Source organism: Scomber japonicus, chromosome 20 (genome assembly GCF_027409825.1).
Source record: "Scomber japonicus isolate fScoJap1 chromosome 20, fScoJap1.pri, whole genome shotgun sequence".
In the NCBI taxonomy this organism is placed as follows: domain Eukaryota; kingdom Metazoa; phylum Chordata; class Actinopteri; order Scombriformes; family Scombridae; genus Scomber; species Scomber japonicus.
The window spans coordinates 7,343,631-7,476,278 of NC_070597.1; the positions used below are offsets into that span (position 1 = coordinate 7,343,631).

General features: G+C 39.1%; 7 protein-coding genes and 1 non-coding gene across 10 annotated transcripts; 4 read left to right on the forward strand and 4 right to left on the reverse strand.

Moving 5' to 3' along the window:
* Positions 1-17,579: 17,579 nt before the first annotated feature.
* On the reverse strand, positions 17,580-40,311 carry grb7 (growth factor receptor bound protein 7). The gene is made up of 15 exons (XM_053340980.1): positions 40,184-40,311; positions 34,573-34,747; positions 32,333-32,459; positions 27,754-27,910; positions 27,538-27,659; positions 26,127-26,201; positions 24,455-24,592; positions 24,177-24,287; positions 21,983-22,081; positions 21,422-21,505; positions 21,213-21,329; positions 20,480-20,537; positions 20,303-20,390; positions 19,675-19,768; positions 17,580-19,574 (listed from the first exon to the last, which is right to left on the reverse strand). Exons 2-15 carry the CDS (start codon positions 34,740-34,742, stop codon positions 19,428-19,430), a joined length of 1,587 nt encoding a protein of 528 aa, XP_053196955.1. The 5' UTR covers positions 34,743-34,747; positions 40,184-40,311; the 3' UTR covers positions 17,580-19,427.
* A 5,707-nt stretch (positions 40,312-46,018) lies between these two features.
* On the forward strand, positions 46,019-50,171 carry gch2 (GTP cyclohydrolase 2). Its single transcript, XM_053341174.1, has 6 exons — positions 46,019-46,447; positions 47,183-47,292; positions 48,041-48,096; positions 48,639-48,670; positions 48,807-48,891; positions 49,332-50,171. Exons 1-6 carry the CDS (start codon positions 46,156-46,158, stop codon positions 49,456-49,458), a joined length of 702 nt encoding a protein of 233 aa, XP_053197149.1. The 5' UTR covers positions 46,019-46,155; the 3' UTR covers positions 49,459-50,171.
* A 1,249-nt stretch (positions 50,172-51,420) lies between these two features.
* Positions 51,421-55,756, reverse strand: cript (cysteine-rich PDZ-binding protein). Its single transcript, XM_053341375.1, has 5 exons — positions 55,629-55,756; positions 55,358-55,423; positions 54,562-54,616; positions 54,124-54,227; positions 51,421-51,828 (listed from the first exon to the last, which is right to left on the reverse strand). Exons 1-5 carry the CDS (start codon positions 55,642-55,644, stop codon positions 51,764-51,766), a joined length of 306 nt encoding a protein of 101 aa, XP_053197350.1. The 5' UTR covers positions 55,645-55,756; the 3' UTR covers positions 51,421-51,763.
* A 739-nt stretch (positions 55,757-56,495) lies between these two features.
* On the forward strand, positions 56,496-60,648 carry pigf (phosphatidylinositol glycan anchor biosynthesis, class F). Its single transcript, XM_053341428.1, has 5 exons — positions 56,496-56,856; positions 57,786-57,877; positions 58,923-59,039; positions 59,318-59,426; positions 60,221-60,648. The coding sequence occupies exons 1-5, from the start codon at positions 56,629-56,631 to the stop codon at positions 60,332-60,334; spliced, it is 660 nt and encodes a 219-aa protein (XP_053197403.1). The 5' UTR covers positions 56,496-56,628; the 3' UTR covers positions 60,335-60,648.
* A 10,045-nt stretch (positions 60,649-70,693) lies between these two features.
* On the reverse strand, positions 70,694-80,677 carry LOC128381761 (cytochrome c oxidase subunit 7A-related protein, mitochondrial). Its single transcript, XM_053341798.1, has 3 exons — positions 80,520-80,677; positions 71,731-71,865; positions 70,694-71,055 (listed from the first exon to the last, which is right to left on the reverse strand). Exons 1-3 carry the CDS (start codon positions 80,589-80,591, stop codon positions 70,918-70,920), a joined length of 345 nt encoding a protein of 114 aa, XP_053197773.1. The 5' UTR covers positions 80,592-80,677; the 3' UTR covers positions 70,694-70,917.
* A 5,104-nt stretch (positions 80,678-85,781) lies between these two features.
* Positions 85,782-88,585, reverse strand: kcng3 (potassium voltage-gated channel, subfamily G, member 3). Its single transcript, XM_053341796.1, has 2 exons — positions 87,960-88,585; positions 85,782-86,427 (listed from the first exon to the last, which is right to left on the reverse strand). The coding sequence occupies exons 1-2, from the start codon at positions 88,583-88,585 to the stop codon at positions 85,782-85,784; spliced, it is 1,272 nt and encodes a 423-aa protein (XP_053197771.1).
* Positions 88,586-90,383: 1,798 nt separating this feature from the next.
* mta3 (metastasis associated 1 family, member 3) lies at positions 90,384-124,166 on the forward strand. 3 transcript variants are annotated; one of them, XM_053341793.1, is made up of 19 exons: positions 90,384-90,597; positions 94,042-94,109; positions 95,419-95,512; positions 104,432-104,558; positions 104,933-104,996; positions 106,014-106,131; positions 106,952-107,054; positions 107,738-107,837; positions 107,946-108,134; positions 109,611-109,685; positions 110,994-111,052; positions 111,250-111,368; positions 111,942-112,099; positions 114,035-114,257; positions 116,170-116,262; positions 116,426-116,587; positions 117,207-117,238; positions 117,344-117,462; positions 123,929-124,166. In XM_053341793.1, the coding sequence occupies exons 1-19, from the start codon at positions 90,570-90,572 to the stop codon at positions 124,098-124,100; spliced, it is 2,103 nt and encodes a 700-aa protein (XP_053197768.1). In that variant the 5' UTR covers positions 90,384-90,569; the 3' UTR covers positions 124,101-124,166. The 3 variants fall into 3 exon arrangements, with proteins under 3 accessions (XP_053197768.1, XP_053197766.1, XP_053197767.1); XM_053341791.1 differs by lacking the exons at positions 116,170-116,262; positions 116,426-116,587; positions 117,207-117,238; positions 117,344-117,462; positions 123,929-124,166 and having other exon boundaries at positions 114,038-114,559; XM_053341792.1 differs by lacking the exons at positions 114,035-114,257; positions 116,170-116,262; positions 116,426-116,587; ... (1 more) ...; positions 117,344-117,462; positions 123,929-124,166 and adding an exon at positions 112,791-113,977.
* Positions 124,167-128,283: 4,117 nt separating this feature from the next.
* trnai-uau (transfer RNA isoleucine (anticodon UAU)) lies at positions 128,284-128,377 on the forward strand. The gene is made up of 2 exons: positions 128,284-128,321; positions 128,342-128,377. It is a non-coding gene; the product is annotated as a tRNA-Ile (tRNA).
* Positions 128,378-132,648: the final 4,271 nt, after the last annotated feature.

Here is a 132,648-nt window from a genome sequence, read left to right on the forward strand (position 1 = left end):
TTAATGCTCTTTGACCTGTCAGTAAGCATCTGAGAAGGAGTTTGAAGTATTTTAAGGGCAACATGGTAGATGATGAAATTACAGACAAAAATTAAGGCTGTTTGACAACTTTTACTCTACAAATATGACAAATCTGAGGACTTATGCCTACTATACACTGGAGGACTTTAAAGAACTATTTCTAAAGAATCAAATCTGAAAGCACAAAGTGTCAAAAGTCACTGAGTTTTTAGTCAGACTGGAAGATTTTTGCAAAGACTGAGGATCTTGCAGGGTCAATTGAGAGGCACCAATCAATCACGGACGGTTTTCAGCCCAAGACACACACACACACACACACACACACACACCAATTTTTATCACCTTTAAGTTCAACAATAAGCAATATGTTCTAAATACTCTTGATAGTTACAGCAAATTATATTGGAGACACATTACAGTAAACAGGTTGAGTTGCAAATAATGTATTCAGTAATTAACTTGATGCAGTCTGTTAATTGGTCACTCTTAATTGCCTGTAGGTGTGAATGTGAGTGTTTGTCTACAATATATGTCAGCTGGGATTGGCTCTAGCACCCCTTGCAACCTTCTAGAGGATAAGAAAGATAAGAAAATGACTGAATAAATGAATGAAAGAAAAAGAAACCTCAAGTGAATAGTTAGTTAGTTTGAATTAGAGAGTCAGTATGAACAGGAGCAATAATTACTGAAAGCATAATCTGTTTCAATGTTCAATTGGGCTCCTGACTATTGTTTAAGATTATGAACCCGTACTTTAAGCCTTATTTTTTAGTAGCTGAGATCCATTAACAGCCAGTAAGTGATCTCTGATGATCACTAATTATCCATTTTTAAGGAAAATATTATAGAAAGTTTGAGAGAAACTAGTCTCTACATGGTCATATTAAGTTTAAATACTTCTCCAAGTCAAGCAATACTATTATTCAGTCTGGTTTTCACAGTTCATCGTTATGCAGACACAGCTCTAAAAGTAGCAGCTGATATTAGAATAAAAAATTCAATTTCTGTGCTACTTGACCCGAGCGGTTCTTTTGATTAATTTTTGGAGAGGTGTGCCAACTAGCTGGTCTGAGCACGGAGGAAACGCAAGTGAACAATGGAGGGCACTTTTGCCTCCACAATTTGCATGGAGCGCTGCATTGATTTTTCTCCCATGTATTCATTTCCCCGGGCCATTGTGTGACCCTGTGCTGTCTATGCCAGCAGACAGCTCTGAGCCTGTTTGATTGCAGGTACAGATAAGGTCACAGGTCTTCCATTAAGGAGACACTTCCAGATAAGATTTAAGACACTTACATTTAGCCACATGTAGTCTTCTCAACCGGTCTGATCACAAGTCTAATTACACTCTGTCTTGGCTTTCCCAGCTAAATAATGGTCAAGTCAGCTGCAGTCCAGAAGCCGGAGATACTTATTGCAGATTTGGTAATTGCAAAAAGCAGCACAATGGAGTAGGTGTTAAACTAATGATTCAGCCTATATGCCTTTTCTGTTTGTCACTGTTTCTAAGGGAGATGAAGAAAACAAGGACATATGATTATTTACATGTGTATTTGAGATGTATACATTTAAAAATGACCAAAATAAACTAAATTGAATAAGAATAAATTGGGCACTTTAGCCATTTAGCTACAAAAATGACCATATAGTAAGACAAGAAGCAGCCATCCATACACGAATACTGACATGTGGATGAATCATAGTTTGGAAAGTTTCAAGTTCCATTTCAGTGTAATTTGAGCTGGCACTATCACAGAAAACAGACCTTTTAGCCATTTCCACTGAGCGATTACAACCATAGTTACAGTTAAGAGGAGTAAAGATTTCACATCTTGGGGGTGTGGATGGTTGAATTTACACATTTTTCATCTGGTTAGACTGTGGAGGTGGTTTGAGCTGTCAGGTGGTGCAGGTTGGGTACAACAAGTTTGCAAAATTGGACTTGTGCTGGACTCAAGAGACCCCAAACTAGAGCGAGGATACACTCGAGTGTTTCCATCTCCCAATTAGTCTGGCAGGAGGACATGCAGGGGTTTAATGGGGGGAAAAAAGAGGAGGAATAAAAGGACGAAAAAATGACCCTGAACAGGATAAGTGTCTAATGAAGATAAAGCATCTGTGCGCACACACGCAGACAGTTGGATACTGTAGATCGAGGCAGAGTACATCAAAAGTAAAATAAATTACAGCATATTTCATAGTAATTGAATTCACAGCTTGACGGGTTTAATTACTCTGACAGCGCAGCATCAGACGCCTTCATCTCCCGCTGAAAAAAATACAATACGCAGCCACACTCAAGGAGACACACCTTGTCATTAAAACATTAAAACTCAAATTATCATATCAGTCTGTTTTGGGGCATCAACACTTTCAGACAAGATGAAAACACAGACCTGGGTTCAGACGATGTTTGCCTGGATTCTTCTGTTAAGTGGAAGTCAATGCACCTATTGTTTGTCATTGGTTTGGTTTTAATTAAAGCAGAACTATATTTAGGTAGACAAACACTTTGATCTTTGTCTGAATGTGAATTATAATGCCAAAAAAGTGGGTCAGGTAAACAGTGGACGGATTTCTGAGAAACCAGGCTGGACATCGTTTAAAAGGCGATTTAGTGATACAGACAAGAAGAGGCGGCCGGCACTTTGTAGTCACAGTAATGCTGGAAAGTGCAGAGCTGCAGCAGAGCTCGTATATCGACTGTACGATCAATCAGGACTGGAGAATAAAATGAAGGAGCCTCTTCAGTGATAATGAGTGGCAGAGCTGAAAGCTGCTATGTTGCTTCTTTGTATTTATGCCCTCTGCTAACTTACTGACATTACTTTAAAAACACTTTCAACCAGGGATACTGTTCCAGCTAGAGGTGATTTAGAATTATAATAATTAGAGCTCATTTTTATCATCTATTAATCTGCTGAACATTTTCTCAATATCTGATTCATAATTTTGTCTGTAAAATGCAGGTGGGGAGTTCCGGTCCTCTGAAATGTGGCCAATGCGGAAGTAACTTAGAGCTGAATTCTAAGGCCACCAGGGGGCGACCGTTTTGTTGTCAAAAGGACTTCCGTCTCAATACAAGTCAATAGAGAATTCACCAACTTCTCACTAGATTTCTAACCTCAGTAAACGTTTTCAAAATGTGTTTATGGTCTCAATCGCTAGTTTAAAGCCTTCTTCAATGCAGTATGATGTTCATTTGGGACATTTTGGCCTCCCTGATTTTATATTTGATGATAAAGCAGGGTATGCATTGGGGCATGGCTACGTCCTGAATGACAGGCTGATTGCCCAATGTCCTCGAGATCCAGCCCTCGCAACCATAGCAACCTCCCCGCTCCGCCCAGGGCCCCGTCGCATGCCCATATAAATAGAATCTGGGTTTTTATTTTTCCCACCATGCACCTGAAATTTTCAAGATGGCGCTGCCTAGATTCAAAACTATTGGCTTCCGAGCAGCAGTCCACAAACCAATGGATGGCATCACGGATGTTACGTCCATTTCTTCTATGGTAAAATGTCCAAAAATAGTAAAAAAAGAAAAAAGAAAAAGCCTGTTATAATTACCAAGAGTGAAAGGTGACCTCTTCATATATCTGTCTTTATGTATGTAATGTTTGTCATTTTGGTAAAAAGAATGATGATTAATTCATGCCCATTGACTAATCAACTAAATCATTGCAGTATTTAAAAAATATTTAATCAATGTTAATTTTACTGAACTATTGTTTTTCCAAAGAAATTAATAATGCTAGTTTCTAATGGTTTTATATGTGCATTGCAATATTGTGAGATTTCCTTCCACAAGACTCACAGCAGTAATATTATTATCTACACAGTTTTGCTACGCTGGTGAAACTGAAATATTGCTTCTCTACCAAAAATCCAGCACGCTCAATTTCTTGCATTCTTCCCTGGACTATAAACTGGAGGATGAAAAATGAGCTTGATATTCCTGTGTGGGTACAGAAAGCCTGTGTGTGGTGCTGAAATGTGAGTTTCCTGTGATTTTATCATGTTTAATGGTTTCCATTTCTTCCTGCCGTCGTTATGAACGTGTCTGATAGGATCGTTAAAAGTTTTTCCTGTTACTGTTTATGATGGGTTGGTGAAATGCCCCCACGGGTAAAAAAAAAAAAAACAACAATATGAAGCCATACACATGATTTAGTAATCTGCTGGTAACTGATTATTGTTTGTGCCTTGTGTTCTGCTCAGCTGTCCTCCCCTTAATGGCAGTTTTCCTGTGTGAGCTCGGCAAGCCAAGCCAACAGTAATCACCTGAGAGTGTGCCATCATTGTCAATATCACATTTATGGCCCAAACTAGCAAAGATGCATTTATATGCTACAGAGCCCAGTAATGTAATGTTTGTGCAATCACCGCTAGAAAAACAAAAACACATTATTAGCATCTGTCCCATTACCTACACTGAGTATTAATGAGGATGTTTCCATGAGCTGCAACGATTAGTGGATTATTCATTAGCTGACAACTGTTGAATGATTGCCACCTATTTGGATAATCAATTTATCACTAGAGTCATTTTTAAATGAGAAGAAATTTAATTCTCTGATTGCAGAAACAAGAAGAAAAAGAACTACTCCAAGAAGAAGAAGAAGAAGAAGAAGAAGTAGAAAAAGAACTACTCCAAGAAGAAGAAGAAGAAGAAGAAGAAGAAAAAGAACTACTCCAAGAAGAAGAAGATGAAGAAGAAGAAGAAGAAAAAGAACTACTCCAAGAAGAAGAAGAAGAAGGAGGGGGAGGAGAAAAGAACTACTCCAAGAAAAAGAAGAAAAAGAAAAAGAACTACTCCAAGAAGAAGAAGAAGAAGAAGAACTACTCCAAGAAGAAGAAGAAGAAGAATTAAGGAATATTAAAAAGGTAACAGATGTCTCTTGCAGATTCATTGCATGTAGAGCTGTAACAATGAGTCAATCAGCTGATCAAGAGAAAATTAATCAGCAACTGTTTTGAAAATAACTCATTCAAGATCGATATTTTTTCCATTTTAAGTATCAGAACAGAATCAAGAAAATAATCAGCAGATTAATTGATAATGAAAATATGCATTACGTGCAGCTCTTATTTCCAGTAATTGCTAAAAGTCTCTGACTTAGAGACTTGAAGTGTGTTGAAGATGATCCTGATTGCAGAGACAGAATTTCTCCCCATCATGAGGCTGCCAATGAAAATTGTTTGTTTATTCACTGCTTCCTGTCTCCATGTTTATTATTCCTATTCATGTTTTTACCTTTCATGATATCTTAATAATCCTGTGACCCACATAAAAAGAGAAATTCAGAGATTTTTATGTATCATTTAAAAGCTAATTTTTCTTCGTCTTCTTTGATCTAAAGTTGGCGAGGCAGCATACAAGGTGCTCACAGGGACACATTTGCAAATTTTTAGGTCAAATTTGTTAAACTATTACATGCAGGTGGTTGTGACAGAGCTGACCTTTAGAGAAACAGAGCGCCAGAGGGTCCAAGATGAGAGACGCCATCATCATTCATTATCTCTGTGTCACCATCCGTTTCTATTTAACCTCCTCTGTCAGGAGTATAAGCGGCTCCGCATGGTTTTCAGACAGTTATGAGACACAAGTCGATGGCAGTGTGAACCTATTGACCTGATGGCATTAAAGAGCTTTTTTCCCCCCTCTTCAATTAAGTTTTATTAAATCAAATGATACACAATCCTGAGAACGGCACAGTTCAAAGAAAAGAGAAAGAAATTCTGGGAGCTGTCTTGACTGATTAGCGTCAGCATGTTAGTGGATGGCTACCATGTTAGCCGTTAGCTCGCCAAGAACCAAATATTTTATAGATTTTTTGTTTTGCTGTGCGACACTGTGTGAACCAGACTGCAAATTTATTTTGCTATTATTTTTTATAAATCAATGTGTCAAATATTTTCTTGACTAATCAATCAGTTATTTGGTCTGTAAAATGGTAAATTGGTTTCCCTAAGCCCAGGTTGACTTTAAACGTCTCCTTTTGTCCACAACCCAAATATACTTACACTGTGTAAAACTTTATTTTACTGTTATTTTTATTATTAATTAATGTGTCAAATATTTTCTCAATTAATCGATTCGGTTTTTCGTCAGCAAAATGTCAGAAATTGGTAAAAAAAATATGACAATCATTGTTTCCCAAAGCCCCAGGTGACGTTTTTAAATGTCTTGTTTTGTCCACAACAATCCAAAACCCAAATATACTGACTTTACTATCACAGTGGTCTAAAGAAACCAGAAAATCAGAGAATTATGACTATAAAGATAGTCTGCAATTACTTTCATAGTTGGCAGTTATTTAATAATTTATTAATTGTTAATCATTTGCAGCTCTGTGGGACAAACTTACTCTAATTATGTGTCCAAACCTCGCTTGTTGGTGACACACGAATGCATACTTGAACTCAAAACTGCATGTATAGATATTTGGAAACTTTTCTCCCTTCATTATCTACTTGAAGCAGTTTAATACTATTAAAACATCTATAAATTAATGTCAAATGTGTTCTCTATTCTCTATACCTGCTTATTAAAAGGTCACAGGGGGGCGCTGAAAGACAAGGAGACACTGATACAGGGTTAAGATGAACCTATCTGCATTTATGGACAATTGTGAGTCTCCATTTAACTTCCTGTTGTCTTCCTGTCCACCATGCAACACCCAATTCTGTGTTGGACCCTTTCAGCCAATGTCATTCCTACTTATTACCATTGGTTTTACACATATTTTGTGATATTATGGTCAATAGGTATCAATTAAATGAAAGTATGCCTCATTTTGGAGTCAGCACCTGTTCTTCCTGGGTCAAAATTGACCCGAGCTCCATGTTTCTTTACCTTGAAAAGGGACGATTTGACCTGTTTTCAGTATTCACTCATATCCAGTGGTATAACCCAACATTTAACTCAGTTATCATGAAAGTTTTTAGACCTTCCCAGAGGACCTACAACATGGAAACCTTTAGATTTTGGGCTCTTTCTCTGTGGATCCTGCTTCAGATGACATGGCTCTATCCGCTGTGTTGGAAAATGAGCTGATGGACCTCTCAGCAGGCAGCAGCCCGAAGCTTGGGCTCACACAAGTTGACCTTGCTTCATACGGGAGGCTTGGCTGCCAGTCAATATCCCTCTCTGTCAAAAACGGACGATCAATTTCTGTTGCCTTTCATCGCCACCTATTTATGAGAGTCAGGCTTTTCCCCCCATTGTGACTGTCACAGAGTCAAAAAGGCGAGGAACAAACCGAAAGCGGCTTTGAATGCTGCTGTGCGTGTCAGCCTCTCAACCGACTTGATCTCATTTTTCCCCCCAGAAGCGAGTCCCAGTGAGAGGGTTAGCCGAGTGTTTATTCTGGTCATTACAGCTGACGGCGGCATAACACACATTTACAACCCAGTTTATTATTTCTCTCCTTTTACTGTCATGTTTTCTTTCTCATTTATTTGGGAATGTGGTCCTTGGGAATTTTTTTAACAATCAGAAGTAGGCCCTCAGTTACAAAAGATTGAGAAACCCTGCTGTAGAAGAAGTCTATTCATCACGAGGAGCTAGTTTGGATTTACCTCTCACCGCCTTTCAGACTGCAGCTGCTGCATAAATGAAGCAAATAGCTGCAGGAGCTGAGCCATCACACAAACTGTGACTCTTCTCTCTCTTATTCGAACAAAGACGGTTGCAGAAAATGAAATATTGAGATCCCTTCACCGTTTTGTACGACAGGAGACGAACAGAACTTGTTGGCAGATTATGCATCAACATACAAAACCTACAGAATTAAAACTGAAGCTGTTAGTTAATCAATTAGCCCACTGACCAGAAAAACCAATCAGCAACAAATGATAACTGATGTCTCTTTTTTAATGCAATTAAATATTTGGTGTTTGAGTTCTGATCAAGCACTGCAACTAATGATTATTTTCATTATTTGTTAACCAACAGTTCACAACCCAAAGATATTCAGGTTATTATCATAAAACGACTAAAGAAAACATATAAAATATATGTTTAAAATATTCACATTTAAGAAGAATCAGAGAATTTGAAAATTCTTAGTAAAAAAATTGATTAAAATTAGATAAAAATTGATTAACAAATTAGTGACTGATTAATTAATTAATTAGCAACTAATCAATTAATTGACTAATAGCTGCAGCTCTACTCAACAACAAATCATATAATGGAAAACGTATTCAAAATTAACGAATAGGGAGAATAACCATTAGTTTCAGTCCAAGTATACTGTAAACAGGGCTACAACTATTCATATTCACTCATATTGATTAAGAGGATTCTTCCATGATGATTAATTGATTGGTCTATAAAATGTCAGCTGATGAAAAAGAAGTGAAGAATGCTCATTAAAGTACAGTAAAAAAGTATTTTGGTCACTCCTGGCTCCAAAAGTAAAAGCCACATTCCTTTTTTCCCCACAGACAGTATTACATGACTTACTGTGAAAGTCAAAAGTCCAAACATGTGTATAGAAAGTCGTTACAACTCTAGAAAGCAGTGCTTCTTAAAGTGGGGGGTCACCAGGAAAAAGGGGAATAATATAATTAATTTCCACCCATAAATAACTCTGTGAAATGATGTACTATTGAGTGTAGGACTATTTTGCACTTACAAATAATGGACGTAGCCTCTATGACATCTCCCATTGCTTACTGGTTGGTTACTGTTTTGAAGCAAGTTTGGCATTTTCACCATTGGTATCTTTGTTTTTGGAGCCAGAAGCGGTGAGAAGTAATCATATTTAGAGCATAGCCCTGCCCTAAAGCCAATTATTTTACCCTAGAAAGGGACCTTAATTTACAAAATGAGCGACTGAGACAATAAACTCATTAGTAAAATGTTTACTAAGGTAATAAATCAGTTGAGAAGTAGGGTCATTCCCTCATAGACTTCTATACAATCTGATTTCTTTGTGGAGCCCCCTGCTGGCCATTAGCGAGAATGCAGAGTTAAGCCACTTTTGCATAAGCTTCACTTTTCAGACCTAGAGCTTCCCACTTGCTCTGTAATAAAACATCTAACATTAAAATCTCATTAGATGAGTGTCTATGGCTAGTTCAAGCAACTTATGGCCTGAGTAGCATCTCTAAATTTAAGGAGAGAGAAGCACATATCCACAATCATACGCGTAGATTACGGGGGGGACGGGGGGGATATGTCCCCACCACTATTTATAATTTGAATTTTGTCCCCACCACTTTTAAAATGTGCAAACCAATTGCGACCGAAAAAAAATCCCCACATACTCAACCGAAATCGTCGAGTCTAAATCATGCGATAGGCGCGCACTATGACATCCTCACTGCATGCACACCTGCCTGGCTGTGTGTGGAGCAAATGAGTGGGAGGGGATTGTGATCATCAGTACCTGGACGGCAGCCTAATGCCTAGCAGCTAGTTGTTTTACAGACACTTTCCACCCACTTCGCAGCAGCATTGAAGACGACAAGAAAGTCGACTCCTCAAAAATGTACAAGGTAATTATTCCTAACAGTTTGTTTGTAACAATGTTTCCTCAGAGCAAAGGCAAGCTAGGCAAGACCACGTTGTAGCCAAATTGTTTGTGGTTACAGTTATCTCATTTGGAGTGAGCGAAAGTGAATAATATTAGCTGTTATTAGTTTGTGTAACAATGTTTCCTCAGAGCAAAGGCAAGCTAGGCAAGACCACGTTGTAGCCAAATTGTTTGCGACGCCGGTTAGGCTACAGTTGACTAATTTGGAGTCAGCGAACGTGAATCATATTAGCTGCTATCAGTTTGTGTAACAATGTTTCCTCAGAGCAAAGGCTAGCTAGGCAAGACCACGTTGTAGCCAAACTGTTTGCGGTTACAGTTTAATTAATTGGGAGGGAGCCTATTGTAGCCTTACACAATAGGCTGAAACAAGCCAACGGTAAAGTCACCGACCGATATTTTTGTTTATTGTTTTCCTTGCATGTTGTCGACCTTATGTCTGCTAGAACTCAGGGTGTTGCTAAAGATCATAGAATACTCTGTTTTTTCCTCTCTGGAGTAGTAGGGCGAGGCTACAGCCTTTTGACCGTTGTGTGTATTGACACCAGCTGGATGGCTGAAGGGTCTATTTAAAACAGAACAAAGTGAATGACTCTTGTTTACTTATGACCAAAGACGGGTCAGTTAACGATTTTATTAATTGGATAGAATTAGGAAAACATTCATGTATATATATATATATATATATATATATATATATATATATATATATTAGTTGAAATGGATTATTTATTAATGATTCTGAACCACACTGAAATGTTTAATTAGCCTACTGTTAAACATTACCAAAAGTATTGTGAACCAAAATTAAGAATGTGCCAGAACTGAACTTGGGCCTATATTAAGTGTGTGTGTGTGTGTGTGTGTGTGTGTGTGTGTGTGTGTGTGTGTGTGTGTGTTTTTCTCTCTAGGTTGGATGGAGAGCTAAAAGTGGCCAAAAACATGCACCCGCCTTTCAGATGTGCCAATGAAAGCTGTCGCTATTTCTTTTTTGTCCAAGGCCTTCAGTCTATCCCTGTGGATGTGGCAGGCTGCAGTGCTGTTGAGCCTCAACTGGGTCATTGTTGCCCTCAGCCAAGTCTTCAGCCGTCGCAGAGCACTGAAGCTCCTTTCAGCCTCACAGGATGAAACCGGGACCACAAGTAGCAGTCTCACCAGAGTCTCCACCTGTGAGAAGAGCCCTCTAACCTCTGGTGGCATGCCTTGGAGAATTTGGACAGCTTCTTTGCATGAAGTGTAGGTGTGATTGGCTTTAAACATGGCCAGTTGAATTTGAAGTGCCTGTAGGTCCAGTTCTGGGTACAAGCTCGCCACCATATTGTTTCCTGTAAGCAGGAGCTCCTCCAGCTTGACCAGATTTCCCAGGCTGACCTGATCGAAACGGTCATGAAGTTGGGTGGTCGCCATGTCAATGGCACTGAAAAACTGGACCCGGAAATACTCCTCTGGTGTGGCAGGAGTATGGTGCTTGGCAGGACCACCATATCTACTGGATGGCATTCGGACATGAGGTGGCTGTATTTGCTGGAGGTCCAAGTTTGCGGCAAAATCCACAGCTTTGTCATAGATGGCCATGAATGCAGCATCGGTCCTCAAAGACAGAAAGCCCTGCCTAACATAGTCAACGGCTTTGAGCATTCCACTGATGGTCTTCCCTCTGGCCTGCAAACTTAAGTTCAGCCCCTCCAACCTTGTGATAAGTTCTTGACCCAGGAGAAGGCCAAGAACAGTGTTTCCCTTTTCCAGCCTCTGAAGAACACCATTAGCTCGAGAGGGAGTGTTGTCAGTGACCTTTGCAGAGGCCATCTCCTCCAGCGCACTCAAGATGGCATTGTATTGGCTGAGGACTGCTCTGATGGCTGGTGCGCGCACAGTCCATCTGGTGGCACATAGAGGCTTGATGGAGGTGAAGGAGCCTGTGCTGGACATGGCAATGTTTTTGAAAATGGTCTTGCATTTTCCAGACTGGGAAAATAAGCATCCCAGCTCATGGATCCAATGCAGGGCATCCCTTATCACCGGTGTGGATGTGCATGTAGCCTGTGTGACAAGGTTTACACAGTGTGGGCCACAGTGGACAAAGTTGGCCAATGGTTGCTGTTGGCGGATCAGAGCTTGTGTCCCTGACAATTGCCCCGACATGTTGGCTGCGCCATCGTAGGTCTGCCCACGAAGACCAGAGAACGGCAGGTTTAGACGGAGCAGCACATCAGAGGCAATTCTAAAAAGGTGCTCACCGGTCGTTGACGAGGCCTCGTACAGACCAACAAAGTCCTCCCTTGGCTCAAGGTCAGCATCCACATACCGCAGGCAAATTGAAATCTGTTCCGTGCCAGATATATCCTGTGTTCCATCCATTATCAAGGAGTACTGCAGTACAGGTAAAGAATGGATGTTTTCAGCTATTTGTCTGATAATGGTGTTGCTCATTAACTGCAGTATCTCATTCTGACACTCAGGACTTGTGTAGGCATGGTTTCTCAGCAACCAGCTTGCCAGATTCGGGTCACTCTCAGCCTTCTCCTCCAGATGCTGCTTGAAGTTTCCCTCGTCATTGTCATGGCCTCTGAGAGCTAATCCCTGTCTAGCAAGGTACCTAACTGAACTCACAATCTGTACCAGTGCTGACCTGGCTGCCTCTTGTGAACTTTCTGAGATGCTGCAAAGTTGCATCCTGACTGAGTTGTGTGTATGTGTGTGTGTGTTTACAGCAACAATGTGTGCCTTACTGTTGGTGTGCTTTTCGAACCCCTCCCTACCCTTCTTCCAGTTCCTGAACCCCAAGGAAATGAAGGTTTGTTCTGCATTTCTGGCCATTGTTGATACATTATGTTTAAATGCATTTACACAGTAGAAACACACAACTCCCTTAATTGCAGGACTGTAATGTAGCCAGGGGTAGTCTTTGAACCAGCTCTCCTGGAATCGGAGAGTGCGGTTGGGCAGAGTTTGTGGCTCGATTAGCTGTGCAGCTGGTTGGTATGGGGAAACTAAAATATCCTCAGGGGTATTGAGCTCTTCCTCTCTTTGGGAAGGGTTATCCTGTTGTCCCTCCTGGTGAGGCACCTCCTCCTGTAATGTAGTCAGTGACATGCATGATAATTTGGTAGTATTTCTGTAAATAGTTCTCTGAAATATATATTTTTTTGTTTTAAATTGTTCATTATTGCCATTGATTTTACATCTACAACTTACTATTTTTATGTTTTTATTTGTAGTTGTAGCCCTGGCCACTTCACTATAATTGTCTGTAGTGTATGTTTTAAATTGTGCTATAGCATCTTTTTTTTTTTTTTAGAAACCTCACCTGCTGAACTTGAACCTCTACATTCTCAACCCCCTGTTCCTGTGCTTCTGTGTTTAGTTCTGTTCCACTCAGTTCCTGTTCCTTATGAAAAATGTTGAACTTTGTTAGTAATGTTTCATGTTATAGTTTCTGAATGTTCAAGTTTTCCTTATGTGACCCTCACCTCCACAGCTCCCGGTCCCTGCACTTCTTTGTTTTGTCTTTCTTTGTTTTGCTCTGTTGCACTTGGCTCCTTTTCCTGATGAGGGATGGTTCATAAATAAAATAAACATTTATTAGCACTTGTGTTTGGTTTTTATTTAACGTTTTTGCATAGATTTGGGGTTAATTGTACTTGTTTTTGCATAGATTTAGGGTAAATTCTGTGTTTTTTTTATGTACAGTATTGATGATAATATAGGGACATCTAGTGGTAAATCCGCAGGTTGCAAACATGTGAAAAACGCAATTTGGTATCTAGTCTTTTGATTTGCCGACTGTGAGCCACTGTAGAAACATGACGTTGTAAATTGACAGCTTTCCTAGCCTAGCTTTTATGACTTCTAGTACTAGCAAAGGCTAACGCTATATCGTGGAATTAACTTGAGATGTATATGGAACACTAGAAACCATCGCTACTACTGTACAAAAGGTATTCCACTCAACCAATAAAAGTGGAATACAGAAATTTGTAGTAGCCAAAGCTAAAGCCGGTATGTAGCTAACTGCAGTGTTACTGCTAGCTAACCGTTAACGTTAGCGATAGATGAGAACTAGCAGTTACGGAGTTAATATCAAACATCGTAAAACAAGGTAATTTGTAGGTTTCTCTGCACTTACAGCGCATTTTTGCTTCCTGAAAAAGGATCTGATATCCGTTCCGGCTTTTCTTTTGGACATTATGGATCAGTTAAATAGCTTTGCGACTTGCCTTTATTTTTGTTTGTAAAATTTATGAAATAAGAAATATTTAACGTCATAGCAAGGGGGAGGGGGAGGAGGGTAAACGTGTGCTGTCTGTACACGGCGTTATAATGGAGAAGTGGCTTAAATCATTTTCAAGACAAACAGACAAAATTGACATTTTTATTCAGAAAATAGCCGGTCCTTTTGCTTCCTGTAAAAAGCATGCTTGTGACCCTGGATAACGATATGGATACATCATCTAGCCTGCATGTGGACTGCCACATAAGGTAAGAAATTGGTTTACGTAATTTTGCTGCTGGTTTTGTTTGCTCGTGATGACCTGGCCAAAGGTAACCCATGGTCCTAAGCTACGATTGTGATCTGATTCTGGCTGGTGGTCAGCTAACAAGCTACACACAGTGGGATTGCTATACCAATGTGGTTATAGTTGTTTTGTCTGATTGAGATATGTGACGTTAGACTTGAAGCCTGGTAGGCCTATCAATATGTTCTCGCATAACCTATGTGATTATCCTAAACTGTAGGATTTTATTTGCGCGCAATTTGCTTATGATGTAACGAGTGAAGTCTACATTGGTCCTTCGCAAGTGTTTACTGGTGGTCAGGATTTGACAGATGCAATTCTCGTCTGGGTGCTTTTTTCTTCTGTTTTTTTTAATGCAGTATAACATAAGCTGCCAGCAGCCCTGGCTCTCAGAAGGCTGATGCTCAGTACCTCGTTTCATTTCGTACCCCCTTTACAGTCTGGCATTGTTTGTCTGGTAAACTTTGTTGATGTCAAGAGAAGTGTTAAATTGCCAACACTGTTCTTTGTCCTATGTGTATTAGTATTACATATCCCGAGCCAATACACTGGTGTTTCCAACGCCGTTTTGCAAAACAAGCCAAAACACAATCTGTGGTTTTCAACTTTTATTGTTCGAATACAATTTTCAACACCTGACAATACACTGTAGAGCAGGGATTCCCAAACTGTGGTAGGCCTACGCGTACTCCCGGTGGTACGCGAGCTGCTTCTAGGGGGTAGGTACGTGAGATGAAAAGGGCTATGGCGGACAGGTGTTAAAATTAACTTTTTAAATCTTTTGTAATTAATTCATGAATAAATACATAATTTCGAATCGGATCATAACGATATGGAAACATGAAATTAAAGGATATCACTTATAAACTGTGTAGGTGTTCATCAAAAAAAGGGCAGCTTATTAAACATGACGCTGGAATAGCTACATCAATAGAATGCGTTACTTTTGTGTGGGATGGTGGGTGGTCGTGGGGCAACAGTTTTGGAACCGCTGCACTAATTCAAGACTCATTGTGGATATAACAAGTTTTTTTTTTTAAACAACAAAAACGGAAAGGAGGGGGGGGGGGGGGTGTTACGTTTTTTGTCCCCACCACTTCTAAAACCAAACTGACGCCCTTGTCCACAATTAAACAATTAACAAGCCAAAATGACCAACAACGATCACACATACGTTACCTTACGCTGTTGGATCCTGTTGTTAGCTCTCATCTTCTGGCTCCTTCCAGACAATGACGCAAAAACCGCAAAACAAACAACTTTGGGAACTTTTCGCGCCAATTTCTCTCTGCGTTTAAGCGCCACTTTACTGCCTACTAAACTGAGCAACATTGAAGCTACAAACACGGTTTCCACCACCCAACTGCCCGTCGTTATGGTGGTGATGGGGGTGTTGGATTTGTGTCACTTGAACGTGTAGCCGGGTGGTGCTTAAATTGACAAGTGAATAAAGTTTAGAGGAATTTGACATTTAAAATATGGAACAATTACAGTGCAAACAAATAGGTTATAATAAGAATTGCATCCTGTAGAAATTATGCTATAATATTGATAATAAGTGAAAATAAAAAATAACGAATGTACATTTTTTAAATGGTAGGAAACAACAATAGTACTAGTTGTTTGTTTTAAATCAAATGTATATTAACAATACAAAATTATTCTAAATGACTATTCAATATGTAACCCACGTCCTAGGCCTTATTTGAAGCATCTCATCTTGCAAATGTAGAATTTATTTGGAGAATAATGTAACATATACAAAGAAGTTAAGTCTGGGATTGTTTAAAGAGCAGTGGAATAAGATATTGACTTATTTATAGCCACAAACCACACATAACAATCCCAATTTAAAGCTCAATTATATTTTATACTGATGTCATCTTAAATTATAGTCAAATGTTTCAAAGCTGTGTGCAATTATGTTGAAGAACACAAAATCACTTTTATATTATTTTGCCTTTTTGTCATTTAGTCTAAAGAATATCTCTATAAAATATCTATTTATATCATTAAATCTCACCAAATTCCCAGAAATACTTTCTTTACTTTGCTCTGGGTATTATAGTATCTTTGTATGCCAGAGTTGGATGTAATAGGTGTGGAGACACTATATGTTAAAATAAATCAATAAATTGAGTGATAATTGAAATATTACTGGGGACATGACACATGATCTACAAAATGGTATTCTACTTTTATTTTAAATAGGTCTACTTTGTTAAAAACTGCAGCTTACCTCATGAAAAACGCCCTCAGAGATTAATAAAACCCACTCTGCCCTGTCTTTTTAAAGACGGGTTGAATTTTTATCACATTTTAACAGAGGAGGGTCATATTTGTATAGGCCATTCTTTCCGCTTCCGCACACCCTAAAAAATGAAATCAGTGATCACACATCCCTAATTGTGCCATACGTATACGAGATCTCTTTGAAGCCTTCCTGACCCGTCTCTGCTCTGTCTTTTTTACCCCTAATTTACCTGCCCATCTAGGCCAACAGAGGAAAAATTTGTAACCATAGCAACCCCTCCGAAGGGCTGCAGTGGAGAGGAAGGGTTAGCAGAGCACACTGGTATTTAACCACACACACACACACACACAAGCAGACAGAGTGGGTCAGGGCAGAAATCAGCTCTTTAGCTTCTGAAGGCACATTGCAGAGCTCGGAGCCATCCAGCAGAGGATCTGTGATCTGTGCCGGCTGCCAGGAACTCCACAATAACCTTGCGGCAGCCTTTTATGTTGCTCCACCAATGGTTTCATCAGGACTCAATCCAGGTCTCTTTTCTTTTTCTTTTTTTTCCCCCAACTGGTCTAGTTTGAGGCTGATAAAGGTTTTTAAATAATTTCATTGCATATTCAGTTTCAATGAGGCAAAGCTCAAGTACAGTTTTGAGGTACTTTGAGGTACTCGTACTTTATCTGAGCATTTGCATTTTATTCTGCTGTAAACTTCTTGCACTGCATTTATCGTACAGCAGTATTCAGATTATGTATTCAAGTAAAAGTGCCAATCCCACCTAAAAAAAAACTTCATAACAAGTGAAAGTACTGCAAAGATACTGCTTCAGTAAAATTAGACATGCATTATCACCAGAATGTACTTAAAGAATTAAAAGTAAAACTCAAATAGACCCTGTCATGTTTTACTACACACAATTATTGGACTGATAGCTGCTGGAGCATTTAAATTACTTTACACGCAGTTTGGTGGTTAAATGGTTCCCAACATAGGGGTCAGTGCCCTTAAAGGGTCCTAAGATAAATCTGAGGGATCATGAGATTTTTAATGGGAGAGAAAAAAAAGAAAAAAAGTCTTGTTGCATACATGTGTACTCTGTTTTTGGACTTTTTGAGAAACATTGGAAATCATTTATAAGCTTATCACATTTTTAATAGAAAATCTGAAAGTGGCCAACTGTCAAATCAATGTAGTGTAGAAAAAGTACACAGTTTATCTAAGAAAAGGAAGTAATATACAATGGAAATACTCAAGCATCTTAATATTGTAGTGAGGTATACTACTGGAGTACATGTGCTCAACTGTCCATCACTGTGTGACAGCAGTTATTTTACATATTATACAAACATGATCATCAGCTAGTAAAATATGATGTTAAATAGTTCAAATCAGCTTTGTTCAGATGTTTTTTTACACATTCAAATATTTAAAATTCATTTGATGAAAATGTTTTTCCACATTCACACATTTGAATGTATTTGTACAAAAACTTTTTGACACATTCAGCAATGGTGATACACAGCTACAGTACTTGAAACCTGGTTTTGTTTCCATAGGTGAGTAGAAAACTGGCCTGTTGGACTGAATGATTAATGACAATATTTGGATATTCAGTACGCCGACATTTTATCAGAGGATCCTAAAAACAAAACATAAACAGGAAGTGCAAAATATTTAAGGTAAAAGAAAACATGTTCAAATAAAGTCACAACTCAACGTTCACTTACTGGCTTTTTTTCCATTTGCTTTAACTGCATATTAGAAGAGTGAGTTCTCTTATTTAGTGGACCTTGAGTTTTCTTTATGAACGGTTTCCCAGGTCGAGAATGAACACTCAACGATTAGTCACTTTGTAGATTAGCTGATCAACTAATACATTGAATTGATTAATCATATACTGGTAAGCCCATTCTTTAGTATAAAAGTTGAACATCACATGGTTCCAGTATTTCAACTGTGAGGATTTGCAGCTTTTCTCTGTCGTAGGTGATAACAAATCAAATATCTTTGGACTTTTTTTATTGTAGGTTGAAAAAAACAAACAATTTAAAGGCATCTTCTTTGGCTTTAAGAAGTTGTGCGGTGCATTTATCACAATTTTCTGACAAACCGAACAATAAAATATAGGAATGATAATCGTTAGTCACAGCCCTTTTTGTGATAAGCTCTTAACACACAAGACAATGCAGTTTCCCTTCACCATAACTGTGCAAATATAGCATTGGAAGAGTGCTTACGGTTATACTAATAAAGGTTGTCATTAAAATATAACGTGAGATTACGGCACAAATAAGAAGTTCATGTACAAAATACAACAAAGACAGAAGAATAAGAATTTACATGCTACATTATTGCAATCTGGGGTATTTCCATGATTACATCATCATATTTCTCTTCAGTATTAATATCAAAACTGCATGTGTTCATTTCTTACATGACACTGCTATTAAAACATCTAAATTCCTCTCTTGAGGGTTGATGGCTGCATAGTGCCCTCTGGTGGCCACAATCGATCACCTCTTCACTGACATCTGGTGCAACCACAGTCAAACGTTTCCCTGTGCTCATCCTGAACCTGCCAGCCATCACAGCTGCATGTGTCTGAATCTACACTTTAACAGTTGCTCTTTCTCCAAAGATCCCCGAAGCGCTAAAAGTCTGTCCAACACGGCTAATTAAGCCGCCTCCACGGAGACAGCAGCTCATTAATTAAAAATAAAAAACCAACCACTGTCTGGAGCCACACATGTAGTGGAGTATAATTAAAAATGCTAAAGAGAGGAGGAGAGGCTGAGGTGATCAGACAATGTGCTTTATGTCTGGCTAACGCTTCCCATGAGTCCACGTGTAACAAGCCTGAAAACATTATCACATGGACTACATACCTTTGCACTGCACTGGCACGTAGCACGGTTGTTATCAACAGTGCTGAACAGATATCGACGCAATCTGATGACTTAGATTGGGGCTCACACTTTAGACTTGAATGAAGGGTCTTAATGACTGATCCTGGGCCAGGAGGAGAGGTTATGTTAAGGTATCGTGGGCCAACGTGGGCAGAGGTCAGACAGGCTATGTGTGAAGTGAACAACGGATTCATAGTGCGACACAGACGCAGGGGTGTTTGAGGCAGACGGGAAGGATGCCCTTGTTGATTTGGTGGAACTCCACCAGCTGCAGGAGGTCTATGAAGAGAGTCAAGCCATCGTCCATGGTGTAGTACTTCCTGCCGCCATCCTCACACTGCAAACACAAGAACAGTCGTAGTTAGGTTAGAAGAAGTGAGGCTGTATGAAATGATTTAAGTATGAAAACTGTTCATGAGACAATGAGGGGAACTCACAGGGATAACCAGGTAGTGTTTGGTCTTCAGCTTATAACACAGTGAGAGGACAAAGCACTGTGCGTGCTGCTGGCTCTCACGAATGAGGAACATCCTACAAACACAAACACACACACACACACAACACTAAAGTAAATGTCACCTCAGCTGAGAAACACACATATATCATTTGCCTAACATGTCATGGAAACATACTGTAATGGTCAGAGTTATTATTGTTGTATAATGAACTCTCCAGCAATAAATTATCAAGGAATATTAAAGGTTTGGGAACGTTACCTGTATGGGTAAGGTTCGGAAAAGGTTATGAGCTTATGGCAAATAAACTATGGTGAAGGTTAAGTCAGTGTTGGCTACCTAAAACATTTAAACTTAGACTCATTTGCTGTCTGTGACAAGAGGCAAACTTTACTCTCCTGAATGAGTAATGAGTAAGACGAGATGTGCCGCACGCCCATTCATCACCCTGACTTCCACACCTTTACTTTCCGCCTCACTTTACAAAAGACACATGACTTCTTGCATCGGCTCTGAACATAAATAATGAGGTGCGGCATTGTCTAATATGGTCATAATTTCTTGTGGATTCTGGCCTGCTGGGAGCTTTGACTGAAGTTCCTCCACTCACCCGTCTACCAGCCCCTGCTTCTCTATCAGTCTCTGTGCTTCTTTTCTCGACACGCCGCCATGAAACCACGGCTGGATCTTGTGGATCGCTAGAAATAAAACACAGAACAACAAGGAGCATGAGCGAGTTGAGAAACCATCAAGTATCAGGACCTGATCTGCTCTCATGTGGACTTACAGGGAGGTCGTGCAGCAGAGTTCAGGTTGGGCAGACTGCACCTCAGGGCTTCTCTCCTCTGCAGTGAAGAGGAACAAAAAGATACAGATAAGGAACATTTTTGGGGGTTTTCTTTAACATCACTACATTATATTACAGCTATTTTGCTACATTTCCTGTTAGCAATAATACAATTCCTTATGAAAGAAAAAAAAACTGTGCTGCAAATGTTTGTTACTTATCAGACAAAGTAAGTATACACTGTTACGATAAATAGTATTTGTCATAAGATAAAATTAGCTAGTAGCATATCAGGTTAAATGCTGATATCATGGAAATACAAGCAGTCAGATGACCAGACAGGTTGTAAACAAACTTCAAGGTGTGAACTTGTCTGAGAGAGAAAATTTAAGACAAATGGTCAAAATCCACTTTTTTTCTGCCTTTCTGACTTTTTTAATAATGTTGCTGTATTCCCAAATCTCAGCTTTTATGACCAAAACTAGAAAAATAACAAAAAAACAGCAATTCTTCTCGGAGTTAAAACATATCATATCCATCCTGTCCTCCACACTCCTCCTCCTCTCTCTGCTTGTGTAACAGACCTCTGTGAGCTTGGCTAGACAAAACTCTGGCTACGCTTGATTATCGTTACTGCCTCTGTCGCTCTTTATCTCTCTTTTTATTGCTCTCTCCTTCTTCTCTTCCTGGCAGATCCTCAGCCAGCCATGCCCTCCCCTCCCCTCATCCTCACCCTCCAGGCTTGGCCCTCCTCCCTCTCTGCGCTCTGAGCCTCCGTTGGGTTCTGGATGACCCGTCCTCCAGCCTTCCCCGAGAAGTCCATGGCAACCAAGCTGTCCTCCGACTTTGACTGCACACACACACACCAACACACACATCATGTATAAGTGCATACATGTCAGATGCTTCAGAAATGATTCATGTCATGTTTGATGAGCTCACTTTGTTATCTGGGAGGTTTGATCCTTCCAGGCTTCGTGGAGCTGACTTGGATAGCTGGTAGTTACACTGAAGCTGTTTCCCATACTGACGGCACATAATAAAAAATAAAAAAACACACAATATATTATTCACAGGTTATAAAATCAACTTTAGAGCTGCACGAATTAATAGATTAGTCGAACATCAGAAAATGTTTTAAGCAAAAGTGCCCAATATTTGATGTTTCCAGCTTCTCTAATGTTAAGATTTGCTGTGTTTCATTTACATATATGACAGTTAATTGATAATCTTAACATTTTAGACATAAAGAAGCAATTTGAAGACATCACTGTGGCCCCTGAGACACTGTGAATGCCATCTTTAAACATCTTTTAAACATTTAATAGTCGACTAATGATTAATTGACCAATTGAGAAAGTAATTAACAGACCGATAAGCATTCATTGCAGCCCTAGAAATTCAGTTTACTTTTAGAGAAGATGTTAGGGCTGCAATAGACACGTAGTAATCAAAGTATTGTTATATAGTGTATTAGAAAGAAAAATGATTTTATTGTAAAACCTTGAACAATCTGAACGCGGATGTCCAACAAGTCCGTATCTGCTCGCTCTCAGCACAGAGGATCTTCAGGTCCTGAGCACGGACGGGGTTTCTTGAGGGCTGCACGAGCACACACACACAAACACACAACACAAAATGATCAACAGCTGGATGTGTAAAATGAGAAACTAGTTGCTAAAGGCGCCTTTAGACTATGAGACAAAAAACAATTGTGTACGTTTATTGTGAAAGTCAGATGGTGCGAGACGGCTCTAATAAAATCTTGGTCACAAACGGTGAATCATTACAGCTAAAACATAACAATGAAATATGTTTCTGGAAACATATGAGGCGAGAAATAGGCAATGCAGGAACATAATCATGATTCATATTTAATCGGGACTGCAGAGTTTGAATGTTTGATGTGAGTTTGGATTTTTTCTTCTGTTGAATTTTACAACAGTTGGCATCTATACAGTAAGTGCTGCATTACCATCTATCTATTCCAGCATCGCCATGTTATGTTAAAAAAAAGGTGCAAGTTCCTAAATGTAGCTACATGTGTGAATAGGGAATATCACTAGCAATGCTTGAAAGGTTATTCCAGTAATTTACTAGGAATTATGTGTAAAAGGCTTCAAGCCCAAAATCCAGGGGAGCTGACTGCTGATTTTGGGCCCCATGAAAATATATCACATTGGGCCCCACCACCTCATGCAGGTCACACCAATCATGCGCAATAGGCTTACAACTCTCTCTCCAATACTAACTACAATATGAAAATAGAACACAGGACTCAACCAATTAATGTAAATAGAGGGGGGTTTATGGGCAATACAGAGGCTTTGGGTGGGTAATTTTTGCCAAAAAATAAATGAATAAAGTTTTAGTTCATTGTAAATAAAATACCTCATTTATGTCTATTGATGAATTAAAAAACAACAACCCATGTTGTAATGTTTTTAGGGCACTTCTCAGTCATGGGCCCTTAGAATCATCCTAACTTTTCACTCCCTTATGGCGCCCCTGCCAAAATCACACAGTGTTAAGAGACCTGAACACATTAGCCCAGGGATGTCAAACATGTGGCCCGTGGGCGAGAACCGGCCCGCCGAGGGGTCCATTCCGGCCCTCCTTCCTTCCTTCCTTCCTTCTTTTCATCCCTCCTTCCTTCCATATTTCATTCCTCCCTTTCTTTCCTTCCCGTCTTCCTTTTGTTCCTTTTATCCTTCCTTCCATCTTTCCTTACAGTACTTCCTTTCTTTTGTCCTTCCTCCCTTTCTTCCATCCATCATTCTGTCCGTCCATCATATCTTTCTTCCCTCTCTCCCTCCTTCCTTCCATCTTTCTTTCCTGTCTCCTTTTCATTCCTTCCTTCCTTTTTTTCTTCCCTCCTTCCTTCCATCTTTTTAATGGTCCAGGCCACATGAGATCAAATTGGGCTGTATGTGGCCCTTGAATGAAAATGAGTTTGAAATGCCTGCATTAGCCAAAACAACTTTATATAAGTTAAGTTTCTGACAGTGAAAGTGATGTTTAGTTTGAAGGTGGAAGATGATTTCATGGTCAGTAAGTAATATTTTTGAGCGAAACACACTCTCCAGTTTTTATGTAAGTGTTGCTGACCTTCATCTTTACTACATTTATGAGCTATTGTCTTCCATTTTTACTTTAGCTTCCTCTTTGGTGGCTGTAAAATGCTTTTATAAGTAGCACCGAGCAGAAGAGCTATAATGTCACATAAATTGGAACTGGATGTTTTCCCAGTAGCACAAAAATATCCATTTTCTGCTGTTAGAGCTATTACTGACTTAAATCTACTGTGCAACAAACTACTGGTGCGTTTGATATTACTGAATGCCCCCCCCCCCCCCCCCCCCTCCACTCCCCACCCCCCTAAAGTTCTTCAATCACTGTCAGCCGTGCAGAGTTATTTCTTGACAAACTCTGGGGGGGATTACCGCTCCAGATTCTGCTGTTCAAGTGTGAAAAAAATATTCTCTCAATAATCCAAAATCACAAGAATGACATGAATGCTAAATGGGTGTTGGTGGGGGAGTGTTGCTCTAACTTGCACATAAATCACAGACACACGCACATACTGTACTTACACAAAGCCTCAGGTCGAAATGTTCTCTTAAGTATTCGCTACACAGTGTACTGTCTGGTATAAGGACATTTTTCTGTCTTGTTTGAACGCATAAGAAGTAGTTACCTTAATACAGAAGGTGAAGTCCGCAGGTGCTCCGTACAATTTACGGCTGTTCACCACAGTGTACACGTTCAAATCTTCCAGATCGGCCACATACTGCAGGTGCCGAGGCTCCTAGTCACCCACAAACACACATGGACACGTGTTAAAGGAACACAGTGTGAAAAAGGAGTAATTTATTCATGAAGTGTTTTGCTGTTATTTTTTCTGTGCTGTGAAACCCCTCGAGTCTGTGAATGTGATTAAAAGCTGGAATAAAGAGCATGGCTTGACTTGCTGACCTTAGAGGAGCCTTTGGTGGAGCAGTAGAGGCCGGAGCGTCGGAGGAAGAAGTAGACTTTCTTCCAGGCTTTACGGCTCGATTCTTTTACCTGCAGGAAACCTTGAATCTCCGGACACGTGCCGGACCGGAGCAGGTTCTGAGGAATACACACACACACACACACACACAGCGCTCATTATAAGCATTTATTTCCTTCCTTCTTCCCCTCCCCCACTTTCTTTGCTCCCTCCTCCTTCCATCCTTCCTTGCTTCCTTCCTTCCTTCCATCCATCCTTCCTCCTTTCCTTCCTTCCTTCCCTCCCTCCTTACTCCTTTCTTTCCTTCCTTCCTTCCTTCCTTCGTCCTTACTCCTTTCCTTCCTTCCTTCCTTCCTTCCTTCCTTCCTTTGTTGTATTTTATTGCTTTCATTGTTATTTTATTGTTTTTAATTGTTTTTACTTATTCCTCTCTTTATTTATTACCTGCTGTAAAGCACTTTGGTACACCGAAAGGACTGTTGTAAAGGGCTGTATGAATAAAGTACATTTACATTTACATTTACATTCCTTCTCTCCTTACTTCCTTCCTCTTTTCCTCATTCCTTCTGTCCTTCCTTGACCTGAGGACAACAGGAGGGTTAAAGGATCTAAACTTGGTGTGAGAAACAGTTATAACTGTAATCAGTGAGTCATTTAACATTATTTGCTGATAAATTATTTCATTATCAAAAGACTTCAATAGAAACACCAAACCGTTTCTAGCCTCTAAAATGTGAGGACACACCGCTTTTCACTGTTTCATTTCTCTGTAAATTGTAATTACATTTCTATATGAACTATTTCATTATGTACACAACATAATGACACACAAGACAGAAAATCAATGACGAATGACTAAAAGAACAAAACAAAATAGGCCTGGGTAAATAGAATTAGATACACGCAAGAAAAATCAATAAACTGTGGAGATGAAAATGACCATAGAGCACAATGTTTCAGTAAATGCCACATAAATACAGTATTTTATAAAAAGAGTAGCATATTGTAATTAAGAAAAACTAATAATAGAGATATTTAACGTCCTGGTAGGTTTCTTTCTTTCTATACATGAAAAAAGTAGAGCGAACTTAACAAAGCTTCCCTTTGTAATTGTGAGTGATTGTGAGTAGAGACACAAAAGAGACAATATCTGTTATCAGTTTTAACCATTCAACAAAATCCAAATTTGTCTGACTCGTCCAATGATGGAGAAAAATCATTGACAGCTGAGAAACATTCCCATATCCATTCATTTTTAAATTTCTAACAATAACTGTCCCATTGACATCATTATGAAATGAATATTAATAATATATTCAAACATTTACACACATTACCTTTGACACTGTGAAAGTATAATGACCATTTTTTCTAATTATTTACATTTTATAGACTTAATGAGTAATCAGAAAATGCTCTATTGTAGGTATGTTTCAGTGAAAATCAGATAAAACAGAATACAGTCCAACAGTTCTTAAGTTCATCTAAATTTTAAAGTGAAACCATGAATGGAGTTTATTTTAAAAAAAAGCTTCTTTGCATTTTCAGCCTTTTTGTTTGTGATTTTGAATAAACATCATCAAGTTTGGCCTTCAGCAGACCACTGGACTGATGATTTTCCAGTGTTGCTCATGATTTCAACAGTTTTTTTACCTGAATGAGCTCTGACGATGTCATCCCCTTGCTGACATCGGCACTGTCGGATATCATGGACTCAGGGAAGAAGAGCTGAGAAAGGACAGAGAAAGTTGTCATTAAAATCCATTGAAGGAGAAAAAGGCTCATTTACAAGAAGAAAAAGAAGCTGCTCCTGCATCAAGCCTGCTCTGCTATCGCTCCGTCATCCTGCTGATCAAGATTCGGCTTTGGACCGTGACTATCTTGAAATGTGAAGATAAAAAAAAACACACCTTGCAGGGAATTATACTCTTTTGTTTAAAATGTAATGGAGGTGACATCATAACTTGCGAGTTCAGACAAAGCCGTAGGTAAATCATCATGCAAAGTAAGCCATGTGTGCACAAAACCCACAGGTGTCCAATTCCATCATTTACTCAGAGGGAGACAGAGATCCTGCTAGTGTCTGTTTGCAACTTGCAAATACATATGGAAATGTGTGTAAGTGTATATTACTTTCATTTTTACAATACACACAGAGGAATGAGTTTTAATGTGCTTAATTCAAGATACACATTTTCCCTTGTGCACCTTCTGGAGGCAGTGTGGGCACGCTTTACAGAAACACCAACAGGAGGGTTCATTAAAACCAATTTTCAATGCAAACTGTCACCTTTGTGTAACAGGACAAGCAGCACACCAGATCTAATGTAATGAAATATCTGAGGCATTCCAGTCAACGTGTCTGCACCAGCACGCAACCTGCCAATCAACCCGGATCACGAAGCACAATGACGTCACGGCTTGTCAACGTCTACTGAAACAAAACATGTTTAATAGTGTGAAAAATCCTCCTCGTTCCTGCTTGAGCTGCTCTGGTGTGTGAAGAGGAGGAGGAGGGATGGGTATTTATTTGAAACCGCATCTTTGCAGAGAGTTTTAGATTCTTACACGTAGAGGTTAAAAGGACACATGAGGCAACTTTATTTATTTTTCTTATCGTCGACAAATCTTGTGTGTGGAGCCAAACCAACAGTGAATTGATCTATTGTGTGTGTATCCAAAGCCTGGTATGTCTTATTCCTCTGTTACATCTATAGCCGGCCCCTGCACATGCTCAGTGGCATCTTCCTTACACAGAAATAGGAGTCTATTAGTCTTTGGAGCCATGTCTCAACACACTAACGTAACCCAAACTCTTCATAATAAAAAGGAACATGTCATCCAGTGTAGCATCTGTGGGCTCATTGGAGCATTTCAATAGTTTTTGGATGATATCAGAGGTCTAGGGTTAAGATAAGATATATCAGGCTTTGGACGCACACACAATACATGTCAGTAAAGTAATTCATTGTTGGTTTGGCTCCAAAGATTTGAGACTTATTGACAGTAAGAAAAATATAGATTATGAGTAGTCGGATCCTTTAACACCCTGCAGGCTGCGTACCATTGGTTTCCTGAAGAACTCATATTTGGCGTAGTTTTTGCAGAAAACGAACCGTGTGTCACCCTTGAGGGACCAGTTTGCCTGTACATCCAGCACAACCTCGTGGTCCTCCAGACATCTCTCTGAGGAGACAGGAGGAAGTGAGCCAAATTTAAACATTTTAGATGCAATTTTTATAGTTGTGGCTTTGTGTGTTTGGTGCTCAGTTCTTCTTACCCAGGCCCAGGGTGGGGTGGAGTTCGAGGAGAGCCCAGTTTTCCTGATCGCTGCAGTGAGCCCTCTGGACCAACATGTGACAAACATCTCTGGCTGTGGCTCCTCGAGAGACATACACCTTCCTGCTGTGGCTGTCCTCACCGTACACCTTTATCAACTAACAGGAAACAAAAGAGGCAGAAGAGGAACTCAGATGCTTTACCTAAGAGGCCGTATATCACAACGTAAAAATACTGTAGTAGGAAATCATGCAGTCAAAAGTTTATATTACTTTTGATCACAGACATGCAAAGAAATATAGTGACGCTTTTTCCACTACCTGGATTGTTTGTTTCACTTTTTATGTCCTTAGTTATTGTAGGAAAATGAAAAATAATAAATATATTCATGCACAAAAAAGCTATTTACACAACATTTTATTGTATCACAAATTTTTTTGATGTTAATTCAAATTATATACTTTGGATTCAAAGTATGAAACAGCATACAATTAGAAATATGTACCCCAAAACACTCCTTAGTAGTGGTAAATGCAAATTGAGTAATAACAGGATTTTCATATGTGATTCTGTCTTGATTCCCAGGTGGAGCAAAAATATACACGTTTTTTAAAATGAGTTATCCTAAAAAAGTTGGATGAGTTTAATACGTTTAATCCACAACTGAGTAACTGAGATTACACAACATTCATTTCACAGCTAGTTTTGGCATCTTGTCAATATTAGTGCACTCAAGAAAAGAAGCCAAAACGTCAAGCCAAGAATCTGTCATCTGTGCTGCAACGGCAGACACAACCACACTGTGACTAATACGCTTTGACATTTGATGAGGCCATCAGTTTTTCTTTCTAATTTTGCACCAACACAGGAGTAAGTCATGACTGTTTCTTGGGGGCTGTTTCACCAAAAGAGATTTACGAGCCCTGCTTACACGCAGAGTGCAGATGGAGCCAGTGTTACCCCGTTTCACATATGATTGTCGCCTGCTAGTTGCAGATATATTTGTGACAGTCAGTCCCCTCGTATGCCCATAAACAGCTGTTTCTGTTGATTACTTTAACATGTCAAAAAAGGAAATGATCTCATGTTGCAGGTCACAGCTTGTGTGTTTGCAAATTTGGTGAAACGTGCTCATGAAAGTTGTCTGAATCTTAACTTTCTTTAATATTCTACAAATCACAGACTGGTTTAGGTCCAGAATACATAAATGACATGTTAGTAGAATATAAACCCAGTAGAGCTCTGAGATCTACTGACTCAGGTCAGATAGTTGAGCCCAGAGTTCAAACTAAACATGGTGAAGCAGCTTTTACACAACTGGAACAAACTACCAGCAGAACTGAAATCAGCCCCAACTGTGGGGGAACTGGATTTTTAAATCCAGGTTGAAAACATTTCTCTTCTCCTGAGCTTATGATTGAGCTCTTTTAAAGCACTTTACATTTTAATCTTTCATTTGCACTCTATGTCCTTTTAATGATTTTAAAGCTAATTATTATTTTATGCTGCAATCTTATATTAAATGCTCTATTCTAGCAATTTATTTCTCTCTTTCTATTTTACTGTACTTTGTTTTTATTATGGGGGTTGTGGGGGGGGGGGGTTAATTGTATGTTTCTCAAATTACATGTTTTTCTGTCTCATGTTAAAATTAGAGCATGCACAACACAGGTTTTAAAATGAATTCTGCATGTGATGAGCTGTCTGCTAAAGAGAGAAGATGTGTGAAAAAACTAAATCTATCTACTCTCTCCTGTTCTTTCCTGTATCTGTTTAGAAAAAAAAAAAAAGATCTTATTGGAGATGCAGCCATGCGTGAGGAGAGCCTGTGCGATGGCCGATAAAGCTGCTGCTGCGGAGGTGAACTGGGTGCAGGTTATACAAAGGTCAGGACGTTTTCTCGGAGCACGCTGTCTGACACGGCGTCTGGATCCAGCAGCACGCTTGAAATGAAAAAGAAAACAAACCTGCCCAACCAGAAACCTGCAGCGGTCAATCAACAAGTCTCGACTGGTTGGGCGAGTGCCTGCGTCAGTCGGGACAAATAATGGTCGTATGTATCAACCAGGGGGAGGTTTTTCACAGGGGAGGAAACATTCTTTGAGTGGAAACATCGCGGTTCAATATCCGGTCAGTCCACTTTGACTTGAGTGTTTTTTTATTAAAGAGCAGGGGGGGAGGCACAGGAAAATATGTTTCTCTTTACTCCGAGTAAATCCAGTTTCTGTAGCTTCAGACATAAAGTCAACAATGCGTGACAACAGTGGAGATTAGATCAGACAGTCAAAAACATGCAATACTCAAACACACTGGAGTACATTTCACTTTCTGCAAGCAATTTAATATAGTGTGATAGAGTGCTGGTTTTATAGAGTGAGCTGTTTCTATTTTAAAAATTAATAAATTGATTTCACAGAGCGCGATGCCTGTATTTTAACACACACACACACACACACACACACACACACACAGGCACAAATTTAAAAGTAAATAAAGAGCCGAAAGACGGAACGACTGCCTCGATACCAGGATATTACATAAAAGAATTAATACAATCTAAACAAAGAGGTAAGCTGCATAAAAGTATGAATATGTCATTCAATATCTATCTACTGCTACAACAAGATAAGTCATGTTTTTTATCTTTAAAGCTCAATATCACAAATATTGACTCAAAATCCTCAAAAAAATGTAAGAAACCTCAGGAAGTAACATCCTCCACTCTTCTGGTTTGAGGCTTTCCACCAGTTGTGCTGCAGGGGTTTGATCCCATTCAAAAGCATTAGTGAGGTGCAACACTGATATTGGGTGACAAGGTCTGGTTCACAGATGGTGATCAAGTGCATCTTAATGGTGTTTGGACGAGGTTGAGGTCATAGCTCTGTGCAGACCAGTCAAGTTTCTTACACACCAAACTGGTAAAAACATTTCTTTATGGAGGCTAGCTTTATGTATCAGGGCCATCTTACGTATCTTATGTTTTCATTCCTTAAAACAAACTTAATCAGCCGGTAGAAAAGTGACTCTGCAGATCCTTTGTGCTCCTGCTGAGGATTGTGAAATAGTGAAAACCACTATTATAAAAACAGCTCCCCCCGGCAACACAAATGCAGAACAAGTTAAAATAAACAAACCAAAAATGAATTAATAACATTTTGTGTGTGTGTGTGTGTCAAATGACCAAAGCGTGTGTGCCTGTTCACCTACATTACCATACATGAAACACTCGTGGGCGAACGTGGCTCGGTGACACGTTGTTGTAATTGCAGACATGTTTACTCTGGCAGTGTTTGCAAGTCAAAATAAGTCAGTGCAGGCATGGCAACTGAGTTTACCTGTCAGTCACAATCATAACCAACCTGTAGCTACACTCTTAGTCAACAAGTCAAGACACATTTTAAAAGGATCCACTTGTTGATGCCACCTGTCAGACCCTAAATATATGGGGCAGGTGTGTCGGGATTGACGCAGAAGATGTGCTGATTTGTCCAAAGCCGATACTTCTTAAGGGATAAGAAGTTATTCGGTATTTTTAGTACTGTCACACACCCAAAGAAAAGACTAAAACCAACAATGTTTAACCTTCGTATCGTCCTCTCGGGTCAAATTGACCCATCTGTTTGACTGTTCCTTCCTTCCTTCCTTCCTTCTTTCTTTCCTCCACCCTTCCTTCCTCTTTTCCTTTCTCCGTCCCTCCTTTCCTTCCTTCTTCCTTCCTTCCTTCCTTCCTTTCTCCCTTCCTCCTTTCCTTCCTTCCTTTCTCCCTCCCTCCCTCCTTTCCTTCCTTCTTCGTCCTTTCCTTCCTTTCTCCCTCCATCCTTTCCTTCCTTCCTTTCTCCCTCCCTCCTTTCCTTCCTTCCTCCCTCCCTCCCTCATTTCCTTCCTTCTTCCTCCCTTCGTCCCTCCTTTCCTTCCTTGACTTGAGGACAACAGGAGGGTTAAGTCTGTCTTGTAAGACTTTCTGGCTTCCTGACCCAAGCCCATTTTTAAAAACAGCTCACAAATATATCATGTCATTAGCAAATAGTATATTTTAATTGGGACTATTTTCAGTGGTGGATTAATATACCTATTTGGCTACACAGACCATATTTGTTAGTAGGATCAATTCATTGCTGGTTTTTGTGTTTTCATGGGATCTCCAGGATCATCCTTCACATGTGGCTCCAAATTTCTCTCTAAAAAAATGAGGGTTGAATTCGGAGCCCTGACCATTACATGTCAACCTTCGGCAGTAATGGAGCAGGACAATCAATTGGATCACATCACATTGGCGACTGTTCAGTTCTTCCAATACACTGATTAATTTGGTTAATGGTCTGTAACGTAAAAAGAAGCTGAAATGGTGAAATGGAAGGAAATTAAAATGGCGTGACTACAAAGTTGACAGTGACATAAAATAAGGTCAGCTTGGTTTACAGAACAAACAAAAATACTCAAACCAAAATGACAAATCTTGCAGCTATGAAAAACAACACCTGGACTCTAAGACTGTCTAATTTACAGTGTGTATAGTTATCAAACCTTTTCAGATGCAATACGACTCGTAAAGCTGCATACTAATGAAGCTTTGAACTCACATTTCTGTCACTTGACGGCGGTGGAAGTGAATTAATGAGCACCGGTGAGTTTGAGGGGCTGCACAGCTCTGGAAAGGGGTTTGGTATGGACGGGACAGAAGAAGAGAATGACTCTACACCTTTTACCCTAAAAACAGAAGAAAAGAAAAAGTTATAGACACAAATAAAAGAACATAACAAGCTCTAAACCAGCCAATATCAAGTATTATTAAGTACAACATGTACTGTACAACATATTCTGGTTATTGCCCTTTATTATGAATGAGGCAATATTCTTCCTACAGTCAGTAAAAGTAGAGGCCAGAAAACAAAAACAATGAACAGACAGACAATAAAAGGCTACTAGAGATAAGAGGAACTGTAAAGTCAGGTGATAATTCAGTCATGGGACCCATTGTTCACATGAAAATATTGATTGGTGCAGCTGTAAAGTTTATAACTTCAGCAGGAACCAATGAGTCACAGAAAGTATTGAAAGAAGTAATAATGTGTTGTTTTCAATAAGAGAAAAATACAATAATTTAAGTCTTATTTGGTGAAATCCACATCAGTTCAAGGCCTGTTTTTAATTATATATCAAAGAGAAAGTTACAAAGTCTTTAAAAAGTTGTTGACAGTTGATTCTGTTGCTTCCTTATCTCGACTAACCCTTGGCTGAACACTGCACGTCATTGCCATCCGTGGCCAATAACGTCACAACATTACCATTAAAATAATTAAGCAATCATTACAGGCCTATCAAGAAAACCTCTCTCTTAAAAAAGGATGAGTTCACACTTTTTCAGGTGATCAAATGAACACTGGAACAAGTTTTTCTTTTCATCCTGTAATCATAGTATCATACTGACCATTAGAAGATCTTTTCATTATTTACTTACAATGTAAGTGATGGAGGACAAAGTCTACAGTCCTCCTTTTGTGCTAAAATGTATTTAATGGTCTATCTGAAGCTAATATGAAGCCGTCCAAATGAGTCAAATCAAGTAGATATGTTTCAATGTTACAGTGTTTTAATGTCAAAGTCCTTCTTTTTGTTACTATATTTTGACCACAGCTCAACAGGGAAACACAAAGAGATGATTTGATGCTAAAAAGACTGTAACTGCTGAAGCCTCATATAAAATCAAGTTTTGTGTAACAGTTTAAAACTTTCTTGGAGCATTTTGGAGGTGGTGAAAGGTGTTGATTGTGTCTACCCCATTTACATCAATTACAGTAGATGAAACACAATTTTCATCTCCCTTTTAACCCTCCTGTTGTCCTCGAGTCAAGGAAGGATGAGAGGGAGGAAGTAAGGAGGGAAGGAAGGAAGGAAGGAAGGAGGGAGGGAGAGAGGAAGGAAAGAAAGAAGGGAGGAAGGAAAGGAGGGAGGAAGGAAGGAAAGGAGAGAGGAAAGAAGGAAGGAAAGGAGGGAGGACAGAAGGAAGAAGGAAGGACAGGAGGGGGGAAGGAAGGAAGGGAGGAAGGAAGGAACGAAGGAAGGGAGGAAGGAAGGAAGGAAGGAAAGGAGGGAGGACGGAAGGAAGAAGGAAGGAAGGAACGGAGGGAGGAAGGAAGAAGCGAGGAAAGGAGGGAGGAAAGAAGGAAGGGAGGAAGGAAGGAACGAAGGGAGGAAGGAAAGAAAGAGAGAGGGAGGGAGGAAGGACAGACGAAAGGAAGGAAGGGAGGAAAGAAGGAAGGAACAGTCAAAACATGGTGGATTTTGGCCTCCATCACTTACATTAAAAGCACATTTGAAGGGTCTCTAATTACAGTGAAGGAAGAAACCCTCTTTCAGTGTTTAAATTGACACCCGACTGCTGTTTTAACACACCTTGAAAAACTGTGAACCGATCCTTTAACTATCATCAGGAATTAAGTAAACAAAAGATAAGTGAAGAAAAAAGGAAGTAGAAGAAAACTCCAGCGTGCCAACCAGTAAAACACACTCCACAGTTTTATTAAGCATGTTTTTTTAAAGGCTGGGAGTATCTGGAACAATGTTTGTCTTACCAGAAACTACACACTACTCTCTATACATCAGGTGACTTATGACCTGAAGCTGAGTCACTAACTTGAGTCAATATCCAGTCAATACCCACCGTCTACTCAAATAGCCTACTGACTCATGTCCATTGTGTTCCTGTGTGTGTGTTTGTGTGTATGTGTGTGTGTGTGTACTGTATATTGAGAAACTTCATCAGCATCTGCAGCCTATGAGTAATGCCGTCTGCGTTAAGTGTGCGTGTTCCTGGTCATACCTGTTTGAGGTGATGAGGATGGGCTGGGAGCGGCGTACGGAGGGAGAATCAGCGATCAGAGGAGCGAGGGTCAGAGTGGAGCTTCCCAGTAATGTCTCTGCTCCTCCGGATTTCTCATTCCTCTCCGAACCCTCGAATACTTCTGTCCAGGGACCTGCTACCTCCATCATGTTACCTGAGGGGACGGAGGAGAGATTTTTTTAGCCTCTAACAATCAGACTCAGCTGTCCATAAAGCTCCGAACTGAACTACAAAGTATGGGTGTCTCTAGAGCTGCAGTAATTAGTTGATTAATCAATTAGGTGCCAATTAATAAATTCATCACTAATTATTTTTATAATTAAGTAGTTATTCTTTAAGAAACGTCCAAAATCTCTTGTTCAAGCTGCTCAAATCAGGTTTCTATGACAACCAACAACCAATGTAATCAAGGAAATAATAGATTAATCAATCCATATTTGCGAATTGAGAAATACTGATTCATTGATTGACTTATGTGGAAACTTACTAAGAGTGAGCTCTTTGGCAGAAGTGCCTTTCTCTTTTTTAGAAGACTTCATTCATGATAAAACACAACAGTGCAACGGAGAGTTTAAATAAATGATAACAAGGAAAAAGATCCGGGTGTGAAGTTCAAGAAGAATATTACATCTGTGCCGTAACTAAAACTAAAAGCTCATTTCCATAAGAGTATTTTTAATCCTATGAATTTCTGCTTGAAACTGTAACATGTAAGGAAACAGATTTTGACATTAAATGTTGTACAAAAACAGCTACAAACAAGTCCAATTTCAGACAATTAACTACTGGACATTGACTCTAAATCAAATATTAAACCTGGATTTACACTAAAAGAAAATACAGTGCTTTAAAAGCCAATTAATCAATAGCTGATCTGAGAGAACTATGATAATTTTAATAAAAATGTAATGACTTAATAAGTAATAAAGTAACACTAACGGCCCTATGAGACTAAACATGCTGATGTTTAGTAGCTATAATGTTTCCTATGTTTAGTCTTAGTTCGACATGCTAACATTTACTTATTCGTCATTTTTGACCTGATGATAGCGTTAGATAAAAAGTTAGAGATCAATGATGAGGAACAGACCAAATCTTCTCATAACCCATCCACTATTGTTGAGATATTCTTATATATTTCAATACATATTCATTTAAATGATCAATTTGGACAACAGAAGATCATAATGATAAAATTCTGAATCTATAGATATTACTGAATTATCACCACCCACTCCTACTGAACGTTATTTTGTCAGGTAATGACAAATGAACCAATTAGAAATAAAATGAGACCCTTTTCTTCTACACTTATATATTTAGTCAGTGAATTTCAAGCCTCTTCCCACATAGCAACTGCTGTGTTTTTCCATTTCTGCAGTTTGATGCAAATATAACTTGTGTGTGTGTGTGTGTGTACGCTCATATGAATCAAATCAGACAGTCAGACGTCTGCTGTGTGTTGAGTTCACATCAGCGGATTAACTGCATTAAAATCTAAAGTTCATGTGCTTGTTGGACAGTTATTCTACTTGTCTACTCTTGTGGGGTTCATAGACAAAACCATAAAAGGCTGCCAAACAAAGAAAACTAAGAACATTAAAAGTATTCTGGTGTAGTTAAGCGTCACAGAAGACTGCTCATAGAGACGATATATAATACACAGACTGCTCTACTGCTTTCATCAGTCAGTGTTTTTGGAGATTAATTGTGGCAGACGAATGTTTTGAACTGCTTTATATGCAGGTGGCACGCACACAGCAGCAGGTGTTGTTGTCATGGTGTGTGTGTGTGTGTGTGTGTGTGTGTGTGTGTGTGTGTGTGTGTGTGTGTGTGGAAATTCTGGTTCATATTTTTCTCTGGCGTTGCGCCACATGAGTCTATTTTAGGTAACGAAAGTATTACTCAACGGTGTTGTTGTACTTGTACGCATTGTATGCTAATGTGTTTAATTTGCTGTGGTTGTTTCATTATTGGTCTCATTTCAGCTATCAAGAAGAACGGCTTGTTCTCTGTTTGCTGACTAACGCAGCGGCACAAATACCGACTTCAGATAATCAGATCTACAAATGTCACTACTAACAACATCACGAAGGTTTGATACCAACGGTGAAGAGATGAGATAAACATACAAACTGACTTCTTTGTCTCTCGTGCATAAAGACAAATGTAAACAGAGCTCGTTTCCCAGAGAAGTTTCATTTGAACTTTACTGAAGGTGAAACGGTTTCATCATCGACTCATTTTTTTCAGTTTTGTCTTTAGCTGCATCGACAGCGTGGCCATTTTGGTCTAAACTGAGAACTCTCAACAGCTAGGGCAGAGACTAACAATTATCTGTTGTTTATTTTCTGATTTAATCGATTAGTTGTTTGTTCTATAAAATGTCAGAAATGCTCTAGATGACTTCCTCAAATATCTTGTTTTATCCCGACTATTCAGTTTATTATCAAAGAAAACTAAAGAAACTAATTTGGGATTTTTTACATTTTCTTCTTAAAAACTGACTCGATTATCACAATAGATAATCGTTGCAGCTCAAATCAGTACTGTAAGGTAAGCTCTATAAACAACTATTGGATGGGTTCAGATTCTGTACAAACATTCATTGTACCCAGAGGATGAATCTTAGTAACTTTAGTGATCCTATTTTACTCTAGCATCATTGTTAGTTTCACATTTGCTATTGGACTGCCATGAATTTTTTTAGCTGCATCGACAGTGTGGCCATTTTGGTCTAAACTGAGAAATCTCAACAACTGGGACAGAGACTAACAATTATCTGTTGTTTATTTTCTGATTTAATCGATTAGTTGTTTGTTCTATAAAATGTCAAAAAATGCTCCAGGTGTCTTGTTTTATCCCGACTGAAAAACCTCAAAGATATTCAGTTTATTATCAAAGAAAACTAAAGAAACTAATTTGGATTTTTTTGCATTTTCTTTTTAAAATAACTAATAAAAATAATAAATGACTTGAGATGATGAATCGATTATCACAATAAATGGCAGTTGATTTATTAGTTGGCTACCTCATTAAATCGACTAATCATTGCAGCTCAAATCAGTACTGTAAGGTAAGGTAAGCTCTATAAACAAGTACTGGATGGGTTCAGATTCAAACATTCATTGTCCCCAGAGGATGAATCTTAATAGCTTTAGTGATCCTATTTTACTCTAGTATTTGCTACTGGACTGCCATCAAATTTGGTACATCCATGTCGTCCCTAAAGTTAAACTGTAATAACTTTATGATTCAGTTTCATCATAAGACCAACATTTTTATTTGTCCAACACTTCGGTTTACGACCAGAATATAAAAACCAAAAGTAACACTAGACTAAGAAGGTGAACATCGTAAACATTACACCTGCTAAACGTTAGCATGTTAGCATTTAGCTCAGAGCACCACTCAGAGTCACTAGCATGGCTGTAGATTCTTAGTCTTGTTGCCTTCAGAGGTTTATTTTATCAGATTAATAATCTAAACCTAAATATTACCTATATTTTTTCCTTTTAGCAGAAATACATTTAATATTCACAGCTGCTAAGTGTCATTTTATATTAGCACTACAAAAAAGGATTATTTCATCATCATTTTATTAGTCTATGAATGTTGTTTTTGAATAATGGTTATCCAATGAATTGTCTAAAACACAAACGTAGCTCATAGTGATGTTTTAGGATTAAGATTGGGTGATAATCTGATTATATAGAGGCAATATCATCCTCATACATTTGAAGAGTTGAATGCATAATATGAAACACCATTTATTGTATTTAACATCTGTTTTACATGTCATTTTGCCTACATTAGAAACACTGCTCATATTAATGTGATATTTATTTCAACCACATCAACCGGCCCTACTTCAGATACTATCCAACAATATCCAGGAGACAGGCTTTGTTGTTTTATTACTGCTGTGTACATCATGCAGATCATGCAGCCTGCAGGTTTGGAAGCAGTCTTGGTGTTTTAATCAGGTGTGGGAGCAGCGAAGGTTTTCTGACAGAGAGAATGTGAATATTTCCTTTATTCCCCACACAGCAGCAAACAGTAGCACACAACAGCAAACAGCAGCAGCAGGTGGAGAACATCATGATTTTTGGACAGCAGCAAACACCAGTATGCACTAGTTTGTGTTTTAAAATCTCTTCCCAGCAGGTGAGGATCAACTTTGAAAGACCTGTGAGTTAGCAGGTGTGTGTGTGTGTGTGTGTGTGTGTGTGTGAGAGAGAGAGAGAGAGATAGAAGAGTTGCCATGACACCAACATCAGCAGACTTGAATACAATAAACAGCTTAATACCAGCAACAATCCAACCTGCTTCTTAAAGCACAGCTGACAAAACTGACATTAAATGCTGAATGTCTCACATTTTGATTATTATTATTCATTATTGATTAATCTATTCATATTTGTGATTAATCAGCTCATTATTGAATCTATAAAATGTCGCACAAGAGTGGGAACAAGTTCAAGAGCCTGATGTGACTAACAGTCCAAAAACCTGAATATATTCAATATATATATATATATATATATATATATATAATATCTAGTAATTTCATGCACATCTATCATCACTGGTTTGTGGCTGGTTAAAGTCAATACTATTAAATACACCATTAAAACAAAAACATATGGCAATCTAAATAGGACTGCAATTCATTATTTTCATTCTCGGTTGATTTGGTGAATAGATTCTGAATTAGTTGATTAATTTTATAGAGTCAAAGTGATGGCTTTAAATTTCATGTTTCTTCCAATTAACCAACAATCAAAAACTCACATTAAATTCTGTAGTGACAGAAAACTGAAATAACCCATAAATCCTCACAGCTAAGAAAGAGAAAAGTGTGAGATTAAAAGACCAAAATGATTCATACATTATCCAAATTACTGCCAATAAATTAGAAAACCAAATAATCAACTAATTGATTTTCCTGTGTGGTGACTACTAAAGCAAAGAGCTATATACCCTACAACAAATACTACAGTATCACACAACAACAATAGTACACTAAGTAGGTCAAAATGATAAGGTTCCACTGTATGTAGAGCACCTGACACTTAATATTATACATACTGGGAGGGAAAACACTTGTTATCAGACTACTAACTCCTCACTAAGTGATTAACATAGAGCCTGTGTGTTGAAATAACAGAGTGCTGCTATGGAGAAATACTATTTCACAAGTCCATGATAAACCCTTAAAGTCTGTGTTAAGAAATGTTACATTATTACTATTCCTCAAGCATTTTTTTTATTTAATCTGTAAACATAGGTTTGTGAGGAGCAGCTGTACAAACTAACTCTTTGTGGTCCCAAAGTGTAGCTATGGGCACTGCGCCAAACTCCCATACTGAAACTGAAGAAAAACGATTCACCTGTCCTCAAACAGCTTCGTTCATATAAACACACTTTAATTAAATCAATATGAAGACAATGATTAATTCGGCTAACTTCGGCAATCGCCACTTATTTGTATTAACATTTAAATCGAGGTTAAAAGCAGCATGCACCTGTTTTAAAAGCTTCAAATTGAGCTGGTTAATAGCTGAGAAACAGGTGTAAAAACTCCTACCTGTGTGCTGCGTTTGGTCACTGCTGGGTCTCAGCTGTCACACATACTCCTGATCCTCAACTGATGCTCTGTTTTTTTTTTGTTATATGTGGCAAACAAAACAGGATGCCGTGCCACTACAAAGTGCCAACAACATGATCTGAGCGGCAAAGGAGAAAGAGGGAGGAGTTGGCCATCAGGTGTGCAGCGAGGACCGCCCACTATCCCTCCTTCCTACCTCCAGCTGCACGAGGAGATTACAGGTACAGGTGTTACACCATATTTGGAGACCTAACAGCAGTGTTGGGGAGTAACTAGTTACATGTAGCAGCGTTATGTAATTTAATTTCAAAATAAATGTAATTGTAATCCATTGCAGTCACTGAGAAAAAGGAGGTTACATCTGAAGTCAGACCTTTAACATTTTGCTCATTTTTTAAATATTTAACATGTTACTGAATACATATATTGCTGTTTTTAATTATTTGAAATCATTATGTTTTTATATTTTGTAAATAAATCATGACTTGGGCTTATGTGGAGCACACATGGGCTTAAATGGAGTCACAGTACCAATTAAACCCACTTTATTCATCAAATATCTTTATTTTATATTCCAAAAATCTACATGACCTAATGAATACATTTTCAAATGAGAGATAAATGTTGCTTTATAAGAAATGATCTCCCTTATAAATCATGTCAGTATCCATGAAAAACAGCTGAACTTAGATTTTGGTGCTTAATGGGAACATTTACCCTAACAGCTGAAAACATTAGTTAGAAAATTAGAAAAGTAATCAAATGTAATAAGTAACATTACTTTGATTAAATAATTGAACTAGTTACATTACTTATTACATTTTAAATAGGGTAACTAGTAATCTGTATCCTATTATATTTCCAAAGTAACCTTCCCAACTCTAACTATCAGAATCTGTCACCTGTAGTGTTAAAAGAAATACTCACATTCTTTATTTAATTAAAGATATCTGATATAGGCCTATTAAATACATTTAACATTTAATGTATCACAGCATGATTTTCTTTTGCTTCTTTTTTACTTCTTCTTTTTCACTTGTCATTAAGTATTTTTATTTTGTGGTTTTGATACTTGTCTGGAAATAAAGGATCTGAGTATTTCTTCCATCACAAATAGATGATGGGGTAACCAGTTTCATGTCCTTCTGCGTCTTTGCTTTCATTTTTCTTCTTTTTAAAAGCAGAAGTGAATCAAACAAAAAGCAGTAATTGCTTTGCTGATGAGAGATAAAAGAGACTTTTCTAATACCACATATCACTTTGATCACAAAAGATATGTGGGTGGTTAATTTCTCCTTTTTAAAGTCACCCAACATTTAATTTGATTGATTTATTGATTTATGGTTTTATTTGCTGTATATTTTGAACAGGTTGTATATAATGTATGAACATAAAGCAGCGTCATGTTTCCCTTTTTTTAATCATTCATCATGTTCACAAACAGTTTCATATACATAATCATATTGGCTAATAAAGATGACTGATTGTGATTGCTGACTGTTTGTCTCCATCTAGTGGTTGAATTTTATTATCTGGTGACAGAAATTGTTTGGTTTTTTTTGTGCTTAACATGTTCATTTTCCTCTGAGCTGAGTAAAGTTTAACCAGCAGTTCAATCTGAGTTACACATTTACAGACATGTGAAACTCTGATAGCAAGAAAAGATTTGTTTACATTCTTGTTTTTGTTGGCTTTGTGAAGCATTTTGTAACATTTAAAAACATACTGTATGAATAGAAGTTTATTATTATTAAAATATTGTTTTTACTTTTGCTCCCAAACAAACTGGTTGTAATTACATTCTTTGGCTTAAGAAAAAAATAAATATTATCTCACTGTTGAGCATTTTTGCATCACTGTATGAGAGATTTATTAAAAGGCAGGATGAAATTTGTGCTTATCAAGTAGCTGTTATTAAGATCCTCAGACTTTACTGTCAATGACTTAAATAGTGATATCTTCAGCAGACAGTAACTCTGCACTGGACTGAAACATTCATTGACTCCATATTTTATTTGTATTTATATTTCCTCTCCCATTAATCATCTCACCACCCCTTACATTTATCTGCTGACCCTTTAGAGGGGCCCCACCCCTAGGTTGGGAACCACTGGACTAAACTAGCTAACTGTATATGAAGTAGTATAAACTAGCTAACTGTATTTAAAGTAGTGTAAACTAGCTAACTGTATTTAAAGTAGTGTAAACTAGCTAACTGTATTTAAAGTAGTATAAACTAGCTAACTGTATTTAAAGTAGTATAAACTAGCTAACTGTATATAAAGTAGTGTAAACTAGCTAACTGTATAAAGTAGTATAAACTAGCTAACTGTATATAAAGTAGTATAAACTAGCTAACTGTATATAAAGTAGTGTAAACTAGCTAACTGTATAAAGTAGTATAAACTAGCTAACTGTATATAAAGTAGTATAAACTAGTTAACTGTATATAAAGTAGTATAAACTAGCTAACTGTATATAAAGTAGTGTAAACTAGCTAACTATATAAAGTAGTATAAACTAGCTAACTGTATTTAAAGTAGTGTAAACTAGCTAACTATATAAAGTAGTATAAACTAGCTAACTGTATATAAAGTAGTGTAAACTAGCTAACTGTATTTAAAGTAGTGTAAACTAGCTAACTGTATATAAAGTAGTGTAAACTAGCTAACTGTATACTCTGAAGACTCTCACATAGTCCTGAGAAGATAAAGGAAAATCATTTAAATCATCTGTGTGGATCTTTTTAGAATAAAACATAAAATTCTTCAGTTGAGGGGAAAGCCCAGAATAGAAACAGGGGTACAAACTGTTGTGTTCTGGTGACTGAAGGGGGGAAAAGTAAAGGACATTACATGTATGCATGTGAGAATGTCTGTCTGCTTTCTTTTTCCAGGATCTGTGAAAACACATGCAGCCTGATTCCAAGAAACTGCAAGACTCGTGTCATCAGCTAAAGCCCATTATTCAAACATACCCTGATTGTTTCAAGCTACCGACATCATATTTTGTGCATTTCCTAATTAAAGCACCCTCTCTCCAGTGGTATGATTATTATTATGGCAAACTTTGTCATACATGGAATATGTGTGTTTGAAATATAGGTATGAAATCATTTTTTTCCACTTTCAATACATCATAAATCAGGCATTTAGATTTCTTTCAGCACATGCACCTAGCTGCTAAGAAAGTACTATAACATAAGTGTTATCAAAATTTAAAAGATCTCATTTGAGTTAGTTTTTTTGTGAAGATGTAACGCTCCAAATTTTTTAGCAAGCCATAACTTGGCAAATGTGCAACTGTGGGCTATTTTGTAAGTTAAAGACATTGAATAGTGCAGAACAATCCCTGAAAATTTCAAAAGTAACGACTAATGAATAAACTTTTTTTCCCCAGTTTTTTTCAGACCATGATTAATTTTTAAAGCCTACATATCTCAGAAACAAAAGAAGAATCAAGTGGAAAATTTTGCACACCAGTTGTTGGGTACAATGACATTATTTACATCAAAAACCTATTGATTTGATTTGGAATTAAATATTTTTAGTTTCTAGTTCATCTAGTTCAATAAAAATATCCTCTTTTATGTCATGACGGAGTAGCAAAGCATTTGAAAACCTTTTATATTTGGTGAACTGAAACGCAGTCCAAACTACAGATTGTCAATGAATATGGGCCCTACATTATAATGTATTTAACATTACAGCTGTAACCTTTAAAACTGAGGAAATCCCAGTTGACTGCGTAGAGTTAAGGATCAAGAGAATGAATTTACGGTGAGAGCTTCCCTTTACACCAATTTGTGAACTGTAAATTACCATAGTGGTCACACATCACATTCATGAAGACAGAAAGACAGAAAGGCATAATGGAGGTTAAGGATGTTAGCGGTGTCATGAGCCTAGCAGCATAATCGACCTAGTTTGATGACAATTTTGTTATGACTGTTTGCATCACCGTGGTCAACACACTGTTTGTGTGTCGACCTTTTAAACTGAGTGTACTGACTCTACAACTTCAGTCCAGTGGATTATTCATTTTGACTCATTATTTACATATTGTACTTTCTGATGACGCTGAAACTTGGTATCCTCTTTTTGTGCCAAACTCTGCAATTATTCATGTATAAGTGTGCATTTTTTCTTACTTTTTCCACAAGGTCCATAAAATAGTTTTACAGTGTTATAATGGTAAAGACAAGAAGAAAATGCTCACATTATTGATAGATGCATACAAAATATTGTATGTAGGTCATATTGTATGTAGGGGGCCCTCCCCATGATGCACTGGGCCCCTCTCTCCTCCTCCCTCTCTCTCTCTCTATCCATCCCGGAGTTGTCTTTCTGGTTCTGCTTTCTGGTCTTACAGGTAATCTGGGCCTGTAGACGTCCGGATGACGGATTCCAGTCCCGGACCATCTGGCTCCATTGTTGATTTTCATTGCACTTCTCTCCTCTATCCTTCCTCTCTCTCCTCTCTACTCCAACCGGTCAAGGCAGATGTTCTCCCACTTCTGAGTCTGGTTCTGAGGGTTCTTCCTGTTAAAAGGGAGTTTTTTTCTTGCCACTGTTGCTCATGTGGGAATGTTGGGTCTCTTTAAAGTTAAAACCTGAAGAGGTTGGTTTAGAACCTGCTCTATGTGGAAAGTGCCTTGAGATGACTTTGTTGTGATTTGGCGCTATACAAATAAAGATTGATTGATTGATGATATATAATTAATATAAATCTTAATAGAACTAATAAACAGTATGTCAGTCTGTTGTTATTTTGTACTGTCCTTATATTTGGACAAATTTTATTTTAATGCTTTGGCAACATTGTTCTCAAAACATTCATGCCAATCAAGCCAAATTAAATGAACTGAAATTAATTAATTAGCTTAAAATCTGCACAGATTTCTCAAGTCTTGTTAGGGATTGGCGCCACATGACTTCATCCAAGTTTCTAATTGAATTGATTATTTGATCAACAGAAAATTAATTGGAAATTTTGATTGATGGAAAGGGACTGGTGGACAATTTGAACTGTTTTGGTCATTTATTAACCAAACGTGCTAAACATGCTGTGGTTGCAGTTTCTCAATTGTGTTGATTTTCTTTTTGTCTCTAAATTATAACACTTTTGACTTTGGTCAGACAAAACCAGCAATTTAAAGATGACACTTTGGGCTCTGAGAAACTGAGATTAGCTTTTTTTTCATTATTGAGAGTGAGGGCAGGCACCGTTTGCAGATGTGTCTTCTTGAATGCAGGTTTGAAATACAGACACTCAAAGACGTCATAAAACTAATTTGTTCAAACACAGACCTCTAGTTTATTTATGGAGAAATTTAGCCTATGGGAATATCCGGTGCAAACCCACACAGCAGTTATACCAGCATGTCTGCTTCAAGGACCTCACTTGAGTAAATGTGCATTTTAAGACTTCTGGTGTTCCTCTCATCTTACCCCCCACATCTAGTGCATTATTGTATATCTACAGTATATTTTCACTTATTGTTTAGTGCTTATCAGATAATTTATTGATATATGGCTTACACAGTTGTAAGATTGGATTTACATGAGTTCATTTTAAAAGAAGGGCAAAATGCACATCATATGATCACTGTAAAGTCATGAGTCTTTGTAAGAAAGCAGTCTGTAAACGATTCTAGTAAACTAACCAATGAGAACTAATGCGTGATTGAGGCTGTGAGTGTCAAGTGATGAGAGATGCAGAAAATTGGGTTACATGCCCCGCCCGGATTAGAGGGGGGGGGGGGGTTGCTCTATGATGACCCTGCTGACGAAACTAAATGTTTTGACGTAGGCAGCAACTTGACGAATGGGAAACTGATGCACGCCGTCTAAAGCCTTTATAAGCGAGGGGAGCACCGGCAGCAGGAGTAGCAGACCCTCAGGACATCTCCCGTCTCTTCTCCACTGAGCACCATCCCCACGTCCTCCGACATGAACGGCCACTGCAACGGAAAGGTCCACGACAGCGTGGAGGAGTTCCACAACAAAAACGGCTTCAGCGACCTCATCATAGACAGCAAAAAGTCTGCCGGGCACCGCAAGCATGAGACGTCCCGCAAAGAAGCAGAAGACAAGTCCCGCTTACCTGCGCTGGAGGCGGCGTACACCAGCATCCTGCGGGAGCTCGGCGAGGACACGGACCGGCAGGGGCTGCTGCGCACCCCGCTGCGCGCTGCCAAAGCCATGCAGTTCCTTACCAAGGGCTACCATGAGACCATCGATGGTGAGTCAACAGGTTGCTCTGAGAGGATACTCTCTGCAGTCATTAATGGGCTATGATTGCTGTTACTGGATAAAGTCATTAGGTCATTTGCTATTTTTTTTTTTTTTTAACAATGAGGATAGCCCAATGGGAGGATTAGGGTCATATGGGCTTAGTTTAATTCTTGACATTTTTAATTGCAATTATGATTTTGATATATTGTGGTCGTTATGCATTTTAATAATGCTTCCCCCCCCCCTCAAAATATACCTTTACTTTGGATTATGCAGATGGCCACTACTACCACTATTATTATTAAGACATGTTTTCTAAATTCAGCTGGTCAAATCTGACAAATCTGTTTGCTACTTCAGCACCACGGACAGCACCATGCATTTATCAATACACAGCACAGTCAGACTACTGATATTTCGGAGTCATGGTTGGAGCCACTGATTCGAACTTGCCAAACTTACAATATTAAGAAAGTTGTAATTGTTGATGACCAGAAAGTGTGAGTCGACATTTCTAGCTGCAACATTTAGTCCATTCATCCATTATTCACTGAAATAAAGATCATCTGCAACTATTTTGATATTTTTATGGTTTAAAAGTCTTTAGTAGAAGTAGTAGCTGTAGTAGTAGATGAACCAATGTCTTTATCTTTGTACATTTCCTTTTTATTTCTGATTCATGCTTAAATCTTCTGATTCACTGAATGTCTTTAATTGTGTATGTTTGTGCTCCTACCCCCAGACATCCTGAATAATGCCATATTTGATGAAGACCATGAAGAGATGGTGATTGTGAAGGACATAGACATGTTTTCACTGTGTGAACATCACTTGGTGCCCTTTTTTGGCAAGGTAAGTCTGTATATATGCAAGTACATTAATCTAATAGGAGTTTAAAGCTGTAGTGCAAGACTTTTACATATAGATGAACCTCCAGTTACATTCAAGCTCTTGCCAAATGCGTTTGCACTAAGCTTATCACCACCAGATAAATCTTGCTGTATTTTACAGTAGACAGTGTTTTTATGTCTAGTGTCTGTGGTGAATTTCCCTTGCTGGCTGGATGAATGCATACTGTACATGCCATGGGAAAACCATGCACACCAGAGACTAAACAATTCAATCTAGAAGTTCTTCTAGACTTTCCAAATGTTATTGGACCAAATGGATCAAATTCTGACAGTGGAATGAGTCATTGTGATCCTAAAAACAATTTATCCACCATTTTACAGCCGCAATAGTAGCAATGAAGTAGGCTACAAAGGAGGCTATGATGTAAGCATGTGTCTACAGTGTTTTTATAATCACTCTCCCTGCCAGAGTGGAGAGACAAAAGTTGTGCACTGTAGCTTTAAGACAATACAAGTAGAGGGTTACTGGGTTGAAAGCACAAAATATAAATCAATCTGAAATACAAATAACTGATCTGAAACATTGTGCAAGTGTGCATATATTTTTCCTCTGTGTTTTTGCTTGTGAGCTGATGTGTGTGTTTTTAAGCATGTATAGGCTCAGCACTGTATTGCTAACATTTACCAGCCTTTGCCTTTTTGCTCTCATTATGTGACCTCTGCTCTCACTGGCTGTCATCTCTTTCCAGGTCCACATCGGGTATATTCCCAACAAAAAAGTGGTGGGACTAAGCAAGCTGGCAAGGTAACAAAGCACACACACACACACACATACACTGTACCCTCATGCTGTCACTGTGGCTGTATGTTTCTAGTGTTAGTGCCGGCTGGCTGCGTTCTTCTGTTATCTCAGTGCATTGACCTGGAGGCTTAGAGCCTAAGCCCACTGGCCATCATCTAGTCCCCTCATCTAGCACACTCACAGACACAAGTCTAAACTCTATCCGCTCTCGAGCCATGAGAAAATCCCTTCGGACCTGTGGGAATCGACAGTTATCATCACAGCCTCTGTCAGCCAGTCTGTCTCCTTAGCTCCCTTTACTACATTTATCACATCATCTCTAAATACACAAACCCAGAATAACAGAAAAGTTGCTGACTTTTTAGACAAACTCACTGTCGTTGAATCTTGTGTGAGATTCTGAGAATTCTGTTGGGTGAATCATTCACAGATGAAGGGTCTGTATATTTGGATCAGGGTCAGGGACTGATGGCCGTCTGTGTTTATTGAAAGACTAATCATTATTACGTTTGATCTTTAATCAGCTTGTGTTCTGTTTTCTGTAGGATTGTGGAGATCTACAGTCGAAGGCTTCAAGGTACAAAATCATTTGTGCAATACTGAACAGCTTTACACATAATCATAGCACTTTTCATTAGTTTGATGCAAGAACTTGAATAAAATATGCTATTATCTGTTCACATATGTCAAATAATATAGTTTGTTTCTTCCAGTTCAAGAACGTCTGACCAAGCAGATTGCCATGGGAATATCAGAGGCTCTGCAGCCAAAAGGTGTAGCTGTGGTTATTGAAGCAGCGTAAGTACACAATCACACATCATCTTAACACTTAAAAGGGAAATATGAAAATGCAGTGTTTCCTAAAAGGTTAAGTTCACAATTTTTTAAGTCTCAAATGAACATTAAAACAGGTTTTGCTCATTGTAATCTTTCCTCCTACTAATACTGGCCATTACAAAACATCCACATGTACTTACAGTGTAAGTGTAAGTGATGGGGGACAACACCCACAGTCCTTGTTTTGTGTAAAAATGTATTTAAAAGTCTGAAGCTAATATGAGACTTCAGCAGTCTGAATTAGTCAAATCAAGTAGATATATCCTCCGCAGTTGGCCTAAGATTTCCTGTTTTTGTTTCCCTAGTTAGACAGACTTGGAAAATGCGAACATAACATTTAAGCACGTCCTTAAGGTCACACAAAGCACGAACCAAATGTGTGTGTGTCTGTGTGTTTGCAGGCACATGTGTATGGTCATGCGCGGCGTCCAGAAGATGAACAGCCGCACAGTGACGAGCACCATGCTGGGAGTTTACCTAGAAGACCCAAAAACCCGGGAGGAGTTTCTGACCCTTTCACGGAATTAACAAGTGTTAAAAACCATTCACTCCCGAGCCTCTGTATACAGTAGTGCACAGAAAGCTCTAGACTAACAGTAGATCCGCATCTGACTTTAGTTTACAAAAAAAACATAATAGGAAAGCTGATGTGTGATGTATGATCCGAGCCAACTCTGGAGCTCACCTCAAAACACTGAAGCCTGAAATATTTCAGTCCTGCTGCTGAAATCCATCATTTGAAATCACTGTGAACGCAACAGGAAACATTAAAAAGGTGCCTTTGATAGATATTTTACAGTCTTACATGGCAATATTGTTGTTATTAAGTCTGAAATGAGTGCAATGTTGTAATGTGACAGTACCTTCCTCTACTATGTTCCTGGGAATTTCCTCGGTGCTTGGTGCAAAGTGGGACTCTTACGCCTTTCCTTGCTTTTATTGTTGTATTTCGTATCCACTGATTGTACGAATTTAACAAATTGCCATTTATAAATACCTTTATAAAGACTTTGTAATATATATAAATGACATTTCTAAGATACAAATTAAATGATTATTAATCTGTAGTCCAAAGAGTATAATAGATGGAAGTGCTGACTAGATTTTTGGTTTTATCAATGATGACTGTAGCATGTGTTTTGAAGATTCTTTGCCTAAATAAAATGCGGCAAGCATTATGAAAACTGTCAAATTGTCCTTTGTGTATGTCGATAAGAGGTTAACAACCCAGGCTGTTAGTATATTGAACAGTAACAGATAAATTGTCATATCCATAATATGGATATATGGCTAAGCAGATTTTAAACATGTCTAGTGTTCACATGAATAAAATGACAAAATTAAGTATGATCAAAACATTCTGTGTGTATACTAAATATGTAATGTACACGGTCCCAAAATGCACTACATGAAGCAAAGATAAGGAGCTACTCACAGCTCCAAACAATAGATTGTGGATTGTGATGAGACAGCTCCATAAAAGCTTTAAAAAAATAGGTCAGCTGATTTTATTGGCTGATATTGGTCTATCACAGACATACTGGTATTAGTGTATATGCTGTTCAATGTACATCAATCTTAATTCAAGTGTTTTTTTTAACTAACTAACATCAGTATCAGTCAAGCCTACTTTAAATGTCTTATTTTTTTGGACCAACATCCCGAAACCCAAAGAACACAGTTTACTATCATGTATGACAACGAAAAGCATTCAACTAGAGCTGCAGCCATTAGTCGATCAAATGATTAGTCATCAGTCACACATCTTCAGTACATTGAGGATTCTGTGTTGTAATAATATTAATTATAATAATGATAATAATAACAACAATAAGTATAAACTGGGATATTATGTAATATTGAATTGATGGCCCTGAATGCACCACTACACAGAATAACTGGACCCCAAGTGCAGTGATATAACAAGAAAACCAGAGGGTTGAGAATATCATAAACCTGCTATTTCATTTATAACCAAAGCAGATTGTTGTATTTGGTTATTTTAGATGATTTTCCTAAAACAGGCCATCCTGCTACACTGGCGTCATCTGACTCATTCCCTACATCCAAACATTCCCTTTATTAACTGCATCAGCTGGAGACAGATGCTGTTTCTGCACTGTGGTACGACTCCATAAATCAATAATGAGACATAAAAGCAAGTGCGCACATGAGGCTGAAGGCCTGAGGGAGAGCAAGGCCTTTAAATATCACAGGAGGAGTCTGTCGTCACATAGACTATGAACTATAACCTACATCTCTGACAGCACTGGGGGTCAACACTTGACAGTGCCACATGTAGGTCCTAAATATAATTATATCAGAGTAAACCAATTACTTCAGGCATACAGAACAATTGTGGGTATGTTGTGCGTAAGAGGCTAAAATTATATCCGTTCCTTATGATCTCATATTGAATGCTTTAATTCACTCAAAATAAAATGCAACACTTGATATATTACACACAAAAAACATTTTTCTTAAAAAAAAAAAAGCAAAAAATCAACGTAATGAATTTAAAATTAACACAAAATCTAGAAGCTTCAGGTTAAGAAACGAGTAATTATTGGTGGAGTATTTGGAGTTAACAGTGCTTGCCTGTGTATGGCCACGGTAATAGTTCCAGTGGCGTTGAATATTATTTTACAATAAGAGGATGAAGCCATCTCCAGATCTCTTCTTTCACTGAGGTGTGAGGACTAACGGTAAAGAGTTACAGTTGTCTATCACAGGACACTGTGGGAAAATGTGACAAGATGACAAATATACACCTCAATCCCATCCTTACATCAGTTCTTCTGTCGTTCAACTGTTCTCTCTGATCTGCAAACTGTCACACAGACGTCTGCTTGTAGTTCTTGGTGTCCAGAACTTTCTTTCCACACATTGCACAGATTCCTGGAAAAAAAAGAAGAAGCAATGAGCCGATTGGGTAACACTTTACTCGAAGGTATCGTCATAAGAGTGACATAACACTGCACTCATGACTGTTACATGACTGTTACATGACACAGTCATGAATGTGTCATAAACGTGACACACATCCACATACAACATTGTAGATTATTTATTTTTTGCTGTTCCAGAAAAGTGTTTTTTATTCAAGTATGAACAGCAGGAAAATGAGCAGAAAGTTGTGTAAAAATGAACAAGCCTGCACAAATTGATGTTAATATTAAATAATGTTTCACTGTAATGCAGTTAATTGCAAATTGGTATCAAAACTATGAACTTATAATGACAAAGTAACTTTGAAAAAAATGCATTGATATTCACAGTGATATATTGCAGTTTAAACACCGTTCACTTTGCCTGAATATTTCATGTTCTGTACTTTATTTACTCCTCTCTACTCTTTTTAAAAAGGAGCTTACTGAATATGTCTGTTCATCCTACACAGAGAATGTAGCATTTTGTATGGACTGTAAAGTTAATTTTGAGCTATTGTTATTAAACTTGACTTACACAATAGAAAGTTTAACAGCATGCTGACTGATTTTAATGCAGTTTGGAAATAATTGAAACCTATGGATGTCTGGAAAAATGTATTAAAATTTTAAAAACTCATCAGCATGGTTTACAAAATGGTCAGTTGTTGCGTAACATATACATTATTTACAAAAAAACCCCATGCTAATTATATACGGTCAGGTCCTTTAACCTTGTCTCTGCAGTGTATGAACTGGAGCTGGTGCTTAAGCTTTTAACTGTTATGAGTTATACTGCATCACTGTGTCTTTAACGTGGTTTCTGTTTTAACTCCCCTATCATGAAGTCCACATCTGGACAATTGAACACTCAACTCCTCCAGCTGTTTTCAGCGGCACACTGGATTTGTGGAATGTGCAGTTTGTTGGACTCCCTATAAATCATTTTTGCTGACCTAATTTAAATGTGGCAATTACACACTGCACTTAGACCTGCACCTCATGTATCTATACCGATCATTGTGTGCCAACTTCAGCTTTATCTGGCCTAATTTCTGCAGTTGACACAATCTAACCTGTTATCTGCATTTCATCATCCACTTTAAATATTAGACACTGGTGTATACAAACAAATCTCTGAAGTAACTGAACTTTCTTAATCCTCACTGTATATCTTTTGTTTATTTATACGTGGCTATTACTCACTGTTGTTCACTGGTATATAGAGCTGCAACGACTAGTTTAAATAACGGATTAGTCAGCTGACAGAAAATTAATCATGAACTATTTTGATAAATTGATTAATTGCTTCTTAACAGCTTCTTAAAAGTGAATATTTTCTTCTCTGTTCGTAAACTGAATATCTTTGTGTTGGTCAGATATTTTAGGTTGTATCTTGGGCTTTGGAAAACACTTAATTTTCACATTTCTAAAACACACCAAACAACTAATCTTATTGATTAATTAATAAAAATAAGCAACAGATTAATTGATGATGAAAATAATAATTAGTTGCAACTCTACTGATATTTAAGAGTTAGTTCATCCAAAATACAAAAAACTTATTTTCTCAGTGGTATCAAGCCCCTAACACTGAAATACTGTAGTTTCATTGACATCGTTTTAAGGAAACAATGTCTTTGTTTAATTTTTATTTAAACTATTTTCTACAGTGCCTGCTAACGGCGAGTTGTGTTGAGAAACTGGGACACTGAAATCTTAGAGACACATACCTCAAAACGTGGCCTAATTAAACCACAATTATAGTTTATGTGAATATTATTTGGTTTCATTAGTCTTCTGTGATAATAAACTGACTATCTTTAGGTTGTAGACTGTGAGATGGGACAAAACAAGACATTTTAGGTTGCATCTGGGACTTTAGAAAATGGTCATTGACATTTTTCACCAAACAAATAACTGATTAATTGAGAAAATAATTCACAGATTGATTAATAATCACTAGTTGAAACCCTAGATGACAGACATTTTCAGATGGCATTCTTGGTGGAGAAATTGTGTCAAGTCATCCCTAGAGAAAGACAATGGGTTTATCACACATCATTTCTTTCATCTGTGTTTTTAAAAGATGAAAACTAATTTTCCCTGAGACTTAGGGTCACAGCATTCTGCAGAAAGACCAAAAGAAACTCAGAAAAGAAAAAAAAAAAACACTGAGAACTGAAACCTTGTGCAACGTAAGCTCATCAGGATTTTGGCTCATTAAAAGGATTTAGAATCTTGTCCAAGGAGACTGAGTCCATACCCTTCTTGTAGGCGCAGCCCTGGCAGTAATGTGACCCCGACTGATGAACTGAGCTCTTGCAGATCCTACAGGTAGCAAAGCCCGTCTTGCTGTAAGGGTCAAACCTGTGAGGGAGATGCATTAGAGATGTTTTACAGCAGCACAGCTCAAGGGAATACATTAATATGCTGAATGCTAATGTGCAACCATAAGAGAGAGTGGATAAAAGCTACTTTTTCCTGACCTCATGTAGCGAAAGCAGAGATGAAAATGTTAATATTAGCTCACAAACAAGGTATTAAGTCCCATGATATAACACGTAGATTAGGGCAGGGCAATACGAACAAAATCTTTTTCAATAACGTCTCATTCTATATCTTATATCGAAATATCTTAAAAACTCGACATACCGCCCAGCCCCAACTTGGATTTAGAGTCGTTCTTTGCCGAGCTACTCACCTGGCTTTCTTTGAAGTCAGCATCTTGTTCTCATTTAGCTTGCGTCCACCGCTCTCTGAGATAAAGATGCAGAAAGAACGCCATAAAAAACATCATCATAATATTAACATTACATTACAATATGTCACATAAAAACACTTGAAGAAACAGAAATAGTTTGAAAGACATGTATGTCAGTGATGGGGACCAAAATCCAAAATGTTTCCACAGTTAGTTTGTATTAAAAGAATAAGAAAAAGAATAACTATTTATTCTATTATCTTGGACACATCCACAGGACTCGTGGGAATGCTGGGTCTCTATAACTTAAATTTAAGTGTTTGGTCTAGACCTACTCTATGTGAAACATGCCTTGAGATTACTTTTGTTGTTAATTGGCGCTATATAAATGAAGATTGATTGATTTGAAGTGTAACACAGACTCAAATAAATACATTTGTATTCAACTCAGGGGCGATTCTAGGATCAGACCTTTAGGGGGGCTCAGCTCCTAATGAGAATCTGACATACAATGCCCGGCAACCAAACCCCCTGCTAAACTACTAATTTCAGTGGATAATTTAAATCACTACAAGACATATTAATACATAATAGTGTGGTGTGCTATAGTGTATAATAATAATGGTCCAGAATAAACAATCACAGATTTCTACAGAGAGGACCCTAAAATAGTTAATGAACTCTGAAGGAAAGACAATATTAATGACAGAACTATCCAAAGTACATTAAATCATTTGAACCTGTAGCATAAGTGTTTATCCCATCTCTAAAAGAAAAACATTGCCACTCAGTTGACCTGTTGTATTTCGTGCTCCATCCTTCCAGGTGTCAGGGGTGATGACTTTTCCGAGCTTCTTCTCGCCTGTAACACACAAATAGTCAACCAATATTAGTTTACTGATGTTTAATGTTGTGTATTTGCTTCATAGGAAACCACACTTCAGACTAACACTTAGTACGGAGCACAGAAACACAACATAAGGCTAACGTAGCAGTCTTCGCTAAAATTATAATAAAAAAGGGTCATGATTTGGAGATAGAGAGCATCTAAGTAGTATCATACTTACACTTCTCACAAACCATCTTTCCCTCTTTTAGCCCGTTGTAAACTGGGCTTTTAGACGGCAAGTCAAAACAAATTTAACAAGCTAAATGTTAGCCTGCTAGGTCAATGTTTGTAAACTTCCGGTTGTTTCCTTCCTCTTGCTCCAACACGCACGGATTTTGATTGGTCAAACCACGACAATCTCACATTTGATTGGCTATGACTTCTGTCCGTTAGAGAAGGTCCCAGTAAAACGTCCAATTGCCTTCTGTGATTGGTTAACGCGATGGCTTTGTTTTTGTCATGTAAGGGTCACATTTTTGGTGAATGCACATACTGGTATTTATTTATTTTTAATATTTGGTGGCATTAACTCTAGGTTCTGGGAATTGTTTTGCTAGTTACTCTACATTTGTGTGGCTTATATCAGAAATATTATGGTGTTACCCTCTCCCGGTGAGAAGTTTATAGGCATCCTTTTATTTAAGAATTGAACTGGCATAAAAACTGGTTATAAATATTGGTAATACATTAATAAATACATTATAAATTATTATAAAAGTAAACTAGTGATCTCTTCTTCCGTTTTGTTTCAGCTCAGCTTGCGTTTGCGATATTAGACTTTTATTATGAAGGCCAAACGGAAGCTGTTTACGCTCCATGTTTACGGAAGAAAGGTCGCCGCTTAAGATCTCGCGAGAGTGACAGTTTTAACCCAAACCATAATCGTTCCCTACGCCAAACGAAGTGTTTTTTTGTGCCTAAACCTAATCAGGATCATAACCACCGCGTTGTCACATAATAAAACATAATTATTTTTGTACAATACATACACTGAAGAAACAACTTGTGCAAATCTCGCGAGAGTTTCGCAAATCCAGGCAAACAACCTACACACGGTTGTCATTCATGGGAAGCTCCGCTCCATGCAGCCGGTCTTAATTTAATATTTTAAAGCCTTTATTTGTTTGTTTGTTTGTTTTTGTCATACTCTTGTGTAGTAGACGGATAAAGTCACCATCATGTGGGACCATGAAATCAGAGCCATGGCGTCCACTCACGCTATCATCGCCGCCTCGGTGTTCATGGCCACCGTCCTACCTGCCGTGGTCATGCCTGGCTTCTCGGTGTACGGAGCTCACCTGCTGTGGATCTACTCGGTGTCCGCTGCGGTGACCGCGGTCAGTGTCGCCGTCTTCTGGCTGCTCGGCATCACACCGCCCACCAAGAAGCACACTGTGGGATACAAGGTGAGCTAAAGCAATGTGTGGAGGTGTCTGAGGGGGACAAGCTGCTAGACAATTCAATATAAATACATTTATTGAAGTACTGTACTCAAGTAGCCTGCACGTGTGAGGTACTTTGACTTTACTTGAGTATTTAGATTTGCGGCTGAAAATACAGATGAAGAGTTGACACAGTGGATAGTAGCTATATAACAAGCTTCTAAAATACAGCAGATTGTTAAAGATGAAACCAGTGGACGTCTTACAAAAAGCAGTGTGTAGTCAGGGTCACATTTCACATGTCTTTGAGGTCTTAACAGCTCAACCAAATAGTGATTTTTCCCTCTAAACTTCTCACATGGTTTCATTTCAATAAATTTTCAAGTGATCCAATATTTCAAAAATCGAAGATTAGAAAATAGTCTAAAAACTGAAAACAGATCTGCGTATCAGAACTACTTCTTTCCTCTCCCATTAATCATCTCACCACCCCTCACATTTATCTGCTGACCCTTTGGAGGGGCCCCACCCCTAGGTTGGGAACCACTGGACTAAACTATCTAACTGTATATAAAGTAGTTTAGCTCCACCTCCAGCAGCTTCAACAGCAACATGCTGCTCTAACACTGATGCTTCACTATTAATAATCTAATGATGTCATATAATAGTATATCAACTTTACTGTAATACTTGATTTTTAAAAATCGATATGGCCCAGACACACCCAGCAGAGACCTGCTCTCTACTAGTTTTTATTTTATAGAAATAAAAGAAATAGAAATTAAAGGTGAATTGTAGTAAATACTTAATGTTTTGGCTTTGAACCAGGACAATTTCTCAACAAAAGGAACGTTTCCTAGTTTAAGAAATGTCATCATATCTAGCTATAAAAGGCTTCATTTGTTAGTCTTCACTTGTTGTTTTTAACATCATTATTCACTTTCTCTCTGCAGCTGTCCAAGCTGGTTCGTTCCTGTCTCTACTTCTTCCTGTCGTGCCTGTTCTTCCACACTGTGCTGGTTCTCTACGGAGCTCCACTGATCGAGTGAGTAGCTGGTGTTGCTCTTGAGCTGTACTCATGTGTGTACTTTACAGAAACAGAATAATGAGTGACAAACCTTCAATAGTATCACCTGTTACACAAAATAAACACATGAACCACTGCTTGCACTGTGCATTCATCAGTAATATTGAAAGTGGCTACATAAATTTGCACATCCTGATACACATTTTTTCATCTTTGTTAGGTTTTACACAATTTAACTGGTCAGTTATTATTATCACAGCCATTTTTATAATTCTTTGCTGCATCGACAAAGATTCTACTACAAAATGAGACAAGACTTTATTGATACCCAGAGGGGGAATTTACATTTTGCAGCAGTGTAGGAAACAAGGTAACAGAACAGCAAGTCAAGTAAATGAAATTCAATCCATTACAAACATTATACACATAACAGTATTAGGCACCATGACCTGACTGTGGGTGGTAAAAATACAAAAGTTGTCCAACATAAGTCCAGAAGTAATGGTTCTGGTAGACAAAGATATTATATATGTTTGTATGTTTGTATGTATGTATGTATGTATGTATGTATGTATGTATGTATGTATGTATAGGTGAAGTAAAGGATATAAAACAAATGTAAAATGCTGTAGTGTTACCTACATACTCTATACTGTATGGATTATCAGTCAAAAGTCTGGACACACTCCCCCCACTCATTTCAATGAGAAAGTTTGTCCAGACTACACACGCACACACACACGCACACGCACACGCACACACACATACATACATACATACATACATACATACATACATACATACATATTCACCAGATGGAGGATTTGAGATTCATTTATAATGATAATTCAAATCATTTGTAGTCACTTTATGCTACTCACAAAGACAAATATTACAAAGAGATTAATAAGTAGTATAAGTCATAAGCTGAGGAAAGATGCTGCTCTGTAGTCTGTTGTATAGTTGTATATGTAAAACTTTGCACTGCTCTAAAGCGATACAGTGCTTTTTAACCGCAGTGTTATTTGGTGCTTTGAGCCTCTGTTTTTCTGTGTTTTGCCAGATTTGCCTTAGAAACTTTCTCCTTAGCTGTGCTGCTGACCTCTCTAACCACACTGAGATGTCTCTGTGTGCTCGGCCCCAACGTCCAGGCTTGGATACGAGTGTTCAGTCGCCACGGGTAAGCCTGAAATCGCTTTTTCTGTTCTATAGTGGAGAAACTTTAATGACTGGAGGAGCAAAGAAGAACCCCTCTCAAGCAGTTGATGGGTGTCTTAATGTACATGGACAGACAAGAGTATCATGGTTGTAGGCTTATCTTAGAATAATCTGTGTTCAATATTACAGATGTAAGAAGAGGCTGATGATTTGCTGTTTTATTCAATCTAAAAAAAAGTCTCTTTAAGTGTCTATACATTGAATGTAACTGTTCTCGCTTTGCTTCATCTTTGTTTCCAGAGCCATGTCTGTGTGGGACACCTGTCTACAGATTACAGTGGCCTGCACATTGGTAGGGGCCTGGCTCGGAGCCTTCCCTATACCTCTGGACTGGGACAGGCCTTGGCAGGTCAGCACACACTGGAAATTCCCCACGAGGGTTTTTTTATCCTCATAATGTGACAGCAGTACAAGCACAATGTATTAATGAGTACAGACAGCTCTATTTTGTGGTCATTCATGCCACTTGGTCAGAGCCCCACAGAGGAGTCACAAGATAAATGTGAGGGGTTGGGAGATGATGAAGAGAAAAGTAGAGACACTTTGTTGCTCCAAGTTCTTGGTTAGACTTTTTTTGGGGTCTTAATAAATCTTTTTTTTAAATGTGCACATAGACAGAGCTTTGTTTTCAGGTTAAAATGTTTAAAAGTGTGTCTCTAATAACTTGTTGTACCTTTTGCACAAGCTTGAAACAGTAATAGGAGTTTTGAATGTCTTTTTACTTACTGCACAGTCTCCACTAAAAGTATTAAACACAATCTATAAAGAGTGAACTTGCCCAGGCTTTACATTTCAACTCTTTTACTATTGTATCCATTAATTTATTTAATTATTTAGATTTTTTTGACAAAAAGAGAGAAAAGATTAGAATTATAACTCTGATGGGAGCACTTCATAAAATGACTGGAGGAGATGAAAATTAGATGTAGACTGTGGTAATTGGGGCATAACTCTAGATAATGCTGTATTTTTTTCTTTTAGAAGTTCCTCTTTAAATGAACTGAACTTTAAAATGAGACAGACATGTTCTCGTGGGTGAAATAAAAGATGTCTCATAGTTTAGTTCCTTTTGTTCCATCAGAGTGATGGTGAAGTGTTTAATCATAGTTTGATCACCAGACTTACTTGTCTCACTTCTTCTAGGTTTGGCCTGTTTCCTGCAGCCTGGGCGGTATGATTGGCTTCCTGACGGGGCTCGTTGCTGCTCCGGCGTGGATCCACTATCATCGTAAACAGCTTACCTACAAGTGCAAGTGATGGACAGATGTGTATATATCTATGTGTGTGCATTTGAATGTGACCAAGAGTGTGTTTCTTGTATTCCTTTGACTTTTTTTCACATTATTTATTAGGAACGTTCGCTCCATTTTCTGCCTGTAGGAAAAAAGTTTTTTTTTATTAATGAAGGCTGAATATGTTCCTGAAGATTTCTGACATCAATAAAAGGATTACTTCTGTAACACTGTGCACTTTTTGGGGGGCGATTATAGCAGAGATTTCCTCAGTGTCAGTAATTTGTTTTTGAGAGAATGAATAAAAAAAAAGGCTCAAGCCTGTAGGTGGAGCTGTTGGATCACCATTCGTATATGTGTGTGTGGCAACTGTGTGTGTGTGTGTGTGTACAGGCAGGCGAGAGAGTTTAAATAAAAAGAAGAAATTGAGCCTCACACTCATTTGCAAAGTAATACAAAGTAATCAGTATTATGGTTGGGTGGTCATTTATTGAGCTACTCAGTGGGGAAAGTTAGAAAGTTTAAGACAAAGTGTAAACTTACTACAAAGTGTTCTTCTATTCTGGCACACACACACACACGCACACACACACACACACACTGCTCTGCTGCACCTGAAGCTGACTACTGATGAATACTGTTCCTTTTTAAACAATCATTAATCTTGCTCCAAATCTATTTCAACACGCTCCTCCCTCTCCAGCTCCCTTTCTCATTCCACCTTTTCATGTCCTCAGGCAACCATGTTGATTTACTCTCATTTTAGGGACATTAATTTTCCTCCTTTCATGCCGCCCACATCTCTTGTTCTCCATCCCAGCCAGTAACCACAGTGAAAGTTACATTTTCTGCATTGCAGTGTCAAATAGTTGTTGTTTACGGGCAGAATAGAGACATGTAGTACAGCGCTTTGCTTTATTATATTCAAGAAAAAAGCTAAATATGGGGTAAAAACATGGAATTGAGTCATCTCTGCAATGTGAAATTTGTTGTCTGGTGTTATTGGCATTGTTGGACAGTTTGAGTGTGACTGTGCCATGTTACTGGGAGGTTCAGTGGAGAGTAGAGTTTCATCCAGCAGTGACTGACAGAGGAATCAGACAAAGACAAGGCAAGGCAAGGCAGTTTTATTTATATAGCGCATTTCATACACAATGACAACTCAATGTGCTTTACATAAAACAAACATTTAACAGTAAGAATTGGAAATAAATGTGGAGATGACTCTCAGTGCTGCAGTCTGAACTGATCTGAGACCAGCTCCACTGTCACACACACACACAGTCAAGTCCATCATCATCCCTGTGTGTTCCTCTGGATCTGACAGAGTATCATCAGTGTATCTGGACTGCTTTGCTACTGCTCTGTCCTTCAACACAGTCTCTGCAAACACACCGAGACTCCTCCACTCAACCACCTCCTCCATCCTCCTCCTGGACCTGAGTCTGGAATTTGGACCATCTGGATCATCTTCAGCAAGGGGTCTGTTTAGAAAGACCTCCTGCCTTTCTACTTTCAATCATGTGACCATCTGTAGGCTATCTGTTGAAACCGGAGTGACACTGCAGATTATTACAGAATCACTTTGCACTACATCTATTAGTTTACAGGATTTATAATATGGCATCTGAATTTACTTTAAAATGACTTAGTTTGTAGGAAATCAGCCACTGTGACTGATATATAAATGTAATTAATTAGATCAATACTAAAGCATCATTGTGTAAGCAGCATGTTACTGTTGTAGCTGCTGGGGGTGGAGCTACTTTGTATACAGTTAGCTAGTTTAGATGTCTAGCTGTCCGGATGAGGAAGGAAGTGATTTTGTTTTTTTGGTGTGAGGGAGTCTTGTGTCATTAAAATGAGTCCATCTGTTTTCTGCAGTATGTGACATGATGTGTACAGTAGTGGTCATATTTATCATTATTTACAGACAGCACAGTTCATTGGTGCTGTCGTAGTGTTCAGACCACATCTTGGATTCTGTAGTGAAAATGTTTTATCCTCCTGGAGCCGCTTAAAATTGACTAAAACCCAAATATAGCCATTTAAATTGTCTTGTGTAATTGTGATCAACAGTACAGTGCCCCCTGCTGGAATCATATGCAAATATAAGAAAAAGCTGATCTCATATTTATTACTTCGATCTATTAATCATTAATATTCATGTCTTAAAGCAGACACAGACATTAATTTGTGTGAAGTCATGGTGATGTTTCGTATCATTTATCAGAGGACAAATAGTTTGGCTTCTTGCACAACAGACATTTTCAGCGCTGTAATAAACCATACACTGTGCTTGTTTATTTACTGGAAACTGATATGTGACGATGAATTAAATATCGGTGAAAGCAGGACCAGTATTATTTAAAAGTCTTATTATATTAAGATCTTATTTGTTCTGTACAGTTGGGTAGCCTATATGTAGTGTCCACGTCTGAAGAGCTGCTCAACAGCATTTTCAGCCCCTGAAGCATTTTGTGGTAATAGTTTGGGTCTGCTGTGCTCAGCTGCTCCCTCCTCTCCTCTCCTCTCCTCTCTCCTCTTCTCTACTGCCTCATCATCTATCTGCCTCTCCATCTTCTCCAGGATCTCTAACCTTTTGGTGTCATTGGTTGCTCACTGCTGAGCCCTGATCTCTGCCAAATCTTCAATGAACCTGTGTCTGCACAGAGGAAGGAGCATTACACTGACCAATGAGGGAGAATTCAATGACTGTGTGGACACTGTGGATTTTGGCAGTCATCATTTACTCTGAAAGCACATTTGAAGGAGATCTTTTAATAGTCAGTATGAACAGGAGGAATGGTTACAGCAGAGGAAAACCACTTTCACTGTTCCTATGGATACCTTACTGTTGATTTAAGACGGATTTGAAAAGCTATGAACCTGTCGTTGCCCTGGAGGAAAAAGAGAAAAGAGGGAAAAATCACATTTTCAAAAACGATAGAGAATTATAAAGCCTTTTACAGAACTTACACTTTCAACACCAATCAGCACACCTTTTTCATGCTTCAATCTCTCCATCTCTCAATTTGACCTCACGTTGTTATCTCCATTACCCTTGATCTCCATGCTTTTTCTATTTTCCACCTTGGCTCAGTTATTACATTATTACTTGTGGAGAGAACAGAAGAAGTAGCAAGTTGGGCCCTTGGAGAGCAAAGGATGTGATCGAGTTGATTTCATTCTGACCCAAGCTAAAACTCACCCTGCCATCACCTCTGGGCCTTTTTGTAGTGTGATTGTATATTTTTAGAGGAGCTAAGATGATTCATACATGTCACATCTGGTGGTTTTCAAATGAGGTGTTCTTATGGGCGTAATCGATGTACTCTGTGGACAGAAATCTGGATGGAGTTGCTTTGTTCGTGTCTTCAATTCCACTTGTGTTTGTTTCATCTGCGAGACAAGCACAAGACCATTTGCTCTCTCGCAGTACGCACACACAAAAGCTGCTGCTCCACAAATTGCTCTCCTCATTCAATCTCAGAGAACTTTATTTATTCATTATTTGTTCTCAGGCTGTGCTATTGAGGCAGAGCATTGTGAGGAGAAGTAATTTGTCACTCCCCACACCTCCTCTCTCCCCTGTCTCTCCCGCAAGGCGGTTGTAGCCAGAGCTGTTTTGTTTCTGCATTGTTCCTCCATTGTAGTAGAAACAGACATAAGGTACTCTGAGTTAACATTCAATGTCGACTCTCTGTAGTTTCACCCAAAATTAAACCTGCCCTTTTAAACAATAGTATTGACTCAAATGACTGATGATTAACATCCAACTCTGCAGCTCTAAACGACTTTAAAGGTTGCGCTTACTCGTTTTGATTTTACAGCCTGCAAATCTGATGTAAGGTTCAGTCTCACAACTCTTAATATCTCCATCTGTAGCAAGCAACCATTTGCAAGGTGGTTCGCAAACCCACCAGAGGTCCCTAAGCCAAAAGGTGAATAATCCATTTTGACTATAATTCCACCCATAGGTAACACAATGTAGGAATGTATAACTACTTTGTCTGTGGATTTCATACACTTTCTGTTATATATCATATATCAGATGGGCTCTATGGTCTAATTTGTGTCAGTTTAGAGATTCTTGATGTGAAAAAAGTTGCTGTGCTGGCTTACTGTACGCTATCCAGCACCACACTGCAGACTCACAAATGAAGAATCTTTCTGCAGAAGAAATTGAGGAAACAAGCTAAAGAGACAGGTATTTTTCTCAGGAGTGGGTGGAAATATACCCAAGTGAAAAGCAGTGTGAATACTGGAGTTGGATTTGTCTGATGCAACACAATGCCAAATGAATGCTAATGTTGCTCTGCGTCAAGTTGATGTGAAAGTAGTTTGCAAACAGGTCAACTAGAAACATTTTATAAGCCAGGGTATGTATGGTGTTGGCTATCAGTTTGTTCTGCTGTTTCTCTGCCCCTATAGAGACGGAGACCTGGTTAATGCAGCTTTACAATTAAAGGAAAAAACACATTTTGGATATTTGTATCTTAGTCTACAAGTAGGGACAGTGGTTAGCCTAAAGTAAAACATTGATTTACCATTTTTATTTTTTGTGACTTACAATAGCATAGCATTTAGAAATAGACAGCTTATCTCAAAACACACACCTTCCTTAATTTCTCATTCAGAGCACAGAAACAAGAGGATAAACTGAAACACAGTCAGACAAAATGAAAAACAAATTATACTGAGATAGACAGAAAAGGATAGCTCCCAAATCAGTGTCTTCAATGATTCATCCTTTTGCATCTACATTTATTTCATGTAACTATATTCCTCACTCACTTCTGTCATAATTAAACATCCTTTATTACATTTTTCCATATGGAACTTTCCTTACACTAACACCTAATCTTGATGAGGAAGATCTTCAGGTACCTCCTAGTTCCAATTGTTCGTGCTGCCCTTCAATCATTAATGAAAAACAGACAGTAGCTCACAAAATATATAAATAAAATATAAAGTTGTGGACAGAATGTACTCTGCAAGCCTGTGGCGTTCACAATATAACTGTGGATCTTGTCCACAAGGTGTGTGTGACCTCATCTCTGCCTGCGCACAATTTAATATTTCTCTTTTAATGTTTAGTGTGGATCAAACAATCCTGCCCATGTTTAAAGAAAGACGGTGTAGGATTTTAAATTGTCTAACTTCAAATTTTGATTTAAATTCGACTTTTTTTTTTTCTTCTGGTGACTCACACTCTCAATATAAGTCTTCCTCTCACACAAACACACATCTGCCCCCTTGTGGCCAAACGAATGCATCTTTAAAGCTGCAACTTCTCTGTTTTTGCTCACACAATGCTATTATAGTGTCATTTTTTCAGTGAAAAAGCTCTGAAAACCCACTGTGTGTTACCTGCTCAACACCAAGAGGCAAATAGACACAGTTACTCGCTGGTGAACATCTTTGGAGCACATAGCATCTGAAAAACCAGATATTCCTCTAAGGAATTGGTAGAGGCCAAATATAGAGCTAAAAGAGAGTGGCATACATTCATTATGGAGATGGAAACACAAGTCCAAATGAATGATAATGTTGCCCTATAACTGCTGGGAGTGATTGGTGCTGGGTGAGTCCATCTCTCTCATGCTGTTCCTAGTATCATTAACATTCCTGTCACAGTCTCAACAGCTCTCTACCAACTCCTGAGGAAAATATTTGACACTTTAGCTGCTAAATCCTAACCCTGACTCTAACCCAAAAGATGACAGAAGTAGCCTAATTGGAATACCTAACCATGAACAATGGCAGGCCAGCAGTCCTTGAACAACAACTCCAGATTGTGTATTTTTGAAGTAAAGGGCCTTCGGACCAATGAACATTTGTTTCGGGATGAAAGGCCATCAGACTAATGGGCTTTCGTTCCATTAGGACATTTTTCAAACTATTGAGGTTTCGGAATAATGGGTAGTCCCTCCACCATTTTCACCAACTTGCAGCTTATTGTGTCTATTTGCTGTTTGGTGCTGGGCAGGTAGTTTACTTTGGAGTTTTAGAGTGATTTCTCTGAAAACAGCCGCCTGCTGTAGCTGAAAGCAACACTATGAGAGCAGCTGCAACCAGACAGCTATACAAAAAATATACATATTCTAGGAGGTGTGTGGATGAGGAAGGGTTGTATGAATGGGATGGTTTTATTTACTTTTTGACACTTTTTTGGGGAATGTAAATAAATTTGGGATAGCTGTTTATAAATGAAATAAGAGCTAATGAGGGAGTAGTGATAAAGGGGTAGGAATTTATAATTATATACTTCTTCCTATACTCCTTTTCAAATATTGTTATTCTTGTTTTGTTTGATCTCTTTACAGATCTGTTTTTTATTCATGTTCAAAATAAATAAAAAAATTCTAATTCATAATTTGAATTTAAAAATGGGCTGAAACTCAATGATTTAAAAGCCATTCAGAGTCGTGTGATGATTCTCTGTAGTTTCATGACTATGAGCTGCACCTCTGACAGTTACAGTACACATTGTCATTTGATAAATTAATATAAATATTGTCAATTGTGGCTGCTTTAAAGCCTCTAAAGGTAAAACTTCACATTTCCTGACTCTGGTGCCCCCAGTGGTTAAATAAAAAATGACCCTCAGCACACATCCAACCTCGAGACAATGAATAAACAGACTGAGAGCAACGCACTGACTGCACCAATTTTCACCAGGGCTGTCTCAATTTCCTACAGTCAATATGATAGTCACACAAATATACACACCACTACTTGCTTGAGATGATCCTAGGATCAACAGGGGATTAGTGCAGAAAGGTAGTATGACGGGAAAGAAGTGCCTCATAGTGCGAGAAGTGAATAGCTTCCTCATTTAATCATCTGGTGCTGCTGGGAAAAATGTGAGTAGCTGTAAAGAGGGATTACATTTTCAATTTTCTTCTGATAAATCACACCCATCCTCCATACAACAGCCTCCTTTTCACACTGTCAACCTCCCCCTCCTCACACCTCACTTGCTTCCTGTGTATTGTCTCTCCTTTTTGCCCCAGTTTCCTGTATTCACGCTCCCCCTGGTGTACGCTTCATTAACAGTTGGAGTGCTGTGTTACCGAGTGGTAAACATGTTATTGCAGGGCTCTCAAGTCTCTCCTGTTGGGTCTTAGAGTGACAACAAAGAGACCCATTGTTACTCACGGATACTCAAGTGGGCTGTCCTGACGCAAGAGAGATGGGGGTGGGAGGGTGGTATTAAGAGGATGCTGAGGGCTGCCTTGATGAAAAGCAGGTATGAGGTTTATTATCAAAACAAGACATTAGGTGCATCTCTTGACAATTAGATGTGTGCAGATAATGTTTATGGTTTTCTACAGAAGGCCTCAGCGGGAGGATAGTGACTCAACAGCTGAGAGAAGCAGCTGAAAAGAGAGATCGGGATCTAAGGAGGGGATTCCTCGCAGAAACACAATGACAAAATTTGAAAAAGGTCACATCAAATCAAGTCAATTTTATTTGCACAGCCCAATATCACACATCACAAATTAGTCTCAGGGGGCTTTACAGTTTGTACAGCAAGATACAGCAACACCCCATGCCCATAGAGCCTAAAAAAATCTCTTGGAAGAGATGGACAGATGTGCAATGTATGTGTGTATAGAATAGAGCACAAATGACAGAATACAGCACTAAATAGGGTAGCAACTTTATAATGGATTTATAATAAACAGGAGGACACACTACACATGCACACAATGGAGACACATCACACCATTCACACACACACACAGGAGAAGAGACTATAAATTATTCACACAGGAGAGGGAGAAGGATAAAGACATCATTCAGAGAGTGAGAGATGTGAGGTGAGGCTGAACTCCTGCAGGAGGGGGGAACCGGATCCAGAACCTCATGAAATGGCACCAACAGGCGGCCAGGAAAGCAGAGCGGTGCCAGGATGGGTGCAGGTCCAGCAAAAGATGTCAGAGAGACAAGCGAGGACAGGAGGGGTTATTGCAATTGAAAGTGTTTTACAGGTGAATGAGTTAATAATAAGACAATATAAGTTTTGGGAAATATGATAAACCTAAATGACTGTTGGTGAATATACTGTAACTACGGCCTGTGGCACAAGGGTCACAAGTAAACTTCCCATTAGTTTAAAGAGAGTTGGGAACAAATGTGTTTGACTGGTCTATGTAATAGTAATGTAGTAGTGGCTAAATAGTTACACAAAAATGCAGGCTGTGTTATCAAGTCTAAAAGTTAGCCAGCCTAGTAGTCCCTGACTGAGCCATGTTTCCATGGTGACAATCAATGACATCTGCTCATAATGGATTAAATAGGAAAACATGGCTTCATTTGTGGTTTGCAAATGCTGCTTAGCTTATTACCCAAATATGTCCCCCAGAGGCACAGCAAATATGTAAAATCACCCTCAGCACAAAATTGGATCTTTCTTCTTGCTACTTCAGTTGGATGCTTGCAGAGTGATGTACGTGCAAAGACTGACACCGAAAGGCGGTTTTCACATTTATCGGCTGAAGGGAGGGGGGGGGGGGTCAACTTAAGGAGTGGGCCTACAAGCATTGATTTATGACATCACAACTTAAGCTTTGCAGTTTATAAATTATTAGTCATATCTAGACAGACCATTTTTTTAATTTAGTTTAAAGAGTCTTTATTTATCTAGATCACATCACAAATTAATTCAGGACCATCAATCAACACATTTTGGCCACGTAATAAACTCGACATCTACTGTATAATCAAATGTTGTATTATAGAATATTAGAATAGAGTTTCAGCAAAACTGTAGCACCCCTGGAGCACTTTTCTGCTGCAGAGATGATTATAGATGTAACACCAGCCGCCCTCTAATTGCTGGAGCACACCTGCATGCCACCACTTTGTTGTATATGGAGCCCTCGTCCTGCCTCCCTTTTATGATGGGATTCGCTGTTCAAATTATCCATTGCGTCTTTATTTATTAACAGTATTAATTATTTTCCAAGAAGGTCAAATTATTCATTTTTAAACCCAGTGCCATCATCAATTATCCATCACAAGGTTTTCCTCGGGCTGTGAAGCGTTGATGCCATGAAAAAAGGTTGAGTCGTACTGACAAATGAAGGTGCCACATTTTAATGAATGTAACTTTCATGGCCACACAGTTGCTGCCTTATTTATATTTGTCAAACTTAGAAACTTTTAAGGGTTTCCAGAGTCCCCGAGGACCGAGGACAGAGGAAGATAATGTGAGGGGGTGTACCTGTTTTAGCTGTGTTGGGATTTTTTTTCACCATGTTGGATTTTAAGATGAATTTCTGCTTTTGATAATTAAGTTGTTTAAATAGAAATGAAGTTCTGAGTCTCAGCTTCAATTTGAGGATGTTGCACCACATCAGATGAATAGTGTCCATAAAAAGTCCCCCAATTTTAGGGGACAGAAAGCTGAATCTCTACCATACCTTGTTGTGGAGCCAGCCGTCTTCACTTCGGTCTTATTTCAGGAGCTTTTTGCCTTCAGTCTGGTCTTCAGCAGAGAAACATATTATCTGATAGATTGAGGTTAGATGTCTGACCTAGACTTCAGAAACAATTAAAAAAACTCAGTAACTGCCCTGTCTGTGTTTTGGATCAATTGTCTTGCTGCACTGGCCTCAATTTGGGAGACTGTGTACAAAAGGTCAAACGTATTTAGCCTGAGACTGTATATGTGTGGACGTATGTGCTTTCTGATGATTGCAAGTTTTCAAGCACTCTGAGGACTGCACCAAATCAGTTAAATCAACGGAGACCACCTCCTGTGAGTGTTCAGCTGCCATGCATCATGTGACCCTGACTGATCGCTGTGCAATCAACACACACACACACACACACAGAGAGTAAACCAACTGCACATTTAAAACATGCCATAACCAAAAAAGGCAGAGACTGAGATTATCAGTATTTCGGCAGCTTGACGGGGTGACTGCCAACATGTCTGTCTGAATCGACCTCCCTCCTACCCTCTCTCAGAACTCAGCATGATGCATCTGACATCACAACAGGGCCCACACGTATAAATACTGTATGAGACTGTATGAGACTGTACTTAGGCCAAGTGAGCAGCAGCTATGTTCCAGACGGGGTGTCTCCATCACGCTTGCTCTCTCTTTCTCGCTCTCTCTCTCTCCCTCTCTTGCACACACACACGGTTATTTCTGCTCTACCACAAGCCTGTTGAGAGCTACGAGCATAAATCTGTACATCCCTGCTTCTAATTTGGCACATGTAAGAGCTGAAAGACAATTTGGCTTTATACCTAATAGACAGCTTCGTATATGATGTCTAAATGTCTTCATGAGACCACAGCTACAGTCAGTGTTAAATCAGCGGGATATAAAGAAAAAGACTTCAACATCAGAGAAGTTTTACCTTTTTTTTTTTCCACGTAAAATTTATTTAATTTACACTTTTTTAACAAAGAGGACATTATTGTTGTTACTGTTTGTGTGACATTTTGTTCCGATGGCGATAAATTGTCAAGAGTCCCAAGAGGTGTTGTGGCGAGGGTAGACGGAGACAGTGAACGCTGGGAGATCCAGCGGGGCCATGTCAGAGGTGTTATGAAAGGATTGGTTGTTCCCGGGTTTGCGTTGGTCACTTTTTGGGTTGGGCCGCCATGTAAAGAGCCACCATACAGTATAGAGCGCCTCCTATTGTGAGAGCCATGGTGGTGCGGTACAGTAGCTTGTCGGGAACTCCGCGCTTCAGATGGATGGGGACACCGTCTGATGTCTGAGAGAAGATGAGAAAGGAGGAGGTTTAGAGCAAGAACAATAACAAAAATCAAATAATGACGTATAATAAATAAGTTTTTCCTTGTAAAACAACTAAATCACTGTTTCTAACTAAGTCAGTACATATTTAATTGCAAAATGTAATAAACATTTTCAGACTGATAAAACTCCCCCTGCAAATGTGTTTGGAAAAACTAAATGATAATATAATAAAGAATAATAAAAGTTTCCTCCTCGTAATGTGGAATTTGTTTTGGAAGTCTGGAGTTTGTATAAATATTTGTACACATTGAAGACATTTACTTTAATAAAAAAAAAAAAGTTTTGCAATTAGAAAGTGCAGCTGTCACTATGGTAATTTGTATTTATTTGAGTGATGGCTCTGCCCAACTTCGCAGTCTCTTATTATTTCCCCTCAGTGCATCTCTGTTGATTAATTCTGAGCGGGGAAGCAGAAAGCCATTAACAGCAGAGCAAATAAATATCTGTCATCTCCTAATGCTGGAAAAATCTTCACATCTTTGATAGAGTTGACTAACCCAACCCAGGAGACAGACAGTTAAAGCACATCACTCGGAGTACTTCTTTGAATTGACAGAAGTTGAATCACTTTTAAACCTCTTTAAGTGTCACGATTAAGGCTCCGCTTATTGCCGCCTGTGTATTTTATTACCTGGAATATTCTCTGGAGGTCCGGCACCTTGTTTGCTCCCAAGTACTCCACGGTGGTCCCGGCCTCTGTCACCACCTTGGTGGGTGTGGCAAAGACCATGGCTGGTGACTCCACGGGCACAGTCGGCTTCAGCCCCTGTACACAAACAACCGTTTGGTCAAAAATGCAAAAAAAAGTTTGCTGATAATAACAACCGAAAGAATAACCTTTTTTTCATTTGATCAATTATTATTATAATTATACTGATTATGGGGCGCGCAGGTGGTCGAGTGGTTAGAGCGCATTCCATATACGCAGCCGACCCTGGTTCGAATCCTGGCCGGTGGTCCTTTGCTGCACGTCACACCCCCCCTCTCTCTCCCATGTTTCCTGTCAGTCTACTTCTATGCCAAAAAAATCTTTTTTAAAAAAGTTATACTGATTAAAGCTGCTTTAAGTACAATAAAATCTTGACTTTTGTGAAAATCCTACTGATGGACCTTACATATCATGTCTAAGGCAGTTAAGTCTAGTTTACAGAAGAGGAAGAAGAAGGAGCCGTCCTTCTGAAATGGATGCAGCAGAGAGGAAAGTGAAAGTGGAAATCGTAAGGGCTAAATAAAAAGGTGTAAAACTAAAGTAGAGAGCAAACTGGGTGAGAGAAACCATGCCCTTAGCTTAGTCTGGTGTGAAAGCAATTACAGGCATACAGCAGAACCAACATTACAATGGATGGCTTCAGGGTCAGTGAATGAAGCTGAGAGACATGAGATGTAAACTTTAAGACAATCAGCACTCAAGTATAAAAGTCCTTTCTCCCCTAAAAAAAATAAATCAAGAGCCCTGTTCCTGACAAATTACTTTATTACCTATTAAGTATCTTTATATTTTTAACATGTCTCTGAACCTATAATGTGTATCTAAGCTGTGGAAGTGGGCTCTGATCACCTGTTTGTAAAAGGCAGCAGCTCCAAAGCCTTTAATGACTTCATGCCGGGCGACCTCACTTCTCTTGTCATAAAAAACCTTAGAAAAGCTTTTTGAAGACAAAGCTTACAAGAAAAAAAAAAAAAAAACTGAGCATGCACTTGACTCTATGCAATTTGCCTACAGGGCACACAGAGGAGTAGAGGAAGCTACAATCACCCTACTTAGCATTTTGTATAAACACCTAAAGGGGAACAAAAAGCTAGATTGCTATTTATTGATTTTTCCTTCAGCCTTTAATACTATCCAACCCACCCTGCATGTTAGCTATGAGGCTGTTGGAGCATTTTAAGTTGACTCATAATCTGGTGGGTTGGATAATGGATTTTTTTTTTTGGACAACAGAACATGAAGGGTGAAACTGAGTGGCATCTTTTTATTTTATTTTATCAGATTCATTATTCTCTTTTACTGGCTCACTCTAGGGTTGTGTTGTCTCATCTTTACTTCTTTATTCTGCACACAAACGATGGCCAAAGTAATAATAAAGAACAGGACCATATGGAAATCTGCAGATGATTCAATCATTGTCAGTCTGCTACACGACGACGAGTCTAGCACGACCCAGTCATTGATGAGTTTGTCATCTGGTGTGACGAATCTTTCTTGGAAATAAAACACATCCAAGACGAATAAAAAAAAAAAAAAAGGATTTGATTGTAGATTTCTGAATTTATGCTTCAATCTGTGAGACTACAATCATTAAAAAGACCAGACTGTGGGCTGTGTGAAGTATCTCGGGGACAATAATAGAGTTGAAATTGGCCTTTGAGAAGAATTGTGAGACGGTGTGTAAAAGAGGGGACATCAGCGTTTGTTTTGTGTTAGAAAACAGTCCAATTTTCTCCCTGATGAAACCACGATGGCCCTCTTTTAACAGGCTTTTCTTCAAATCAATAATATTTTTCTTCTTTAATCTTTTTATTGTATTTCATTGTTTTCTACTTTTGTCGTGTTAATGTTGGCCTTGTTACTGCTCTCTGTATTGCACTGTCTTTGCTTTGTCTGTTAAAAGACTTAACCCTTAAACAGGCAACGTGCACCAGGAGATACAGACTCTTTAACCCTCCTGTCGTCCTCCCGGGTCAAACTGACCCAATCTGATTTGACAGTTCCTTCCTTCCTTCCTTCCTTCCTTCCTTCTTACCTCCATCCTTCCTTCCTTTCTTCTTTCCTTTCCTTTCCTCCCTTCCTTCCTCCCTTCCTTCTTTCCTTTCCTCCCTTTCTTCCTCCCTCCTTTCCTTCCTTTCTTTCTTCCTTCTCTCCTCCCATCCTTCCTCCTCCCATCCATTCTTCCTTCTTTTCTTCCTTTCCTTCCTCCCTTCAATCTTTCCTTTCCTCCCCTCCTTCATTCCTTCCCTCCTTTCCTTCCTTCTTCCCCCCTTCCTGACTCAACGACAACAGGAGGGTTAATAAGGGCAACACATCCTGGTGGAGATACGACTCATAAAATCCAAAATATATTAAAAATATGAGTGGAAATGTTTTACTTTACAAATGACAAAATAATAATAACAAAATAAATGATAAAAAAAATTATAAAAACTAGTAACATCAAATTAGGATTTTTTACATCTAATTTTCCACTCCTGCCTGTTTAAGGGTTAAAAAGGTGTTATATAAATACAGTTATTATTACTTTCCCCTTGGTAACCCTCATCTTTAAAAAAAAAAAAAAAGCTAAAAAAGAAGTCTCTAAACCAAATTGTCAAGTGGGCTCGTGAAGTTTATTGGTGACTCTCAACTCCTACAGCTGCAGCGTAAGGCGAGCTCTACTTTTTCAGGACGCAGCAAATTCCTGCTTATTCACTCCGTCTGTCCGGGTTCGTGGCCCCGGCCCCCCAAAGTGGAGAACAAACCACACACAAACACACACAGACACACACAGACACACACACACACACTTTGCTTCTATACCTGCTGCAGTGGTTACTACCAAACGAAGCTAGTGCGAGATGCTGCACTTCGCCCATGCATGGCACTTTAAGCTTTTTTGAGTGAGTGGGTGGATGAGTGAGCGAGCGAGTGGAGGAGCACTTTGTTATGACCTTCTTATGTGTTGTTGTACTGATACTATTTTTGATACGATGATGATGATACTTGTTTTAATGTAATTGATTTGATGTGTATATAAAGCTGAATCTTGCCTCTGCACAACAAATGTACTCTTTGGTATTCATAAAAGAAACCTTGAACCTTGATTCATCTCTACTTACAAGTTATTTCCTTATTTGTGAGACTGTTCAAATAATTATGATTATTCTAGAGATCTTATTATAGGACTAAAAAAAATATACAAGATTAGAGTTTTTTTTAACCCTCCAAAATCAGCATTAAAACATGTTGTATTCAACATATAAAATGTTCCTGGGTAATAAAATAGTGATCGTCTTTTTTTTAAATCATACAGAAAGATGAATCAAATGTTTATAAATGAGTGACGGGGAATTATGAATGTGAATTGGTGTCGAGACTAATTATGAGTCAGAATATGAACAGTATGTGAGGGTTAAGTAGCAGTTCAACACTACAAACTTCAGCGTATTAACAACTAGGCCTACTTTTGTCTAAAGCTGTTAAGTGTTAAATCTATAAAACAATATCACAGTATTTTATAGGGTTCCTACTCTACTACACCCTTAAAACCTGTAGACACCTGAAGGCTGAGGTGAGGATTAGTCTCTCTTTTAACCCTTAAACAGGCAACGTGCACCAGGAGATACAGACTCTTTGACTTTCGTGTTGTCCTCCCGGGTCCTTCCTCTGTCCTTCCTTCCTTCCTTCCTTCCTTCCTTCCTTCCTCAGATCTAAGTTCAGCTGTTAGGGTAAATGTTCCCTCCTTCTGTCCTTTCTTCCTCCCTCCTTCCTTCCTCCCCTCCTTCCTTCCTTCCTTCCTTCCTTCTGTCTGTTCTTCCTCCCTCCTTCCTTCCTCCCCTCCCCCCTCCTTTCCTTCCTTCTTCCCTCCTTTCTTTGCTTCCTTCCTTCCTTCCTTCCTTCCTCCCTCCTTCCTCCCTTGCTTCCCTTCCTTCCTTCCTTCTTCCCTCCTTTCCTTCCTTCTTCCTCCCTTCCATCCTTTCCTTCCTTCTTCCCTCCTTTCCTTCCTTCCTTCCTTACTTTAGGTGCAAATGACATAACTAGTAAGGATTTTTTACATCTAATTATCCACTCCTGCCTGTTTAAGGGTTAAGCTTTTTGCTATATTCTTTTTCTTTCCTTTATAACACAGAAATGTCAAATCAGTGTGATCTGGACCGATGATTTCGCTAATAAACTACACACTCATTCCTTGATGCCGTTCTACTTTTCAGACAGTAAACAATGTTAAGTAGGTAAGTAAAGATCAGAGGTGCACTCTTGTTTTAAGGGAAGTATGAATTTGCCTCGTTAATATCCTCTCACTTGGAGGAAGCTTCTCACCCACCTTGGTTGGAAAGATAATTGGGAGACCCATTAGCTTGTTAGCGAGTGTGTGGAGGTGGAGGCAGATGGAGCAGGGAAATGAAATCCGACACGTGAAAAACCGCAGAAGCACTGACACAAGATTGTTTTTACTTGACATTTAAAAAAGGGGACATATTTTGCTTTTTCAGTTTTTTTTGTTTTTTTGTTTTTGTTGTATACTGGTATGATGTCAGTTTCTTGACCTGTGAATCCTGTGTCCCCTTTAAGGCTTTACTAACCATGTTTGCATTATGCCAGAAATACAGAGAAGATTCCTAGTATGTCATTTTTATAGCCGCTCTTGTGTCATGTGCCCATAGTGTCAAAGACATGCAGGTTAAGAAAACTTGAAATTCAAGCGAGGAGGCAAACAGGAGGATAAATTTGAGCATTTGAGATATGACGCTAAAGCAGCATGCTCACAATCAGCTGCAAGATTCATGTCTGATGATAAGACCTAGCAGCTGGTTGGAAGAGAAGGGTAGTTTGTGAGGAAAATTGCAGAGAGAAAGTTTAAAGGTAGTGGGGGCTCATTTTTAGAAGGGATGATTGAAGAGAAAACGAGGAGTGTGAAGAAAACTCAAAATGTGGCACGAATCACGATGATACAAAGAGATGGAGCGGAGAAGATGGAGAAAGAAGATGTGAAGAAGTCAGGAGAAAAGCAGAGAAAAGAAACCGTGAAAGCCAAACTTCAAATCGAAGACGGCACAATTGATTGACTGATCGATTGATTAATTGATTGGACAGCCTGTCTATTAACCTGTGTCAATCGATCTGCCACGCATGGGCTGGGATAGGCGACCCTGAGAGGATAGATGGAGGCTATGTCACATGACCTGCTTTACAAGGTGATGATTATTACGTGTGAAAAGCTGAAGCTGCCAAGATAATAGTAAGAAAAGAGACGCTGTGAGCAATTAATCCAGATCAGATGCAAAAGAGCTTAAAAGCAGCCTAACCACACCTTCATGAAATAACAAAGAGGCTGTTGCAGTATAAAAGGACAGAGGAGCAATAATAAAGGTCACATCTGGCAGATGTGCAGAGAGGCCATTGGCTATAAAGTCACATGAAGGCTAAACCAACAGATAGGAAATAACCTTTCAGTATAAAGGTTAAATAAAGGTTCTGTCTGTGATAAGGCAAAGACGCAAAAGGGGAATTAAACACGTAAAGTGAAAGAGGGAGGCTACACCCAATTAAAACAGTGCAATAAATGACATCGAGCCTCACTACATGTCAGTAAACAATTACTTGCTGTGTGAAGATAAAGTGGAGTAATGGTGACCGGAGCAGAGACTGAAGCTAAACTACCTCTGTGTTCTGTCTGTTCTTTGTTTTGGTGGCTGCACGTGCACGCTAGTCCCTCTATGTCCGTCTCCAAGGTGGCAGCTGTCTCTCAGATTCTCCCAAATTACAGCTAAACTAAAGATAACTAAAGATAAATTACACTAAAATATGTTTCTGTAGATCTGAGGTGAGAAATGGCCATACAGTAACCTCCATGTTTAAGTGTGTAAGTTTGAGTATATGACATATTTATATTGGTCTGAGATGTTAGTGCTGTAGTGTCACATCTAATGGTTAAATATGGACTCCAACTTTAACTAAATATGTGCCAGTGATTTCATAATAACGTAACCGCGCCACCTGACGGACATGGGGGAAAATGTGACTGGGATTAACGCTGGAAATTCTCCTGCACGTCTGTCTGTAGTTTGTCTAATGAAAGAAATGCAATATCTACAGATGTGTGTAATATCTTACATATACTTAGTTGAAGAAAGACGTAGCTGTCCCTGTCAATCAGTCCCTTCAAGAAGGTTTTTAGTGATTATTGCAGCCAAAAATACTCAGTTTAGCAGCAGTTATTCTCAAAAAGTGAAATTCACAGTATCTTATGGCCTTCTTTTGCAATAAAATTACAAGAATTAGGAAAAATTGCAAGCAAAAGAAAATGTTTTTTTTTCAACTACCAATGAAGAGCCATATGTAATCATTTAAAAAGCACACTGCATATCACAGAAACTTCTATATTTCACATTTATTTCAAAGTTATGTACGAAAGAAAATACTGTACTTGATTTCTATTTATAAGCCTTTAATAAATGACCTTGAAATTAGCACCAAATAAAATCAGTCAATAAGCATAGAAAAATATAGTTTAAATTGCCCATTTTTATATTTGAGGTAGATTATGTCAACTTATCAGCCCTGATATCGACATTAATAGCTAGATCAGGTATCGGATAATGAGGCCGATCTATTCACTTTAATTCTATGTTTGCGATGCGTGCTACGTCATGCGTCAGCAGCAGGCCCACAACAAACACATAGAGCAGACATGGGCGCCAGTCAATTTCCACATATCAATAAATTGTTAAAATGGTGATGAAGCAAGCGAACCATTGCTGCATCTAAATTACTGACTTTATGTTGCTGTAAGCGCAATAAAAGCTACCAGAGGCTACTTACTTGTAATATCTGAAAAGGAAGAAAGAAGGATTCATCATTTTAATAATAAGTAACAATTGACTACATTTATATCTATGTGTTAGTTTGTTACATTTTGTTTTACAAAGTAAGGAAATGATGTTTAAGTCAAACCTCCTGCCATTAGTCTTCACCACGTAGCGAAGTTTACAGTTTATTAATTCAACAATGGTATCAGATCGGTATCAGATATCAGTGAATACGCAAAGCCCAGGTATCGGTAAAATTAGCATTGAATAAAATCTGTCAATATGCCTATTTTTTATATTTAAGGTAGATTATGTCATGTCGTTATGTATGCAAACCTTATTTAGGAAAAATTTGGTAATTGTTGATATTATTTTTTGTTAGCTAATGAGATCTGTCCATCTTCCCCCTGAATGCTCGCCTGAAAGCACCGTGATGACCTAAATCACCAAAATGCAACAATTGGTCCAAATCACAAGCGGTCTGTAGATTTGGCCATTTTATGCTTATATTATGGTAATTCATCAAAAACATTGTGATATGTATATTGGTCTTACTTGGTGGAGATCAATATAAATGAGTAGAAAGAAGAGAAGAAGAGAATAAACTACCAACACACAACATAAATACGACATTGTCAGTGATGTTACTTTGAGAATCTGTTTTTTTAGGTTGAAAACAAATGTATACGTAAAAATCCAGCTGACTTCAAAGAAGATATTAATATAAATTGTACATTTTGCACAACTTGAAACTGTGCCCTATCTTTTTTGGCATTGCTAATATTCTAAAAAAATATGGAAAGATGTCTCCAAATTAATTACTGATCATTTGTACAAGGATTTTTTGTTATTTCATGAAAATGTTATATTTGGATTTTTTAACTATGACAAAAAATGAGGAAAAGACACATGTCATAAATCTATTGATTATCATAGCCTGATTCTATTTACACAACAAGAAGGCCATAAAAACATTGAACATATATGTTGCCTGTAAAGTATGTGATTAATAAATGTTTTTAATTAATGTATCTCATTTCTTATTTATTTGTCTCTTCATATGCAGTTCCCCATGACTACTGTTTGTCTTTTTTATTGTGAAAATGTTTGAAATGCGCAATGATCTGTTAAATGAAGACCAATAACGGGTGTGTGTAGGGGGGGATTACAAGATTAAAATTTTGATAATTTTGTGGAAGAAGAAAATTGTAATTGTGTCAATAATGGAAAAAATAGGGGAAAATATTTTTTGTTTTATCAAAACTGAAGATGACTTTAGGGGACATTTCTGGAGAGTAAAATCACTGAATTGAGGTTGAAATGGAGTTCAGATGAGGTCAGCTGATACAGTTTTTATCTAAGGGGTCAAACAGTACATTGATTCAATTCGATGTCCCTTTAATCCAAAGGAGAATCCAAAGAAGAAAAGTAAAATATAGTTTTTTACTTTTCTTCTGCAAACCACAAGATTAATATTTGATTATTTGTACAAGATAATTTTGTGGAGGAAGAAAATTGTAATTGTTGTGTATATAATTTAAGACTTTTTATGGTGTGTCTGAACTTTTTAAGAGTTATTTTACTATATAAAGACAGAAAATGACTTTAGAGGACATTTCTGCAGAGTAAAATCACTGAGTTGAGGTTGAATTTGAGTTCAAATGAGGCCAGCTGAAGTTACTTAAGCACACAACCGAGTAAATGAACAGATGACATAATAACTCCTATTAATACAAGCTATTTTTCATCTTAGAAAACAATTAAGACACATAACTCCTACATGTAGCCGTCCTTTAAGCTCATTTATGTGCTTTTAACCCCCTATTATTAGCGGCGGTAATGTGGCTCGTTATCCGGTGACATGAAGGTCATCCTTCCCAGTTACCGGCTCGCTCTCTGACCGACACCGACACTCACCTGAGGGCTGTAAGCCGTCGAGGAGGAAGACCCCGTCAACTTCTGGGTGAAACCGCTGAATTTGTAGTACATTTTTATAAACTGAAGGGCAGCGGACTACGTGTTATCCACAACAAAATCACCCGGTGAAAGAGAGAGCTTCCTGCTGCGACCGTCGACGGAAAGTGACGACAGAGGTCAGGTGGCCGGAAGTGGGAGGTGCTGTGCTGCAAGAAGAGGCACATTAGGAGGAGGCACATTAGGTAGATTCAATTACACTAAAACTCAATACTTAACTGATTATAACTGTGGGATGGATTAGATTAGGGTAATGTGGTACACTTTTTGTAATTCTGACTTGTTTTCCATATTTACATATGAATCCAATACATTATATCAACACCTAAATATCTTTCCTTTTTATCAGAAGAACATTTTAATTTAGTAGGCCTACAATTTTTAGGTTAAAAAACTAACAGTCTGTATGTTCACATGTGTAATTTTAAACAATATGACTTACACAGTAGGCATATGCTAGTTATCTTCAAAATAATTAAATAGAAAAATAAATAAATGCACTGGAGCTTAATTGTCCTGCATTAGTCAATGTCCCACATTACCCTAATCCACCCTACTTAATGCATTGATCGTTTAGAAACAGTAATTTATGTGTTTTAGCACATAAAATAATAATAATAGAAAATAGAAATAAATAAATAAATAAAAATAGGAAGATGACCAGATACCAGCGGTGGAAAGTTAATATGTACATTTACTCAGGTACAATTTTGAGGTACTTAAAATAGATAGATAAATAGATAGATAGATAGATAGATAGATAGATAGATAGATAGATAGATAGATAGATAGATAGATAGATAGATAGATAGATTGATTGATTGATAGGTAGATAGATAGATAGATCCTTCACAGGAAATTGCAGCTGCTTAAGATGGGCACACGTAACATCACATAGAAACACATCTCTGACTATCCAATAGAAAAAACTAAAAACTTATGACTAAAAATTACCCAGAAGTTGTACTAATGAAATAAATATATGTATATACATGTAATAAATAATAATAACATACTCTGTGTGCAAAAAGTATTTCCATTTGATGGTACTTTATACTTCCACTCCACTACATTTCAGAGGGAAATATTGTACTTTTACATTTATTTGACAGCATTGATCCCACTTAAAATCAAATTTAGGCTATTGACTGAGAGATTTTATATAGATAAATAATGAAAAATGTTGATGACAATATCTTATATGCATTTTTACTATAGCGGGTCCTTTACTGCCTTAACTTTTTAAATTGAATAGTACAATGACGATATAATTGAATTGTTGATGAAATATGCAGAGGACATTTTTAAATGCTATTAATGTCTGCAGGTTTTCCCCATAGGCTGCATAAAGCCTCTGTTAATCAAGTTATTGCATCTGCTAAACCTTTATGCTGTGAGTGCACAGAAATTGGCGAATCAACGTTTTTATCATTTGGATTTTTATAATGCAGGTTTTGGCAGTAGGGAAGTCAGAGGACACTGGACAGAGAACACAGAATGATTTTCCTCATAAAATACCACATTTTCATATGTTAAACCATTTATTCAGCACAAGGGTAATTTATTAGATCCACTCAACCCCAATCAAAAATCACTCATATGCTACCGTGTGGCAGACAAACTTGGCGTCTAACCCTGTTTACAATCACAAAAACACATGGAGACTGGGGGAAAAACTAACAAATCAAAGGAAAAACTAAATAAATAACTGGAGAAACAGATGCTCCCATACAGGGCAAGAGAGGTAACTGAAAATTATGTCAATCATTTGCTTTGCCCTTTGCAATCACAGTGTCTGAACCTAACTGTAAATCTATAGGAAATGTTTTCAGAAAGCCAAAACTAGTCTTTGTTCCACCAGTAGAGATTTGGAGACTTGAATATTTTTTGCAAAAGAGCAAAAGAGCCTTATGTTTATTTTAATTTTAATTTGACACTCATTTGTGCATTTTTATTCAACTTTAGATGTACATGGAAGAAACATAATAGGAGGGATTTGCGTTTTTTCATAAAAATGTGCTACCTCATTTATGTTTTATTTATGGTTACATTGTGCCCCTTTATTTTTTTCTAGTTTTCTCTTTGCAGTTTGTTGTTTTCATAATTTTTTCTTAGCTGTAGTTTTATTTTTTTCTGTTACTTCAGTGGTTTACTGTAATATGTGATCATGTGTTTTATTCATTGAAACCAAATTATATATATTGTAAAAAGTGAACCCAGTATGCATTCTATTATTTGACCCAAGCTTTAGCTAAGATTTGTCACAAATGTATTGTTTCTTGTATAAACTATGTGTTTATGACATTCAAAAGATACACAAGCTATCACCAATCAATAACTGTGACATGTAGGTTCAAAAAGAGCAAAGCAGATTGTAACAAGCTTTAGTTTGGGTAAATAACCCAACAGTAAAATAAGAAAATAACACTAAACTGACTCCAAATAATCCCTAGTTTTGAGTGGCTTTCTGAGGAACATTAACCCAGTGTTGTGTTAGATTTATATTTATCCAAACTTGGTAAAAATTTCTACTTTAGTGATTTTAAGTATGCACAAAAATCTTGTACGGTGCTGAATGAGCTGACTGAGGACACTTGATTACTGATGCATGTGCACGCTCAAAACATTTGAACCCTGAGAGAGCAGCGCAGCAGCAGCCGTTTGTGATTCTGAGTGGATGTAACCTCATGACATTACTTTGTGAACCAGACTGAGGCAAAACGCTCATCATAGTGTGAATCTGATGAGAGCACTGAATGCCCCTGCCAATTGGCTCAGGTGTTCCTCAGACTGAATGTTACGTTCCACTGCCTACAGGAGACCCAGAGGTGTACACAGAGTATCATTACAGGGATCAAGCTCTATCAGCCAAAAGTAACTTATTCACATCTCTAAGTCATATGATATTGTTTTAGTTCACTGAAGATCCCTGTCAGACATGTTTTAAAGCATTAATACTCTAATTTAAATAATAATTTGTGTCCAATGTGTTTTTTTCCATTAAGTTAAATTAATGTACCAAGTAAGAAAAACCTCTCTAACTAATTTAAAAAATAAAAAAGTCCAAAATAAATGAATATGCAAATATTTAAAATGTCTGAAGTTTAACTACTAGACACAAAATGTCCTCTACTTCACTGTAAAGTCATCTTCAGTGTGCTGTTTGTGCACTGGAGGCTTCAAGTTTCTTCATCACACTTGTGTAAGTTTCATAGTGGACCACAAGTGATTTCCACTATCTAGATGTGTTGTCATAAATCATCCTTATACTCTAAGTACACACCGTTAACTCAGATTATCGATAAGCACAGAGAAACTTTCCACAGTCATCTGCTGTCAAACTCTGCACATACATCATTCTGATCAGTGAAGCTCAAACTTCCAACTGAGGTAAGAAAAACACATTTTTGAGTGGAGGGGGACTTTAAATCGATACCCACAGCGTTTAAATTTGATTTGAATTAAATCTTTGTGCTACGGTTTGATTTGTAAAAAGCAATTACACATTCAGAGACATTTTGCACAGATTCATTTTATTATAAAAAACTTGCACATTGGTCACATTAATTACAAGTCCATAGTCTACTGATGAAAAAGTTTTGATTGATGATTTCAATCAGGCCTGGCCTACATTCACTTGGCTACAAGCTATGCATGAGTTCAAAATTATGTGTCATCACCGATAGGTAATAAAATTCGGATTATCCTTCATTTTTAAACTATTGAAACTATTGAAAAGCATGTTGGTACTACAAAGACAGGGATATTGAGGCATATACTGTTTATAATACACACTGCAAAACTCATGATGAAGTAACACATATAGACTTTAGATTTGAGAACAGACAAAAGATCTTCACTCATTGTTTAATTTTCTTTGCAACAGAGGAGAAAGATCTTGATGTGTGTTTTTTTTGTGTGTGTGTGTGTGTGTGTGTGTGTGTGTGTGTGTGTGTGTGTGTGTGTGTGTGCAAAAAAGAGGATGGTTGATGGCAACAGGAGGAAGATGAGAAGAGATGCAGAGAAAGACTGTTGTGTGGGAGAGGTGTTGACTTGTTTGTTTGGATCATGTGTCTCTTGGCAAACCGTGGACAGTACAAACATGTCTCATTCACCGAATGTCAGAATCATCATCTGTGACATCTCGTACTGATCATTTATGTTTCCTCTCTTGGTTTTCATTCTTTTTTTTCTTTTTTTTGTGCCATATTTAAACATATCCTGTGATCTCATACTCCAATAATCTCGAAAATGCTGCTTTCCAGGAAAGATATGTGCGTGGACGTGGCCTATTTGTGTGCACACAAATGAACCACAGCTATGATTGACATGTTGGAGGATGAGGTTGTCTTGGAGACGCAGAAATACAAGATGCCTTGCAATCACTCACAAATGGAGAACACACACTACATCTATTCATTCTTTGTGCTCCAGCTTGTACACATTCTGCCATCTCCGTCATTTCGTCCCATAATCTTTTATCCTCCCGCTTCACACCCCATCTGCCGTGACGTGTGTCCGTCGACCCTTTATTTGTCTGACACCTTCCTGACCTGTCTCCATATTTCATTATCCCTGGCTTAAACCACTCCTACACACTAGGCCCTCTGTGTACCCCTACTCCATCCCCACTTTGCTCTCACTTGTTCACTCTTTCTCTATATTTCAAAGGTTTAACAGGACATATCTAGGTCACACATCAATCTTGTGTAACTTGTACCATCTGGGTGAAAAAAAGCTTTGACAAAATGATAGCTAGACAAAGACACACACACACACACACACACACACACACACACACATACACACACACAGCTTTTGGTGCAGCATACAAAAATGCAGAGGTCTCTGCCAATGTTGTAGTCATGAGAATACAGTGTAAACAGCGGTCATTGTCAAAACTGGACTGACTGCTCCTATGTGTATGTGTGTGTTTAATAACTAATTATGTGTGTATCCCTATTCTTCTGTCCAAATGGTGTTGTTAAGGAGACGGGCGCACAGCATGCTGGTTGAAGATGATGATTGGAGATCATGAACACAACAGGCAGGAACTAGACAGACCAAATAAAATCTGGTGTGGCTCAGGCAGGAAACAGAGCGGAGCAGAGTTGAGCATTATTTCACGAGGGGGATCAGCAGCTCTTCTGGTTTGTGGAGATCGTTTCTGATGTAGCCAGGGCCATAGGTGTTTGTTATAAATGTTCACTGCAGTACCTCTGATGACAGGCTGCGAGCGTATCTGGCAGAGCGAACTTTGAGTTCATGGTAGCACTGTACAAAACTGTGGTAGATGAATGTGATGGGCAGTGCAAGTAGGACAATGCCACTCACTACACACATGCCTCCAAGCACCCGTCCCCCAACTGTCACAGGGTAAACATCCCCGTACCCCACCGTCGTCATGGAGATGATGACCCACCAGGCTGCAGCTGGGATGCTGGCGTAATCCGGGTTCTGCGTACCCAAGTCCAAGCCGTGCTCAAGCAGCTGGGCCAGAGCACTGTATATCGCCATGGCGACGCAGACAAACACCATCAGCATGACCATCTCCCGGTAGCAGCGCCTGAGCGTCAGCCCCAGAGTCTGCAATCCCAGGAAGTGCCTGGCCAGCTTCATGAGCCAGAACACTCGCATCATCCTCAGCACCCTGAGTATCACTCCAGCAACCCCGAGCCCAGCGCTTGGCATCCCTGCCCTTGCCATCACCATGGTGACATAGTAGGGTGTGATGGCAATGACATCGATGATGTTCAGTGGCCTGCGGAGGAAATCCCACTTGTCCCTGGCCACTAGAAAACGCACCGTGCACTCTGCTGTAAACCAGCCAATGCACACGGCCTCCACTATCCTACAGAACAGAGAGGAGAAAAATGAGTGTAACAGACTGTAAACAGGAAATGACAGGGGGAGCAACAGGGAGATACATATGATACCTGATGCTGTTTGACAATCAGTAAATGTGAGAGAGAAGGAAACAAAGCAGAGGTGAAGTAAATTATGGGAAACGAGGAAGACGTGACGCAACACAGGGTTGACACGAGTAAACACAGGGAGGACATGTACAGTACAGCACGGACGGAGGACAAGAAAACTGCTGGGAAGCTGCACGGAGAGGGAGGGATTGAAAACCTTTAAGAGGGAGACACAGTTACCCCATTGATTAGCACAGCAAAGCCAATCAGAGTGAATTAGAGTGAGGTGGTGCTTGTATTTGACGTAGAACCAGTCAGGCTGACACAAACACCACAGAGCCTATAACGATAACTACATCAGCACAATTAGACCAAACCAAATTATAGAGCAACTAAGAAAATTGCATCATCAGCTGGCTTGAATCGTAATTGAAATTCTTTTGACCTCAAGTATAAACTACACACTTATCTGATTACCTAACCACTGTAACTGGTCCAGAACTCAAAACTATCTCCAGCCAGACCAATACCCAGCCTTATATAGAAAGAAGCTGCCTCTGACTTCCTCGAGGGGACAGGCTACGACCAATAAAATGTCGCGGCAGGGTGCATTTATTATCCCGGGTCCCAATTTGAAACTAAAATAAAAAAAACGTGTAAAATATAGCAGGTGATTCCTGTAAGTGGCATCATTCTTTGTTGTTTGATTTGCCTATTTTATAATCCCCTCAGTACACCCTCTAATTTCAAATCATTACCCACTGGAATATTGTAAATCATGATTTGATATGTTTGTCTTTCTTGTGTACCATACCATGCAGTGTCAACCAACCAAGCCAATAAAGATATTCAGATTAAGTGTGAAGAGAAGAGAGGGGGAGGAGGGAGGAGAGTCAAGAGGAAGACAGAGCAGAGGGAGGGCTTCCTGTGTAATAATTAACACAACCCTTTTTGTGGATATTATGGATTGCTGATTGGCCTCCTTGTGAACTCCTTGGTTTAATTTGCTGTATGTAACATTTTCTGCATCTACATTTCAATGTCAACATTTTAAAAGACTAACCCTGTTATTTAGTAACTGACTGATATTTGACTTTCTTTATTGTACTAAAAACTATAACATCGTATTTGGACTCAATAAGCAAGGATGTGACAAAAGACTCCATGCGTCACCCCTCTGGATGCGCAGTGTTTGACTGCTGCTTTGCTGCTTTGAACGCATCCTACTGCTATATTCTCCGGTGTTAACGAGGGAAGACATATTTATCAACTCAGTAACTTATTATTTAGTCTACGAAGTCCATTTCAAGAGTTTACTACTAACTTTTACGCACAACACCAGCACAATGTTATAGGACACCCGCACATCTTGCGCCTGAACTTGTTTAATACAGAAGCATCCTGATGTGAAGGGTTTCCTCTGGCTCTGATTTCTCTAAACTTAAGCGACCCCCCCACTCTCGCCTACCTGTGCTCCTCCACTGTATTTCTCTTGGCTGTATCCCAGTCCGGCAGGGTGCTGGCACAAAGCATGATCATAGACACGATCACAAAGATTATGGACACTGAAGCCAAAAGCTGCGCTGCAAGCGAAGAGTCTGGCTCCTCAAATGTTTTGCGTATCATCTCTAGCCATCTAGCGCGACCAGTGAGTGCAGTCCGTTGCACCGGTTCGCTCGGGTTTTGGGACTCATCCCCAGATAATCCGATGTCTTCCTCGGATAGACTGTCCATTCCGATTTCGGACATCCTATCGTCCAGTCGTTTCTGGCAACAAGAGTCCAAGTGCGCGCTCTCCAGCCCCCAGTAGAGCATCTCTGTGTAGAAGGACAGCTCACACACTCCGGGGACAAAGCGGAGTTTGCCGGAGCGCACATACAGCATAATGAACATAAAAGCCTGTGCGTGACGGTCGAAGAAAAACTCATTCCGGTCCCGGTCGTAGTCATCACATAGTTCAAGAACCTCTTTCTCGGTTGCGCAGGCATGCAAACGGCTGACGCGCCGGAGAGGGAAATCCCTGATCACCTCACGGGTGAAGGCGTACCGGGTTCCCCCTACGTTGAGCACACAGATGCTCTTCCCGAACTTCATCTTGTCAACCTGTAACCCCTCACTAAAACTCCTCTTCACAGTCCATCCTTGTCTCCAGCAGTTTGGACAGTTGGGGGTCCTCAGTCTGCCCCCTGTCCCCGGGGCGTGGTTCGCTCTGAGTGGAGGTGGCCCTGCACTGAGCTCCGTGGCTGCTGGAAAGTATTCCTCCTGTCCCTCACTCTCCTCTTCCTCTCCCTCTCCCTCTGTAGCCTGTAGAGGAGACTCTCCACCCCAGTCAGGGCGAGCCAATCCCAGCAGTGATGTCACATGCGCGCGCACGGACGCACGCAAGAGAGGAGAAACTCTCATGAGTGTGGTTTTACGCACATTTATCTCCAATGTGGATACTGCCGCCATGGATATGGGATACTATCTGCCCCCCCCCCCCCCCCCCCCCCCAACAAAATCAACAACAACCATGAATAAAATCACTGTAATAAACTTTTGTGCACAAGATTGTTCAGTTGCACCAAAAGTCATATATAGCTTATGTTTATAATAAGTTTATTAAGCGTTAATTAACTTTGCCCTTTAATGTACATGACTGTGCAATATCAGCATTTTTATTTTATTTTATTCAGTTCCACCATATCTATCTATCTATCTATCTATCTATCTATCTATCTATCTATCTATCTATCTATTCCCTTTAAAACCATATATTTTCTTACTACTATTGTCTTTTTATTGCCTATGTACTTATTATTTATTGCTCATTACTTTTTCTTGCCACTTTATTCTTTCCACTTGCTGCAGCAATAATGTAAATTTTTACTCTACACTGTGGGACTAATAAAGGAATATTTTATCTTATCTTAAAAGTGTGTGCACCAAAAGCAATTTATAGCCAGGACTTTTTTTGTGACCAATTATTTTATTTTATTCTCCAAGTGGAGGCTACACATGCAACACAACGCAACCAGACAGTACGCTTACAACAAGCATAAGTAGGCCTAATATAGTAAATACAGTGAAAATGTACATATTGAATACATGCGTTGATATTGTCTGCAGCCACAGACCACCAAAAACATTAAACAGTCCCCACACACATCCCATAGGTCCTCACCAATATACATCATCACCCCCCTCCCAAAAAAAAGGACTTATTATTGAGTTAATTATGATTATTCTATATTCACTATGGCTGTATTGAGTTTATTAAGAATTAATTAACTCTGTTTCTATAATATTAACCCTTATCTCATAGGTATGGTTGCATTTTTGTAATACTTTAAGTCTGATGTTTGTACAGTCTCCTTCAAAACATGACGTCATAATAAAACATCCTTATTTATCATAAATATTATAAATGATGACTCTCTTTCCCACTGTGGAACTAACTATAAAGGAATATCTTATCTTAAAAGTGTGTGCACCAAAAATGATTTATAGCCACGACTTATTTTTCTTATTTTCTTATTATTAGACTTATAATTATTTCCACTACAGTTATGATAAGAGTCAATTAACTTTGTTTCTATACTATTGACGCTTATCTTATTTGTATGATTGCCTACTTTATATCTTATGTTTTGTACAATCTCCTTCAAAACATCACGATATTAGTGTTTCATTTAGAATAAAACACATTATTTATTATATACATTTTATAAAAAAAAAGGTGAATGTGTGTGCGCGTGCGTGTAAAGGTGTGTATGTGTGTGTGTGTGTGTCTTGTTTGCGCGTGCGCGGGCCCCCCTCCCGACGTCAGCAGTCAGTGGTTTTTCGGGTTGATCCGACTTCTTTTGGCTGCTGTGAGTTCACTGTATTGTAAAGGGTAGAAAGAGGAGAGAGAGAGGGAGAGAGAGAGGGGGGGGTTGAATTACCAAAAAAATCCTCCAGATTGGGAACACATCCGGAGTCTCGACGATCATAAATTATCGGCACCTTTTTTAAGAAACCCGTGTTTTATAGTTTTTTTTATTAATTTATTGTATTTCTCGTAGTTTATGGTTTATGTTAACACTCCGGGAGGGCAGAAATGGCGGCCAACATGTACCGGGTCGGAGGTATGTATGTCAATGTGGATCTTTTTCTTTCCTTATCAAACAGAAACCCCCTTTTTTCCACTTTGCGTCCCGCTTGTTGGACGCTTTGTGTGGCTTTATTTCATTTCTCTTGCATTTATCCAGCTACCCATGCTGTCTTACACTAGCAGAGATGCGTTAAGTCAAAGCAGGAAGGTGAGGATTTCTAAATATTTGTGACTCAAAATGGGTCAGGCCTCTCCGCAGCAGCAACTAGCCGCCAGCTCTGCTAACGTGGCTAACATTAGCTCACAATGTAAACATTTTTTTCTCTACTTGTCGCCACCTTTTAGTTGCTCTCTGGTTTTCGGATGATTACACAAGGGGGGGATACGGCGAGCTGATAACCTCGCGGCACCTCACGGCCACACATGTGTTTTTAAAAGGTTGTTAAAATGTTATCACGGTCAGTCTGAGACTGCCTTTGTATTTGCCTCTTCTGGCATGCAGCCATTAGTACGAGTCCTTATTTAGCTAACGCTAGCACCACTCATTACCATTAATGCAGACCATTTTACACTATTTGGACAATGCATCTAACAAGGAGGTAGATATTACATGCCGGGTGTTGCTGCAGAGTCCACCTACACACACAACAGCCGCAATTAATGAGCAAAAATTGGCTTGTTAGCTTGTTAGCACTCTGCAGGAATTCAACATCAAATTATTGTCTCGGTTCATGGCGTCGTTGCGTCGCGCTGGATGAACCTGAACACCTCTGTTAACACGCAGCCAGGGCTTCAGTCAGATGAAGCCTGACTCTGAATTAAGCCCTAAAATTGCACAGGAGCCTGATATGTCATGTAAATAATAAGCATCTCTGTCCTGATTATGTTATTGGCAACACTTTAGTCACCTGTTTGATGTCCATATGGTCACTGGTGCACCTATGCTGCCTTCAGGTGCCTCTTGGTAACTCCCACCTTCTGGATCTTAAGAATTTCAGGTGTATTCAAGTTCTCCTGTCTGAAATAATAACAAAGTTGTCATGAAATTACCATTTAAAAAAAAAATATATATATATATATATATATTCCTTGCTCCACTTCTGCTACAATAGCAAATTAAGCTGGGCTTCAGATCTCTGTCAGGACTGTAAATTAGCCCAAATTGCACAGAAACAATGAGCATCTCTGTCCAGATTATGTCACTGGCAACACTTTTGTCACCGGCTTGATGTCCATATGGTCACCTCTGTTGAACTCTTGCTGCCTTCAGGTGCTCTTGGTAACTCCCAACTTGTGGATCTTAAAATTCACAGGTGCAAATTTGTCATGAAATTACTCATTTTTTAAATAATGCTTGCCCCACTATTGCAACAATAGCAAATTAAAGGACAGGAAAAAAGTCTGTCCTAAAACAACAGTCAGATTCCCAAATTAACATTGAAATAAGTTTTTTTGCTATGATCATTCCTCCTGTTCACTGACCATTAAAAGACCTCTTTATAATACAAGTGATGGGGGCCAAAATCCACAAGCTTTGGATTCTGTGCAAAAAATTGTATTCAAAAGTTAATCGAAGACAAATATGAAGTTTTAGCTGTCCAAAACAGTTCAATCAAGTAGACATCTTTCATCATTACAGTCTTTTTAGTGCCAAAGTCCTGCTTTTTGTGACTATACTTCACACACAGCTCCGCAGGGAAACACTTTCCAAGGAAACACAGAGAGGGAATTTCATGCTAACTCAGACTTGCTGAAGCCTCACATAAGCTTCACATCAACTTTTAAATGCATTTTAGCACAAAATGACTGTGTGGACACATTTAATAGCCAGTATGAGCAGGATGAATGATTACAGAGAGGAAATCCCCTTTAAGTGTTCATATGGACACCTGACTTTGAAAAAATAATTGTGACTGTGTCTTTTAACTTTCAACTCATTGTACTTCAAATTCACACATGCATTGAAGTTTACCTGTCTTAAACACTGTGAATACTACTACTACTGGAAATACTACTACTGCAAATACAAATAGTACTACTGCAAATACTTTATATGCACTGAATCTCCACTATCTGACATATATACACTCACTGAGCACTTCATTAGGAACACTTCTGCAATCTGATTCAATCCAATAAAACTCTCAGCAATAAATTCGACTTTCACGAAGCTTACACAGTTTCAATTTTTGTTCACATTGTCAGAAAGGTGATAATTCTACTTTATGTTTATCATTGAGGTTGTAGTGGGTGGTGCTTGTTCACTGGAGTCCATTATATATTACTACTTTGTGTTTTTAATAAGGTGGACACAATATTTGGAACACTTTTCAATATAATATATACGCTCTGTAAAAGCAGGCTTTATGACAGAGCTGTTGTATTGGATTGAATTAGATTGCACAAGCTTTCCTAATAAAGTGCTTTTTGCGGATTTATCACCTTGTTTGATGTGAGATGAGTTAGAAATGACAAAATTCAGGCAGCGTTTGCTCAGTCAGAGTTCAATCAGACTGAAATTCTCTCCCCTCTTGTTTGGTAAAGTCACGATGTGCTGAATTTTGTTAAAGGACAGTGTAAAATCTATAATGGCGTTGCTGTATCCCTCTCCAAAATGCAAACAAAATTATAACAGTGGCCTAACTGTCTCACCAGCTGTGAAAACCCTACAGTACACTTATAATTGCCTTTGACCTGTTTAAATTAGAAATCTAATATTCTCTGCGGTGGCTGCTTGTCACAAATATCCAGTTTGTTACCCACCAGTGGACATTTGTCTTTTTTCTAAACTCTTTCTCGATGCAAAAAAATGGCTAAGTCGAGTCATGAATTGCTTCACATTTAGACAGATATGTGTCTTGTGTTTGGCCTCCCTGCACCACACTGTAGTGTTACCATGAGTTGTTCAACTGTGTACTTAAAGGGGAAATCTACCAATGTTGTGCATCAAAGCCTGGATATACTACAGCATGTGTGGGGGGGAAATAACCAGTCGTATAATTTCACTTATGTGGCTTTGCAAAAGAAAGTTTGAAAACGGCAGAAACAGTTTGTGGGTGTGAAGTTAGAATAGAAGTGAGGTCACCGGACCCCTGTAGTACACGTTCCACCTCTGCCCGAGGCTACGTTAGCCGTTAGACTAGTGTAACACACCCAACTCCATCCAAACTGTCAGTGGCTGAGTTGTGTATTTTGGGTAACGTGTGATAAAAAAAAAAGAAGACAATAACTTCTGCTGGTTCTGCTCCATCAGTTATAGCTGTCCAGCATGTAACCCTGACAGTATTATGAGTGCTATATTAAGTATGTGGAGTACTCGTAATAAATGAGGTGTAAGGCTAAAATATGTTACTCAACCTGACATGTGAATAGGAGTGTGGATGATCTGCTGTACACACATTTAAATAGACTTCTGTATTATTATCACTTTTTTTTTTTCAAAGCTTGACAGTGATCACTTTGTGTTTTTCTTTTTCAGATTATGTATTTTTTGAGAACTCCTCCAGTAACCCTTACCTGATCCGCCGGATAGAAGAACTCAACAAGGTATTGGGGTGTTTGTGTGTGTGTGTGTGTGTCTGTGTGTGTGTGTGTGTGTGTGTGTGTGTGTGTGTATTTATGACTTTTGATGCCTGAGGGTGAATAACAAGGATTCCTCTCTCTTAACGTCCTCTACCAACAGTTTCCTTTCACAGTGGTGTGGTGTGTGTGTGTGTGTGTGTGTATGTGTGGTCATTTTGTCTGTAATATGATAGAAAGAGACAGGTGTCGTCCCCCCCCCCCCCCCACCCCCCCTACGGTCTCTCCACTGCCGTTGGTATCGCAGCTCTATAACTTGTATTAGAGTGTTTTGTGCAGACAGGAAACATTAGTGAAATGAGCGTTTCAGAGATTAGATGAAAAATATTTATCACCGGACTGATTAGCAGCTGATACATTGTTTTTTTTTTCTGCCAGTATTAGATCAGTTTCCTGTTTTAAATTGTTTCTTAGGGGCATGCCATCAATCTTAATTAAGAGCAGACCAAAGCTAACACAGTTTTTTTTTGTTTTAAAATGTCAGAAATGCTTTTCCAATGTTGTTAGATACCTCGATAAATGCTGGTCATTATCAGATGATGTGGGTGGGAAAATGTCAGATCAGGTCAGTATCAACCTGAAAAAACACACAGAAGCACTACATTATATTTAAAAAAAAGACAAGAGACTTTTCAGTGCCTTCAGTTTCTAAAAGGGCGGGCAGGAACTGATGCCGCGTAACACCCTGCAACAAGTACTGGAGCTTTTCTTTGTTTAGTTGAGGGTGAAAAAGAGCGGCTGTTCATACTTGATGAACCTTTTATGCGGCTGTCACTTACAAACGGCGCTGTTGCTTTTGCATTGCATCATACTTCGAGGTGTTCTTGTTATTTTGTCCACATCCTTCAAGGTGTGCACTGCCGGTTTGAATACAGCCGCTCTTACTTACCTGCTACCTCCCATCACACATATAAAGCAGCAGAAGTTGGAGGCAGTTTAAAAAAAAAAAAAAAATCGTGTACCCCTTTTTAAAGCCATTCACTCACCGGTCAGTCACAGCATTTAATACCAGCTGAGTCTTTAAGCCTGTCAGCCTAATTATACAGCAAGGCAATCAATCAATCATCTGATCAAAAGCGCTATCATCAACTCTGGTCAGCTTGTCACAGCAGCATAACTTGATGAGAACACAAAGGAGTAAGGTCTCTTGGGAAATTAGAGGTTTGTGCAGGTGGTGGTGGTGGTGGTGGTGGGATGGAGTGGAGTGGGGTTGGGGGGTTGTTGCCACCTCTTTCACTCAAACTGGATCTCTCTCCTCTCTCTCTCTCTGTTTCAGACGGCCAGTGGGAATGTGGAGGCCAAGGTGGTTTGTTTCTACAGAAGGAGAGACATCTCCCACAGCCTCATCCAGCTCGCAGACAAACATGCAAGTGAGTGGTCACCCCAATCTGACATCCAACGCTCTGTTTTTAGGTGTCACATGTTTCCTCTCAAGCAATGAAATGTTTTGGATCAATGCACATGAACCTGCATTCAAATGTAGCTCTAGCTCCTGAGTTAATAAGCTTGTTCCAGAGAGGAAACATCCAAAAGAAACAGAAACATGAAAGAACGTCTTTTGGCTGCCCAAAAATAAAAAATAAAAAGTAGTTTTCAGTCTAAATAACTGCCTGTGTCTGTCTCTAAAAGCTCAAGGGCAGTGTAGGGCTGGAAACAAAACAAAAAAAAAGCTATGAATACCTGCTTCAGATTTGAAGAAGACAGCAGACAATATGACAACTGTTGAGTGTTTTTACATGAAAGGGTTCAAGCGGATTTCTAAAAGGTACATTTGGAGGCTGCATGGTTTTGTAAGCAAGAAGTCTTTTTGTGATTACAACAAAACCACAACAAAGGAAGGGAGAGAGAGAGAGAGAGAGAGAGAGAGAGGGCCGGACGTCACACGCTTGTGTTGTAGTTGTAGTCAGATGATAGAAAATGACCTGGCAACAGTTTTGATAATTGATTAATCATTCATTTTTTAAAGCAACGATGCCAATCTCATGCTTCTGTCTTTATGAATATGATTGTTTGCTGCTTTGCTCTGTTTTAAGTCATTTTAAAAGTGAATATCTGTTGAGGTGACTGTTGGTTGGACAAAATAAGTTGATGAATAGATAATGAGACTAACTAATTAGCTGCAACTGTACTGTAAATATTGTTTTATATGTATTAAATCAATCAGCAGTAGACTTGAAACTACGTTGCTTTCAGGTACAGTTGTATTTTCAAGTTGAAATGAAAAGACCGGATGTGCTGAACTCACAGTCTCCAGAGAGTAATGGCTGCTGCTGACCAAAAAAAAAAAAACCCACAATAACAAAATGAGTGGTCAGCACTCACAGAAAAGTGTATACCTCTTCTTTAATGGTGCACAGCAGGGGGAAAAAAAAGGAAGTTTCAGCCATTTTTCTCAGATTCACTGACAAACTGAGAAACTCCTGCTGTGCATCATTAAACTTATCTGTGAGTATTAATTGTCATTAAAGGGCTCTCTGCAGCATTTTTCATTTATTGTCAATAAGATTATTTTTGTTTGTTTTGTTTGTTTTTCATGTCAGCCTTGGCTCCAGAGTGCAACCATTCGGTCACAGCTATTTTTGGAGACGGTGTAACTGAAACATAAATAGGTGCTCCAGTGTGACTTGAAAATATGCCAATATTCATATTTATGTGTCACATTAATTTCAAACACTTGTTGCAGGAAGGGAGAGGATTGATTTGTCAATGTGACTTCATGAGGAGAGAGAGAGAGAGAGAGAGGAAGGGGAAGCAGGGCTGAATTATTAATCGAACTGTGAATTCGCAATATGGCGTTTTGCAGTATTCAAATCTTAGGAAAGAGAAAGGAGAAAACATCACAATCATTTTAAATCCAGATTAGAATGAAAATGAGAATAATGAGGAAAAAATGATGATTCTCTCTCATTGTTCAAATCAAAAATGATTGAATTGATTGAGTGTTGAAGGAAAGGATGGAGTTGTTATCACATCACCACCTGTTCTGTGTGGGAAGTCCTCTACCTGTTTCCTGTGATGTTTCACTCAGTCCTTTTTCAGTCTCAAGAAATTGCATTTTTGCTTATTTTCTGATGTAAAAAAAAAAAAAGCCCCCAAAAATCCCCCTCTCCACATTCCTGGTGAGGAGGATTAAGATAAGGAGACAACGGCAGGAGAGCCAGTAAAGAAGGTTATGGAATGTTTTATGTAAGTCTTTTTCAGACAGGGAATATGCAACATCGGGCCGCTTCATCTGTCTGTTAATTTGACGGCTTTTTGTCGTTTAGACACGGACGTTCCTCGTGGCTTCATTCAGACATGACAGGACATTTTTACAGAAGTATAGACACAATGATCGCTCCATATTCAGCACAGAAAGAGAGAAAGACAAGACTTGACTGATGTGACAGCAAAGAAAGAAGACATGTTTTTTTTTTTTTGTTCTGTCACAGGCTGCATCACTAATGGATTATTAAACTTAATTTGCTGTTTAAGCCAAATTAATGACCATCATGAGTGCGAATGACTCCTGAATGACGCTCCTGACTGTAAATCCACTTTAAAAAAAAAAAAAGAAGTGTCATCGTTCTCATCATTTAGGCTGCTGGATGTCATACTTTTTGTTTTGTTCAAAGTTCAACGTGGACAAGCTTTGAATGACATGATGACAAGTTGTGACTCATTTTAGTGGTTTTCAGTAGCTCACACGCAGTATGTAAAGCACTTTGCCGGGTGTTAATTTATTCATCAGTGGAATGAAAAGTGAAGATATGGATTATGATTCTGCATGTTTTAAAAAATTTATTTATAGACTTCTTTTGCCTGGTCGGACAGTGAGGGGAAGATTTTCATATCCTCATCTCAACTTAAAATCTGCTCTTTTCAATTTTCAATGTGTTTCCTCGTTTATTAAGCTGGTTTTTCTTTCTTTTTTGCATCATGATTTGAGATTTAGATCTATTATATATTGTATTTTATCTGTGTGCACGTTTCACCTCATGCTGCTGTGGTTGTTACCTTAATCTGACGGCGTTTAATTCAGATTTGTGCTGTGTTGAAAGTGTTACGGCTTCATGAGATTGCCATCGTGACTTTTACATAAAAGTGACTCGAGTGGTCATTCAGACATGAGACTAGGGCTGCTGCAACTAATAATTATCGTTTGGTCTTTAAATGGGCTTGAAATCTTGAAATCTTGAAAAATGTCAATCACAGTTTCCCAAAGCCCGAGATTCAACTTTTAAAACAGGCCACAAGCAAAAAGAGATTCAGTATATTATCACAGAGGTTGCAATTAATTTTCTGTTGTTTAATTGAATGGTGGTTGCGGCTCCATGTGAGACCAACATGTGTGGTAGGGGGCTTAAGGTGTGCTGAATGAATACTCCCTCAGACAAGCTTGTTGGACGGTGGACATGACCATCAACCCCACCTTCCCCCTCCGCACTTTTTCCGACAGTGGATAAAGGAGGGCTGTGCGTAGTCATTTCCCTAATTCTCAGAAAGGGGACAAGCTGACATTCAAGCCCCCCCCCCCCCGCTTCATGCAGCGATAAGTCAGCTGTGCAGAGCTGAGAAACGAGTCAGGGCTTCAACTTCTCCTCTCTAGCTCTCCTTTTTCATTCATGACACAACTATTTCTGTCATGAATGAAAAACATGACGGTGGCTTTCTTTAGGAGAGAAAGAGAGAGAGAGGGTCTGAAAGTCTGCGCTGTGTTCTCTGTTCCTCTCCACGCTCTGCTCTCCGCTCTCTGTGACATTTGGCTTTTTACTTCAACTTTTCAGTGAAGCTGCTCGGAGCAACTGTAAACCCATTTGATTTCTGATGTTATTGCACTACACGTCCTAAGAAACACTTCTGAGTGACCGTAAATTGCACTGCCTCCATTCAAATGAATGAGAGGGCTGCAGTTTTCTACACATTGCCTTATTTGGCCTGATTTTTGCCAGTGGATCACACTAAATCTTACACATCGGTCCTTAAATGAGTCATTTCTGTCAAAACTCAAAAATAGATGTTTTCCCACTAAACCCTCACTGATATCTAGACAGTTTTTAAAGTGTTTATCACTGTGCTGCTGCCTCCCCCATGGAATAATGACTCCACACGGTTTAATAGAGTTGAATATTATTTTGTTTGTGGCATTTAAAGCATCCTACCCAACACAGGCTGTTCACTATGGCCGCCTGCACTTTTACCATTTCTACAATCGCTGTAATATAAATGCACACATCACAAAATCCTAAAAATGGTCCATATCTCACTGTGTAGACCAAGAAGTTAGCAACCAGTAGCTAACCTCAGTGACAAATACAGCGACACTTACTGTAATTGCCTCGTAATGAAACCACTCCACTGGTTTGCAGGTGGAAAGCTTTTAAAATGAATCAACATCAGAAAAAAAAATGTCACTTTGCGGTCTCTGTGTCTTTACACAGCAATCAGAGGACCTGGTGCATCAGAGAGCCGGTGAGAAAACGGTAGTCGGTTCTGCTTTCTGTTACATTAAAGTATTTTTTTCATTCACGACGCAGCTACATCTGTCATGAATATAAAATCACTGCCTGACTTTCAGGAGAGACTGTGTGAGAATCTGCAACCCGTTATCAGAGTAGTTAAACGATATCTCGCTCCCCCGTTCCCCTCCACTTAGTTACAGTCGGCTTTTCACTTTTGCCTCTCCAGTGAAGCTGTTAAGAACAACTATAAACACAACTAAACACATTAGATTTCTGACATAGTTGAACTACATGTTGTAAGAACCAGTTCTGAGTGTCCGTAAATCGCACTGCCCCCATTCAAATGAATAGGCGAGCTGCCATTTTTCACGCATTGCCGTATTTGGCCTGAATGCTGCACATGTCTTCGTGACTGAGACACAGACAGGACTGACAGGACAGACAAGACGGACAGGAAAGACTTGTGAGTCTTAATTCAGTTCCTTCTGTTTATAGAGAACCAGTTTTACTGATTTGGCCTCACTCTGAAAACATAAGGTAGCTTCATCTCGAGCACAAAAATCTAAAACATAAAGAAGGCAGGGACATATGCTTTTATTGCGGTGCTGTGCCGGGTCTCTGGTCAACAGACGAGAGGGGAACCGAAATTAAATTTAACAATGCCCGCCGCACAGTAAAACAAAAAGAATTCACACAATTTATTGGTCAGATTACCTCAGGGGCAAAACAAAGGACAGCCAGCGACTCTGATTTACAGAAATAAAACAGAATGTTCAGTTTACAGGGCTCATAGCAGGACTTAATACCAAAACTACAGATTTACAGGCGCAGATAGAAACATATTGATGTGTTTTCTCTGAAAGTTTATTGGTTTTCCTACAAATTTCAGGAGGGAGCAACAGTTTCCTTTGTAGAGTGATCCTGCAGCTCTGTCAGCAACATGTGCATCTGTTTTTATCTATCTGTGTTGATAAAGATTTGTAGCCCAAGACCAAACCGCAGCTGAGACATAAACACAGTTTAAGAACCAGTTTGTAGGATTTAGTGGTTAAATTGGCATCCAGCGGGTGGCTGCAAAACTCATGAAAAATGTGAAAGGCCCTCTCTAGAGCCAGTGTTTGATATGTCCATTCTGGGCTACTGTAGAAACATGTTGCACTCCGTGGGAGAGGACCCTATGTAGATATAAAGGGCTCATTTTAAGGTAATGAAAACACAATTAGTCTTATTTTCAGGTGACACTAATTTAGGCACACTTACATGTATATTATATTGCATTTCTGCTAATAGAACCCTCTAAAATTGTAAAAACCCAAAAATACACATTTTCCCACTAAACCCACATTGATATCTAAAAGCTTTTAAAGTGCTGCCTCCCCATGGAATAATGACTCCATGACTCCACAAGGAATAATGGAGTTAAAATATCGTTTTGTTTGTGGCATTCAAAGCATGCAAAAATTTGATCTCTTACAATTTCTACATCACTGTATCTTGAAAACATAAATTTATTCCTCCATTAACAAAATCCTGAAAAACTGTCTTCATTGTACGTGAAGTTAGCAACCAGTCGCTAACCTCAGCGTCAAACTAGAGTTACACTTCCTGTAATTGCCTCATAATGAAAGCGATTCAGTGGTTTGGAGGTGGAAAGCTTTTTAAAGTGAGTCAGCAGCAGAAAATGTTCGCTTTGCAGCCGCTGTGTCTTTACACAGCAATCAGAGGTCTGATTTATCAGAGCGCTGATGGGGAAACAGTGGTGCTGCTTTCTGTTGGCTAAATTGGGAACAGGAACACATACAGAAGAGAGGTTGTTTTAGATGGGGGGGCTATACGAGAACTGAAAGCTAAACTAAAGGGACTTGCAGAAACGTTGAATCAACCAGAGCCGCAGGTCGGTTGAGTGGACTGTCAGCGGATCAGTGCGCAGCAACCGAAGCGCTCGCCAATTTTTTTGTTGCAACTTCAGCTCTCTTCAACTAAAACAAATCAATTGAATCAATCGAGCATGCTCACTTTAGTGCAGCGATTGATCAGGTGTGCAGAGAGTAGAAAGTGTGCACAATTTCAACTACTCTATTTCCCCCCCCCCCCCCTTTTCCTTACACAACTACTCGTGTCACTCTTTATGTGCACAAATGGCTCATGAATGCCTTTGAAGCTCGTCTTGAGTGTGACCGACTGCTATTATTGTCTATGCGGCCTGGTTTGTTTCCACTGTATCCTGTTTATACAAGGTTTAGTGATATATTCAGAGAAAAAATGCTAAATCTTTCTCTTTTTCCAGCAGATTTTCTGGTTTCTCATAGTCTTCTATGATAGCACACTAAATAGACAAAAGAAAAAATCTCAGGTTGCCTGTTGGGATTAATTTGGGAAACGATGATTGACATTTTTCACCATTTTCTTACATTTTTAACCCAAAAACAACTGACGGAGAAAATAACCACCATTAACCGACAATGAATATAATAATGAATTGCAGCCACAGCCACAGTCAAAGTCTGTTGTGCTACAGTGCAGCTAAAATGTGATGTACTGGGTCAGTAGAAGTGGAGAGTCTGGGGATGTGAAGCTGTTGGAATGAAAATACAAACTACTGAAAACACAGATAAATAAAGATGGTCTCCTATCGGCATCTTTCTTTTATTACACATTAAAGTGTGTGTGCCTGGCCTGCACATTATGGTGTGCAACAGTGATTTAATGTGTTTATCTGCAGCCTGATGTTACGTGCTGACTCATCTGCAGCACACCAACTAATCCAGTATTTATAGACTGACACTGTGTTCTTAAAATTACATTTCTAGTAAATAGTCCTGAGCATAATAGCGTCTTTAACGGTTGGCAGCAGTAGTTTGTGATTGCGGAGCCCCGGAGAACCATTTTATCAACCTATTTTTAATATTTGAAGACAGGCACAGTGATGAAATATAATTGCCTTGTATGAAAATCAAGAGATGAATGGATGAATTTTACTGAAGCCATTTATGACTTATGATAATTTGTTGGTCGGCGAGTTATCTGTCACGAGTAAATACTCCACTCAGAGCTGCTTCCATCTTACTTTTAGTTTCCTCAGCTGCTTTCTTCTCCTTTTTTTTGAAATATTTTTATTGTTGGAGCATATGTGCAGAAAGGGTGCATAATTTTGTGGGGTGAATATTAAGTTGTCTTTTAGATGTATGTCAACAAAAGACTAACAATACAAAGGAGGGAAAAAAAACCCTAAAGCAAAACAAAAATCAAAAAACTCCACTATGGAGCTCACAAATCAAGTCTCCATCGCTTTTTTTAGAATACATTTTGTGTGTGTATTTTTTCTTTCCTGTGCCCCTGTAACACTGCTTGATTCTCAACCAGCATTATATCATTACAATGTGGGCAGTGTATGCTAACGAGTCAAGTTTAACTCCGCTCCGTGTTGCCTGCAGCCAGAGTTCCCCTGCTCGTTTACAGGCAGATGTGTCAAACTATGTTTCCTCGTTTTCTGTAGCGTATAGTCTTCGAGGACGTTGAAAGGTTGATCTAGGGCTGCTCGATTATGGAAAAAAATCATAATCACGATTATTTGGGTCAGAATTTAAATCACGATTATTAAAACGTTTTTTTTTTAACTTTAGAAACATGCTGCATTAATTGGACATTCAGCTTCATTAATTTTCTCTCCTAGCAGCAGCCTTTTATCTGCCGCTTAACGCAACACACAGCAGAACATGTGCAGAGATATTAGAACTGAGCGGGTTACCATGACGACAGTTCACACATCACTTCCTGGTTTTTAATAATTAGTCAGTAAACTCAGCATTGTCTGTAGCAGGCTGAAAACTCTGCACTTTTATTTACAGTTAAATTTTCTCCGTGTGTTTCAGCCTCTATGCTAACGATGCTGCGGTGGCTTCCGGTCTAAGCTTTTCAAAATAAAACCTTTGTTATTGAGCGCTATATCATTATTATTATTATTAAAAATAATTTCCCCTCGATTTTATTAGTTTTGAAATCGTTTGGCCCCTAAATCGTAATCACGATCAAATTTCGATTAATTGAGCAGCCTTAGGTTGATTCCCCCAAAATATTCTCTCTCTCTCTAACTAAGACTTTAAAATATGAGTTTGGAAGAAAACTAGTTTCATGATATGAAGCTGAAATATCGCAATGTGGGATCAGGAATCAGACAAAACGGGAGTATGGAGGAGGAAGAAATCACCAGAGCAACATTGACCAACATGACCGCTGCCTGCTGGTGCACAGAAAGAATTGAGACAGAAAACTTTGGTATATCTGATTGTTTACTGCTACACAGGAAGTTCACTTATTCGGCTATATCCAGCTTTGAGCCACAGTCTTCATTTAAAATAAACAGTATTTGGTTACAATTTTGAACCCCTTCATCCACGATTGTCTCCCCAAACAGACTCGGAGGTGTTCTGACCATCTATCAGCAGCTCTGCCTTGTGTGCAGCCGTGCAGCTCTCATTTAGTTTGCAACGATCATCATAACTGACTCCAGCTCGCCGTCTGTGTTATGATCATTGCACACCGGTACATTATGTCCAGATTCAATGAGTTGTCGTGTAAATGAAAATAAGCCTCCGTAAAGAGATATAACGCTGCTCAGTTTTCACTAAATAGCCGCTCTGATGGCTGTAAACACACTGTAAGTAGAGTCAAAGTAAGGGCACCAGTTTAAAAGAAAAGAAATTGTACCTTTTTACTACATAGGTAACTTAGTTATATGGAAACCTTGTATCACAGCATTGATCTTTCCCTTTTAAATACAGTGTTGTGTCTCTTTTAATATGTTTTTAATGTAATTTTTTTTTTTTTTTCTGTGTGTGCCTTTTGCAGAGGAGTTGGAAGAGGAGAAGGAGAGTCCGATAGAGACAGAACTAACAGAAAAACAGAAACACCAGCTTCGCCACAGAGAGCTCTTCCTTTCCCGGCAGTATGAGAGTCTACCTGCCACACACATCAGGTACAATACAAAGGCTTACACACGCACACATACACACACACACACACACACACACACACACACACACACACACACACATACACACACATACATACACACACAGCTCATCATCTCCAGGCAGTGCCCATGGATAGTCACGCATCTAGCCATGAACCCACAAATCCAGCACTGTTCACTTCCTGTAACAATGTTTTACATGGTGTGCTTTTTCCTCTCTCTCTCTCTCTCTCTCTCTCTCTCTCTCTCTCTCTCTCTCTCTCTCTCTCTCTCTCTCTCTCTCTCTCTCTCTCTCTCTCTCTCTCTCTCTCTCTCTCTCTCTCTCTCTCTCTCTCTCTCTCTCTCTCTCTCTCTCTCTCTCTCTCTCCTCTTTTCAGGGGGAAGTGCAGCGTCGCATTATTGAATGAGACTGAAGCTGTTCTTTCATACCTTGACAAAGAGGTATGAGAACTTTTTTTTTTTTGGTTGACTGTATGTTTTGTCATGGCAGGTTAAGTCACATACATGTTTAGTTTTTTGGGGAAATGTCAGAAACAGAGGTAAAATGTTAATTTAGCATTTAGCAGTCATCTTCACCTCCCACCAATTCTTAACGTTATTATTTTTATTTGTACATATTGCTGTGTGGCTGACAGCACAGTAAGGATTATACTTTTATGGCAGGGATTACAGGTGTCTCAGAATGTTCTCAGAATAAATAACATTTAAGGATCAAATTTATAGAGGATTCAAATCAATCTTCATTTGAATTTTTTTGATATTGATTCATACAATCTGAGATCTATCTTTTAATTCATGCCTTTTCCTGTGGATTTTAAATCTGAAATGAATCCAGACATCTGCCTTTAAGGTTGGCGGTGCCTTCAGTGGAGCAAGTCCCTCCATCCTGGTCACAAGATCTTGTGCAACGAGGTCTCATTAGACATGGTGGGATCTGCTCCACTGAAGGCACCACCAAGCCTGTCACCAAAGAACATATTTTCCTTAGTACTAGTGATGTTTACATTACAGTAGATTAATGTTCAAGGAATTCACTCCTGCAGTGTTAAAAGTAAATATTTTCCCTAACAAATTAATCTTATTTATAATAAATCTATTTGTCTCTTAAACCTCAACCAGGACTACACAGTTTCTTACCTGGTCGTCATTATTCATAAAACCTGGTCAACTTGCACAGATAGACAAATATAGCTCAAAATCCGTTATTTATTATGAGAAGATAAATAAACACACGAGGTGAGGAAAGGTCCAGCCTGGCCTGCTGTCAGTCAGAAGTCAATTTTCCCTACGTTAGTCCGTGATGTGATGGTTTTGGCCGCCAGTCGCCAGAACTAAAAGGCCACAGTGTATAATTTATTTCCTCTGTTCAGACCAAGTGAAATGAACTACGGGTGTAAAAACACCCAAATAAATGGAGGCTTTTTCTTAGTTTTGGTAACTGGTATTTTGTTTGTTCAGGATACCTTCTTCTACTCGCTGGTGTACGACCCGACACAGAAGACCCTGCTGGCCGACAAAGGAGAGATCAGAGTGGGACCGCGCTTTCAGGCAGACGTACCTGAGATGCTACAAGAGGGTCAGCACTGCACACAAATTGATTCACGAGACTCTTTTCTATCAGTATTCACAGCTCTGATGTGTATAGTTTACATGGAGTGGTGAGAATATGCAGGTTAAGCTCTGACAATATGCAGTATTGTGGCCTTTTTTCCTTGTTAGAGATCAGGAAAATCAGTTGTTAGTAGTTAAAGCACATGATTGACACCCCTGGTTTTAGGGAGTGTCAATGCTATAACAACAATGAATGACGTTGTCTCATGACCTGAGTTTAAGCCTCTTTCACACACACACAGCTCGAAAGATTCTGTTAGGGCTCACTCACACTAGGGCCAGTTGTTCCGTACCATGCTGAAGCACGAATGCCCCCTCCTCCCCCGTCCTCCGCTGGCCTACACTCACATTACCTCAAGCACGGTTGCCTCCAACACATACGTTGCCCTACCGTGCTCAAGCACACCTCTTCCAACCGCACTGGGCCAGGGAAGTGTACCGTACACTTGCACTCACACTAGCCAAATAATCTGGATTTTAGGGGGCAAACGTGCTTGGCCACGGTACCATTGCCTAGTGTGAGTGCGCTCTTTGTCTTCTATATCAGGGTCAAGTGTTATTGTTAACTGGAGACAAAAGTCTAACAAAATTTAAGTGCAGAGTTTTTTCTTTTTTTTTGCTAGTGTAAACAAAAGCTGAAAGTCTTAAAATCAGCAGTGTGAGAAATGTGTTCACATGTTATATTAAAAAAAATGTCCGTGTGTGTGCTTGTGTGTGCCTGTGTGTGCCTGTGTGTGCCTGTGTGTGTCTGTGTGTGTGTGTGTGCCTGTGTGTGTCTCCTGCAGGTGAAGCAGACGACAGGGACCAGTCCAAGCTAGAAGAGAAGCTGTGGGATCCAGAGTGTCCACTCACCAACAAACAGATAGACCAATTCCTAGTGGTGGCACGGTAAACTAACCTTTCTCTGACCCCTGTATTGACGACCTCCAGGCATTTAATTAACCAAATAGTGTCACATGGTCGCACGTTATGGACCCGAGTCATCTGATCTGCGGTTGCATTTTTCAAACAAGATGGAACAGTTTATAGTATTGAAACGTTATGACCCCTCACTGCTTTTGAAGTTAACAGCTCATTCATTATTTTGCAATGCTTTGTTTATGGCGATGTAAAATAGGGTTCAAAAGTAATAAATGCACTTAATTGTTGTTTAAGGGATAGCTCATAAATAGGGCTCATTTTTATTTTTTAATTCAAATCAATTAGATATTTATTTTTTATTTATTTCAAATTGTCCAATACAAACATAGAGGAAGAAATAAAAGGAAAACATCTTATTTATTTGTGGTTTGGACACTTTTTATTGTTCTAAAATATTGTGAATTTATCATTATGTGTTTTGGATATGAAGAATTCTTACATAGAAAATTCGTAAAACAAAAAATGGTGTTTCAAGCAGTCCAAATAGTTTTTATTGTTGCTGTTTATTGTGTTTAATTCAGGATAAGCTCATTTGCATTTATTCATATTTTTTTGATCCTGTATTTGGAGCTGTACCTCTACTTCTTGCCTGAATCTCTCCGATCATTCGTCCATATATTCAGTATTTTTGTTCATGTGTACTTTTCCAGGGCGGTTGGGACCTTTGCTCGGGCGCTGGACTGCAGCAGCTCAGTTAGACAGCCAAGTTTACACATGAGTGCAGCCGCAGCCTCACGAGATATCACACTGGTGAGTCGAACTCTAAACAAAACCACACACTCCCCACCTGCTGCACACGACTGTAACTTCAGGTGACGGATTCTCACCCATTTCCTGTTGCGTGTTGTTGGTCCACAGTTCCATGCGATGGACACACTGCATCGCCATAATTACGACCTGTCCAGTGCGCTGAGCGTGCTGGTCCCGGCGGGTGGCCCAGTGCTCTGCAGGGATGAGATGGAGGAGTGGAGCGCCTCGGAAGCTGCCATGTTCGAAGAGGCGTTAGAGAAATACGGAAAAGACTTCAACGACATCCGACAAGACTTTGTAAGTTTTTATTTCCTCATTTTCAGTATAGCACAAAGCATATTTTAGTGACCATTATTCTGCCCTGAAAATGAACAAGATCCAAAGCAAGTTCTAGGTTAGCTTTTCCCCCTGGACTCCTAAGACTACTAAATTAAAAAGGTTGGTTTTTTTAATCTTCATGATCATCATCTTCAGGAAACTACACTTCTCAGCATCCAGTTTGTCCTTGGTTAAGAATTTGTCATTTCTCTTTCTGTTTAAGTCTTTCTGGCATAAAATGCTCAACCTTAGGAGACTTTTAAAAGGTATCACTTTTAATGTGTGTAGATTTCATTCTTAATGGAGAACAGCAGGAGTTCATTTCTGTTACGATTGCACTCTGGGGGTGACCCAGGTTTCATGTTGGGAAGAAGGCATGAAAACATTCTCAAATGACTCCTCCAGCATGATCCACTTCACTGCTGTTTTACTGCTATTTATCGATGCATGGAAAACTAATCACCAACCATTATGATTACGATTAATCATTTTGAGTAATTTCTTAAAGGAAAAAAAGCTTAAAACTCTCTGGTTCCAGTTTGATGAAATGTAAATAGTTTCTGGTTTCTTTTCTGCTCTACAGTCATTTAGCAGAATATCTTTGGGTTGGCTGGAATAAAACAAAACATGGAAGCTTGGACTTTGTTCTTTGGGAAACAGCATTTCCAACATTTTCTGACACAACCCTAATTTGCAAACTCATTTATGTCGGCCATACAATCTCTCACTCATTGAGCTGCTTGTGATAAACTTCAGGAAATTCAATCACCCAAAAAAAGCCACTAATAGAATGTATTAAGATGTATTGTAGTGCCAAATATGACTTCTAAAAAACTGAATTAACATACAAATTGAGAAGTTTGTGGAGAAGTTTGATTATGCTGCTGGAGTGATTCTTGGGAAGTTTTTTATGGACACTTTGACACTTCTGTCCCCCAAATGGTGAATTTTAGTCACAATGGGAATCCTTTGTAATCACCATGAATTCAAGGCCACAGTCGCTGTTCTGTGAAGGATGAAATGACCAATTTGAGCCGTCACCTGTCAGGCTTAAAGACGGTGACTTCTCGATTCGATTGAACTTTCCTTCCCACCTTGTACCTATGCTCTATAATAAAGGCAGGATACTGTTGTATGCAGTGGCACCAGGTGCTCATGAATAATCATTAAATGTGTTAGTCTGTGTGTGTGTGTGTGTGTGTGTGTCTGTCTGTCTGTGCGAGAGTGGGCTTTCCGTCTGGGGCTCAGAATCAGCAAAGCCAGTAGAGCTTTCAGCCTCTGTGGTCACGATGCCCCGCGCTCATTAATATACATGAAGGCTTTCGCACCCAGATGGCAAGAACATGAGATATTAATATCATTAATTTGCTCTCTCTCTGTCTCTCTCTCTCTCTCTCTCTTTCTCTCCCTCCTCTCACCCCTCCACACTTGTTCTCTCTTTTCCTTTTTGTGAAGCTGCCATGGAAGTCTCTGACCAGTATCATAGAGTACTACTACATGTGGAAGACCACAGACAGATATGTGCAACAGGTGAGACTGATCCAGTATTTTCAAAATAATGCAATCTTAAAAAATCGCTTTCTGGTGTGATGGGAATAGAATAGATATTCCTCAAAGAACAATCCTTTAGTTTGTTCCTTTTGGAGTCTCAGCAGCTTTAAAGGTGCCCTGTGGGGGTTTTCTTGCAAACAAACAACATTTCTGTTAGCATGTTGTATTTCTTATTAAAACACATTATATGCCTCCTTGAAGTCAACCTCATAAAACATGTACAACTAAGTTTTTGGTTTTATCTTTTTTTGAAAACCTGCATTGTGTTACATCAGTGAAAAGAGACACAACATGGACCCCCCCCCCTCCCACCTCCCCACCTCCATACAAATTGCTTCATTGTGATACAAGTGAGAGAACTCCACAGGGTACTTTTTAAGTTGACTAAAATAAAACTCAACAGGTAGAAAATGTGCTTTGTGGCTCATGCTTTTGTGTTTGCAATCTGGAGAAGGCCAATTTATTAAAACAGAATAACTTTTTTCTTTTTAAAAACTTTAGGCTCTGAACTTGTGAAAGACATTTTTCATTGTTTTTGACATTGCATCGGCTGAACACGTAATTAAGAAAGCGATACGTTAATCTGTAATAAGAAATATTAGTTGGTTACAGCCCCTGATGCAACTGTTTGCTCAGAGGATTTAAAATACAAACATGTGATAGACCTCTGCTGCATGTCATTCCTATAATTCCTGTTTGTTATGGTTCAGTGCATGAAGACAACTTGTGGCAGGTTGCATCAGCACAATTTTAATCCAGGGGAATAAAAGGCTTTCAACACTTTCCCTCAATTGCCCTCAAGCAATAAGAATTATTTGGGAAAAACACATATTTCATCTGCACTGCTTGTCTTTTCTTGTATTTTATTAACAGCTGCAAAGTTAATTTCACTTGCAAGGATGATAAAGTCAGTTGAATTATGATTGGAGAAATAAAAAAAAGTGCAAATATTTAATATGAATTTCACCCCATATCCTGGTTTCCTACTAAGGGTTTTCTTTCCAAAACGTTTCCCATGTGATGAAATATAAATCGACCTCTCAGCGGAGAACCCCTCAGATGTCAAGAAGAAGGGGAAACAACCTCTTTTTAAAATGCATCGACACATTTTAATGATTATCTTTCTAATCCCACCGGTCTATTTTTAGGGTTGCCTATCAGTGTCGACTCTGAGAGGTGTCAAAACCGTCTGAGAGCGTTTTTGTCAAACACGGCTGCACAGCTGTTGATTTCATATTAATGAATTTTATCTGCTGTGTTTGGTTTTTTTTTTTTTTCTCTGAACAGAAGAGACTGAAGGCAGCAGAGGCAGAGAGCAAACTGAAGCAGGTTTATATCCCCACATAGTAAGTCCCTCATTTTCACATTTCAATATTCAGATATAAATGTCAGTAACGTTAATGTACCTCTGGCTGCAGGATGGTAATATTTATACATAATTAATAAGATTTGATTTAAAGCACTGCAGAAGGCGGCTGCAGCGTTGGTCTGTTTCTTCAATATCCTTATTCTATTTCTCTGTCTTTCTCTCTCTCTCTTGCAGTAATAAGCCCAACCCCAACCAGATCTCAATGACCAATGGCAAGATGGCGACAGTGAATGGAGCAGGCCCCGGGGCTTACCATGCAGCTGGCGGCGGCAGAGCCTGCGAGAGCTGCTATAGTGAGTTTTTGTTTGTCATGTGCATTCGTCAAAGCATGGCAAGTGTGAAAGTAAATCAGGAGAGCAGTGAGAACGTGGGAAATGTAGTAAATGAAAGCAAAAGAAATTCAGTGTTGGTTAGCCAAAGGTTTCTTTCCCACTCGTGTGGGGTTGTGACTCTGAAGCTCTTTTGATTTTCACCATCAGTGGTTATTTATCTTGACAGATGTTACTAAACCAGAGATCAATATGTCACTTAGTCTGATCATCTCCTTTGGGTTACGATCGGGATTTCAAAAGAAACTATTGATTTAATAGAGTAAAAATCTTTCAAATCCAAATGATTCCCAACCCTTCTGTATACTCTCGTGCAGACAGTTTCTTCAGATGTTTAAATCACAAAAGGCACTAATGTCATCAGTTCATAGCAGGCGTTCACTCTCTCTGTTTTTATGAACATTGATGAAATCATTTAGGGAGAGAGAGAGGGAGAGTAGCAACAGTGGAAGTGAGACTAATGTGCTCAAACATCTTTAGATCAGTTTTCCCCTGTGGTCCATCTAACCCTCATTAATGCATTTCGTACATTAACAGCCATGCAGTCGGCCCAGTGGTACTCATGGGGGCCTCCAAACATGCAGTGCCGCCTGTGCGTTTCCTGCTGGATGTACTGGAAGAAGTACGGTGGCCTGAAGATGCCGAGCAGAGCAGAAGGCCCAGAGGAGAGGACCTCCCCCAGTCCAGCAACCAATGTAAGCTCAGTCAGAAACATGAAATCAGGGTGTCTGCAGTTAAAGACTTTTAAATCTTGAATTGATTTTAATATATTTAGTCTATTTGTTCATTTAAAAGAATAAATGGCTTTTCCTCTGTAAAGTTATAAAGATGCTTAAGCATTAAGCAGAATCAGCACACTCTGCAGGTGGATAAAGTGTAATGTCTGCATGTATTTAAATGATGATTCGAGGTTTCACCATCAGTGATCTCAAAACATCAGATACTGTATCTCACACCTTAAGCTCTTAATAAACAACACACAGTCCACTTTTCCACTGTGGATTCTATTTTTTGAGTGATAAAACTGACCAGTCGATAACTGCTGGTCCTTTGATATCACTGGTAACAGACATATCTGCTGGTTATGCTCATACACAGTAAATTGTAATGTAAAATTGAACATATTATAGAAAAGAAGATTGGCATGTAAATATTTAAAAGCAATTATATAAATAAATAGCTTTCTTTTCAATTTCCCCATCACAGCGATTCTTTGTGCTTCACAGTTTACACTTTACATAGACCTAACCCTCCCCCCACCCGTCTTTTCAGGGAAAGATGGACCCTTTTCACATGACAACACCGAAGCCCTGCAATTGGGTGATTATAAATAGAGTGCAGCCTTTTATTGAAGTTATTAATTACACCTGTACTTTCACTTCACAGGTGGTCTATTGTAGGGAGCGTCTGTACCATTAGCGTCTTCTCCAACAGTGTACTCTCTACTCCCAGTTCATCCAGTTCAACCTAATACAGCCATGAATTCTGCCTGCATGAAGGTTGTACTCGTAATGTTCAGTTTTTTGTTGAAAATGTTTCAGGGAGATGTTGATTCAATTTTACAGTCATTTGGAGACTGTAATTACCCTCATTTACATAAATGGTGTGGAAAAAAATCATTTAAATAATTTCCCCATATAAAGCAGCACCACAAACTGCTGTCTCAAAAATTAGCATAAAGTTGAGTCAGTAAATCTATAAAACCTGTTTGAACAGAAACTGAACTGTATAACCTTCATGAAGGTTGGGGTGTTATGATTTTTGTATGGGGTGATGATGGTATTTGGGTTATATAAGCAGCTGTAAACCTCTGTACTATATTATATTTAGTATTAAGTGTATATGTTTTTTAAATGGAATTAAAGGGGGACATATGCTTTTTGTGATTTCTGTGTTTATACGGTGAAAATATCAGGTATCTGTGTTAAACATGGTCATTGTGTAAAATTCTCCCTACAAGTTGAAATCCAGGGCTTCAGCTTGGTCCATTTCGTCCCTGTGATGATGGCAGACTGTTTGTGCATGTCCACAAACGGCCATCTGTGCTGCAGTCTTTGTTGCTAAGGTCTTTGGATGTGGTGTTTGCGTTGTCCATTCGTATAATTCAGATAGGATTCAGGATGGAAACATGCACAGATGTATTTGAAAAGTGTCCAATTCTTGTAAAGAATGAGAAAAAATATCCTACTATTGTTTGTTAACCGAAAGTCAGCCAAGATGCAGCTACTAGAAAGTTATCAGTAGGGGCGGGCCTTTAAGAGACAGGAGCTAAAACAGCCTTTTTCAGACAGAGGCTGAACAGAGGGGCTGCATAAAGGGCCAGAATAAGATACATGATTTTGAACTTTAAATCCTGCCAATATGTTCCAGTAGATAAGAATATAAATATAGACCTGGAAATGTGCATCATATGTGCCCTTTAACATTTAAAAACAATAGCTTCTGCTGTCTTTGATCTGAACTGCACTGTCATGGAGTTACATGGAGGCTAGTTGAACAGAACATAGCACATAAGTGAAGTAAGACTTGGGGCCTCTATAGTTTATATATTCAAACATCATTTTTTTTTGTCATCAACAATACAATTATATTCAGTGGCCTTTTTTTCTTTGCCTGTCCTTTCGTCCCAGGAGTCTCGCTCACGGAGTCACGGTCCTCGCCAGTCCAACCACATGGTTCCGATGCGAAACAGCGGCAGCCCCAAATCCTCCATGAAGACCAAGCAGGCTTTCCTGCTGCAGGCCACCCGCCTCACCAAGCTGGCCCGGCACATGTGCCGTGACATCATCAGGCTGCGCCGTGCTGCGCGCCGACCCTTTGTCCCCATTAACTGTGGGGCCATAAAGGCAGAGTGTAAGAGCTCTTTCAATTCCTCCTAACTTCTGCCACATGGACACACCTGCAGACAAGACACAACATACGCAGACACACAAACACACAATCATCTACACACATACATACGTACATACACTCACCACCCCTCCTCACCCTGATTGCCCCCCATCAATCCCCCATCTCTGCCCGTCTCTCCCCTCTACCCCCCCCCACCCCGCCCATCTGTCTCGCTTTCTGTTTTTATTATTATTGTTATTATTATTTTGGTTTTTTGTATTCTCCCACCCCCTGTTTCCAATAAAGACTGCCTGTCCTCATAACTATGAGTTTTGATCATCTTTTCATTCGTGCTTTCATTTAAAAAAATTATTTTATCTGTTACGGTTCTTAGTTACTGTGAACTGAAAGCCATTGTTGAAATTATATACAAAGATTTATTGGTTAAACAGGGCTTATTGTACATGAGCACGCCTGCACACGCTTTGGAAATACAGACAGTTACTGATATAGCTCCTGTAATTAACAAATAGGTTCTAATAGGATCCAAAAAGAGCTCATATTCTACTCTGAGCTGTATATTTGCTGCAATTAGATGTAGAGAAAATGTATTTTACTAAGAGAAGCTCTATTTTGCACAGCGCTCGTGGCGAAGGCGAGCCCACTTTGTGCTGTCTTGGCTGAACGAGTTGTCTCAGACATGAATGTTTCATTCAGGGTGATTGTTTATTGTAAATATTAAATCTCGGCTTCAATGTGTTCGCCCTCGGCATTTTTTTAAAAACAGTTTTGCGTACATGCTGTACATCAAGTGTGTTTTGTGTGCGTGTATTAGGCAATTCATTGTCCAATTGTGTTTGGATTTAGACAGATTTGGACTGATGAAACTTGAAAGAAGGGAGGTTAAAGCTGAAGTAAAAACTAGAATAACTAGCTGCTCTTTGACTGCTTTGCTGCTGGCTGCACCCCCTCCCCTGTAGATTAGGCTCACCCATAAGGAGACCTCTACAGGGCCATGATCTTAGCACACCATCCACTCAGCTATTTCCTGTCGTCAAATCATGCAATATTCATATAAATCCATCCTGTTGCCTCTTCTGTCTTGCAAATCCTGCGGCCAGGATTTGCCACTCAGAGTCATTCACCTCCTCCTCCTCCTCCTCCTTCACTTTACCTCCTCCTCCGTTTTCTAACGACAAGTTGCAATATTTCCATCTCATCTTCTACCTCTTGATACGCTTTTCTTTCATCACTGTGTGAATGTGAGAGTAGACCTCCAAATAAAGTCACACCTGAAAGCATCTCTTCCGAGTCCTTGTGCTTCATGTGTCCGTGTTATCTGTCCATCAACTCCACCACACACTCTCTGGTCGGCTGCCGAGCCCAGAGGAACCGCAAAGGCACGCCTCCCCTCCAGCATGGACTCCACCTTCAGTGCCTGCTGTCATATCGCCCTCATGTTGTGATGTATGTGCATTTCCAATATGTTTTTTCTCTTCTTTTTTTTTTTTTTTTCGGGGACGTGTGCATGTAAGCATGTACTTACATCTATCTGTATGTGCATGTGTGCGAGATTGTTCCTCTGTGGTCATGCCATCCCTGGAAGTAAGTTACCATTTTAACACCTTGAATTAATTTGCTCACCTGCATCCTGTTTTTAAAACCATGCATTTACTTAAAACATGAAAAGAAATCATTGTCATTGAACCAATCATGAACACCATAAAAGACCTTTTTGATCACATCTTATTTCACACAGAATTACATCAGTCTACTCACATGAAACTGGTTTTTGATTGCATGATGTTGCAGAAATGTTAAGAGACAGTATTTAATATTCTTGTTCACTCAGTTAAGAAAGGAGGGGGAAGTTGGAGAGCCACTGCAGTTCTCAGTTAAAATACATATTTATGTGTGCGTTTGTTTGGTTTAGACATGTTAAGGGTGTCGGAAGGGCAGGGGACTCGCCTACCCAAAACCAGAGCCGCCCAAAGGAGCACTCTGACCAGTGTTCTGCAGTTTCTAGGTAAATCAACACACACACTTCAATCATTTGACCTTAATCAGTTTAATTTGACTCCAATGTCCTGAATCTGAAAAATCAAAGAGTTAAAAAAAAAAAAAAAAAAGAAAAGTTAGGTGGCCTGTAGGAGCCAGTTGATGCAGCCCCTGTGTGGTGTCTCTTCCAGAGTCCCGTCCGGCATCCCACGCCCCTCGCTCCCACCGCACCCCGGGCCTGCAGACGCCTCCCCCTCGACGCCTCCTCTCCTCTCTCCCACACGGACCCCACGGCATGCTGGGAAAACGCAGCTACCATCACCACAGCAGGGCTGAGCCGGACAGACGCTCAGGTACAAACACACAACACACGTTTGTTAAAAGCAGAGCTATAAACGAATTTAACACAAGTAATTATGAGTTGTTTCTCAATGAGACTGTTATTGCTTAATTTAATCCTGCCCAGAAGCACAAAGTCCCACTTGTATTACATCTGTTAAACCCCCCCCCACCCCTCTCCCCCCAAAATATTGGAAAATGCATCCCCTCTTGCTTTTATCTAAGTTACTAATGATGTGATTGAACCTTGGGGACCAAACAGTGTTTATTTCCAATGTTCTTGTCTTCCTTTTGCTTGATAAAAAAAAAAAATCAAATTAGATACACCAGGAGTTGATAACCTTTTCTGCCATTTCTTATCTAAACTAGCTCGTTGGAGAGAATGACAACTAATTCTAATGAAAACGAATCAGCAGATGGGGGTCATTTGGATAATTTGGATGATTCAACTTCAGTCTGACACTTTGTTTTTTATTGGTAACTTCACTATTTTTACTGAAATTGAAACACAGTCATTTGTTGCACCACTTGTTACTAGGAAAAGTAATAAACTAATCAATACTATTTACAATTGACAGATCCCCTCACGCATACTTTGCATCTCTCTCTCATTGCTCTGGCTTTGTTTTGCAGAGAACCCAGGTACAACAGGTGGACCTCTCCTGGTAAGTATCTTATTTGTTTCATTAAAACAATTCCTACACACTCACATCACTGCTGTATGAAATTAAGTCATATTTAATCATCTTTTTTTTTTTTTTTTTTTGCAGCATAACGGCCGAAACAGCAGCAGCGGAAGCACCCGGGGAGGAGTGATGATCCGCAAGAGACGCCCCAACTGGATTGATGCCCCTGATGACAGCTTCTTCCTCGTCACCCGGGAGACCAGGTAAGCAAAGGTGACCCTTTTCCGACCTCCGATGGCCTGACTGTGTGTGTGTGTGTGTGTGTGTGTGTGTGAGCGTGTGTTTGAGAAAATAAATTAAGATTGAAGATCAAGAGCTGATTGACAGCAGATGAGAAATATTGAGCTGTGACAAAAAAAAGGACACGTAGAGTTATTTTTGTCCTGTTGTGACTTCAGACAGCAGTGTAGTACAAACAAGCACAGACGGATATCACATATTTCCCCCCAAGTGATTCAACTCACATAAATACTGACTGCACAGAAACACTGTAAAGGCCCAGATTTAAACAAACTGAATCAAGATATGTTCTCTGTACATTTTGGGTGGGAATTTGTTTACCATTAATTCTCCACTTAAAACTTGATTTTCAATATTTTGAGATTTAGTATATTTAAATTTGACTATGTTTAGACTAATCAAAAGGACTCTGGTGGATTCAGTATTTCTTTACCAGAGTTTAATTTCTGTCTGTGTGAAGTTTAGACCTTCATGCTTATAAATGACATAACAAAAGATTCTTGAACTGTGCAATTTTGTTTCTAAAAGGTCTTTTTCACTGCAACATCTTGACTTGTCACAGTAGGAAAAGCACAGGTGTTAGTAATTACAGTAATGATGGCTCCTTTCTATACAAGTGTCAAGACAGCATGACAGCCAGTGTGAATACCAGCACCCTGAATCTGAAGCTGCTTAAGTGAATTTAGCCATCTTTATTTATATTATTTGTGCTTTTCCTTCTGTCACATGTCAGCATGCCATCCATAAAAAACATCAATTGGGAAAAGACATAGCTCTGAGACTGTTTAGGTAGACGTGCTGGGTTAATAAGCCTTTCCTAATTTACAGAAGTATAAAAAATCCAAATAAACATTTTTAGAATTTTAGAGAGGATGTGCTGGGGGACCTGACCTCCATTCATGACCTGAGTATTTAAAAACTGGCTCTCTGAATGTAGACTCATTGAGCTGTTTTGTTTAAGGCTTAAATTCTTCCATCAAAATGAATATTCAATTGTCCAAATTAATGGTTTTCTGTTTAGTTTCCATGTTAATTTTTAGCCATGCCGGCCATGTGGCTTTAATAGTGACCGCAACATCCATGTTTCAATTCAAGCCAAGAACCTTGGCTGCATGCCATACTCTCTCTCACAATATTTCTAGTCTATATCTACACTATCTGCAGTCTAATAAAGACAAAGACCTTTGTTCATACTCGAAATACCTACAAAAGTAGTGGCATTCCCTTCAGTCTCACCTCTTCTTTGTGTTGAAGTGCTAATTAGCGAATGTTGCTAATGAAAAACTAAGAATATTTTTACACAGGAGGAGGAATGTGGAGTTTATCCCCTATCACTTACATAGAAAGTCTATCATGCAGGGATCTTCTAATGTTCAGTATGAGTAAGAGAAATTATTACAGCAAAAAAAATCCAATGTTCGTTTATGCACCTGAATTTGTATAACTTTAAGTACAGCCTCATTGAGCTGCTAGCATGGCATGGCATTAGTAGAGATATTGTCCTTTTCTTCCAGACTCAGATTGAAATGCATGAATGAATGAAATGTGAGATTTGATGATGCATTCAAATCAATATATTGTAAAACCTCTAGTACTATTGTGGAGTTCATTCAGAAATATGTGCTCATCCATAAACAGCTATTTACAATGTCTGATGTGATGCCTCAGCAGTAGCCTAATATTCGGCTTATAGCTGATAGGAATATGTTGGTGCTGCTTCTTTGCCTTGTAAACAAATGACTTGCAGGTAAAACACATCAATTTTCCAAAAGAAAATGTTTTTCAAAAATGCTGATCTCAATATCACAAGAAACCAAACAGCATATTACTCATATTCATGATGTGTTTCTGTTTATACTACACTGTATATACTCTGTATTAGAGATGATTGAATATACAGTTAAATACACACACACACACACACACACACACACACACACACACACACACACACACACACACACACACACAGAAAATCTGTTGCTTTTTTTCCTTTTCTTCACACACACACATACAGATGCACACACTCTCACACACTTACACACACACACACATGCATGTGGATAATGAGTCAAAGCTTGCATGTCCGTATGTGAGAGAGAAAGATGTTCTTCCATTAAGCCCGTGTCTAAATGAGCCATGGCGCCCGGCCCTCACAGCCGCCTTCGGACCGCTGGGGCTAAAATTAGAGCAGCTAACTGGTGCAGATGGGCCAGCGAGGAGCCAGGCACCGCTGGGACCCTGAGTGGAAATATCATTATCACATTAACAGATCACTCACTCACCACCAAGATCAACATGACTGTCTGTGTGTGTGTGTGTGTGTGTGTGTGTGTGTGTGTGTATGTATGTATGTATGTGTGTATGTGTGTGTGTGTGTGTGTGAGAGAGAGAGAGAGAAAGCATCGTTATGAAAACTGTACCCTTTGTTACATTATGCCATCATTTGCTCTCCATTGTACACAATTAATGCTTTTCTGAAATAGAAGATGTTAATAGATCTGCTCTGAAAGGCTGCTGCTAATGAGAGATGATCAGAAGTTTCATTTTCTTCCCCTTCTCCGTCTCTTTATCCCTCTCTTTTTCTCTCTCAGCGTGATGAAGAATGCAGTGTGTCAAAGAGCAGAGAGACGTGGGAGTGGGAGATCTCTCCCACTTATTCAAGGAGGCAAGAGAGACAAAAAGACAGAAACTGAAAAAGACAGCAAAGTAACACTTTTCTTAATACAGGTTACAAAGTGCTTCACAGACAATTCAAACTGGGACAAAAATAAGAAAGTAATGAGCAATTTTGACCTGATGACGGAGCTTGATAAAATGCCAGAGGATCAACAGTTGATCACAATACTGCTACTGTGCAGTGACAGATTATATTATGAGATATTTCACTGGATAACTTTAAGCTTTGAGCTGCTGGTGAAGCAAGATGGAAAGTCAGAGGATCACCTAAGTCAGTGGGATTCATCCTTTAGGCACCATGAATGTCTGTGCCAAATTTCAGGGCAATCCATCTAAAAGTTGAGATATTTCAGAGGACTGACTGACATTGCTGTCCTTAGACCCACACAGCTAGCATGGCTTAAAAATAGATCTCAGAACTATATTGTATTGCAAAAAATACAGAGAAATCAAGTTTTACCCAATCCTTATCTAATGTAAGATACAGAGAAGCTGAATTTGGACAGAGAAAGAACAGGACAAAGCATCAGAAGTTGGAAACGTGAGGAGAGATAACAAGAGGAAGCAAAACTGAAATGTTAATGAGACAGCTTGATATGTTTGAGCGTGGATTTACATGTTTGTTTTCCTCCTCCCCACGGGCAGCTGAACAGACAAACAGCACAGCTTTAGATAATGTGCCACCAGAGTTAAATCTGTTCCTCTCCTTTTATATTCCGCTCGTGGATCGCCGTGGGGCAGTGGTAGCCTATAGGTTATAGAGAAACAAACTTGTGACAGTAAGGTTGTCGGTTTAATCCTCCCCACTGAAAAAGCAGCACTTCCCCCTCTCTCATTACCATCACTGAGATGACCTTGAGCAAAGCCCTGAACCCCAACTGTTCTAGTCGAGCTGCTCTGTGGCCGGTAGATCAGACGGTGGTTGTACTGCTAAGCCTCCGGGTGTGAATGTTTGTAACTGTGTGAATGTGATCAGAAGGGGAAGTTTCCTCTCTGAACTTCCCTGAATGAATAAAGGATAAAACACTCTTAAGTTAAAATATCAAGCTGAGTTATAATCAGTCTCATTGTACACTGTATTCAGAGAGATGCACAAGTGTTTCATGCACATTCAGATGAGGGGGACAAACTGTGCATTCGTCTTCTTGAATGCTCTATCACTTATGTTATCATCAGCAGGGATCTGGAGGGAACTGATGTGTTTTCGAGTTCAGAATACAAGAAAAAACAACCTTAGCTGAGAGTGCCGTGAAAGAGGAAGAAAATCTGAGCACAGAAAGTGTGCTTTGCCGTGCTTCAAACCTGAAAGTATTTGTCTTGACACCCTAAAGGGAACCATGAATAATCACCATATATACACTGTGGTTATGTATGTCTCATTTGTCTCCAAATGAATCCCATTAGTGCTGAGTCCAACACATGTTAGTGTGCCCCATGGTCTTGGGTTTTGGTGTTGCTGGTTGCTGCGGGCTGTTAAGAGAGCCTTCCTGTTGCAGCACAAAGCCCACTGCAGTCTGGAAATTACCACCAAGCTCCTTCATAGGCCACACAAATCCTGCAGAGATGTCCCTCTCTCTCTCACCTCATAACGGAGATGTGTGTTAGTCATTTGAGTCCCAACGCTCAATAAATGTTGCACTCTGCTTTAGTGAATCCTCTCGAAATGAGAAAAAGCGGTTGTTTCCAATCACTTTCGCAGCGGCGTGGAACCTCAATTCGCTGCCCTCGAGCTTTATTTTTCTCCTTATGGTAAATCATCTGAATTACTATAAAGTTCACAGTCTTCTCTCTTCATTAGCTTGTTTATCTTATAGACAGAGCACATTGATAAAAACTGAATTGGATGTCAATTAATGACATTTTTACAACTAAGTAATTAGTCCAGTAGAATCATTGCTGTCAAATGACTAGTAAACCATTAATGTGAACGTGAAACATTAACTCAAAGCCAGTTATCAGTGTTTCTTTGTGTTGGCACCTCATTCAGCTGCAGGCTGTTTCTGCCACATTGCAGTATGTAAGTGATGAGCTCATAGGTGGCTACAGTATGAGTTTTTGGCTACTGAGCAATTTTGAGCGTTATTATTCAACTTTAAAAATAAAATCTGCCATAGCAAATTTTCCAAATCACAGCCGAACTGTTACATTCCACCGTACAACTGTTTAAAAACAGCTACTGGCAATGGTCTCGCATTCGTTATTTTTTTCTAAAGATCAGAGGAAGAGAGAATATTTCTGCTACACCACTAAATTCAATAGACCATCATTCAGTGCATTCACAGGATATGTTGTGCTCTGAGTTGCAGTTGTAAATCATTTATATCTCGACTTGAAAGAACACCCTCTGTTCTTCAAGCTTCTGTAACTCAGTGGGTTTTTCTCATGTAGAGTTGTTTTTATCTGTTCTTGTGAAAAGCCGAGAAGTGTTTCTGTCCATATAAGATAAATGAATGTCTGCGTAGTATAATGTATGTATGCATCTCGTTGTTTTAACCCAGACAAAATTACAATTACTGCCAAGAGCTACAGTTTCAACGAGGCTGTGATTTCAGGCCAGTGGTTATGAAATATGAATTTATGAATCTTGTTTAAAGCAGCACTAATCAATATTTTCATATTAACAATGGAACACATTATTATGTGAAAACTGAAAAGGTGATTTATCACCTGGCTCTGCAGTTTCCTGTAGCTCTCTGATCGATTTCCATTGTTTTGGAAATTGAATGGGACAATCTCATATTGATACAATTGGTTGGCAGATAATTGCAGAAGAATAAAAAAAGAGAAAGACAGAAAAAAGAATGCAAGAGAACAAATTGAGAAATGAAATGGGATGTTTTGGTTTAGCGTAACAACTCTCATTAATCTTGTCCAGCCTCTACGGGCAGCTGTTCTCAGCACAAAACAACTGAAGGACAAAGTTAGTAACCTCCACACAATGTAGCATTTAGGAGCTAAAGAGCCCCATATTTCCCATAGGAGATGGTGGAGACCGAAAATAGAGCTCACTAACCATCTCCAGGTGGCCAGAAACACAAGTGAATGCTTATGTTGCTCTGAGTCTGCTGTAGAGGTTGCTAGCACACACTGCCACTAACTGCCACAGCAACTTCAACATGACAATGTTGTGTTAACAGCTTTTTCTGCTGCCCCCTAGTGGTCAAAAACTATTTAATGCTGCTTTAAAATGTGTTCAATTGTTACCACCCAGCACAGCAGTATATAAGCATTTATCTAATAAGGTCTGAAGATCTCAGAAACATGTTTGAGCTGTTACAACCCATTAGGTTAAAGGACATTTAAGAACAGATGCTATCTAGGAGGAGGAATGGAAGTCTGGGAAATGTAGGAAATGACAAAATACCAAAAAGTACATCCAGAAAAACATTAGATCACAAATCCTCTTTTGGATACACTACCAGCTAAATTATTTATTTCAAGTGACAAAAAACAATCTCACCACAAAGTCCATTTAGTAGTTGTTGTTGAGCTTTTCAACAAATCACACAATCTTCTTCATATGGTCATAGAATTAAATTTAGCATTGCTTTCCCATGTTGGCTTAAAAATTGGAATTTGAAAGTTGGTCTTGACCTTTCAAACAGATTAACTACTAAGTGGGCACATTGGTGAGACTGTTTTGTGTACTACTGTTAATACCACTAACCACTACCACTAATATTTCATTTTTTAGGTTTGCATGGGTAAATCTTATTCACTCATAGTCGTGTCTTATCTTCAATCTTCCAGGAGGGCCAGACGGCTGCTGTCCCGGTCCCAGCTGAGGCACGCTTGCCGGCAGCCCTGCGAGCAGATCACCCTGCGCAGGGTCTCCCAGGGCCCACCGCAGGGGCTCGTCTTGGCCCCACCTCACCCTCACCCCAGCCTGAGGATGCGAGGCCCCATCGTCATCCACGACTGATCCAACACGGACCCTCCGACCTACACACACACTAACAAATTCTCCCCCTCTTGTCCTCTCATGAAATCAAACCCTCCTTTGCTTTTAATCCTTAAAATACCCTCGTAATCCTCGACCACTTTTACCCAGAAGGATGTGATGAGCCGTGATGCAATAGAAACACCTGACCTGACTGCAAGTGCTGCCTGTCTTTAATCCCGTGGGAATGTATATGTACATGTACATACATGGGTGCATGTGAGTGTGTAAAGATGTAGAGTGTGTGTGTGTGTGCGTGCGTGTGATCATGCCAACAACATGCGAGAGAATGAGGGGATGTTGTTCTTAGTTTCTATGGATGGCCATAATGACGGAAATTTGTGTGACCTTTGTGTTGATTGTGAATCGTGAAGTTTTATCAGTTTGTATAAAGTTATTTTGGGTAGGGGGGAGGGGCATGGGGCTGGACTGGGATAGAAGGGAGGGGGGGTAAGTTTGCATTTGTGGGGTCTAACCTTCATTTAAAGGATATGGCTGACGATTTTCTATAATTTTCTTTTTGTCAACAAATCACATGTGCAGAGTGAAACCAACAATGAACTCATCCTTATGAGTATTGTGTGTGTTTTCAAAGTCTGATATATCATACAGAGTTAGTTTTCTGTATTCTCATTTCAAAACTTCCTTTAATTTATATCCTTATATCCTTAAAGACATAGTATGTAACTTTTCCACATTAAAATGACCAGACCTAGGTTATATATTTCACTGAGTTGGGTACTTACATTATCTTAAATGTACCCCAACTGTAGTTAACTCCTACCCCAAAATGTTTCTGCATACAGTCTTACACCTTTGACTCTATAAGAAAGAACTAGATATTTTTTATGCATGTTGTTAATCCAAGAGTTTCATGCATAACTGTTCTCACACTGTGCATAAATACCTCAAACTGTGAGTAAAGTAACATCTGTGGGGGAGAAATGAATGTTGCACACCTCTATTGTTGTCCAAAAAGCAATATACCCAACCAATGAGCCACACCTTTAATTGCTGTTATTAGTCTTTGGAGCTATTACTAAACAAACTACTGTGACCATAATGTTTGTGGCAAAGCTACTTGTCAAAAAAATGCAACAGTGTGGCTCACTCATGTTTTCAATCCTTTTTGGACAACATTGGAGATCTATGAGGAATAAGATACATTATGCTTTGAATACACTTAAGTAATATCACTTAATTGTCGGTTTGGCTCTGCACCATGAAATTTGTCGATGATTAGAAAAATATAAAGCAATTGTCAGCCATATCCTTCAACATTGGAAAAGAGGCAAAATGTCCATTGCTGACATTTTTTTAAAGAAAAAAAGAAAAAAAGAAAATGCACTATATGACTCTTAACCGGCAGCCTTTTAAGAAATGGCTGCTTCAATTTGTGTTTCACCTGCAGTTTTCCATCCTTAAGTCTAAAATCAGTGAGGTGGAGCAGGTGTTGACATTGAAGATATTATTTAACAAACCTTCTGTATCGCTACCTAACAAAGCTGTCACTTATTCATAAAGAATCTGCAGGTCTCCAAATATAACAAGGCAAAGAGATAGCAGCATAGAGCTAAGCCTCCCTTAAGAACAAGTGTATAATACATTGTATATCTCATTATGGCACTGTAAATTCTACTCATCCTATTTCTATGGCCGACTGTACCTACCTAGCCCTAACATGGGTACTAAAGCACTTCCTTTGCAGCAGAAAAAGGGCATAGATCTGTAAAATTTTCCTCAAGGCTGTGATACACCGGCAACATTTTGAGGCAAAGAAAAAGAAAAAAAAAAAAAGACGAGCAACTTTTGCCAGCAGCTGTTTGCTATTTGCTAACAACATAAATTTTCTTCACTGCATTTGTTCTTTAAAGCCAACAATTGAGTTTATCCTGTTTTTTCCAAACCTCCCCCCCCCCCGCTGCATGACAATATTGCCAGACGGTGTTGCCTCAAAAAGCTGCCGGTTAATCCATTCAGGCCTTCAGGTGTGTTTATTCTGAGTTTCAAAATCTGGCATCGCCGCCGCATGTCTTTGAGGTGAGAGCCTCAGCTGATGACCACTGGGTCACATGATTTCTTCTCTTTCATTCAGAATGTTTATGTTAGTGTTTCCTGTATGTCATGTGTTGACTTATGAATATGCTGAGAATAATAAAAAAAAAACATCAACAACAACACAATGCTGGATTTTTGGTGTCCAGTCTCAGTGAGTCATTTTTTGTGGTATATGTTGTATTCTTACAGACTGCCCTGTCTCCCATCCACCTACACCATCCCTCTGCCTGTCTGTCTTGCTTTGTGTTGCTCTTGAGGGGGTGTGTGATAGATGAGGCCTGATACACACTATGGCCAGTGTGAGGATGTTGTGTAAAAAAAATACCCTCACAAAATATGGCGTTTTGACACGGTGATGAGAAATGAGGAGTGCTCTCAGAATATAAACCATGGTCTTGGAAGCTTATAGCCTGCCTCAAGGTACTTTACTCACTCTGTATGTGTGTGTGTGTGTGTGTGTGTGTGTGTGTTTAAGGGTTTTTCATTTGCAGCTTACTCCTCTCTTGTCACTGCGTGCAGCTTTAAAAAATGTGACCACAGTCAGCTGCTGTTTTTTTTTTAATATTTTTTTATTTGTTTGTTTGTTTCCACCATCTCTTCCACACAGTTCATGTGGTTTTCAATGAAGGGGGGAATCAGAAACAGAAGGGGGAGAGTGTGAATGACAATATTTAGATTGAACCTGACATGTTGTAATTGGATTTGTCTTTCAGCTACAGGCACGTGGGACTGCAGGGGATTAGAAAAGCCTCAGCAGATTAATTTTAACATGTCATCTGTTCTCTACTAATGTATTTTAACAGCTGTACATTTGACTTAAATTTGGAGGCTTTTTTTTAGGGCAGTATGTACGCTAGAGTGGCCAAAAGTATGTGTTATTGTTGACACTTATATGCGATAGGCTTCCCACAAGATGTTGGAAGCTGGCTGCTGGGATTTGCTCCCATTCGGACACAAGAACATAAGTGACATAAGTAAAGCACGCTACTGTCTAAAATATTACTATTAGTCTCCTGAAAAACAACCTCAGACCAAAAGTGCACAAAATGTAAGTGGTTCGAGGTGTGCCCACATACGAGTAGTCATAATGATGTGTATCCATTAGCTTTCACAGTATAGCTACTAAGAACAACACTTGTATGAATGCTGCTGCCTTCATGTGCTGCCAGAAATATTGAAATTATCATATGAGCAAAAACAAACATGCTTTTAATGAATGTATGTTAATGACAGAGCATGGTGGAAAAACAAGTCAAATTAAACACAAAGGTATATGTATATGTTCAGTTTGGGTGACTAACTTTACAACCTTTTGCGTAGGTTTTCTTGGAGGACATGTAGTAAACTGTATAAATAGAGATTTTACAGATTGCTGCTGTGGCATAAACTTGTCATCTATTTTTATATAGATGTATTATGAATGTAAACACACATGTCTGGACACAATAATTTATGTGGGCTTGCAAAAGGGAAAAAAGGTTCTGTTCACCATATTATACTTTTTTGTTGTTTTCGCAAACTAAATTATTGTTTCTGATATGATTACTGATGAGAAACCTTCAATACACTTTCCAAAAATATGTGTAAAGAAAGTAAAAACTTTAAAAAATGATTATCAGTAGGCTATGCTTTCACGCAGTCTGTGACTTACATTTTTATATTTGTCTCGATTTTATATTTCCTACATTAACTGATTTTGCTGTTTGCTCTGTTCTTTGCAAAACCTTTTCAGATGAGTTTTCCTTTCTTTTTTTGTGAGATACCTTCATAACCCCAACATGATCCTAAAAACAAGCACAAAGACACACTTTTATGTTGCACAAGTCGTATTTCTCCTGTGGCTCCTGTTGGTCTTGTAATTCTGAGCTTTATGAGAGGTACGTGAACGCAGCGTGTAAATCGGCTGTATATAAGCTGCTGCAGGCTGAACTCTGTGTGACCACCGACACAGGCTCCCATCCGGTTCACATTATCTCTAACGCTGCACCGAGTTAAAAATCAGGCAGGAATAAAAACAGAAGACACAATCTTAACACAGATTTATCTTTTAAAGACAGGCTTGCTCGTGTCTGCTCTTAAATCGTTTTCCCAGCGGCTTCTTGCCGAAGCTCCAGTGGCGCAATCGGTTAGCGCGCGGTACTTATATGACAGTATTCAGCAGAGCAATGCCGAGGTTGTGAGTTCGAGCCTCACCTGGAGCAGAGTTTTTAGACCAACCCTCACCTGGTGTCAGCAGGTAAACCCTCAGAGCTCAATGAGAGGACAATCACCTGCAACGTCACACAGTAATCCCCCCCTTTACAGTGGTGTTATGTTCAAGTACATGCAGGCCTATTGACACCAGTATCATCAGATGTGTTCAATCTGATAAAAACTCACTGATTAGTAACCAATAAGCACTGTGAGTGTGTTTTCAGTATTTGGTATAATAATAGTAATAGAATTCACAATGCTTCACAGAATACAAAGGGACGATAAAAACATACAAACCCAACAAAAACACCCCAAAGGCTATAAAACCATATTATCAAAGAAGCAATAAAAACTAAATTAAAACATAAAATATATAAAACAGAGGACGTACGAGAGAAACAAGCACTAAAAACAATTTAAGGTGACAGAGAGGCCAGTTTAAACAGGTGAGTCTACAGAGGCTGCAGATTATAACCCTAAAGGAAGAGATTTCCATAGTGTTGGAGCCACTACTCTAAAGGCCCGATCACCTTTTGTTTTCAGGTGGGAAAAAGAGACAACCAGTGAACTACTGGGTCTATATGGATGGAGAAGGTCATATAAGTACCAATAATAATTAACACATTTGTCCTTCATCGTGATTGTAATGTGATGTAATGGTTGTACTTTTGATGATATGTATGGTAATGTAATGCTATGTAGAACACTTAAACCAGGGTCAGGTCTCACAAATGAACCTTGGCTAGAAATCTTACATGTAGCACGTCTGTGTCATGTTATAACCTGTTACAATGTTTTTCATTGTTCCTGATAAATAGACTAATACAATGAAGTAAACCAAACAGTCATTATGAGCTGATAATGATCATGAACTACAGCCAAACTATCTTGGACTTTTCATATTGGACAAATGTGTGTGTGTGTGTGTGTGTGGTGGTGGTGGTGGTGGTGGTGGTGGTGGGGGGGTCACAGCAAACATTTTTATACAACATAAAGTCTATTTAATCAGGTTCTTTTGAAAACTTTAGTTTACCTGCCTCCGTCCTCTCAGGTATGTTGTTCAACAGCGTCCCCTCAAGGTCAACATCTGTAACTGTCACTCAGATGTAAGACCAGCTTTTCACCACTAGAGAGCAGTGCAGCTGCACCACACAGACCATATTGGACTCTCAACATGTTTCTCAAACTGTTGAGCTACTTTTTCACACTTGGAAAATAAATGAACAGTTGAAGGCTGCAGGACAGACTTTAATTATGTAAATCCCTGGAACATTGTACACATGTGTATAATCTCAGGAACTTCTGTATTGCACATGTAGGTATTGCAGATTTACTTACACAGAGATTGTTTATTGTATATAGTATTTTATTTTATTTTTTAATTTTTAATTTTTATTTTATCAGTAAAGCTACATCTTATCTTGTCTTAACTTAACATCACATTATAACATGACATATTTGCTTTCTCTAAAATCTACAGGTTATATTAGCATACATTTTCCATTTTTCCTGCTAGTAGCAAAAAATCCAGTTGTAAAGAAAAGCTTTACTTTGACACACACACACACACACACACACACACACACACACACACACACACACACACACACACCTCAGAGATGTCTGCACCTCCAATTTCTTCACTGTATCTTAAAATCTGTGATACTACAGACACTAACCAGCATTTTAATCTTTTCAGACATCATTTTATTTCACTGTTTACAACCATTACATGCTGTAAATATATATATGTCTGTGTCTGTGTGGGTGCGTGTGCGTTGTGTGTGTGTTTGTGTGCAGGTCTGTCACTCTAAGCCATGTAAAGCTGGGAATGAACAAGCAGAAGATTGCAGTAATGATGTGACCCAGATGTCCTGGGTGCAGATCTCCAGTCTGAAAATGAGAGTGCAGATCAGGGCCTTGTACCTCCTGCCACCACCCTCCCTCCTCCTCCCTCCTCCCTCCTCCCTCCTCCCTCCTCCCTCCTCCATCCGGCCCGGGACACAATCACAGGGTATTTAGCAGCGGGGAATATGTGTGTATGTATGCATGTGTGTGTGTGTGTGTTTAAGAGAATGCTGTCGTGTGTGTGCGCGTGTGTCGTCGGCGTCAGTGTTGGTGTGTGTGTTTGTGTAAGCTTATCCGATCCATGTAAACACAAGGGATCAGATTTTGGAGTGTGTGCCACTTGTTCTTGGTGCTCCGGATTAGACGTAACAGTTTTTTAATTTACTCTCCTCAGCTGCCTACATAAGACACTAAAGCCCAACATTGCCCCACCAGAGACATCCTCCTCCACCCCCCCCCCCCTCTTCTCCCCCATTCCCTGAGGTGACCAGGTGGCTGAACAATCACACACCACCCTGACAGTAGGCTCAGCGGGCCACTTTACTCAATGAGAAGCTCGGCAGTTGGAGTGGCGCGAGCGTCTGTGTGTGTGTGTTGGTGTGTGTGTGTGTGTGTGTGTGTGTGTGTGTGTCAGGGATTGAGGGGAAAGGGGACAAAAGACTGAGAGTTTAATATTTGGGATAAGCTGTGATTGAACATCCTGAGATCAGAGCAGAATGATCAAATTCTGCCAGTGATAATCCCTCATCTTGGAAAATTAAATACCACTATGCTGTCTCTCTTGTGTTCTGTCACACTCTTTATCTGTCTGTAACATGCCCACACACACACACACACACACGCACACACACGTACCATATTTTAAACTGGGTCTTAATCTGACCTGTGTCTCATAACTCTGGTTGCTTCCTTAAGGGAGTTCTGATATCTGATGAGTTTTGTCATTAATAAGACTCAAGTCTAATCCTGAGGGAGAAACACAAAATGACAACGGATAAGCCCTGCTTTCCCCATCCTGACATCACACACACACACACACACACACACACACACACACACACACACACACACACACACACACACACACAACTCTGATTCACTGATACACTATCTAACTAAACATCTTTATACATGTACTTATACACTTGTTTATGCTTTAATATCCTTTAATATCTCCACCCCAGTTTTATTCACTCCAGTTTAGTACTCCTTTTTTTTTTTTTTTTTTTTTTTACAGCTTTGCATATCTTTGTTTATTGAATAAATAAAATATCCCCTCTCTTTATATTCTGGTCATGTCAGTAGATGGTGCAGGCTCACAAAAAGCATACAGATGTTGATGTTGTTCACATTGCCAGCTTTTAAGCCCTTACACATTATGTTTCCACTCCAAGAAGTTCTCCTGCTGCACTGGGCTCTGAAAAAGGATGTGATGTCAAATTTCTGATGTGGCTAATTAATAAATATAAAACCTTCCCAATTGCTGTGTAAAAGAGGGTGTGATTGTTGAATTCTCGGGTTTGGAAATGACAAAAATTGTTGGGTAAAGCCTCCTTCTGGCATCAGATAATGCAACAGAGAGACAATATTGTGTGCTTCTTTGCAGGCATCTGCTTTTCCACACTCCGTAATAGTGCTGCTGTCTTTCTCTTTTTGTCTACACACGTTGAGGATGCGGTTGTGTTGTTAATGAATACATTTTATAGGAATCGTCAGTGGTCAAAGTGTGAGCACCTATATTGTGCTCGGGCGTCTGATCTGTACAGTGTGAGTATAAAATGTGTATGTTTTGATCTTGCAGAAAGGCTGATTAAACAACTCACACTCTGCCCGGCTTCAGAGGATCTGACAAGCACTTCGTTTTAATCATGCTGGCGCCTCAAGAATCAGTTGCATAGATTAACTGGCGATAAGAAACACATTCTTCTGTAACACTGTTCTAAATGAGACTCTCTCACCATGAGACCAGGAAGCACTCATGTAAAATATGATGTCATGTGGGGAACCACCAGACCTACTGCAAATCATTGACCTATTTTAGAGTTATAACATCTTGTATTTCCATGAAAAACTCTCTTGTTGTTTCCTATTTTTGCTTCCAAACCAGGCAGTCTGCTGTGCTGTGTCAGGCCAAAGAAGGGAATACAGTAAGTGAATGAATGTGGTTTCAAATTGAAGGTTGCAGGTACAGTTGTGGCCAGGTGAACCTGCCAGGGCAACAATGAGCTATCGGCCTCCTGTTAACCCCCCCCCCCCCCCCCCCCCCCCAGACTCTCAGTACAAGTTGTTCAGTTTTCTATGCCAAACACTTCTGCTGCCCCTATAGAAGTTTCCCACTGCCTGGTTTGTAAAACATATCTGGATACAGTGTTAGTTTGCCTTTTTTGCAGTCTGCAATTTTACCCTAAACATCCAACAATAGAGCAGCTGG

Bases quoted from the DNA above. Each gene is read 5' to 3' on its own strand.
- grb7 (XM_053340980.1), bottom strand. From the start codon at position 34,742: ATGATGGAGGTAGCAGGTCCCTGGACAGAAGTATTCGAGGGTTCGGAG. The intron at 20,538-21,212 runs GTGAGGATGAGG...TCTTCACTGCAG, and splicing joins AGGAGGGCCAAGCCTGGAGG to AGGAGAGAAGCCCTGAGGTG. The intron at 20,391-20,479 runs GTAAGTCCACAT...TTTTATTTCTAG, and splicing joins CTCTGCTGCACGACCTCCCT to CGATCCACAAGATCCAGCCG.
- gch2 (XM_053341174.1), top strand. From the start codon at position 46,156: ATGAACGGCCACTGCAACGGAAAGGTCCACGACAGCGTGGAGGAGTTC. The intron at 46,448-47,182 runs GTGAGTCAACAG...TCCTACCCCCAG, and splicing joins CTACCATGAGACCATCGATG to ACATCCTGAATAATGCCATA. The intron at 48,671-48,806 runs GTACAAAATCAT...TGTTTCTTCCAG, and splicing joins CTACAGTCGAAGGCTTCAAG to TTCAAGAACGTCTGACCAAG.
- cript (XM_053341375.1), bottom strand. The intron at 54,228-54,561 runs GTGAGTAGCTCG...TCTCCCTCACAG, and splicing joins CTGACTTCAAAGAAAGCCAG to GTTTGACCCTTACAGCAAGA. The intron at 51,829-54,123 runs GTATGGACTCAG...TTTTTTTTCCAG, and splicing joins GGGCTGCGCCTACAAGAAGG to GAATCTGTGCAATGTGTGGA.
- pigf (XM_053341428.1), top strand. From the start codon at position 56,629: ATGTGGGACCATGAAATCAGAGCCATGGCGTCCACTCACGCTATCATC. The intron at 59,040-59,317 runs GTAAGCCTGAAA...CTTTGTTTCCAG, and splicing joins CGAGTGTTCAGTCGCCACGG to AGCCATGTCTGTGTGGGACA. The intron at 59,427-60,220 runs GTCAGCACACAC...CACTTCTTCTAG, and splicing joins ACTGGGACAGGCCTTGGCAG to GTTTGGCCTGTTTCCTGCAG.
- LOC128381761 (XM_053341798.1), bottom strand. From the start codon at position 80,591: ATGTACTACAAATTCAGCGGTTTCACCCAGAAGTTGACGGGGTCTTCC. The intron at 71,866-80,519 runs GTGAGTGTCGGT...GTTTGTGTACAG, and splicing joins CGACGGCTTACAGCCCTCAG to GGGCTGAAGCCGACTGTGCC. The intron at 71,056-71,730 runs GTAATAAAATAC...ATCTTCTCTCAG, and splicing joins ACCTCCAGAGAATATTCCAG to ACATCAGACGGTGTCCCCAT.
- kcng3 (XM_053341796.1), bottom strand. From the start codon at position 88,585: ATGAAGTTCGGGAAGAGCATCTGTGTGCTCAACGTAGGGGGAACCCGG. The intron at 86,428-87,959 runs GTAGGCGAGAGT...TCTGTTCTGTAG, and splicing joins AATACAGTGGAGGAGCACAG to GATAGTGGAGGCCGTGTGCA.
- mta3 (XM_053341793.1), top strand. From the start codon at position 90,570: ATGGCGGCCAACATGTACCGGGTCGGAG. The intron at 94,110-95,418 runs GTATTGGGGTGT...TCTCTGTTTCAG, and splicing joins GGATAGAAGAACTCAACAAG to ACGGCCAGTGGGAATGTGGA. The intron at 104,997-106,013 runs GTATGAGAACTT...TTGTTTGTTCAG, and splicing joins TTTCATACCTTGACAAAGAG to GATACCTTCTTCTACTCGCT.